The 144179-nt window shown below is 35.2% G+C and overlaps 8 protein-coding genes, 2 long non-coding RNA genes and 1 other non-coding gene across 12 annotated transcripts; 6 read left to right on the top strand and 5 right to left on the bottom strand.

The window, feature by feature from the left end:
- Positions 1-5434: 5434 nt before the first annotated feature.
- On the bottom strand, positions 5435-5522 carry TRNAS-GCU (transfer RNA serine (anticodon GCU)). Its single transcript has one exon. It is a non-coding gene; the product is annotated as a tRNA-Ser (tRNA).
- Positions 5523-9549: 4027 nt separating this feature from the next.
- SK1 (shikimate kinase 1) lies at positions 9550-15669 on the top strand. The gene is made up of 10 exons (XM_079014180.1): positions 9550-9589; positions 9739-9791; positions 9909-9963; positions 10059-10131; positions 10225-10312; positions 10442-10524; positions 10711-10840; positions 12624-12702; positions 14094-14158; positions 15625-15669. The coding sequence occupies exons 1-10, from the start codon at positions 9550-9552 to the stop codon at positions 15667-15669; spliced, it is 711 nt and encodes a 236-aa protein (XP_078870306.1).
- Positions 15670-37105: 21436 nt separating this feature from the next.
- LOC145068479 (lysM domain-containing GPI-anchored protein 1-like) lies at positions 37106-39705 on the top strand. The gene is made up of 5 exons (XM_079015451.1): positions 37106-37857; positions 38606-38720; positions 38830-38991; positions 39099-39130; positions 39235-39705. The coding sequence occupies exons 1-5, from the start codon at positions 37185-37187 to the stop codon at positions 39522-39524; spliced, it is 1272 nt and encodes a 423-aa protein (XP_078871577.1). The 5' UTR covers positions 37106-37184; the 3' UTR covers positions 39525-39705.
- Positions 39706-58736: 19031 nt separating this feature from the next.
- LOC145070963 (uncharacterized) lies at positions 58737-60776 on the top strand. Of its 2 annotated transcripts, none has more exons than XM_079017911.1 (3): positions 58737-58848; positions 59567-59649; positions 59832-60776. In XM_079017911.1, the coding sequence occupies exon 3, from the start codon at positions 59857-59859 to the stop codon at positions 60625-60627; it is 771 nt and encodes a 256-aa protein (XP_078874037.1). In that variant the 5' UTR covers positions 58737-58848; positions 59567-59649; positions 59832-59856; the 3' UTR covers positions 60628-60776. The 2 variants fall into 2 exon arrangements, with proteins under 2 accessions (XP_078874037.1, XP_078874036.1); XM_079017910.1 differs by having other exon boundaries at positions 59798-60776.
- Positions 60777-61155: 379 nt separating this feature from the next.
- Positions 61156-62899, bottom strand: LOC145070965 (uncharacterized). Its single transcript, XR_013690171.1, has 3 exons — positions 62759-62899; positions 62328-62477; positions 61156-61998 (listed from the first exon to the last, which is right to left on the bottom strand). It is a non-coding gene; the product is annotated as an uncharacterized LOC145070965 (long non-coding RNA).
- A 2374-nt stretch (positions 62900-65273) lies between these two features.
- LOC145068526 (FAD/NAD(P)-binding oxidoreductase) lies at positions 65274-67106 on the bottom strand. The gene is made up of 4 exons (XM_079015505.1): positions 66457-67106; positions 65906-66005; positions 65649-65825; positions 65274-65549 (listed from the first exon to the last, which is right to left on the bottom strand). Exons 1-4 carry the CDS (start codon positions 67014-67016, stop codon positions 65487-65489), a joined length of 900 nt encoding a protein of 299 aa, XP_078871631.1. The 5' UTR covers positions 67017-67106; the 3' UTR covers positions 65274-65486.
- A 19264-nt stretch (positions 67107-86370) lies between these two features.
- On the top strand, positions 86371-89162 carry LOC145065510 (ATP synthase subunit beta, mitochondrial-like). The gene is made up of 8 exons (XM_079012507.1): positions 86371-86959; positions 87202-87277; positions 87355-87561; positions 87658-87761; positions 87843-88001; positions 88093-88317; positions 88388-88699; positions 88786-89162. Exons 1-8 carry the CDS (start codon positions 86480-86482, stop codon positions 88903-88905), a joined length of 1683 nt encoding a protein of 560 aa, XP_078868633.1. The 5' UTR covers positions 86371-86479; the 3' UTR covers positions 88906-89162.
- A 1651-nt stretch (positions 89163-90813) lies between these two features.
- On the bottom strand, positions 90814-93177 carry LOC145070755 (protein DETOXIFICATION 16-like). Its single transcript, XM_079017714.1, has 8 exons — positions 92881-93177; positions 92229-92773; positions 92017-92103; positions 91764-91820; positions 91438-91676; positions 91247-91365; positions 91076-91162; positions 90814-90975 (listed from the first exon to the last, which is right to left on the bottom strand). Exons 1-8 carry the CDS (start codon positions 93139-93141, stop codon positions 90922-90924), a joined length of 1449 nt encoding a protein of 482 aa, XP_078873840.1. The 5' UTR covers positions 93142-93177; the 3' UTR covers positions 90814-90921.
- Positions 93178-94398: 1221 nt separating this feature from the next.
- LOC145071436 (uncharacterized) lies at positions 94399-95623 on the top strand. Its single transcript, XR_013690458.1, has 3 exons — positions 94399-94787; positions 94881-94949; positions 95107-95623. It is a non-coding gene; the product is annotated as an uncharacterized LOC145071436 (long non-coding RNA).
- Positions 95624-98645: 3022 nt separating this feature from the next.
- LOC145068468 (protein DETOXIFICATION 12-like) lies at positions 98646-102592 on the top strand. Its single transcript, XM_079015436.1, has 7 exons — positions 98646-98980; positions 100777-101321; positions 101401-101487; positions 101579-101635; positions 101723-101961; positions 102052-102257; positions 102360-102592. Exons 1-7 carry the CDS (start codon positions 98729-98731, stop codon positions 102408-102410), a joined length of 1437 nt encoding a protein of 478 aa, XP_078871562.1. The 5' UTR covers positions 98646-98728; the 3' UTR covers positions 102411-102592.
- Positions 102593-127363: 24771 nt separating this feature from the next.
- Positions 127364-127774, bottom strand: LOC145066942 (uncharacterized). The gene has a single exon (XM_079014178.1). It carries the CDS (start codon positions 127772-127774, stop codon positions 127364-127366), a length of 411 nt encoding a protein of 136 aa, XP_078870304.1.
- Positions 127775-144179: the final 16405 nt, after the last annotated feature.

The following is a 144179-nucleotide window of genomic DNA, read 5'->3' as shown; positions in this document are numbered from 1 at the left end:
ACACTTAAGGTGTTTAAATAGAGTGTAAACCCTAAATATTAGGGTTTTGTCCAGACAGCTCCTACTCGTCGAGTCGGTCTCCCGACTCGTCGGGTAGGTCACTTAAAATCCGCGCGAAAAGTCGACTCTACTCGGCGAGTTGGGCCTTCAACTCGCCGAGTCCCAAGGTAAAATACAATAATACTTGGAATTAAATACGTACCAGGAACCGGGTGCTACAAATATCAAAAATGCGGAAATAACGGGAGAGAATATTGTGTCATCATGTCGGACGCTTCCCCTTAGTACCGGAAGTAATTGAAACCATAAACACAAATCTGTAAGCAAATGCTTAGTAAGTTTTCCACAAAGTACCACATACTAACATACAAATTACTGCTATGGGCTAAACCATAGTCTTACACATAATTCTTGCCGAGGGCTAAATCCCGATCTTCCATACAATTGTCAGGGGCCAGATCCTGGTCTTTCATACAGGTACCAAGGGCCATACCCTGGTCTTTCATACACATAACATACAAGTAATATGTACCCTATAACAAAAATAATGGGACGGCCTTGGTTCCTTCAACCCATTGATATAGTGAGAAAACTCATCTCTCAATTTGAATAATAGCTGATGAGGTCCCAACGTCGAATATCAGCTTTAACCGACTCCTAACCATCAAATACAACTTCTCAAATATAATCCATAATACCCAAAATACCCCTTTATCGGTCAAACTAAGTCAAAAGGTCAATAAAATTCAACTCAGATGACCGCCCCGTCGTTGTACCCTTGTACCACATCGTGGTGCCGAATACGACAAAACAGTCGTGATCCGCCCCGCCACCAAGTCGTTGTGGCCTTGCCACGTCGTGGTAACGGGATTTTCAACAAATTAATGCAGTCAGCCACTTTCTTTGATTTGAAAGGGTCTCCAACTGAGATCAAGTCCAAAATAAGGTCTAGATGGATAAAGTTTCCAACTTTATCAAATAGAACCCTCCAAAATGTTTAGATCTCAACTATAAGATCCAAAACACTTCATGACCTAAGCAATAATCTTCCAATCCAAGAGGTTACTTGACCAAAAGCTTCAAAAGAGTCTCTAACATCAAACACACCATAAAAATTGGTGCTTTTCAGACATGCATGTCCAATGCATGACATAAACTCTTCTTAGGTCAAAATAGGGCAAAAAGGCCAAGATTCCATGCATGGCCTCAAAACTCGATTCTAAGCTAGATCCCATGAGTCAAATGCTTCAAAGGTCCTGGAGATTCATAAAGTTGCAAACTTTATGAAGTTCAACCATCCAAGGCAACAAAACATAAAGAAAAGAGGACAAAAATCCATAGATCTATCCATTAACTCAACAAGGTGAAGACTTTATACCTCGTTAAGATGCTAGAGGAAGGTAAACTCCTGGATCTTCTTTGCTTTGAACTCCCCAAGGGATCTTCCACCACCTTCTTCCTTCACAAGCACCAAAAACACACTCTTTAAGGCCAAAAACTAACACAAGGGATCTAGGGTTTGCAAGGGATAATTTGGAGGGATGGTGTAACGCCCGCAGATCAAGGCTAGTCAATTTAGAGACGATCAGCGTCAAAAATGACTTTTTTGGGAAAGATTATTTAGAAGGATTAATCTCAACTAAGATTTAGTTTATGTTACGAGGTTTCCGAATATATAAAGAACGTCGAAATCCGAGTTATAACGAAGAAGTTATGACCTGTCGAAGTTTCGCGACAGAACCGGCACGACACAGCGCGACGTAAATAGTGAATTTACGTTAGAGCGATATTTATCCAAAACAATATAAATGAGAATTAAATATCTCATCGATAGTAGTGCAACGACGGAAAGACGGACGAAAACGGACGTCAGACGAAGGAGTTATGAGTTTATAACGGAGTTTTCCTGTCCCGGCCTACTAAAAATAATATATAAGTAATATAATTATAATATATTAAAAAATTCAAAATTAGCCAATGGAGTCTAAAGGAGAGTTGTAGAGCATAATCTCACCTTCGCGTCGATATAAAGAACGTCGAAAACGGAGTTCGTATGCGAAAGTTATGAGTTTCTGAAGTTCGGGGCGCAAAACACCAAAATTGTCAGATACCACGATGTGGCCAGTCTTCTGACACCTCCGGGAGTCCCCTAGATGCAACTTGCGATGACGCATGCAGTGACGACCAAGCCCACGACGTGGAAAAAGGTGCCACGACGTGTTAAGGGCAGATTTTGCCCTATAAATAGATTTGAAGGGCCAGCCGAGTTTGGTTGCTCATTCTCTCATCTCTCACCCATATTACCTCGATTTACATGCAAAGAAGTACCCCTGAAGCCCCGGTATCATCCCGAGACCCGAAGCGAGTCCCGAAGCCCGAAGATCCCGAGAAGTGCAATTCCCGAGCCGAAGCTCTGCCCGCGAAGAGCCCGGTTTTTGTGAAGATCTTCCAGATCTACCGAAGAATACTACTTCTGCAAGTCGTAGTGTTGTCCGATCATCTTCTGATCATGTGAGTGTATATTCACTTTCATTTTACACATAGATACGAAGTATTTTATTAAATATGTGCTATGTGTATATATATTGTTGTTTATATGTGTCAGTGTATAGTTACTTTCTTCTAACACATAAATATAAAGTATTAGTTATGAAATACGTGATATGTGTTAGATATTATTTGTCTATTTGAGATGGGCTTGGAATTGATGTTTTTATACGGGTGTTAAATGATTCAAACTATATATGTATTTTATATCTACAAAATATGTTGGGTAGAACATGGGTAGATGAAATAGTGGCAACTATGAGACGTATTGTCTATTGTATAAACCTTGGTGACTATGGAGTTAGCGCCTGTTAAAGTAAACCTTGGCGACTATGGAGTTAGCGCATGTTAAAGTAAACCTTGGCGACTATGGAGTTAGCGCCTATTGTTAAGTAAACCTTGGTGACTATGGAGTTAGCGCCTATTGTTAAGTAAACCTTGATGACTATGGAGTTAGCGCCTACTATTAAGTAAACCTTGGCGAGTATGGAGTTAGCGCCTACTATTAAGTAAACCTTGGTGACTATGGAGTTAGCGCCTATTGTATAAACCTTGGTGACTATGGAGTTAGCGCCTATTGTTAAGTAAACCTTGGTGACTATGGAGTTAGCGCCTATTGTTAAGTGAACCTTGGTGACTATGGAATTAGCGCCTATTGTATAAACCTTGGTGACTATGGAGTTAGCGCCTGTTAAAGTAAACCTTGGTGACTATGGAGTTAGCGCATGTTAAAGTAAACCTTGGCGACTATGGAGTTAGCGCATGTTAAAGTAAACCTTGGCGACTATGGAGTTAGCGCCTATTGTTAAGTAAACCTTGGTGACTATGGAGTTAGCGCCTATTGTTAAGTAAACCTTGGTGACTATGGAGTTAGCGCCTACTGTTAAGTAAACCTTGGCGAGTATGGAGTTAGCGCCTACTATTAAGTAAACCTTGGTGACTATGGAGTTAGCGCCTATTGTATAAACCTTGGTGACTATGGAGTTAGCGCCTATTGTTAAGTAAACCTTGGTGACTATGGAGTTAGCGCCTATTGTTAAGTGAACCTTGGTGACTATGGAATTAGCGCATATTGTATAAACCTTGGTGACTATGGAGTTAGCGCCTAATGTTAGATAAACCTTGGTGACTATGGAGTTAGCGCCTATTGTATAAACCTTGGTGACTATGGAGTTAGCGCCTACTGTTAAGTGAACCTTGGTGACTATGGAGTTAGCGCCTGATAGCTATGGATTTAGTACCTGATAGATAAACTTTGGCAGCAATGGACTTCATGCCGATTCCTTAGGTCAATCCTTAGGAATGAATGAATGAAGGATAGTTGATTCTTAGGGTAAAACCTTAAGAGTAAAGAAGATAATGGGGATGGGTAATTGGGTTGTTTGTTTAATGATTGAATATAATAATTGTATTATTGTGGGTTGAAAACCCTATATGCTCACCAGGCTTCCAAGCCTGACCCACTCAGTTTTCTTTGTATCACAAGTATCGATATTAATGCTGCTTTGCACTAAGAGATTAAAGGAGATGTAAATCAATAGTGTAAATGAATGTATGTTCTGTTTATGCTTATGTGTCTGTATCGAAACATGACATCCCGAGGTTTTATTATTAAATGAAAATACATTCTCTTTGAGAAATGTTTTGATAAGTTATTATCATATCTTGTTTTGGGAACAAATTCCGCAACCGTTTTCTTTAAAACATTACTCTGATTTTAAAAACAAAGCATAAACAAATCGGTCTTTTCTGGCCGTGAAATTGGGAATGTCACAGATGGAGGCTGATGAGAGGGAGGCTAGGAGGGGTTAAGGATCTTTAAATAGGGATCAACCCTTAACTTTAGGGTTTTTCCAAAACAGCCATCACCACATCATGGCAAAATCACCACGTCGTGGTGGTTCTTTAAACCCCCGCGGCCCAAAACTCTTCGCCACGTCGTGGCCCTCAAAGAAACATCATACACAATAAAAATAATTTCATAACTGGAACCGAGCGTTACACATACACATACATATATATATATATATATATATATATATATATATATATATATATATATATATATATATATTATAGTTTCAAATGAAACTTATGTAAGAGGAAGATAATTGTGAAACTTCTAAAAATATTGAAAGTAAACCAAGTCAGTAGTTAAATTTTAAGAACTTTGGACAATTACAATGTATATTTGATACAAAAATAACGTAGTATGTTAGATTTGGATACCTAAACTTATATATCTTGTAAGGTATATTCACTTTGCGCCGCCTTCCTAATAGAAGCCGCTGAGTTGACCCCGAAGGCCGAATTCTATGGTAGAGAACGATGTAATAATAATTGGGCCATGAGAGACTTTTTTAAGTATTGCAAAAGAAAGGGCCTGCCGATAGAGCTGGGAGGGGAGGCGATACTAGTTATCAGGTTAGAGAGAGGCATGGCCCGTAAGCTGCCCCCCTTAAAAAGCCATTACTTAATAAGGATTTAATCCATAACAATTTTCGCATTGAACCCACAAATGTCGGTATTGTTGAGTTACACCCATATGAGTATAACTTTTTGGTATAGTTTGATCACTCGTTGTGATATCCTCGTTTTGACTACTATTTTCGCTTTTACTACAAATGGAACTAGAAATGTAATTGTTACTGGAATTGTCTAGCAACACAACACTTGTATTGCTCTCCCACAACCCCGTTTTCACGGTTTAGGCTGCTCTAATCCTGGATGTGAAGAATAAAATAAAATTTTCGTTTTTCTTGCATGATTTTCAATTTTCTTAAGATTTTATATTATATATTCATATTCCACACGTTTAACTAATAAAAGAACCATTTAAAAGAGGTTTGCGAAATTTGAAAGAAAAATAGAAAGTCATCAACGAAAACGAAAAGAGAGGGATTCGAACCCTCGGTACGAATAACTCGTACAACGGATTAGCAATCCGCCGCTTTCGTCCACTCAGTCATCTCTCCCAATTGAAAAAGATAATTACTATGTTATATTACACATCAAGTAAGGATTAACGAAAGTATTTCTTTCACATTCTTTATCGTTATTATATAATTAGCAATTCCATTTAGATGCTCAAAAGATCCAAATAGAAAGATAAATAAAGAAGAACTCCAACGATCAATCCTAGCATTAATTGCTAAGGATCCAACAAGTCCAACATTTATTCATGTGTCAATTCTCTCTCTCTCTCTCTCTCTCTCTCTCTATATATATATATATATATATATATATATATATATATATATATATATATATATATATATATTCCGATAAGAAGAAAATTTTTGGGTTAGAAGGTTAGAAGGTTTTTTTTTTCTACATATTTTTTTCGTGAACAAAACAAATGAATCACTAGATCAATCAAAAATAACATTGTTTATAAAAAAATCCCGAAAAACATCTCTATGATTTATTTTTACGAGGATTTTGTTGTTATTCACTATAAATTTCATAAAAGTGAACTTTTTTTTTTGTTTACTAAAAAATGAATAATGAATGTGTTTTTTTTCTTCTGAATTGTTTTTATTTTTGATTTATCTAATGATTTATTTTGTTGGTTCGTTAAAAGAATTTATATATATATATATATATATTGACGTGGTTAATGTTTATTACTTAGTTATATCAACTTAAAGACAATTTTACCTTTCTTATGAGTCTATAAAAAATCCGGAATTAATATATTCATTAGTTTAAAATTCATCAAAACCGTTATTACTTCTAACCTTCACATATTATGAGCGTTTTTTAGCACAGAACATTTGCAAGCGTTTGAGAGTTTCTAACTTTTAACCGTTAACAAAATGTTTCGTTTTATCTAGATAGTTCTCATGGTAACTTCAAATGCTATTTTTAACATTAAGATTTGTTGTGTACGTATAAACACTTAAAAAGAACAAATATAGAACATCTCTAATGGCGGACGTAATTTAAGGTCTGTAGCTTTCTAAATTATCATACTTGATAGTGCTACATTACATATATATAAACTTTTACATCAAATCCTTTCAAAAATTCATAGATAGACCACGCACACTTATTTATTCATTTAACATATAATTTATATATAAGCATTATACCAAAAAAAAAAAAAAAAAAGTTTACTTTTGTTACATATTTTGATGAAACTTATTCAGTATTGGTTTTTTAACAAACTAAAAGTAAAATCATAATAAAAAATTAAATTGTCAAAACGTATTCAATATTGATCTCATTTTGAAGGTATTAGTTAGCTTTTTTAATGATATATTTTATTAATTATTATTATTATTCTATTATGTATTTATGATATATTAATAAAAAGGATGTAAAATTAATATATATTGTATATGATTGAAAGGGTTTGAAATAAAAATATAGTAAATCTTATTGGACGAGTGGTGGGGCCATTTTATTGTAATTCATGGAGAATGAGATGGATATGTATCATATAAACCTCAATCCTACTATCTTTTCATTTTTCATGGAAATGATATTCTAAAGAACGTATCATAGTGGATACTCGTAAGTCTTAATCATGGTTTCGAAGCATTAAACTCATACCAAATTGGGTCAATTAGTGATATTTTTGGTGGGAGGACTTTGTGGTACAACTCATAATAATTCTTCAAAGGGAGATGATAAATCCACGTCTTTTTTTTGGTAATCCATTTACTTTTAAACTTAGTTGACAAATATGCCCACATCTATATTTAGAATGCAATTTAATTTTCATTTTAGGCACAGTCTCGTTATCAGTATTTAATTTTTGCTTTTCATATTTTGTTTACACATCATTTTAATACTTCATTTTTACGATGTTTTAATTTTTTTTTTCTCCACAGAAATTTTAATGATGCAAATATACTTAATTTTTTGTCATCCCTCATTATGATAATTGTATTTATTTATTTTTTCCTGTGATGAGAATAAGGTTTAGGATTTATTAGATTACATGCATATGTTTAGTCATTGTTTTACATGTTTTCAGCAACATTTGTTAGCCACTCTGTGTCAATGATATTGTAAGTATAACTCTATAAACATTATTTTATTTATGTCGTTGTATGTTATTTTGTGCTTATAGTTTAATCATTCTTTTGTTATTATTTCTTACAAGTTGATCGCATGGAAGATGAGCCATAAACATTCTCAATTGACTAGTTGTTCATGTATTTGTTATTTAAATTTAACTGAAAACCAAACCAATTAAACCGAAAACGATCAAACCAAACTTTATTCGGATCGGTTTCGACTGATATTTTGGAAGTCAAAAAACCGAGAAATCTGAACCGAACAGTTATGCCTTCATCATCTATAACAAGGTGTAATTTAATTTTTTATATTAGTCATATGTCTAATTATTAGTAAATCATTATCCCAAACACACGCGACTTCTTCCTCCTTCGGCGGCAACCATCTTCATCGAACATGTTTGGCGCTGCAATATTCAGCCGTCAAACAGTAAGTGATCATCCATTCTTTTTCCTTGTGTATGTTTCCAGTTTTGCGTCTTATCTCTTCACAACATTTGATTCTATGTGTACGGTTCCCTGTTAATTCTAAATATCAAACTTAACAGTGACGAGTATGATTATGTCAATTCCAAATACCAAAACAAATATAATAATTCCTTGATTTTGATTAGGGATGTTATCCATTCAGTTTAATTGGTTATCAGTTTGTTCGGTTCCGTTTGATTGGGTTTTTTTTTTACTTCCAAATTATTAACCAAAAACCGGCTTGAATAAAGTTTGGTTCAATCGTTTTCGGTTTAATTGGTTTGGTTTTTAGTTAAATCTGAATAACAAACATATGAACAACTAGTCAATTGAGAATGTTTATGGCTCATCCTTTGTCTCACAAACAAAAAACCTAAGTGTCATAATCAGGGAGGACAAAAATTAAGTACTAATGAATAGATGATAAAATTAAGTGAAAAAAAAACTTAGTGAAAATGAAGTATCAAAAATGATTTGTGAACAAAAAAATTAAAAGCGAAAATTAACTACTAATAATGAACAATGTGCCTAAAATAAAAACTAAATTGCATTCTAAATATAGATAAGGGCATAATTGTCAACTAAGTTTAAAAATCAGTGGATTATCAAAAAAATGTCGTGGATTTATCATCTCCCTTCTTCAAACTCCCGTAATTAAATTAAACACGTAATATCGCTACGTATAATTAATATATTTTGAGTTCGCTTCCATCCATTATTAGTACCTCAAAGCTCCAATCAGGTTCTAATCTATACAATTTCTCTCTTTGTATCAATATATCTATTGCTTGTTTTACTATTTATATTTCATATCCTTTAAAAATTTGTGTTAAATGTGCTCATCATGTTTTTTTGAAAATAATTATTAAAGTTAATGATATCAATATATAGTACCATAGTTGTCGGCTATCAATGTGTGATTAAGTATGTAAACCATAGATGATACCGATTCATGATTTATCCAACATTTTTGCTGTTTAGTTCTATATAAAATATTCCATGCATGAAGAAGATGAATGATTTTGTTAGATAATATATTTATTCAGGCAAACTTATCTGATTATTGTTCTGACATGAAGAATATATATCTAAGGTCTTCCATTGACGTTTGATGCTAAAAACTCAAGCCAATCTTGATTGTTTTGATCACTGAAAGAATGGAGGCCGAAATCTCTAGGAGCCTAAACTTTACAACATGTAAGTGTTCATATAAGAATTAAAATTTCTGAAACTGAACAATTCCTTGAGGATTTGTACAAAGTACATGCTATTTCAAAGGATTCATATGCTTAATCGGACTCACTTGTGGCCTATAAATGCAGCGTTTGGACATGGATCACCAGAAACGAAAGCTTTATGTTCTACTCAGCAGTCTTCGGGTATATACTTTCTGGTTAATTTAATGATCACAAGATGAAAACAAATATTGTATGCTAAATATTAGACTACAAGAAGTACGTTTATCGTATATGCAAGTTGTAAAGACATGCCTCGAATTTAGTGAAAGATGCATGTCATTATGTCAACAACTTCTCTCTTCTATACAAGTATGCATGCATGTCAAGTATTCACATCCTATTTTGAGAATGTTTGAAGGCTAAACTTTATTGGTTACCATTTAATGTGAAACTATATATGAAAGGTGTTGCGTGCATTTATAAGTAATTAACTAATTCTGACATTTAAACTCTTGTAGCTTCAGCTTTCCAATTTGAATGTTTTAGTGTTGAGGAAGATTTGATGATAAAGGTATCTAATATATATCTTATGTCTTAGCTTAGCGTTTTTTTTTTGTACTCTTTTTGTTTCGAAGAATGAATTACATTGGCAATGTAATTAAGTTTATATATGTTGTCCAAATGGCAGAACAAGTTAGAGAAGATTGGACCATATCTAGATGGAAGGTGTATATATCTTGTTGGTGAGTTCCAGCTAACATATTGTCTTTGTTCAAAATGTATAGAAAATTTATAATTAAACTCATTAATTGTTCATAACTCTACAATATGAATTCAGGAATGATGGGCTCTGGAAAAACAACAGTTGGCCAAATCCTATCTGAAATTCTTGGCTATTCTTTTGTCGACAGGTTTGTGTCAAGAGTACTTCTGATTCCATTAATCACTTTAAAGATAAATCTCATCCCTTTTCACGTTTTATATATTTTGAGTAATGCGTGCAGCGACAAACTAATAGAGGAGGTTGTTGGGGGAATCGCAGTTGCTGACATCTTCAAATTGCATGGCGAGAAATTCTTTAGAGAGAAGGAGGTTATTAAGTAGCTCTAAATCTATTAATTTTTTCGGACCATGAAAAACTGTTTTTTTTTTCCGCTAATGTATTTGCACTAATGATCATACTTTTTGTTTTATAATTCCTTGGTACTTTAATTCCTTAAGACTGAGGTGTTGAAGAAACTGTCATCGATGCATGGATCGGTGATTTCCACGGGTGGAGGTGCTGTTGTTCAGCCTATCAACTGGTATCTATATATACATCTAGCGCATGTGTATATATATATATATATATATATATATATATATATATATATATATATATATATATATATATATATATATATATATATATATATATATATATATATATAAATTGTCAGCAAAGTGTGTTGCTAATTTGGTAATTATATTGTTTGCGTTTAATTTGTCAGGAAATATATGCAGAAGGGTGTTACTATATTTCTAGATGTACCATTGGAAACACTGGCACTACGAATAGTTACTGTAGGAACTGCATGTCGACCACTTTTGCATGATGAATCTGGAGAAGCATATGTAAAGGTGGTATTTTTCTCTTTGCTAAATATTTGGACACGGAGCAAAAACAAAATAAAAAACATTTTAATATACAAAACCCTCATGTGACCTTTAATTTTGAACTAAATTTAATATAATTTTTTTGCTAATATGGAGTGAGGTATTTATGTTTTTGGCCAATTAGATACAATTTTTTTTATAAGAAACAAATTTATATATTAGCAAGTTAGTAAATTTAACTTACATTTTTTTAATGTTATTATTGAGATGCAAGGTCTTTAAGTTTTTAAAGCAGACTACAAAATTATTAATGTGTGAACACTTTTATAAAATACAAAAGCTCTAACAAATTAAGTACAATGCATGATATTTGTTGTTTTTCTTTAATATATTTATATATACATATAAAAACATGGTTTTGATATTTGTTGTTTTTCTTTAATATATTTATATATACATATAAAAACATGGTTTTGATATTTGTTGTTCTTTAAAATGCTTATATGTTCATATAAAACCATATTTATACATACCTATGAAACCATGGTGTTTGAAGGTTTTTTTTGAGAAAATTCATCAAATGACCAAATAAAAGGGTGTGTGTGAAGGAATTAGCCATGAAAAACTGAAATTTGTAAAATGGCCATGACTTCCGCAAAGAGAGGCTCTGCGGAAGCCTTAAACCTATGAGGAACCTGAAAATAGCAATGAAGAAATGAGGTGACAGGGGTATTTTTGTAAAATCACCAAACAGAAAACCGGGTTTTTAGTGCTGGCTGCGGAAGGAGGAAGAGTTTGGGGGAGGTCTGCTGCAGAACGAAGACAAGGAACGGGAAAGAAACGATCGATCGAATCTCAAAAAAATAGGAACGAATATGGTGAGTAAACAGCTAGAAAATCCGGAATTTTGCAATTTTCATACGAAGAACAGTTCTTCAGAGATGTTTGGACGAAGAACAGATCCGCAGAGGGCCTTTTTGCGGATCCATAGTGCCCTCTGCGGAATTAGCCTTTTTTCTTTTAAAAAACTGTTTTTTTTTTTTGTTAAACATCCTCAGAGGTTTCATAATTATGCAAAGTCATATGCATTTCCGCAGAGACATTTTTTATGGAAGTATGTAAACCAACAGGTTTTTTTTTCGTCTTTTTCCCCACGTTTCCAAATCCTCAGAGGTTTAAGGCTTCCACAGAGCTCCTCTCTGTGGAAGTCATGGTCAATTTACAAATTTCAGTTTTTCATGGTTAATTGTTTCACAGACCCCTCCCTTTGGTATTTTTTTTTAACATAGAAAAAAGCAAGTGCTTTAAACTGCTTTCTAGATATGACTGTTTAATTATTTTTTAAATATGCTTATATATAAAAAATAAAGTTAAATTTTAATAAAGGTTTTGCACTTGACGTGGATAGAATAGAAATAATGCTTTATAGTTCTACCAAGTAAACTACAACTTATGTATTAAGTTTTTTAAAATATGCATAAATATCAACAAAATTAAATTTAGTAAAAACGAACACATAGCCATGTGTTGGAAGTTGGAACCGTGTTTCTGTCAAAGACGGTAGCTGCCTTACAAAGTAGGCTACATTTATTTATTATATTGGATTGATGTTGGGCCTATATATAAACATACTAACGGATATAAAGTTGGGCCCAAAGATGTTGTGGGGCCCTGGTCGGTCCGTAGCTTACCTACCCACTATTAGGCCGGCCCTCCAGGGTTTCATATCTATGTTATGCGGATACAAATGTATATATTTATGTATGTATAGATGTTATATGATACTCAATTGTTGCGATATATGTAGATTTTCAAGCAACTATCTATGCTCTGGAAAGAAAGGAGTGAAGCATACACCAAGGCCCATGCAAGAGTTTCCTTGGAAAGTATGTAGACCATGCTTTTTATCTTACAACATCTCCAATGTTTAGAAGTCCATAAATGCCACATCACCTTTTCACTTTTTGTCCACATCACCAACATATTTAGGCATACTCTTTATAAACCTATATCACTATTATACATAAACATTTTAAAGATTTATAGATGGGACTCTTAGAAAAATGACCATTTCCGTCCGAAGTGGCCATTATCGACAGGAATCGGACAAAAAATATCATTCGGCCTACAGAGCATGGGTAAATTACCAATTGCACTTCCGAAAATTTCAGGTTTGACTATTTTCTACAGATAATCGGTAAATGTTATATTAGATTTTACTACCAAGAGATAACTAACAAGAATTCATGTTTAACTATTTCCGACAGAATACCTACAAATCCTTTAGTTTCTTGATTTATTCTGCTGGAATACATACATATACACATCCACGTACAGATCCATATATATGCACAAACGTAAACAAATTATAAATACTATGTTTTTTTAATGTTTTCATCGTTATTTGCCAACTGATTTTCGATGAATAATAATCTTTTGAAAAATATTTTCATTATATTACATCGGTAGCTTTCAACGAATTTCCGACGAATTTATTAGTGTTGCTAGTTTGTTGCGAATTGGCGTTAAATTAGGGGTTTTTTATACTTGTTGGAAATCTATCAGTAAAATCTTTGTTTTTCCTACGTAATTATTTCCGTCAAAAAGTTTCGTAGGAAAATTGGCGGTTTTCTAGTACAAGTATCTAGTGTAGTTCCATTCATTTTGTTTCTTAATTTGATCCATAAATTTTATAAAAAATCATAAAAAAATGAAATTTTTTTAAAAATCTAAGACTATTATAATACTAGTCTCGTTATTATCAAACTAAATATAAATATGTATGAAAGAAATATATTACATATTGGTATTAATTAGTCTTTTGATGGTGTGATTGCTTAAAAATAATATTCATTTTTTATTATGTTTCACTAACAAACTAACAAAAGGAGAGGTGCAAATTGAAATTCTAATATGAAAAGAAGGAAGTAATTAAATAGGAAGCAAACTGTAGTACAAAGAATATGTATTGTGAATTATATAGACCAATTCGTTGGCATAAACCCCATGAATTTGGCCTCGCCTATGGGGTTGTTTTCATGGAGTGCTTTTTTAAAATTACGGACCTTGTTTACAAACATCATACTTATACACTCTTATATCATTTTGATCATAGTTGATACACTCTTATATCATTTTGTTTATCCATATAAACTCTCTATTCTGTCGTTCTAATATATATATATATATATATATATATATATATATATATATATATATATATATATATATATATATATATATATATATATATAAACTCTCTTCTATACTTGTATAGATATTGCAGTCAAGTTGGGGCATCGCAATATATGCAATGTTACTCCTACTCAAATTGTGATAGAGGTCTCTCTCTCTCTCTCTCTCTCTCTCTCTCTCTCTCTCTCTCTCTCTCTCTCTCTCTCTCTCTCTCTCTCTCTCTCTCTCTCTCTCTCTCTCTCTCTCTCTCTCTCTCTCTCTCTCTCTCTCTCTCTCTCTCTCTCTCTCAATTTTATAATATTTAATATTCATTAACATTGTTTTTCTTATTTAATCAACAGTTTGTTTAATTAAGTAAAAAATTAGGAATTGTTTTGGTTAATTAATTTGGTAAAAAAAGATTGATAGAGTTTATAAGTAATTTTCAATACCAACTTTATATATATATATATATATATATATATATATATATATATATATATATATATATATATATATATATATATATATATAAACCGCCTCAAAACAAATGGCTGAAAAACCAAACTATTTTTAAATTACAAGGTTTTGAATGTTTTAGTATTTCAAAAGCCAAAAATTTAGGTTAGATTTGTAAACTTCTATGAATTTTTTTGAAGCAAAATGCATTAAAGAAAATCAAAACCAACATGGGACCGAAACAATAAATAAATAAATAAAAACTAAAAACTAAAATTGATTACGTGGTTGTACATTATTTTGGTGGTATCTTACGACCAAAATAACGTGCAACAACATAATCAATGTTAGTTTTTTTAAGTTATATTCATAAGTTTTCTCTAATAAAATGAATATTAATCTCACTATGGTTAGTTATGTCATCACTAGTTATAATTTGTATTTCCATTTCCCAAAATTAATCTCACTATGTTTAGTTACATTTTGTCAACAGCTTTTTTCTACCGCATACAACTTTAATGTGAGGTTTCAAACTAGTATTTAATTGTCAAAACTTGCTTTCAAGTGTCTTTCTCTCATTCCCTTTTTTGTCTATTCGTATCAATTTTCATGTATTTTGTTGTCCCAAATTATCTTATAAATTTCAATCATTGCTCTTACTATCCAACATCATGAAATGGAAATAAAACCATATAAATGTTTTCCAACGGCTAAAAAAATCAAGCCATTCGGATTTGGTTTAGGCTTAGGTCAAAAAGGAAAAGAAAAAAAAAATCTTATTTTCATCATTAGATCTTTTGTTGGCTGTTATTATATTAGAAATTCCAATATAAAAATATTATGACTTTCATGGGATTTTGATGAAGTACAATGTTCTCATCTAATTAAATATATTGAGACTGTATTTTTCCATCAAAATCACTATTTTCTTAAACTGATTATAAGAACAGAAAATATACATTAACTTATATATTCGTGCTATAATAGCAATATGGTGGAATTGGTTGAATATTTAATGGAAATAACGGATTTAGTCTTGCAATGTTCAAACATGCAATATCTAACAAAACTTATCTTAATGCTCGACATCAAATATATGTTTCTGTGTTCGATGGCTTATGTTGTTTGTTCAAATTGCAAAGTTTTCTCTTTCTCATTTTCGGATAATTTGGCAGGTGCTTGTACAAATTGAAAGTTATTTACAAATGTTGTGTGATTGATGTATTCTCTTTTGCAATTAAGCTCAAATGCTAGATGATGGAAATGTTCTCATTAATTTTTTGTAACAATGTGAATGATACTAGTGGATTCTATTGTTTACTATTTCTATAAACTAGCTGACCTAGGTTTCCTTTGGGACAATCTTAAATTATCATTTATGAAAGTTTAAAATTGTGTTGTATCTCCTTTATTGATTGGGTAGTGGCAAGTGTGTGGTTGTTAGAACAATGCGTATTATCACAATAAAACTTGTAGTATTTGATGTTGGTTATTTTCATAACCAAACCATAAAACACGAAAGCATAATTGTAGTTCTTTATTTCCGAATCTATTTAAAAGAAAACTTAAACATAAAAGAACGATTACATACCCGCTTCTATATATGGAGATTTTCGGATCTGGAGAATGTAATGAGTTTTCCAGTAGATCACAAGAACTCGCTCTAAAATCCCTCAACAAACTCTAAACGAATTTATGTGTGTATTTTGTATATCATTATGTGTTCCTCATCACATGTATGTATATATATATATATATATATATATATATATATATATATATATATATATATATATATATACACCCTAATGTGTGAGATGGAAGAGATATAGATAATCTTGCGTCAAACCGGGAACCCAACCCATAATAGGTAAGTGAATATATCATATAAATCGGTCCATCAATAATTTATATATTAACCATAATAACCGGATTTAATGATAATAATATACATATTTATGAAGTGGTCCCATAGTTATCTAATAACCTCCCACCGGACCACGAATATATAAATGTACATATAACTGTATAAACGCTGTAATGAATGTTATCATAGTATTGGTACCCTTAAACAATCTCGTCCATTAACCATAACAATATAGGATCAAAGTGGTCTTCGTTAGTCATTACAATTTACGTAAATAAACTTATCAATGGTCACATATACATATATAACTAACGACATAGATTAAACATGATGTGTGGTTTTAAAATCAAAATAGATTTCCAACGAGTTCCTCTTTAGTGATATCAAACTTCAAATAAGTGCAACTAATAATGGAATAACTGAATCCTTAATTATGTACATAAAAACATAATTTTTTTAAAAAAACATAAAGCACAAAAAGAAACTTTTACTAAACCAAATATCGCACCAATGTGTATAGTATGCTCATGAAATACCTAGGGATGTAATCAATTTATGAGCAGATCCGCTATCATGGAGTTTGTTCATATATATATATATATATATATATATATATATATATATATATATATATATATATATATATATATATATATGTATAGAACTTCATTTTGCACTATTATTTTAAAAGAAGGAAACTTGATATCAATATGTTTTGACTTAATAGAACTTCTGTTGTTGGACTATAACATTGCTGACTTATTTTCACAACTTTAGTGGTCTTTCAGTACCAATAATATGCAGTCTTGTGACAAAATTCTACAACCATATTCCTTGATTTAATGTCACATAACATGCTATAAATTATGCAGCCATTATGGAAGAAGCTACCGACGTCTATTTCATTAAATATTTCATCATGCTTACATGTAAATGTATCCAAATATGGATTGGTAACCATTTTGGCATGTAATAAAATCATATTCCTAATACAAATGATCTCCAAATCATCTAATTTTCTATAGTTGAGCATATAGCCTTTTGTTCTTTATAGGTATCTCAAAACCCATTTGGGTGCTTTCTAATGATCCATAATTAGGTTGTTTAGATATTTGTACAACATCCTTATAATATAGGGACGTATACATAATTGAGCATACATTAGATGCTTTGCAACTATTACTACTACTACTACTAATATGACGACGACCACCACCACCACCACCGCCACATCCATTGCCACCTACACAGCCACCACTACCACTACTACTATGATAATAATCCTTCAAAACCAACTGTTGCCAAAAAGTATATCATAGAACATAGATATCTCTAAGACAGTTTACCCTTAGTTACTCATCTCGTCGATTCTCACATATTAATCCTATAACAGTGATCTTATGAGATCTATCCCGAGGGATCACACACACACACCATTTGATGCGACCTAATTCTCTGGATCCATTTTTGGGAGGTGGTTTCTTTAACGGAGACATGAAAAGATGAAAACAGAGATAGGTTCATCAACCATTCTCCAGGAAGAGGTCCCGAGAGAGCGTTCTGCCAGTCAAGTCAGTGGTTTGGGATAATGAGTATTTAGGGAGTAAGGAAGAGGATGGCTTACCTCTTTGGTGAATGAGTGTGACCTTTTACACTAGGATCTCACTACCAGTCCATACAATAGACAAGGGCGTCAGACTCGATAGGACCAGGCCTGCTGATTAGGCGATCGTGCTATTGGACGTTTCAAAGCTTGTGATTGGTCCAAGTGGTAACGATCTGGGCTTACTCTTTTTCGTTTAGAGTCGTTAGGTTTTTCATGAGGTGAAGGTATCAGTTGGAGCTTTGTCTCGCGCGAGCTTCCCATGTCGATCAGACGCTTGTGGGCGCGGGGCTACCTATGTTGGTTATTGCCAAGAGTCCTCGGCCACACCGGTAACCGTACAGAGCTCTTGGCATGAGTGGAACGTGACCCTTGTCCTTCTCCAAGCGGAACATTATCAAGTCCTCTAGCCCAGTACCCGTATCGTTTGTAGTAGACTAACTATGATGTTTTGGACTAACTGCCTTTACACATGTCATGTTAGTGTGTGTTAGACGCTTCAATTTCTTTGGCGACATGACCGCTTGTCACGTTGTCAGTTACATCATAGTGGCAGAGTTTTTGAATTTCCTGCCTCTGCGTTCATTTATTATTTCTTCCTTCTCCATATATAAGCCCTATGAAGGTTTTCGAACTCAGTGGTGGAAGGTACAACTCCGAAACGATTAGCCATGAGAACATAAAGAATAAGAAATAATAACAATGTAGAGTTCCCTGCTCTTGATTCCATGATCTTGTTGCCTCCTCTGAGGAAGGTCAGTGTTTAACTGAAGATTTTTGATGCCATAATTCGTCTTCCTCTTACCGATTTTCAAGATGAACTTCTCTAGAAACATGGTTGTAGCATTTAGATGTTGACTCCTAACACTATGAACAAGATGGTGGCATTCGAGATGATCTGTTGCATCAATGACCTTCTCCATGACTTCTTTGTCTTCACTTTCTTCTTCCGGTTTAGAGCTATTGGAGGCAAGTTCACTTTCTCCACCCATCAAGGGAGAAATGTTCTTATTCCCGACGGCAAGACTACGAAGAATCGGCAAGAAAACGGTGATTGTGGGTCGACGTGAGTCGAATCGGTCGTGGGTATTTTCACTCTGGTGGCTTTTCTGATGTTACTCCCAAACTATTTCCCCATAACCAAGCGATCATTGATCTTCTAAAGGGTATTTAGGTTCCTCTAGACGAGTACCCTAAGCATATTCTTATTGGTGCATGGATGACTTCGGGCTGGCGGGCGAGGTGGAAAATGTCGGTCTTCTACGTCGTTGTTGACGGTATGTTTGTTATCTCTATTATTTTGTTCCTTCTCCTCCTCCCCTTCTTTTTTGTTATAATCGTTTTGTTTTCTCATAGGTGTCGAGTCCCCACTTTGTTTTGACTTCGTTCTCTGGAAGAAGTTCAAGGGTAAGTTTGAGTATTGTGAGGTTGATCTCCACGAGACTCTTCCTCCTCTGTGTAGGGTTGAATGTCTAGTTTTTCTTCCCGAGTAACGAGACATGTCTGTGGATGACTCACCCATGTATGGTGTTGATTCCCCTGCGATGGCTTGGACCATATCTTTTGTCGTTCCCCCATTGACAGTCATTCCATCTTATTCTAATATGGTGGAGGATAGCAAAGATGGTATCATCTCTAGTGTTCAGCGGGCCATGACGAATAGGAAATCCATTTTGAGTGTGGCTGACATTTCTTCCGATGCGACTGATGGAAACATAAGAATATTCATGCATTAATGAAGGGGTCTCGCACGCTTGTTGGGTTAGACGTCCTATGAGAAAGATGGGGTTATGGTGATTCCCAATGATGACGTTTAACAGTCTGAGGGAGATCAAGGGGCATCAAAGCAACTTGTTTCTACAATTATTGTTGTTCCTATTTTAACTTCTGGAATTTTCTTTTTTGACTCTGATCGTACTCCTATTACATCCATCGGAGGTAGTTCTAGGTGTCATGGTTGAGATCACTCTTATGAGAATGTCCTCCCCCGAGCACATGGAGCAAGGTATCTGCCCCTTTTTCCGATTGAAATCTTGTGAACGAGTCTCATATTTCCTTTCGTTTCAATGTTATTGAGTTCACTCATCATGCTTTTCCTCTAACTATTGTGTCGGATTTGGATAACATGATCAGTCCTGACCTGGTTCATAATATGAACTTTGTTGTTGCTCAGTGCATGTTCTACCTGGGTGATGGTGCTCGGCGCGTCCAACGGCTGAGCGACCTTGAGAAAAGGTGTGCAACATTAGTGGCTAATGAACCAGAGTTAAAACGTCAGGTTTCTGTTCTCGATGAGAAAACTCGTGAGTTTGACCAAAAGTATAAGTTGTTAATAGCTGAGAAGATGTATGTTGAGGAGGTGAGGGCTACATTTAAGAGCAAGCTAGATACCCTTACTCAAGCCAGTGAAGGCTTAATGATATAGAATGAGAGCTTGGACTGAGTTTTCAGTGATCGATACAAGATTATTGAGGAGGCTAGGTCGAGGTTAGCATAAATGGGTGAGGATTTGGATTGGGTACTCCTTGTGGTTGTTGTTCGCATCATGGACAAATTGATTGAACACCTTGAATTTGCCAATGGTGCCTATCGGATCCCTCATGTTTTATTCGTCTTTGGAGAGGAATTTGGTCGTGCGGGCCTGAAATTTGAGATTGTAGTTGGGACATATGACCCTAGTGCCAGTGATTCCCGTTCCAACTATATTACCAACATGAACCCGACCATTGAGGACTTTGTGATGCTCGATTATGTATCAATGCTTGGTATTGGTCGTCTTAACATCGTAGGTCTTAAGCATCTATGCACTTTCGATGATGAGGATATTGCTAATCTACCTGGTGGTGGTGGTGGTAGTGATAGTGGTGCAAGTGATGGTGGAGTTGTTTTATGACGCTAAGGTCTTGATGGTCTTAGGCCTAGAAATGTTCAAGTGGGTTGAAACTTGGTGTCCCATTTTGCTACCCTTCGGGGGTGTGAATAAAACCTTATGTTTTTATGTTTCTTTTCGATGATGGACCTACATGGCGTATGGTTGTTAACATCCGTTTGGCTTATCTTTGATATAACTCTCCAATCATTTCCCCCTTTATGTTGGGGTAGTTTGTGTTATTTTGTATCTTGGTATTTAGTGTTTGTTTTTAATTATTCCACTTTGGACCTCTTTTTTTAGGTATTGGGCTTTGATTTTTGCATATTGTGGTTGTGATAGAGTTTATTATCCATGATCATTCCTGAAGTTATTATCGTAATCTTTCCGCCATTGGGGGTCTGGTCTTGTTGGCCTTGTTTATGGGAATTTACCAGAATGACAGGTGATTTGGGATGGAAATCTTCGAGCCTTTGTGCTTTGGGTCTATTGGACTTATCGTGGAAGTTGGGTGGGGACGCCAAGCAACTTAAAAGTAGAGATTAGGATCTCTAAGATTTTGTTTTTGAGCCTGCTGTCCAGCGTGTGGAAGTTAGGCGAAGACGCCAAAAACTTCAAAGTTGAGATTATAATCTCTAAGATTTTGTTTATGGGCTGCTTGCCGGCGTGTGGAAGTTGGGCAGATACGCCAAGCAACTTCAAGGTTGAGATTAGAATCTCTAAGATTTAGTTTTTGGGTCTGTTGGACGTTGTGTGGAAGTTGGACGGAGACGCCAAGCAACTTCAAAGTTGAGATTAGAATCTCTAAGATGTTGTTTCTAGGCCTGTTGTCCGATATGTGGAAGTTGGATGATGATGCCAAGAAACTTCAAAGCTAAGATTAGGATCTCTAAGATTTTGTTTCTAGGGCTGCTTTTCAGCATGTGGAAGTTGGGCAGAGACGCCATGCACTTCAAGACTAAGGTTATGAGCCTTTCGTGTCTTTTTCATCCCCCTCCTTTTTGTGTTATTTGAGGGGTGGTTGTAAACCTTTATCGTAATTGTCAACATTGGAAAGTAAATGCATTCAATTAAACATCAGATTGGGTGATCAACCATCTAGAAAACAAGTAAACAAGATATTAAAAATTCACAAATTCATCCCTCTTTAATAGGGGTTACATGATATCCTAAACCATGATTATGTTTGACATGGAACTTGGTTCTTCATCCTCCTTGTCAAACTTCATTCTTTTAGAAGAAAAACTATTTAAGGTTCCTTTCATTCCATGTCCTGGGTATGCGTCATCCCTCCAGGGTTTCCAACATATATGACATGTTATGGTGGGCTTGAACAAACTTGTAAGGTCCTTCCCAGGCCGGTCGCAGTTTCCCTCTGGGCAGGGCATGATTTACTTTGTTCTTCCTTAGCACAAAGTCTTCGACTTTGAATGCCCTCTCCTCCACTCTCTTGTTGTAGTAGTTTTTGATGGCGTTCTCGTAGGTCGCCTGGCAGATGTTGGACGGCTCGCATCTTTTTGTAGAAGAACATGTCATGATCTATGTAGAAGACAGTTTTCTCTTCATCCTCTTCACTCATAAGTATCTGATGGTATCCTTTTTAGGTGTCTACGAAGCATTTCCATTTGAACTTATGGAAGGACTGTAACTTTTAATTGATTTATGGGAGTGGGTAGTTGTCCTTGGGGCATGCCTTGTTGAATTTCGAGAAGTCGACGCACATACACCATGTTTCATCGTGTTTTTTCAACATGATCGGATTTGCGATCCATGTTCTCTGAGTATCCCTACTTTGGTGAGCTTGGAGACTTTTGTGTTGATTTCCTTGTTCATATATCCCTCCTTAATTCGCTTCTTTTGTTTTATTTCCTTGGGTCCTAGGTTGATGTTCAATTTATGTTTTATCATCTCCCTGTCCACCCCTACCATATATGTGGGTTTCCATTAAAATACGTGTTTATACTTCTTGAGGAGTTCCAAGAGTTCCTTTTTTATGTCGGTAGGAGATTAGTTCCCGTGATGATATCTTCTGGTTGAAACCTCCTTCTCGTTTGGTTTTTCTGATTGTGGCCTCTTGGTTCCCATGATGATATCTTCTGGTTGCATGATTTGACGACATTTTAGTTCTTTTGGTGAGGTGGTTATGCTAGTTCATGGTCCATCCATTGGGTGTTAGATTTATTGGGGTTAGAAATGGATGAATATCTTCTTGAAGTAGTGGGCACATATCTGTTGGGTGCCCAGTTTTGCAACAAATCCCGCAAATTTTGACTTTTGGTTTGACACCTTTTCTTTTGTCAGCAGAAGAACAACCTTAGTCAATTCTGAAATTTGAGATTCCAGGAGGGCGTTGCTTATCTCTTTGACTCCTCTTGGCTGGTTTGGGTACCACTCTTCTTTAGTTGTCAAATGTTTTGATTCATTGGCAAGGTCCGCCCTAAAGATTCAAGTGCCCAAGACGAGAAATATAAAAAGGCCCTTAGCCCTAAAATGTAACGAACGAAATTATATAAAAATGCATACTTCATTTATGATTAATTCGAATATTGATCAATTTACTTCAAAATTACTTATGGTTGTCATCTTCATTAATAAGACACATAAAATTTTCAACAAAGGTAATTACAACACAAAAATATTTCTTTGTATCGTGATAAATAGATATCATTAGTTCGAAAAATGGTTTGGGCAATAAAAACAAATTTAGGGCAATAATTATACACTAGGAGGCTAGGACAGGTAGATAACATATTGGAGGCTAGGACAGGTAGATAACATATTGAAATCCAATTCACCTCTAAATAGCTAAAAAGATCATACAAGAAAAGATAATCAACAAATATTTGGCTAGAATGCACAATGGGGAAACGCAACAACTACAATAATAACAAATACAAATTACAATGGGGAAACTCAACAAGTAAAATAGTAACAAATACGAATCACATTCAGATGCAAACTCACTCTTTGTGGAAGAATCCCACATGGGAGCAGCAACCACGTAAGGATTGGACGCTTCAGTCTTAGTAATGAAGTTATCTCAAGTAATAGTGCTTGGACCTTACGATGTCGTTAAACGGCGGTCTGCGACGGTTGTCTGGAAGTAGGAGCACCTCTGGTTGTTTTTCAGGAAAGATGGCGACATATGCAAAATTATCACTAGAAGGGAGATTTGAAGGAGGAAGGTCATCTTGCTTAGGGTTTGGAGCATTGTCATCGGAGTGAAAGAAACCTACAAATCTTCAAATTGAGATCTCAGAAGCTTGGATTCTATTTGAAATGAACAAAGATTACAAGGGTATTGATTGTGGCCGAATCTTCTCGTTTCCATGTTGGTCTGATTCAACTTTCTTATAATTGTATATGTCTATATGGTATATAAAAAATGGGCCCCTGAAAAAATTGGGCCCTGTTCCTATGCCCATGTTGCCCACCCCTATCATCGGGCATGTTCATTGGCCAACTTTTCGATTAATGTCCAGATCTTTGTGGTTGTCATGTCTGAAAGTGACCATCTGCTTGATGCATTTTAATGTCGCCTTTCCATGGGTACTAAGCCTTCGCAGAAACATTGATATAACTGGTAATCACTAATGCCATGTTGTGACCATCAGACCAACAACTTCTTGAAATGCTCCCAATAAGTGTCAAGAGCTTCTATTTTCCCTTGCTTTATACATAGAATTTCCCTACGCAAATTTGACACTTTTGCCTCGGGAAAATATTTCTCTAGAAAAAGTTTGGCGAGCTAATTCCAGCTTGTTATCGAACCAGACGGGAGGTCATATAACCACTCATTTGCTGCATCTTGAACTGAGAAGGGGAATTCCCTTAGTTTGATCTGGTCTTCAGTAACCGCATGAGGTTTCATTCCAGAACATACGACATGGAATTCCTTGAGAAATTATGAGGGTCTTCGTTCTCAAGGCCTCGGAACGGGGGCAACAGATAGATTAAACCAGATTTGAGCTCAAAGTTTTGAGCTTTTGGAAAGGTGATACATAGAGGTTGTTAGGTAACCTCTTGTGTTGCCCATTCGCAAAGAGTCTTTTCAGCATCATCTTTTTTATTGCAGGATCTGAATCAGAAGGTTCAGGTGCTTCAGATTTGATGGAAGAGGTGGGTGAGTAATTCTTAAATGGATTGTTGGAAGGAAAGGATAGGGGTGCTTTTGGAAAGGGGTGGAATGAGGCTTAAGGTTCGTTCCACGAGGGGGTGGCTTGTGGTGTGGGTGTTTTATAGGGTGATGGGGGAGAGGAGGTTGAAGCTCATGCTTGCTGCTTCCGAAGTTTTGTCTCCTTCTTTAGCTTCCTAGCAGTCTTCTCAATATCTGGATCAAAAATTAGATCATTTGTATGTGAAGATGTTGGCATAAAACTATTAGTGTTTATCGTTACCCCGGTAACGGCACCAATCTGTTAAAACCGATGTCATGAACGATTTAAACAAATAAAAATAAATAGAAATATGCTCTATTGCACTAGCAGGTAGTACAGGTAAGCAGGGTTAGATCCTCAGGGACACGTCCTAAAGTCTATGCCTCTTTGCGTAAGGCACGAACTAATTGTTGACAAGTATATAAAATGTAAAAATGGGGGGGGGATTTATTTCTAAAAATTAAAATTAATAAAAGCAGATAATTATAAAGAAATAAATCAATTTAAGGATTAGAAATTTTCAATAAAAGAAAGCAATTTCAGTTCCGTGGTGATTCTCCTAATGATGCAATTAACTTTCAACACGATAATTGATTGTGCACTTGTTTAAACTGGTATTGAAGTTCATTAACAAGATCTAGTGACTTTTATTACAAAATTCATTTAATCAAAATAAACTCTTTGAATTAAATCTAACTTTTTACTAAATTAACCAAACAAGGTCTTGATTAACAAAGAAAAGCAACATCGAACACAGTGTAATTTCCCAGTAAAGTACTAAAGTACAATACCTCTCATAAGCTTGGAGGCGTAAAAACTTGTTTGATCAATTCATATTAGAGTTAATCCTAAACATAGAATTAATCCGATACTTGTTACTTTTTACTAATTAATCTAGACAATTATGGATCTAAACAATCAAATAACAAGAATGATTTACTAAAGTGGCCAACAGAAATTGAAATCAAAATCAAACATTCAATTAAACATAATATTGATCAAACTAAACAATAATCACAATCAAACATCGTGCCTAATGATTAATCAAAAGGATTTACTCTGAAATTATTTAAAAGCATAAATGAAAATCGGTCTTTTCTGGCCGGGATTTTGGGGATGTCACACAACACCCAAGTAAAAGGACCCAAAAATAGTGATCGTTTACCCAATAACTCCTTGATTATGATAACTACTCGTTAATAGATCAATATTGAAATCAAAATCAAACATTCAATTAAACATAATATTGATCAAACTAAACAATAATCTCAACGCTCTTGGCCTTTTCCTTTCAAGATTGACTTTCCGACTGAGAGCATCAGCAACAACATTAGCTTTACCGGGGTGGTAAAGTATCTCACAGTCGTAGTCTTTAAAGTAATTCTAGCCAGCGTCGTTGCCTCATATTCAATTCCTTCTGATTAAAGAGATATTGGAGACTCTTATGATCAGTGAAAAGTTTGCACTTCATGCCATAGAGGTAATGCCTCCATATTTTCAGAGCGAAAACTACCGCTGCCAACTCCAAATCATGAGTCGGGTAATTCTTTTCATGCTCTTTCAGCTGTCGAGACGCATATGCTATCACCTTTTCTCTTTGGGTCAAAACACAACCCAATCCAACCCCAGACGCATCGCTATAAACGGCGAAGTCTTCAACTCCATCGGGTATAGCAAGTATCGGTGCCTCGCATAGCTTCTTCTTTAGCTTCTCGAATGCTTCTTTATGCTTATCACTCCAAGCATAAGTAACTCCTTTGTGGGTCAAAGCTGACAATGGACTAGCAATCGAAGAAAAGCCTTGGATAAACCTTCGGTAATATCCAGCTAATCCCAAAAAGCTTCGAATCTCCGTGGGACTTTTCGGTTGTTCCCACTTTGTCACCGCTTCAATTTTTGCTGGATCAACCATTATCCCTTCTTGGTTGACCACGTGACCCAAGAATTGGACTTCACGAATCCAAAAATCACATTTGGAGAACTTAGCATACAGTTTCTCCTTCTTCAAGACTTCTAACACTTCTCGCAAGTTTCTGCCATGCTCCTCTTGGCTTTTTGAGTAAATCAGAATGTCGTCTATGAACACTATCACGGATTTATCAAGGAAAGGATTACAAACCCTATTCATTAAATCCATGAATGCTGCAGGAGCATTGGTCAGTCCAAACGACATAACCAAGAACTCGTAGTGTCCATATCTAGTTCTGAATGCAGTCTTCTCGATATCTTGCTCTCTTACTTTCAGCTGATGATATCCTGACCTAAGATCGATCTTCGAGAAATAGCTCGAGCCTTGCAATTGATCAAACAGGTCATCAATCCTTGGCAACGGATATCTATTCTTTATTGTTGCCTTGTTCAGCTCTCTGTAATCAATGCACATTCTCATACTTCCATCTTTCTTCTTCACAAATAACACTGGAGCTCCCCAGGGTGATGAACTAGGTCTAATGAAACCTTTGTCCAATAACTCTTGAAGTTGCATCATTAGCTCCTTCATCTCCGTCGGTGCTAATCGATAAGGTGCTTTCGCAATTGGCGTTGTTCCTGGCAACAAGTCAATACGAAATTCTACTTGTCGATCGGGTGGTAATCCAGGAAGATCTTCGGGAAATACTTCCGGATAATCACACACAACTGGAATATTCCGTATCACCTTTTTTTCCTTCTTAGCATCAATCACGAATGCTAGATATGATGTACACCCCTTGGTCAAACATTTTCTGGCTTTCACCAATGAAATGATTCCAGAATTCACTCTGCGTTTGTCCCCATACACCATAAACGAATCTTTCCCAGGCGGGTTTACTTTGACTATTTTCTTCTTGCATAATATTTCGGCGTCGTTGGCGCTAATCCAATCCATTCCCAAAACGATGTCGAAACCATTTAGTTCTATAGGCAATAATTCCTCGCGGAACTTATTCCCATTCAGATCAATTATGATGTTTCTCATACGATGGCTAACAGGTACAAACTTGCCACTAGCAACTTCGACTAATAAGGCATCATCTAGTCTAACAACAGGCAAAGCTAGCTTTCTACCAAATTCATGCGATATAAAGGAGTAGTTGGCTCCAGAATCAAATAAAATTTGGGCAGGCAATTCGTTAACGAGAAAGGTACCTGAAGCGACAACAACTTCATCTTTAGCAACTTCCAGTGTCATCTGGAATGCTCTCGCCTTTGGCTTTGGTGGAATGTTGGGTCTAGCTGCCTCTTTCTTCTTCGGGCAGTCCCTCGACATGTGTCCTTCCTCACCACAACCATAGCAAACTTTCTTCGTGAGGGTACATTCATTAGCATAGTGCCAGGGCTTTCCACACTTGTAGCATGTGTTCGCCACCTCACATCTTCCATGATGCTTCTTCTTACATTTGTCGCACCATTTCGCTTCACCTCCACTTCCCCTCGAACTAGACTTCGAGTACTTGTTTTTCTTGTTGGACCCTGAAGTTCCATCGAACTTCCTCTTTTCTCCAACATCTATTCTTTCCAGAACCTTTTCCTTCTGCTGGGCCTCCACATTCTTAGCTGCACAAACAGCCGTTTTCAGAGTAGTTGCCATCTTGACTGTCGGACCAAAGTCGGCAGGCAGTCCATTAGCAAACCTCTCTATCTTGGAGAGTTCCGTTGGCACAAGGTACGGAAACAACTTCATTTTCTCAATAAATGCAGTAGCATAGTCGTCTATGCTCATCTTTCCCTTCTTCAAGTTTTGGAACTCATTGTTCAGATCAATCAGATCTATTTTTGAACAATATTGCACTCTTAGTTGTTCCAAGAACTCCTCCCATGACATTTTAAGGGCTTCTCTTTGTGGCATAGTATCTGCCAACAACTTCCACCAACTCAAAACTCCAGTCTTCAGTTGTCTAACCGCAAAGACGGTCTTCTATTTGTTGCTACAGTCGCAACTTTCAAATACCATCTCCATTTCGGAGATGCAATCCATTATCTCAACAGGCTTTGGGCTTCCAGAAAGACTTGGCGGCTTGGCACCCAAGAAGTTCTTGTACATTCGCCCATCCTTGTTGTTTCTCCTTTCTGGATCGTTCCTTCGTTCTCCTTGAGTCCCAACTTGACTCATAATGCGACTATTGTTCCCTTCCTCCGATTGCTCGGGAATCAATTCGGGTTCCTCAATAGGTATGATAGGTTCATCCCTATTATCATGCAACATCTGTCGCATCTCCTCCCTTTGTTCGGCTAGCATAGCCCGAATCATGGCTTGCACCGCAACCATTGTTATTGGTTCTGGTGCTGCTGCTACAACAGGTATTTGCTCAATCGCTGACGGTTGATTCCTGTTTTCATCCGCGTTTCCAACGCCACTCCTTGTTCTCACCATTTTTGATCTACACACCGAATAAGGTGAAATTAGATTCTCGTTCACGATAGATATTCAAATCATCCTTATTACTCTGAAACGTTTACATGCTAGTTCTAATACCGTAGACATACCCTTAGAATCATACACATATAAGGTTTCCAGATCCGGTCGGCAACAGACCGTAGATCCGAACAATTAATATCATATATGGCAACATATAACATTTAGCACATAAAAGCATTTTAGGCAACTTTCCTAAAATAAACTAGTGCTTGTGTCTAAAATTCAACAGACACACAACTCATAATTCCACTTAGCATTCTAAGTTTAAGTCTAGAAATACCAACAAATTTCCTAGTTCGCTTAAACTAATGCTCTGATACCAACTGTGACATCCCCAAAATCCCGGCCAGAAAAGACCGATTTTCATTTATGCTTTTAAATAATTTCAGAGTAAATCCTTTTGATTTGAAAGAGTTGCGGAATTTGTTCCCAAAACAAAACATGATAAAATAATATTCATCAAAGCATTTCATCAAGAGATGCATTTTCATTTATATAATCAAAACTCGGGATGTCATGTTCCGATACACACCATAAAGCATAAACGATAACATTACAAGTCATTCAACAAATATATACATATACAGACTTGTAAACAAAACAACTTGATGATTCAACCATCTTATGCCCTCGCGCCACTGCCTGTAATACAAATAAAACTGAGTGGGTCAGGCTTGGGAGCCTGGTGAGCATATAGGGTTTTCAACCCACAATAAATAAGTTATATTTAATTTCACCAACCAATCACTATCCCGATTACCCATTCCCGTTATCCTCACTATATGTCCCTAAAATAACATCTATCTCAAGGGACCTAATCTAGGATTTTCATCAGGACGGACATTACTGCGAAGGGGTTTCCTCAACAATAGATATCCTAAAGGCAACCATGAGGGGGATAGAGTACACCGGTGAACACATCGTTCACAACACCTACAGGTTATGAACCTGCTAGCGTTCCACAGGACTGTCTAGAAAGAGTCCGTGGTCGTTATCCATACTCCGCTGAATAACTAGATCAACAACAACAACAACATCGAGGCCTCTCATCTGTTTATTACACACCAACTATCTACCCATGTTCTACCCAACATATTAGTAGATAAAATATATATTTTCATACATAGTTTAAAACATGTATATCATTTTCATTCAATATATATTCCATATAACAGATGAGGCATACCACATAACACGTATTTCATAGAAAGCAATTCAGATCTATGAGATGGAATAAAGTGAATATCCATTCACGCATACAATCACAAAATATACACATAACAAGTATATCGCATATAATACTTCATAGTTACTTGTTAGAAGAAAGTAACTGCACCCTTACACATATAAACCACAATTTACTTAATACAATCGAACCATACTTGTATTATTATCGTGTTTATGAAAGGTAGTATACACTCACTTGATCAGAAGACGATCGGACAGCACTACGACTTGCAGAAGTAGTAATCCTCAGCAGATCTGGAAGATCTTCACAAAAATCTAACTTCTCGCGGGCAGAGCTTCGACTCGGGAACCGCACTTCTCGGGATCTTCGGGATATTGGGACTTGCCTCGGGGCTCGAGAATAATACCGGGGCTTCGGGGTATTACTGGCACACAAAACGATGCAAAACGGGAGAGAGAAGAGAAGAAATTGGCAAAAGACTCGGCTGCCTTCGGATTCCTTTTATAGAGGCTGGAGCCTCGGAGTACGCGGGGCGTACTGGCCTCCGAAATCGTCACTGCATGCGTCATCCGAAGTGTCGACACTCTTCGGAGTACGCGGGGCGTACGTCGGATCGGACTGGTGACTCCCCCTTCGGATAATGCCGGATTTTTCAATTAAAATAAATACAATTTATTTATCAAACTTAGGAAATTCATATCTTCTTCATACGAACTCCGTTTTTGACATTCTTTATATCCACGTGAAGGTGAGACTACGCTCTACAACTTTCGTTTAGACACCGTCGGCTAATTTCGACTTTATTTTTATTATTTATTTTTAATAGGCCGTGACAGAAAAACTTCGTTATAAATTCATAACTTCTTCGTTTGACGTCCGTTCTCGCCTAACTTTTTATCGCTTCGATACCAACAACGAGACCTTCGATCCTCGTTTAGAATGCTTCGGCTAAAAACCGCTCAATCTCAAATCGAGTATTTCAGGTTGCATACCGCTAAGTCGAAACTTCGATAAATCATAACTTCCTCATACAAAGTCAGATTTGGGCGTTCTATATATATTCGGAAACCTCGTTTCGACCACTACAACTTTAACCAAAGGTATTAAGTTTATTTTACACTTAAATTTTGACGCTTATTTTTATTCTTAATTAATCAGACCACATAATTAAGCAATTAAGCACAAAACACATAATACTCAAATAATACATTCTTATTATTTCAAAACGGGTTACAAAGGTTAACCTAGATTATTACATTGCTAAAAATGGCAAGCCCGGAAACACAGGCGTTACATGTTGGTTGTGTGATGGAATGTTAATTCTTAAGGAAAGTCTCAACATATCTTTTTTAATGATCAACTATAATACCCATTTTCATAACATGTATTATTTTGAGGGGTATAACTTGTTTTAAGACAAATAAGAGAAATAAAACATGGAGTTTGCTTTAAGTTACTTATAGAAGGTGTATTGGTGTTTAGTTTTGAAGTATAATTAGAATATGGAAAGTTATAAAGTACATTGTTATTTATGGAAAGACGCGACACAACTACGTATATGCGTGACGCGTCGGTCGAAGTCATGGTCAATGAAAGCTAATGAGGAGGTTGCACCAAGAGGGTGATACTGGTTGAGACGTGACGATGTGTTCGGTGTTGGATACATGTTGAGAGGCCGAGACATGTGGTAAGTAGGCAAAACACGTGGCAACAGGAGGCGACATGTGGTAGGTGTCAAGACGTGTGGAATTGGTCGCGACACGACATACTTGAGGTCACGGTGTGATTCCTCGTATATTTGGTATATATCAACGATGTCTTTTGTTTATTTGGAGGGTCGGACACAAGTTAAATTAGAGAGATAGCTGGGAAGAGATGTTTCTCAGGATTGTTGATCACAGAGTCGATGCTAGAACGTGAGGGTATGAGTACCGACCAGTGTGACGCCCGCATAATCTGGTACACGTAAAATGTTAATTTTATACATCATTTTATTGATTTAATAATATTAGTGTATAAAACAAATATTATTGTTGTATAACTAATATTTAAGTTCATATTATGAGAGTATAAATAAAGTTAGTAAATAATATGAATTTTAGTATGGAAATTATAAATATTATGAGTAGTAGTTCATAAAAATAAAAGTGAAAATATATTATTGTTTAGCCAAATTAATGTAAAATAAAGTAGAGTACACATGAATACGAACCTATTGACATAATGAACGTCGAAAACGAAGCTCGTATGAAGAAGTTATGATTTTTCAAAAATACACATTGTTAATTGTTTCCAGTCGTTGTTTATAAATATACAAAGTAAAAATATATTACGAATTTGCAGAAATTATCTAAAGGAAAGTTGTATCAGACGAAAATGCGAAACAGTGGATATAAATAACATCGAAAATGGAGTTCGTATGAGAAACTTAGAATCTTCAAAGATAACGAGATAATAGCAGTTTCCAACGCAGCAGCCAAACAAACGTCACCTACCAAATGCAAGGCTCCCAAGAGGCCACATGATTTCCTAGATTTTTGCCCATATAAATAACAAACCACCCCTTTCTAATTCGTTTCTAGTTCCTTATTTTTCATCCCTCGAGATTCCAGTCCCTCGTATTTTTATTTCAACCCATATTATTATTATATTTATATTGCAAACACAAACATTATGAAACAACACATATACGATACATCTCTATGATAATGCACCATTAGTTATCTAACTCGTCGATTCTCACACATTGATCCTATAACAATGATCATATGGGATCTAACATGATGGATCACTATAAGCAACGAGTTGACTATTCTGCTTTGGGGATTCATTGTCAAGTGTAAGTCAATAAAGGCAACCATTGATGGGATCGAGTACTCAAATGCATATCATACCTACTCGGAGGTATAGATGCTTCACCAACACCTACGAATTTCTAACCGGATAATGTTCCACAAAACTGTCTATAATAGTTAGTGGTCGTCAAATTACTTTGTTAGATGATTTAGTACGTATTATACTCCGACGCATAATGGTACTATGACATGTAATAATGCTACAGAACAGAGCTCTCCTCTCCATTCCAAGCCCACACACACACCCAGTATGAGACTATCAGTTATCCAGTTTAAATGCAATTTAAGCATGATAATAAGAATAAAAAATATATCATGTTAGCTTGACAATGTATACCCATATTTTTCATGCCCAATACATGTCATGTAATATTATCAAATATGCATTTAACACACATTCTAGATACTAATCATTCAATGCACATAAAATACTTTTATATGAATGTGTGTCGTGAAAGCAACTACGCACTCACCTTTTAAAAGGCGGATGTTTATTCGTGCAAATTTGTCTTACATCTTAACACTTTTGGTTTCCTTTCCAATGATCTAAGCACAAATATTGTTGATACTAATGATCGCCTTATGAATACATAGTCATATGCAATCGGAAATCAGATAGATAGTCGAAACAGATGATCCCACCTTAAAGCAATAAACCAAACGAGAACCATGCAATAAGGCTTTAGACCAAGAGTTTTCAGGCTATATAATATAAACTACGTACGACCCCTAGGGTATTCACTCAACGATAAACCAATATTATCATTACCCTAACCGGTCATGACATCTAACAATATCATACAATCCATATGCAAGACCCTATAAGTCTAACAGATCGTGATACAAAGTGTCATACACTGCACATACATGACAAGGAGTTATCCTAGTCAACCAACATAGTTGTACTGTAACATTACCTATATCCTACCATATAAATGATATATAATCTCGTACGTAACATAGTAAGAAAACTCACTTGAATCATAAAACCGGAGAAGCACTGTTGCACTCTCAACTCCTTGCACCGATCGAACCCGCGAATCGTCTAACACCAAATACAGGTCAAACCTCAGTCTACAACCCAAGACCTTCAAGTTTGACCCGAGGTCAAACTGGTCAAAAGTCAACGGTCGTCGCGCCATGGTGGACCCTTGGTCGTGACGTGACTAAGTCCAAAAAAAACGCGTTGCAGCGCGCCACCATGCCATAGACCTTTCTTGGTCGCGTCGCGGTTTCGATCTGAATCATTTTCATCATTAAGTGCTTAATCCTAATATATCAAGGCTCGTCTTTTCAATTTTGGTTCTTCTCAGTGACTTAATGGATAAAATTTATAACTTTATCTATCCCAAGGGCTAGATCTAACTCAATCCAAAACCCTAACAAGATTAAGTCTGTAAAAGCTCCTAATTATAAGCATGGTTGGAAATGGATATAAGCAACCATCTTTTCTTCTTCCACAAGTCCAGGATATGTCCAATTGGCATCCAAAGTTCTAGAGTTACTCAAAATCCAAGAACACAAGGCCAAAGTGACCAAAAACCCATATAAATTTTAACCTAAAGCACAAACTTTAATGAAATTGAGATTTTGAAGACATACAATGTAAAAGATGGGAATAAGGGATGATTCTTGAGTTGGAGATTGAAACAAACACCAATCTTGAACACTTGAGAGCTTTAAAGATTACCAAAATCTCCAAAGATGTAGCCACAAGGTTATGAGGTTAGGGTTTCGAGTTGGGGGAATGGAGGCTGAAGAGAATGATCTAGTTCTTGAATAACGTCTTTAAATACCGAAGAAACCCTACCTTTCATGGGCTTGGATTGCAACTTCACTGCGTTGTGGTAGGCTATTAATCGCGACAGGCCTGGGCCAGCAAGCCCAATTTCCGATTAATCCCAACTTCGTTTTAGGCCCAAAGTCTTAACACATAACCCAAGAACCTTATTCCTTAAGGTCAAAACTCAATTCTTTGAGACCCAAGACCTTTACCAGATCAAATTATAGCTTAAACATTCAAATAAGAGTTATCTCGGAACAGGATGTTACAGACAAACTGATATTTGATTTATCTACAAAACCAACTTTTTTTTACCAAAAAAAAAATCAGGAAAAGTAATGTTTGTCGAATAACTTCGTAATTCTTAAAGGAAATGCCTAACATATTTTGGTTGATCATCAACAATCTCTCAGATCCCATTAGTGCAAGCACCAATGTAAAACTGACTAGAACTCTTTGTTTTTTAGTGAAAATAAGATTTGAAAACATTGATTTTTTATTGTTATAATGTAGATAAAAACCCATTTTATAAAAATTGTATGCATTTTTAGGTACTTTTTAGTCAAAGTGTCAAAAATCATAGTAAAAGTCTCAAAAGATCACAGTTAAAATGTACAAAATAATATTCAATATATTAGGTTTTAGAAGAAAAAAAAGATACCAAATGATAGTTTTTATAAAAGAAAATTATAAGAAAGCTCGATACCATATACGATTTGTTTTATATGCATAAGACTTAATTGCACTTTGGACCATTGAAATCTTAGCCTATTAAACGAAGTGGCAGACAAGGAACTATCACTTAGACTGGTCGGTGTGAGCAATGCTCACCGGCGTTATTATGACTCGGCCATTGAGATCGCGTTGTTGCAAGTCTGGAACACTGCCCCGCCCCGACGTTATTAGGGGTTATGTTATGATGCGTTGTTGTGGCAGCGAAAGGAAACAAATGTTTTCCTTTCTTCTTCCTCTCTCACGACGACGTTTTCATGACAAATACCGCCCCCTTTTGTCGTTTTCATGGCGTTTTCCTGGTGCAATGTCACAAAAACGCAAGTGGGCATTGCTCATAGGCGTGCAAATGAGCCAAGCTCCTCACGAGCTACTCGAGATCGGATCGTTAAAAGCTCGATGTGAAACCGATTTTAAACGAGCCCGAGCCGAGCTCGAGCTCAAGCCTATGTCACAAAGCTCAATTAGGCTCGCGAGCCTAAACGAGCCTTTATATAATATTATTTATTATTATTTATATATATTAAAATAAAAACATATTAGGGAAATTATGAATTTCAGGTATTAGTAAACGAGCTCGAGCCGAGCTTAAACTTATTTAAGCACGCCCAATAAAAACGAGTCGAACCCGAGCCCGAGCTGAGCTTGTATAACTCTTTACGAGCTCGAGCCGAGCTCAGTAAAAGAAAGCTCGAATCGATCCGAGCTCGAGCTCGAGCCTCATATAATTTAAACGAGCCCAAGCCGAGCCTGCCAGGCTCAGGCTCGGCTCGTTTGCACCCCTAAATTTGCCCACATTTTACAGCCTTATGATTTTGTTACTTATTTATTTTTGATTATTTTATTAAAAATAATTTAAGTTTAGCCGAAATTTGTGTAATTTGTGTTTTTTGGCTATAAAATATCTCTAGAAAAATACTTAAAATGGTTTAGTTTGACGTTCTTAATAAGTACAAAGAAAACGGTAACAATCAAAGAAATCTAAAATAAAGTATTAATTATTTAATCTATTTTTGTCCTTTTATTCGTTTTAACAAGCTCAATACAAAAAGAAATTATTTCAAAATTAATCCAGAACAAGAATTGTGAAAATCAGAATAATATTCAAAAGTGTTTGTAAAATAATACATAAAACTTGTACTCTACTCTTAATCTAGTAACATCAGCTCTGGAAAAGAGTCCACCATCTTTTTTCTACACCACTTTCTTCACTACCTCAAACCCCACTCTTCTCTGCAACTTTGATGAACTCAAATCTCTAAAACCCTAATTTCCCTCCCCAAAATGCCTTTGGGAAAACCCACCACCGCCAGTTTCGTCGTCGTCGCCACCGTCCTCCTACTCCTCTTCAATGCCGCCGTCGTAACCCCCAAGTCAACAATCGAACCCTGCTCAAACAACGACTCATGTAACGCCCTACTCGGCTACACCCTATACACCGACCTCAAAGTCTCAGAACTTGCCGCCCTTTTTCAAATCGACCCGATTGTTCTCCTCTCTGCTAACTCCATAGACATCTCCTACCCCGACGTCGAATCCCACATCTTACCCTCTCAACTATTCCTCAAAATCCCCATCATCTGCTCTTGCGTCGACGGCATTCGTAAATCTGTAGCTACACATTACAAAACTCGTCCTTCTGATACCTTGTCGAACATCGCTGACGCTGTGTACGGCGGACTTGTCTCGGCTGACCAGATTAAGGAGGCTAATTCCATATCGGATCCTTCTGTGCTTGATGTAGGGCAGAATCTTGTTGTGCCTTTGCCTTGTACGTGTTTTAATGGAACCGATAACTTTTTGCCTGCGATTTACATGTCGTATGTGGTGAGACCGGTGGATACATTGGCGGGGATCGCGGCGAGGTATAAGACGACCACGACGGATCTGATGGGTGTTAATGCTTTGGGTAATGCAGCCATTGAAGATGGCGATATTCTTGCTATTCCTTTACCAGGTAATAATTCATATAATCCTAAGGTTTGTTTTTGTCTTTTCGTTACAAAAATCACTCTGCTTTTCTCAGAATATAGATTCCCATTTTTGATATGGTGTTTAAAGCTAAGTAACCATTATATTATTAAGGGAAAATGCCCAAAAAGAAAACGCCCAAAAATAGCTAATTATATTTGGGGAGTGTTTGATTGTGCATTTTGCATGTCATTTTTGACCACTTAAAGAACCATAATCGAATTACAAAAACTTGTTATAATTGTTTTGATCCTGAATAAATTAATAATCGGATATCATAATTAGAATCACATCTATCCAAACACTCATTTCAAGTGTTTATTACCACTTTAAGTCGCCAAATTTAGTTTAAATGCACATAAAAACATCCCAGTATTAGCTTTTGTTCATTTTCATGGATCCCTGCCTACTACAATGTTCTTTTTTGTACAATTCACTCTTTTGAACTACCATTCTCAATTTTTCAAACTATAAATGAGTCTTTTGGCTATTCATAGTCATACAAGTCTATAAAACATACAAAATTATAGGATTAAAAGCATAACATTAATAGGCATATGATGACAATAGTTATATGTATTAAGAAGTGGGAGTACTAATGATGACAATCCGTAACTTTTGACTAAAAAAAGCCCCTTTTGTCTAACTTTTACACTATTCTGCATTTTATTTCTTAACAGGAAAATCATTTCTTACTTTCTTTGAATTTTTCTATTATTGTGGATTGTTTTCAGCTTGTGCATCAAACTTTCCAAGATCTGCATCAGACTATGCATTATCTGTACCCAATGGAGGCTATGCAATCACAGCAGATCATTGTGTGGAATGTAGTTGCACAGCAGGAAGCAGGTTATAACTTATATAACTTATAACATATAACATAAACACTTTTTTTCAAATTTCAATCCCATTGATTATATTGTCTCATTCACATGATCTTGTTTGTTATTTATTTCAGATTATATTGTCAACCAGCTTCATTATCAGTTTCTTGTTCAAGTATGCAATGTAAAAGCAGTAACCTAATGCTTGGAAATGTCACTGTTCAACAAAGTAGTGCTGGATGCAATGTCACTTCTTGTGGTTATGGTGGATTTGTTAATGGAACTATAATCACAACGTATTCTTCTTAACTTTACACTATAATTTGTCTATTTCCTCATTTTTACCATTACCCAAAAAAAAAATGAATAAAGATAATCTTATTTTGTAATTTTATAATTGCAGGTTGTCGAGTTCTCTTCAACCACGATGCCCAGGTAAAGTAATCTTGAAATTTAAGAAATGAGATTCCATTAATCACCAAAGGTTGTAGCTTTTTGTCATATTCTTTTGTGATTAATGATTTTTTAACATGTTGTAGGGCCACAGGTGGTGCCGCCAGTAACAGCACCACCTACGGTGGTTAGCCCAGACATGGTATTGGCTCCGGCCCCTTCACCCGGTCAACTCGGTGGGTCACCCATGGCGGGTCTTCCCAGCTCGGTGGTGCCATCAAGTGGGTCAAGTATAGTCCTACCTCCAGCTGCAAATGGTCCAAGTGGGTCAAGTATCAATGGAGCTTGCACCTTGGTCAACCCGTTGATCACTTCCTTCATATCCATTGGTCTGGTTTTGTTTCTCAAGGTGGTGAAGGTCGTTCCATTCTTGTAATATTTTGGGGGATATGATCTTTGAAACATGTGTTATTGTTGTTGTTGTATATTTAAGCTTGATTTATGCCCGAAAAAAAAAATGTGTACTTTTTACACGGGATTCGGCTAATTTTGTGGTATGAGATTAGGTGGGTTTTGGAACTTGACATTTGATGAAATGAATCTTGATGATTTGGGGACGTTGTATTTGTCGTTTGCTGTGTGATTACTGATTAGTTTCGATTTGATTTTTTTTTTTTGGTTTCATTTATCCTTTTGGTAGCCGATGTCTTGATTCTTGAGAGTCGAAATGCGTTGTAGCTGGCTTGTTTTGGATTCTAGTGCTGTAATTGGGTTGTTTGCAGGTGTTCAGGCAGACAGACACACATGTTTTAGCTTAGTGGGACCCACCGATGTATCTCGTGTAGTCATCAATCATCATGGGTGTTTCTTGAAATTAGGCAAAAAGCAAGAGTGTGTGTGGATGCATGTAGGTTTGTGGAAGTTTGGCCAAAAATGAATCTCGGTTATGTTGAAAAATATTGATACTCGATTTGATCAATTGAGAAGAATTTGAGAGGGCCAAAAGCTTGAAGCCATCAATTGTGTATTGAATTGAAGAAAGAGAATGTAATGAGAATTGGAATTGAATACAAAAATAATAGAAGAAAGAGGATGTAATGAGAATTGGAAGTGAATACAAAAAATAATACTGATTGCAGATGTATACAAAATAACACTAAAGTATATAGAATTAACAAAACATATATTATCAATCCCTAAATGGGGAAGCCAACTAGAGTTGGAAAAATAACACTAAAGTATATAGAATTATCTAAACATATATTATGAATCCCTATGTGGGGAAGGAATGATACAACCTGAGTTTGAAAAAAAGGTATAGGAAAGGACTAGGCAAATATGTCTTAATGGAGTTATTCATAGCTTGATCAGTCGTAGAGATAATGAGAGAGTCGACAATGAGAAAGTCGACATTTTTACTGTATGTGTACGAACAAAATGTCATTCGACCTCAATATGTTTTGTATGCTTGTGGAAAACATAAATGTGAACAATCTGAATCTTCACTACTCAAGCGAGTCATCAAGGATTGTTTCTTATTCTTCCTAAATATAACTGAATCACCAAAAAAGAAACAATACACAATAGTAGATCGTATGACGTTCAGGTCACCGTCTTCGTAGGTATATGAGAAGACTATTAGAATCGAAGAAGATTCAAACAAAATATTGAAGTCCATGAAACATGGTACTCTTGAGGTATCGGAGGACCCGAAGGACATCTGCATAATGATAGAATAATAAGCAATTATAAACTGACTAACCTTGTGAACTAAATAAGTAAGGATAGGATGCGTAATTGTGAGTAGGAATGGCAACGGGGCGGGTTCGGGGCGGGGCATGGTTTCCCAAACTCGCCCCGATATCTTTCGGGTATCGTATCGAGGCGCCCCATTGGGTTTCGGGTTTTCCGTCGGGTTTCGGGTATCTTATCGGGTTTACAACAATTCATAACGAAATCTTTATTCTGTTTTAGGTACTCCGATGTCTTATAAAAATGCAAGTTCTAGCCTCCCTATTAAATTAAAAATATGATGAATCACTTTAATAAAAATAAATTGGATGTTATATTAAAAAATATTTGATTTAAGTTTAGTGTAATACGTCAAAACATAAAAAATGATCATTTACACCAGATTGTTAATAACTAAAAAGATTGTCTACATTAAGTATTTTATCTTGAATACCTGTAGTTAACATCAAAAGGATTCGAACATTTTATATATATATATATATATATATATATATATATATATATATATATATATATATATATATATATATATATATATATATATATATATATAATCGAGGCGGGGCGGGGCGATGATAACCGACTTCCTACCCAGAACCCGATAACGACCCGTTACTCGACCCGAAATGACCGGTTTCGGGTTTCCCCGTCATGTTCGAGCTTTTTTGCCATCCCTAATTGTGAGGTAAATCAAACAAACAATCAATTGCTTGTATGCAGTATGTCACTAAGATGAGAACCACTTCCAAGGACTAAGTGAGTATTCTACTCAAGTGGTGTGAAAGTTGCTTCTATAAAGCTCGATCGAGAAAGTAGATATGATATGTATCTGGCTTACTAAAGGTATGCACGTGATTGATGGGTTTTATATGTTACAAAAATCTTATTTTGGGGGAAAAACTTAAACCCTAAGTTCACATGCAACCTAAAAGATCTATGTTCTTACTATGATTTACAACAAACAATTGAATATCAAGAACCCTATTAGTACATTGTTATTTTCGAAATTAAGAAAAGGTTTATAGAAATTACATACCTTCTGTTTATTATAGCAAATAAGCGAGTATTCCTTCTTGATTGATCTTTAGAAAGTAAACACCAGAAGTCTTGTGCCTCTAATGGCTCACACCCAAACCCTAGCAATTGGAAGTTAAAGAGGAGAGGGGAGGAAAAGGAAGAATTTCGAATTCAAGGCTCTTAGAATGATGATTTTTGAAATTCAAAACCCTTAGGGGTTTATATAGGTGTTAGGAAGGTTGTATGTAAGGCATGTTCCTTTTTTATAACCCTTACCCCATTGCTTCCTCCCTGAGGCATTTTAAGCTTCCTTAGAGCCGAAGAATACCTCTAGAACCGTCCCCTTCTTGGGAGGTTCTATTGTCACCTTTAGAAGGCAATTTTCCACGAGACTCCAACTTGATTATGGATGTAACTATATCTCCCATTTGTGCTTCAAAGTTGGAGATACTAGTCCTTGTCTCTTTTTGGAATTGTTGGGTGCTAGTAGCTAATGATTTGACAATGTCTTCAAGAGACATTCCGGAGCTACTCGGTTGGGATTGAGGAGGTTGTTGTTGATGATGTGGAGGGTGCGATTTGGGTTGATAGTGTGGTTGTGAACGTTGGTAGTAAGGTTGTTATGGTGGGTAGGAAGGTCCAACCAATGCATTTTGAGGTAATGGTCTTGCGTTGTAGCTCATGTTGGGATTTGGCTTCCAACTTGAATTATATGCATTTTGGTAACCTAATGGTTTGTGTGGTAATTTTGGAATTCTCCCGTGGCATTTACATGTTCCGCATCTTCTTGAAGAATGGGACACATATCCGTAGGATGTCCTATTGTTGCATATATTCCACAAACCATCACTTGTGGAGTCTGTCCCATAGCTAGCTTTTGGACAACGGATGTTAGATCTTTGATTTGAGACTCGAGACTTGATGTTCCCACTTCGTTGACTTTTTTTTTAGTGTTTCTCTTCATATCTTGGCACGGGCCAAAGTGTTGGGAATTAGCGGCTATTGTGTTGAAGAGTTGTCTTGTTTGTTGTGGAGTTTTGCTAAAGACATCTCCACCACTTGAGGCATCAACTTGTCTTCTCTCCATTGGCAACATGTAACGCCCGCAAATCCGGGCTAGTCAATTAGAGGCAATAGGAGTCGAAAACGACTTTTTGACAAAAAGATTATTTAGAATAAATAATCTTAAACACGTTTTAGAATATGTCACAAGGTTTCTGTACATATAAAGAACGCCGAAATCCGAGTAATAACGAAGAAGTTATGACTCGTCGAAGTTTCGCGGCAGAACCGGCACGATATCGGAAAGCGTATATAGTGAATTTACGACAGAGCGAGATTTAGCCTTAGCGATCTAAACGAAAGTCGTAGAATATGTTAAACTAAGAACATCGATAAAAAGAACGCCCAAATCTGACTTCGTATGAAGAAGTTATGATTTTTCGAAGTTTCAGACTAGCAGTGTACAACCCGAAATTCGAATATTAGATCGAGTGATTTTTAGCCGACACGACCTAAACGAGAATCGAAGATCTCGTTAAGAGTAGCGTAACGAGAAAAATATGGGCGAAAACGGACGTCGGATGAAGAAGTTATGAGGATTTAACGGACCAATCCTGTCCCGGCCTGTTAATAATATAAAATTTAAAATCGAGTCAAAATTAGCCGACGAAGTCTAAACGAAAGTTGTAGAGTACGTTCCCACCTTCGTGTTGATATAAAGAACGTCGAAAACGGAGCTCGTATGCGAAAGTTATGATTTTTAGAAGTCGAGAAGGAAAATTGCGAAACTGAGATGACGTGGCAACATCTGGACCCTCCATCGCTGTTCAGACCTCGCTTCGGATCATGCCACGAAGCCTTCACATTACGCCCCGCGTCCGAGGCCAAGTACGCCCCGCGTACTTCGGTTCTTATCCGTCCGATGGGTGCAAGATAGTTGGGTCTGAGCTGGTGGTCTTATCCGAGGAGTACGCCCAGCGTACCCTCGGTACGCCCAGCGTAATGACCGAAGCCTGGCACTATAAATAGAGGTGCGAAGTGCTCCGGATTTCACACACATTTCTCATATCTTTCTCTCACTAGTTTCTCTCTCTAGCTCATCTAAACCCCCCTAAGCCCTAGTTAAACCCCTTAGCTCCCGAGGGAAGCCCCGAGGCTCCCGGAGTCCCGAGAAAAAGAGCCTTTCGGTTTCGAAACGCTGCTCCAATTAAGTTCCGGTTTTCGATAAAATTCGCTGTAAGTGTGCTATGCTTACGCAATTTTTAATATAGCTTTCAAATAATTATAGGAATGTTATTAGGTCCTTAAAATAATTATTTGGGCTATTATTATGAGTTATATTGAGTGTTATTAACGCTTATTAATGCTTAATAATAGTCAGACTAATTAATTTGTCGCGGTTATCGTTAGACTAAACCCTAGTGGTATTGGTACTAGGTTTTATCGAAGGAAAATCGTTTTGAGAGTATCGAAGCGATGTTCGAGTGCTGAGTCACCACCTACTCAGGTGAGTGCATAGTGATGGGTTTTGGTCATAAGAACATCCTATGTGCTCATACAAACCCTAATGCTTGGATCTAGGTTTCTCTATTGTACATGCAAGTTATCCAAGACTATAAACCCTAGATCTAGCATATGATAATCAATATAACATATAATTAGGGTTTAGATCATACCTTGATTGTTATGTAACAATAACAATCTCAATTCCTCCTTGTAATGACTTTAGAAAGCTTAGAGTCACAAATGTCACTCCTCTAAATTCTAATGGTTCACAAACACCAAGAGCAAGAGGATGAGAAGGAGAGAGGATGGAGGCTACCTAAAAACGTGTGAAACCCTAGAATAAGTCTTAGCCACGTTTTTGGGTCATAAGGGATGTATATATAGTTAGGCTATTAGGGTTATCTAACAAGGAAACCCTAAATTGGATGCTTAAGCCCTAAGCAACCCATAGATTCCTTTCCTTAAGGCCTTGGACGATTTCTTATGGGCTTCCCCATAGAATTCGTCCACTCCTTAATATAAGGCAATCCATAGCCCAAATTGCAATTATCTTATAATTACAATTCCAGTCCCTTAAGTTTAATTAATCTCTTTTAGTCACAAAACTAATTACCAATTAATTCTTGACTAATATTAATTAAACAATATGATTTCTCCTTTAATATATTATTCTCATAATATATTAATAGATCATATTTAATCCTTTCTCTCCATAATTCATCCTATCAAGTTGCTTTGGTGAAGGCAACCCAAAAGGACCATGCACCATCAGGTCAAGTACATACCAAAATAGTTATGGACTTAGACACTAATCCAACAGTCTCCCACTTGGATAAGTCTAAGAACTATTATGCGTATGACTTCAGATCCTGATCTGCAATCGTAGCTTTCCAAAGCCGTTGTCAACTCTGATCCTATCAGATACGTGTGTCCTTAGATAAGGGATCATATATTCCTCCATTCTAGATATCGTATGAGACATGATTTCTAATCATTCTCTTTGTACTATTTCTCGACTTCTGATTTATGACGACTGACTAATTGAACAAATCAAATTAGCCCTAGCCCGGCCGAGCGTTTACGTTTGTCATCACTAAATCATCGAGGGGCCCAAAGATATCGCTTTTATCCTACTTTGGATAAAAGGAACGGATAAACTTTGATACAATGCTCGCTTGCACTCACTCACCGAATCACACACAACAATATGTTTTATAACACCAAGTTACTAGTGCGTTTACATATTATCAATGTGCAACCGATTTGTAAGATACAACTCACACATCTCGGTTTCAAGAATATAAGATGTTATCGTCTCACCAATCACTCGTGATACAGTTCATGGAGTGATCCAAGTGAGCGTGGGTTTAATCCAATGCTCAAATTCATATTCATAAGCACTCATGAATGTTGCAGCAAACATTTGCTTATGTCTAATACTTTTTAGACAATCCACACACCAATTCACAACAGTCTTCATTCATACCTACTTTCAACATATGAACGACTGTGGCCCGTTCGAATAATTTGACTGTTCTAAACCAATTAAATTATTCAGGAAGTCAAAACATGCAAAGTGAAACACAAGAATAATACTAATCCCATATGGCCTCAACCCTTTGAGCATAAATAAAACACCTTTTATTTATCACCATATCGATTACTCATTATTTTTCGTTTCGGGTAATCAACTTCTTACTTGAATTATTACACTTGTCCCATGCTCTTAGCATGCACACAATGTTTACCTATGGTTCTTACTTTGTGAAATAGATCAAATTGAACACATTTCCAATCTTTCTCATTTCACAACTCCAAATCCTTTTTCATAAGTGTAAGAATATCAAATTCTTTCCACTTATAGAATATGCTAGATTCTAACATTTTATGCAATGATCCTTTTGTAATGTCACTGCACCAAAGTCACAAAGACTATTGCCAATGATATTACAAAAACCTCTATCGGATATTGTTACAATACAATTCCTTAGATATGATGTCTCTCACTCAAAGTACTTTCCTTTGAACATCCTTTTGCATAAAAGTTTCTAATCTAGTCATAGGTTTTCAATATTCAATTCCCAATATGGACACGTTTCCATATTTTCCATATGACAACTCATTCTTAATAGAATCTTATCTATTCATAATAATGTCGATATGATCCATCCAATATGGAAACATTTCCATATTTTCCAATACTATACTTCCAACTACTCATAAGCGACCAATCATCGACGAACTTTGGATTGCCCTTTGATAGTTGTTTATTTTATCTTAGTCAAAACCGATTCTTGTCCTTTTTCCCTCTAAATGCGCTAGACATTTGGAAAATTTTAGAACGGTCAAATATTATAGCATTTGCAATCAATCCTATACCCGAAGCGTATGGGACACGATGCATAATGTCTTACACGAAGATTCGATACTTTATCAATCTTCTGCCATAATATTTTATGTGATATGTTCTCAAAATTCGAATTGTGAAGAGGAATGCCGTAATCATAATCGAAATTTTAAGAACACACTATATACCTTTGACTAAATTATTAACATTCCACAACCTAAGCCTTTAGATTTGAAACGAAGCATAATATTCTCTCCCTTAATTATAGCAAAACAACTTTACAACCATTACGACTTTGCAAGGTATAACTCTTGTTTTCTATAATTAATATTGCCAACTTGCAATACGTGCCTTAATAATCATACAATCATAACATTTATGCTCCCACTATCATGATGATTATTATAAACATAACACTTATGCTCCCACTAGCTTCGACATGTATTCATAAACATCTTAACTTTCAGAAAAACAATACCTATTGAATTTCATAAGTCCATGTTTCTAATACTTAATGCTTTGATAACCTTTTATCAAGTTTTTTTTGAACTTATACACCTTTGCTTTAGATAGTTCATATGTGTGTCTAAACAATTAAGACTAATTGTCAAACCTCTTAATTCAAATCATGGAAAGGGATACCGTAACCATGATCGAATTTGAGAATGCAATTTTACAATCACTATCTTCTTAAAATCTTTCTTAGTGAAAGCATTTCCTCACAATCATTTTCATGAAGGAGGAAATCTTATGACACTTAGATTTTAATGGTGTATGTGTTCCTATCCATGTGAATTTGTTAAAACCAAAGTTTACGACAAATTCAAACTCATATGAACCGAACTTTCTTAATCTTGATTTCTTGCCTTATGGTAGCACAGCTGTCCACCATGTCTTCCAAGTAGTTAAGCAGCTCACCTTTTCCTATCAATGTACTTTTCATTGATCAAGGTCCTTGCCTTTTATGCATTCAAATGAGAACTCATAGAACTCACATGCATAATTAACTTAATTGGAACGGCACAGAAACAAAATAATGTCAACACGATAGGTTGTAAACCTCAACTCGTGTGCTAGTGATGATCGATAAGGTTTATTCTTGATTTGTTCTTGAAACCATTCAAGAGCATTGAGACTCCCACTGACTCCTTGCATATAAGATTCTTTTTTCAATAAACATTTCTTGACAAACAAATATTCGAGAGTTAGTGTAGCTTTTATCAAAACACTTCATAAATTGGTCTTAGTTGGTCTTTGTCTTATCCAAGACATCACAACTTTCCACATTTAATGAATGTTATAAACCTTCTTAATACTTTTCACTCAATGTCACAATCTTAACTCTAAGACTTGTTTTGGAACGAAGTATGATTGACTTCTTGATTTAACCATTTCTTCAATCCTTGATTCCTCTTCTTAAACATACAATTGTACTAAGACTCACTTAGAGGATCAATTGAGATATGGTTCTTAATCATTAAGACCTATCATAAAGCATAAAAGGTACTCTCCCTTCTTCTTAGAATGGAGAAATTTTTATCTTTCTGCCTACTTGATTCTTCTTATTCGTTCTGCTATTGATTTAAACCTTTTCAATCAATTCAGAATTACACTTAATCTTGTAAGTATAATCATATTTACTAAACCTTTAGTAAATCATGACGAATAATTTTGTTATTCTTATGGTGGACTTGATCAACACGCAACTTTGTGTACTCGATCTCCTAGTCCTTCACTTGACACTTTGTCAATGAATTAGTCTAATTTCCAAATATGAAATTTCTCATTCATTGTGCAACCAAGTTGCATGATTCCAAGTTTCTGTCTAATTGAAACTTGGGCGATGAGAAACTTTCCCTATTTGGTAAATTCTCGACTTTCCATAAATAACATAATAAGAACCAAATCCATTATTGGTAATATTCAAACATCAATTTTTCATATACGCCATTGCAAGGATAAATAAATAATATAAAATCAAAATTTATTTTATTGAGGAAAAATTTGTCCTTTACAATGCAATTCATTGAAAAACTATGCAAATACATCTTTCTTAGCAATCTAATTCTAACTCTAAGTAGTAGCTCAAGAATCTAATCTTCGAGAAATGCGATCGAAATCCATTCCTTCATGGTTAGATTCTGCTCACTTCTTCCCTTAAGCTTCCTTTCTTTTCTTCGATCCTACAAAACATCAATTGTAATCTTATCACATTATGTATTAAGAATCTAGAATAGAAGCTTAAAAGAGTTAGTTAATGGATTTTACCTATATTGGAGCCATACGTTTCGACTCTCCCATCTCTTAGATCTCTTAGGTAAATGGGGCAGCTTTGTCTCCAATGCCCTTTCTCTTGGTAATAAAAGCAAATTTACTCTTTTGGAACATGACATGGAACTACTTCAGACATTGCCTTTCTCTTATGATCAAACTTTTCGATCATAGCATGTCTTTTGTTGCCATTGTCTATATCCATAGAGGTCTTGAAGTCAGATTCACCAATCAACTTTGTTTTTCTATTGCGCCAAACCATTGTTGATTCAGCAGCAATAAGCATATAGGTGAGATCTATAAGGGTCACATCGCAGTTCATCATATAGTACTCTCTTACGAACTCACTATATGAGTTAGGAAGTGACTGAAGAACCCAATCAATAGCCATTTCCTCACAGACAATGGATCCCAATATTCTTAACCTATCAATGTGTGACTTCATCCCTAGGACATGTGCACACACCGGTTTTCCTTCTTTATGTTTACTTGCCAAAAGGGCTTGAGTGATCTTGAACTTTTCAAGCCTTTGAACTTGTGGGTTAGGGAGAATAATTGGAGGAGGTGGAGGAAGTGAAGCATGATTTCTTGTTCCTCGATTGAATCGTGGAATACCATCTTCATGTGGAATGCTTGTTCCACGGGATTTGGGAAGACCATAGTTGTCGAACTTTGACATCTACAAAACGGGAGAAAATGAATTCAAGTTAGTTGATTGATTGAGTCCATAGTAAATCACCGAAATGAGATACTAAGGCTAGGACCCAACACAATATTCTACAACTCGGGAGAGGGATGTCGTAACCCAAATTGCAGAACATTTGAAGGTAAGTGAATGACGATTCACTAATTTCCACCATGAAAAACAAAAAAATTTTAAGTTTTAAATTTATGAAAACTCCTAGATCCTATGAGATTCATTGAACATTTCAATGGCATGTTTAAATCTCGATATGCCCCTCTTGTTTGAGACTGGGATGCCGAGGATCACAAAGCGGGTGTGAATAACCATGCAAACTTACATGGTGCCCTCACATGTTACAGTCACCTATTCGATGTGTCGGTAAACCACACACGCTCCACCGAGCTATGACAAACATTGAGTCACCCTTTGCTACCTTTGCTTAGAACCATTTAGTGTGCTGGTAAACCACACACGCTCCACTAACGTCTTCGCAAGGACACAAAGTGTAATTTCATGGAATTGCATCAACTCACTTTTGCCCGAGTAACTAAGATTGGGAATTTTATGAAAACATTTAGTTACTTTTATACTTCATTATACTTATAATGGAAGGTTTTGTCCCATCCTACCCGTTCGGCTAACGACCCTCCACTAGTCAAGAGTGCGGTGGGTAAGAGTGGATATCCATTCAATCGCCATTTTATAGGCAATTTCCTTAAACACCCCTTATAGATTAGCTTCGTGAATGAGGCCTACTAACGGTAAGACTGACTTTTACTCATACATATATATAATGTTAGACTTTTAATGTTATATATAGTATAGGGTATATTTTACATTTTTAAAATACTAGGTGGTCAAATTTAATAATTATACCTTTAATTCAATTAAATTGTAAACCAAAACTTTTATGGATTTATTAAACCTCTTTTAATTATACACCTTAATTATTAGAGTACGTTCCCACCTTCGTGTGGATATAAAGAACGTCGAAAACGGAGCTCGTATACGAAAGTTATGATTTTTAGAAGTCGAGAAGGAAAAATTGCGAAACTGAGATGATGTGGCAACATCTGGACCCTCCATCGCTGTTCAGACCTCGCTTCGGATCATGCCACAAAGCCTTCGCATTACGCCCCGCGTCCGAGGCCAAGTACGCCCCACGTACTTCGGTTCTTATCCGTCCGATGGGTGCAAGACAGCTGGTTCCGAGCTGGTGGTCTTATCCGAGGAGTACGCCCAGCGTAATGACCGAAGCCGGGCACTATAAATAGAGGTGCGAAGTGCTCTAGATTTCACACACATTTCTCATATCTTTCTCTCACTAGTTTCTCTCTCTATCTCATCTAAACCCCCCTAAGCCCTAGTTAAACCCCTTAGCTCCTGAGGGAAGCCCCGAGGCTCCCGAAGTCCTGAGAAAAAGAGCCTTTTGGTTTCGAAACGCTGCTCCAATTAAGTTCCGGTTTTCGATAAAATTCGCTGTAAGTGTGCTACGCTTACGCAATTTTTAATATAGCTTTCAAATAATTATAGGAATGTTATTAGGTCCTTAAAATAATTATTTGGGCTATTATTATGAGTTATATTGAGTGTTATTAACGCTTAATAATAGCCAGACTAATTAATTTGTCGCGGTTATCGTTAGACTAAACCCTAGTGGTATTGGTACTAGGTTTTATCGAAGGAAAATCGTTTTGAGAGTATCGAAGCGTTGTTCGAGTGCTGAGTCACCACCTACTCAGGTGAGTGCATAGTCCCTTTCATCTTACACATAGATATGAAGTATTTTATATAAACTACGTGCTATGTGTGCATATTATCTGAATACTTGTTGTCTATGCTGGATGAACGTTTTATACATGTTTTAAAGGATTTAAACTGTATACGTATGTTATATATACAAATATGTTGGGCATGACATGGGTAGATGAATGATGAGAGATATAATATGATGAGAGTATACATTGGCAGCTATAGACTTAGTGCCTATTGGACAAACACCGGTAGCTATGGACTTAGTACCTGTTAGATGTTGGTAGCTATGGATTTAGTACCTGTTAGGAATTGGTAGCTATGGACTTAGTACCTATTAGATGAACCCTGGTAGCTATGGATTTAGTGTCAGTCCTATAACCCTGGAAGTAAGGGACTTCGGAATAAACGAATGCAGGATAGATGACTCTTAGGTTAAATCCTTAAGAGTAAAGAAGATAATGGGGATGGGTAATTGGGTTGATTGTTTGATTGTTTAAACATAATAATTATATTATTGTGGGTTGAAGACCCTATGTACTCACCAGGTTTCCCAACCTGGCCCACTCAGTTTATTTATATCACAGGTGACGATATGAAGTGACATTACACTGAAAGATTTAAAGGGATGTAGATCACTAGTGTAAATAATTGTAAGTTCTGTTTATGCTTATGTTTATGTATTAACGATGACATCCCAAACGTTTTAAAATGAAATAAATACGTTTCTTCGAAAATGTTTTATTGACGTATTTATCATGTTTTTCTGGGAACAAATTCCGCAACGTTTTTGTTAAAAGAAGTACTCTGATTTTTATAAAGCATAAACAAAATCAGACTTTTCTGGCCGTGAAAATGGGGATGTCACACAACAATCCCTCATAGAAGTGTTGAATGAGAAGTTGTTCCAGAATTTGATGTTGTGGACAACTATAGCACAAGTTGTTGAACCTCTCCCAATAATCATTGAAAGTCACATTTTGACCTTGGCGGATTCCACAAATATCATTTCTAAGACATGAGACTTTTGAAGCGGGATAGAACTTGTCACGAAAAGCTCTTGCCATGTCGGTCCATGAGTTGATTGACCCTGGGGGAAGATAGAATAACCAATCCTTTGCTCTATCGGCCAATGAAAAGGGGAATGCCCTTAATTTGATTTGGTCATCGGTTGACCCTTGTGGCTTCATACTAGTGCAAATAATGTGGAACATCTTCAAGTGTTTATGAGTGTCTTCTTTCTCTAATCCATGAAAAGTTGGAAGGTGATGGACTAAACTTGACTTTAATTCCGAACCTCCTTCCAAAACGGGGTAATTGATACCGGTTGGAGTTTGTGTAACATCGGTTTCCATCATTTGCCTCAAGGATCTTTCGGGAGCTTCTCCTCCATCTCCCATTGCAATTGGTTCAATTATGGGTGGATTTTGTTGTAAGGGCGGTGTTTCGGGAATTTCTTGGCGTGGTTCGGGGCTAGAATCGGGTTCTGTATCACTTAATGAAGCGGTTTCAACCTCCGGGTCCTCGTGAGGATTTGAAGTTTGACCACATTCTATTCTCTTTTCCTTCGCCAAACGTCTTGCTTCTTTTTCAACTTCCGGATTATAAATCAAGTCACGTGTACGTTGAGATCTGGTCATAGAGAAACAAATTGATTAAAAATAAACCAATCCCCGGCAACGGCGCCAAAATTTGGTGGTTGTCGAGGCCAACAAAATAAATAACCCTAAATCTTTTACACTAAAATAGTGTATAGTGGTAAAGGGGTCGAATCCACGGAGATTTGTTCAATTTGTTACTCAATGAAAGTCTCTTTGTAAAAATACTTGTTAAATAACAATAAAAATAAAAATGGGAGTTTTGGTCTTTTAAAATACTTGAAATAAACTAAAACTAAACTAAGATTTGAATGGAAAATTTAACAAAAACAAGATTTTGATGTAAAATCAATAAGGGAAAGATGGTTGACTCAAGGTTTCCTCACTTTGACTTTTGGTGAACATATCATTAGAATCTAATGGTGCAATACTTGTTTTAAATCCTTAATTTGGTTATAGTAATCTGAGAAGCTTGGGATTACCTAGACTTTTCTTAATAATTGAAATGGTTAGAGAAGCTCATAACAATTTCCTTAGTCAAAGTCACAATTTCCATAAGACATGTAATTAGTGAAAGTCAACTAGCATTATGAACCAAAAAGTCACCAAATCTAAGAGGAGTCAAATGCTTTCACCACCATGTTGGAGAAAATGTTTTTATGATTGTGTGAAGTAAAACTAACACAAAAATCACTTGTTGCTTGCTAATCACCACAAACACATTTAAACTTATGAATAAAAACATACAGGTAGTGATAAGATGTTAAAACACAAAACATTCTCATAAGATTCAAACACAAGTTCATGGAGTCTTCAACATTCGACCAAAAAGTCAAAGGATTTCACCAAAGTCAACCAAGATTTGTCTAGCCAAGCATGGCTAAACTTAAGAAAACAAAGTTAGAAAAGATTATATCAAACATTTAACAAGAATTAAGAGATAAAAAGATGATGTTCTTGAGGTGTTCTTGGCCTTCAAAAGTCTTCAAAACTCCACAGAGAATGCTCCAAAATCGGATGTCCAAGAATGTACAAAAGATGCACACCAACTTTCCCCATATAGCCTTCTAACTGAAATCCCGAAACTGCCCCTGTTGAGTCGTGTGCGGCCGCACAGCCTTACGCGGGTGGGTTTAGATCATGGGTTCTTTGAATATTGGGCCTCCACAACTTAGCCCACTTGGCCTAGTTCGAGTCCAAACAGCTTCTAGCCCATTTTTCTTTAAGTTCACTTCATTTTAAGCCCAATTTGGCTTCTCCAATATGATACATAGCTTCCGAAATCGCCCGATCATCAATCTCTGCACGCTCGAATATTCTCTCGCATCTCGCAAATTTAAAGTTTACTTCTTCCAAGCCTTCAATTAATAAGCAAGCCCACTCCAAGCATCAACTCCATTATCACCAAGCCCTAAATTCTTGTTGTCCTCCAAGTCCAATCGTCTCCCAAAGATTCTGCACCGCTAGTCTCCTTAAAATCTGCAATTATGCTCACGAAACTAGAAAATACCCGGAGTGGTCATAAAATAACAAAAAAGAAAATATGCATGGAAGTTAACTAAAATGCGAATGGAATGTGCTAAAATAAACTATAAAAGAAGTGAATAAAATGAAACTATCACAACACTTTTAAAAGATTTTTTTTTGTATATTTGGATGGATTTTGTAGTCATACACAAGAATGTCACTTGTTTAGATTAGTTGTACCTATTGTGTATATGAAATGGCTTTGATGTCTTTTGTTAATTTGAAAATACATCATCTTATATAAATATTAAAATAGATTTATGTACATATTGTAAAGAATGAAATATTTTAAAAATTAATCTTTTAAGTCATAAAAAATGACGATTTTTTAAATTTTAAATAACAGCTGATGTTGTTTGATAAACTTTAAGTACATGTTATTATCATTTTGTTTTTAAAAGTTAAATAAGTAAAAGAAAAAGTTACCAAGTTGGTTCACTTAAAATACTGGAGGAAATACAATTTTCAAATATCAACTGTAACGTCCCAAAAACATAGATAAAATATTTCATTTTTAATTTAATCAAAAACCATTAAGTATCCATAAAAAACCCAAGCATCGTATGCCAAAAGAGTGTAATCATTATAATATAAATCTAAATCATAAAGAAAATGTGGAACATGGGTGGATGTGTTGCAATCATGTCGGACCTTCCCTTTTGTACCGGAAGTACCTGAAACCACAAACATAACTGCAAGCGCAAGCTTAGTGAGCTTCCCAAAATACCACATACAACATACATATAATATAACAGCACGTGACTATGTCAGGTCCGTATTGACCCTCGGGTCCATATCAACCAAAAATAACAGCAATTAGTTGTGTCGGGTCTGAATCAACCTCCAGGTCTGTATCAACCACAAGTCCATAATGACTCCGAGCCCAGATTAGCTCCATACATAAATCATGCAATCACATCAGTCAAAATAATACAATAACATACATTCTACCCATACAATACAGTGAGTCGGTCTTGGTGCCTTCAACCCACTTAAGGTGGTAAAAAGACTCACCTCACAAATAGACGAAAAGCTGAAACAACACGGTGCTTTGAAAACCACGCTGCTTGTCACCTTTACAAATAACAGTGAACAAAACTCAGACTACAACTCAAAATACCCAAAATACCCCTAGGTCAAACTTAGTCAAATCCTAATCAAAGTCAAAAGTTAAAGTCAACGGTCAAGATTGTACCTCCACGTCATAGCCATCCTTGGCCATGTTGTGACCTTCAAACGACAAAACAGACGTGAATCCCCCAGTTGACATGCCATGGGAATTGGATCCAAAGCGTATTAATGAATTAAGTCGAATCCTCCAATCCAAAGATTCCAAATTCCAGATACGATCATTTCAAATGTCCAAAAGGGTAAAGTTGTCACCTTTATCCCTTGCGGTCCACCAAGAAGTCTAGATCTCAAGTCTTAGATCCAAATAGGCTAAAGAATGGCAAGGACTTATTAAGAAGCACTTAATCCATTGAGTCTCAAGCTCATTTGCTCTAGAAGAGCTTATAACACCAAAACCATCCTAAAGATTGATGTTTTTTAGACTTGCATGTCCAATGCAAGTCTTGGACTCAACTTAAGTCAAAATGGGATTTTATGACCAAAATCTTATGCGTGGCACAAACCAACCATCAAACTTAATATCCAAACCATGGAGTAGAACCAACCATCAAACTTAATATCCAACCCATGAACTACTCCAAATGATCTAGAGATTCATAAAGTTGCAACCTTTATGAATTCTCACCATACCATCTAACAAGATCAAGAAGAAAGGGGGCAAAATACAAGATCTAGCACTCCATAATCAATAAGCTTGGAACTTGGAGACTTACAAGAGTCCAAAAGATGCACAATAAGATAGTGAGAAGAGTTGCTTTTTGAATCCAAGTCTAGAAGTCACCTCTTTCTTCTTATAATCTCCAAAAATCAACACACAAATCTTAGAAAGCAACAATGGGGGCTAGGGTTCGCTTGGAGGCTGAGGGTGAGCAACCCTATCCATCACATTCCCTTAAATAGGGCGCAAACCCCATAAATTAGGGTTTCTCATTAGACAGTTGTCACGCCGTGACCATAGGTTGCCATGGCTTGGTGGCCATTTAAAATCTGCGACACATCAACCCTCACCACGTCGTAGGATGCCTTCACCGTGACGTGGTACCGCCCAAAATCCAAAATTCATAAATTTAAATACCTCCAAGGATCTGGACGTTACATCAACTAAGATTCAAATAAAGTTTAGTCGTTCGATGTATAAAGCTCGATGGTCAACCTTATATAATATACATTATTTTGGAATCGATGTCATCAGCTATCCGTTAATTGTATATTAAAGTTTGAGATTTTTAATGACAATCACTTTATTCACCACATATCTTTATTTCTGAGTAAAAAGTGCAACATGTTCTTTAAATAAGTACACAATTAAATATAAAGTAGCACTTTTATATATATATATATATATATATATATATATATATATATATATATATATATATATTGTAGTCATCCATACATGTAAACAACGGTTAGAGGTCGTTAATAAATTTAGTTTTAACTGATTTATTATATAATTTTGTATCAAATTAATATAAACTTTATATGTTATAGATAATGACAAAAAATAATTACTTTCAATAAAACTTATATATATATATATATATATATATATATATATATATATATATATATATATATATATATATATATATATATATATATATATATATCATTTGTTTATATCTATGTTATTTGTGGTTAAAGTTAAATTTGACAATATTAACTCGAATTTCTTTCATTTATTATTCCATACTTACTGTAAAAAAAACTATATAATATTTTTTCTTATGTTAATTGAGTTCTTATATTAAATAAATATCATATTTAATTTTTATTAGTAGTTGAAAACTCTAATGATGTGTATTAATTTATAAGAAAGTTGAATAGTATGATAATTTCAAGTGAATATAGTAAAAAATAAATTATTTATCTTTAACCAAATTAAAAGTTGAAAAGAATAATTTATTTTATAGATATGGATATAGATTCAAGATTTTGAAGAATGGTAAAAATCAAACTAATGGGCGACTAGCTTTAGAACCCTAATCGAATATGTACATTAATCTTTATTTTCTTTAAGTTCTTTGGTTTATCATTATGTTATTCTTAAATATTAATCTCTTATTTTCTTTAAAGGCACCATTAATTAATATCTACTTGCGAATCATTTTGGGGGTTGTGGACTTGTGGGCAATCTGATTTACTAGACATATTCATGAAAAGTTATTTCCCTTTACCAAATTCCTCTTTGTTATGCTAAGATAAAGAGCTCGTAGTGAAGGATAAAACACAGACCCGTGAATAACAAATAATTTGTAAGGATTTAAATAGATTCCACAAACTAGAATTTGATTTTGTACAACTATAAAGTTATAGATAAATATAAAAAACATACCTTAAGGATTATCAAAACGGAACCTAGAAAAACACCATTTTCAAAATCTCCCTTAGTTAGCACTTTGTGATGAATATACCAAAAACTTAACCTACAGACATAATATGGTATATCAATACTTTTAATATTACCATCAAATCATATAACTTATTTGTTGTACAAGGATTATAAAAAGAACATCAAATTATATACCATATTACAACATATGTATGAATGGATGCAAAATTATGTTCAAATAACTTTCAATCAAACCATAGTCACCAAATTTAATCCAAGTTTGCAAAGGTTAATGGAGTCATAAAGATCAAAATCAAATTTAACAAAATCATTAAACATCATGTTAGCTTCATTAGGCATCTTGTCACTGTAAATACACACATCATACATTATGTAATTTAGCAAGATACAATGATACAAAAATAAATGCAATTCAATGTTAGCTTCATTAGGCATCTTGCCAGCCACATATGTGTTGGCCTTTTTCCATAGCCAAATTATTAAAAATCAATATGTTAATGCTCTTATTTAACATTTTTTAAACTATATAATATAGAATTATAGATAGTTGCTAAAAATTAATTGATGGTTAATTGTATTTGTATCAATAAGATAATAAATGAATATCCGTTATTTTGAATCTTTTGCCGGCCCGGCCCAACCCGAAAGTCAACACGGGTTTCAACTTTGATGACTAAATAAAGCAAGCTCCTTCCATGAAGGTTCTAGAGACCCACAAAGAAGCTGGTAAAAGAGAAATTCAAAATCAAGACTGCTTTTGTTTATAAAAGCAAGGCGTTCGATCCAATTTCGTATTTTCTTCCATACGCTTCGTTACAGGTATGTGCGTATTTGATCATGTCTTTTTCAATTTCATTCTCTTTTGTGTTTCCCCCTCTTCTTATTGGAATTAATGCCTAAGGTTTGGTAATTTATTCAAGCGATTTGTTGGCTTTTTGTTTCTGTTGGAGGATCGTTGACTAGTTACTATCTTTTTTCAATCGAACAGGGAAATTGTTGTTTTCTTGGTTCTAGGGTTTTTCTGGAAGTATCGAAATTTAGGGATTTGAAATTATGTCAAAAATTACTTGGCTTTTCCGGAATCTAAATGGAACTTGATTTGAAGCTCTTATCTGTATCTATGGTTTCGTTTTGACACTCCATCTGTTTCAAGACTAGAATTCAAATTTCACCGTTGACGCCTAGCATTTTAACGAAACTAGGGTTTTATTAGATGTATCTGTTGAAGAATCGGGTTTTAGGTATTTGAATATTGCTCGAGATTACAAAATTTTCTCCCTTTCCCGGATCTAAACGGATCTTAATTAGAACGTGTTATCTGCGCTTAGGGTTTCAAATAAAGTTTGTGTTTTCGCTGATGGGGGGTTCCATTGTACGTCAAGAAAAACTAGGGTTTTATTCGATCCTTTGTTGATGAACTCGGTTTTATGAATTAGAATCTAAAAGATTACGAGAATTGAGATTTCGTTTGATTTTTTGAAATCTGAATCAACCTTAATTCGAACCTAAATATATTTTTTTTCTTTTGTTCTTACAGATTCTTTCATAGATTGGAGGATATTTGGGATTTTGGGTTCTAAAGCAAATCTCAAACTTCGGCCATTTAGCTACTCAAATAAGGTAAGAGACCCCAAACTAATTCTTGAATTCTCCATTGAAGAACTTTTCATATTCGTGAAGTTGACTACCTTTCTATTCTTACTATCAACTATTTCAAGATTCAATTTTTATGATAGAGTAACTAACACTGTGTCATTCTCTCTTCGAGATGCACTTCCGGCCATCATCATACCATAATGCAGATTTTGATCTTGTTTTTACATCCGAATGGACTGCAAGACATTCATCCAGTTGGTTGAAGAGAAAAAGCAGCGAGTTTTGGCCAAAAAAGAAGCCCCTCTGAAATGGCAGCAGAAGCTTGAAGCTGCCATTGAAGCAAACGAAAAAAAGTCAAAGATCTCAAAGCATAAAAGAAGATCATCCGAGACTGATAGTGACACTGAAAGTGATGATGTCAGAAAGTCAAGAAGAAAGAGTCAACACAAGAAACATAAGAGAGATAAGAAAGATAAAAGATCAAAACGAAAACTTAAAAGGAGATCTTCTAGTTCGAGTGACGAAAGTGAAAGTGAGTCTGAAAGTGAAATAGAGGAAAGAAGGAAGAGAAGACACTCAAAGCATCATCATCATCATCACCATCATCATGATAATAAACGACATAGGCGAATGGAGTCTAGTGATTCGGATTCTTCTAGCTTTGATGATGATGATGTTAAAAGACATGAAAGGAAGCACCATAAGCATCATCATAGGAGATCAAATAGCCGTGAATTGAAGTCATCTGATGATAACAAGGATCATCATCATCATGGCCATCATCATAGGAGATCACATAGCCGGGAATTGAAGTCGTCTGATGATAACAAGGATCATCATCATCATCATGGCCATGATTGTAAAGATGATTTGAATGAAATTGAGGTGAATGGAGGGAATAACAATGGGAATAACAAGCTCCGGAATGGAATTGAGGTGAATGGAGGGAATCTGAATGCTGAAACTGAAAGTGATGGAATTGAAGAGGGTCAAATTGTGTAGGTCTTGTTTAGGGGCATTATTTGAAATGAACATGTTGTGTTTGGATATGCTTTTTAGTTTTTATTCTATTCCTCTAACTCAAAACTCTCTTGACTGCTGTACGATTTGTGTTCTTAAATCTTGACTGAATTCAAATGCATCGTTCATTATTTCTGATTATAAAATATTCTATGGGTAATCGAGCAATCTCACATTTGTTCATTTATATATATAAGTAACCAAAATTGGAGGTACATAATATTTAAATGGTCATCTTTTTTTTGCCATTTGTTAATTTGCTTTATATGGTTCCACCGATAATGAACCTTAGAGAATTTGAAATTTTCACATCTTTTAGCCTTTTTGTTGTAGAAATCATTATAAAGCAATTTTGTGGTTCACAAAATCCATTTGATGAAGTTAAAAGACGTGAAGAAGGTTTGTTATGCCTCTTCTATTTTGGTTTTTTCTTTAATTAATATGTAATAGAACAAAACTTCATACATTATTGCTTAAAACTTAAAACTAACTGTAACAAGAAAACGCCTCTAGAAAAACAGACATTAACATCAGCTCATGTACAAGTTCAAAAAGAAACTAAGACACAACAAAGAAAGGTACTTAATAGTGGAGGAAACCCTTAGGAACACACAAAAAAGATCTTTAATTAGAATCACACTTGACAATACAAGAGCTACTCATTATCATTAGATATTTCTACATTGGAGGAAGAAACTTGTCTGATTTGTTGATTGTTTGAGTGCTTCTGTAAAAGTTTGCTCTCTATGTAGGTGCTACCATCGAATACTTCTATTATGTAGGTGCTACCACAAGTAAGAATATCGAGCAATGGATGTTGTTACCCCCTTTTAAACAAGTTGTTCAGATTCTCATGGTTCCTGTCAAGAAACAGCTAGACTACCTCATTTACTGCACAAAGTATGTGAGGAATATGAGTATCAAAATGAGGGAGTTGGATGCTACAAGAATCGATGTGGAAGAGCAAATGAACCGGAACACAAATAGTCATTTTGAGACTACAAGACAGCTTCATTTCTTTCGATGGGTCCATGAGGATTCTATGTCATCTATCGGATGCTACGATGATAGTCTCAAGGATACTTGCGTTCTGGTTCATGTGTTCTTCAACACCGAATCTTGCAGCACTCAACTTCCTCATTTTGATGTTCATATTCGTCATATATTTTATGAGGAAAATGAGGTAGCCTAACTGTCTCTTAAAGGAACCATGAGAACCTCAACAACTGGTTTAATAATGACAGTAACAACATCCTTTGCTCAAAATTCTTACTTGTGGTAGCACCTACATAAGCAACTAATTAAATGCATCTTAGATTCGTTTAGCTTTTGCCCTTACACCTATAATTTAATCTGCAAAAAAAAAAAGTCATCTTAGAATCTATAACAAATACAAAGATTAACTTTAGGCGCTTATAAACTTAACATTAACAGAAGTTGACGTTTTTTCCAAAGAATGATACTTAATTTTGTCCATCTTGGTTTCCTTGCTATTTTCCGTTCATTCATTGTTCTTGCACAAACTAAAATTCTTTCTAAAATCATTCGATGATTCATCAAGTGTTGATGTTTCAATTTAAGAAAAAACAATGGATTGTATATAAGAATTTAAAAACAAACACAATAAAACGATGGATTGTATAGAAGATGCTTGTGAATTAATACATAATGAAAAATCATACCTTCACCTTTGTTTTTATCTTGCAACTTCTTCTCGATTCACAAATCGCAATTGAGGAGAATAAAAAAGTAAGGTTGTATGGTTTTCGATTGAGGATCTTGAGTAAGGTTGTATTAGCTACCGCCCCCGATAGACCTGCGATATTCAATCTCTAAAAAGAGTCCATCTCAGAATCTAAAACAAATTCACAATTAACTTTATAAAACTCTAGAGATGATGATAAGTAATAGAAATTAACCGAGGTTAATTGCAAAGAAAGTTATTCAATTTTGTTAATCTGTGTTCACCCATTGTTCTTACTCAAACCCAAATTCATGTAATAGCCGATCGACGAATATGTCATAATCTGGTTTCATTTTGAAAAAGATACACAAAGAAAACATGGATTGTATAGAAAATGGTTGTAAGTTAATAGATAATGAACGAGCATACCTTTGTTGTTGCAGCTTCTTCTCGATTGTAAGGCCACGTTTGGTTCTCGATTTACAAAAGTATATGGAGAGCGAGGGTTACGTAGGGTTTGATGCGGCGGCGGAAATGGGTACATGATGTTTTTATATGCCAGTGATTGGAATATGATGAAGGTTTTTTTTTTTTTTACTAGCAACTTATTTTTTGTTTTTTTAATACAAATATGAAACTTCAATACATATCGATTCAAGGCAAACAGACAACAAGTTGCGCCGCTTGCCCTTTCTGGATGGCAAAACCAATTCTTTTGAAAACAACATTTGTGGATCTAAGAGATATGACATTAGAATGCATGACCCGTTGGACTCTATTAAGGAGCTTTACCGCCTCTGGTGCGAGAAAACCAAATGTATCAAATGCAAAAGGAACAAACACATGTTGATTTTCTCTACATGTATTCTCGTGCTTTACTACTTTGCACGCAGCGGCTTTCAAAGCGGCATGCCCAGCTGCGAAACCTCCGCTCCCCAAACCAACGAGAGGAGAGACACCAATAAGATCCACGCACGCATGTTTCCCTCCTATCCATCCAAATACCAAAATGTCAGTCGGTCTAAGTGTGGACCTGCCATCCCGCGGGTCCGTCAAAAAGTTCACTGACGCTTCTTTCTTCATAGAAATACCAGCACGCCGACAAGCATCAAAGATAATATCTCGAACCACATCATGTCTATACTTGAAACCAGGGAGCTCTCTATAATGAATCGCGTGTTCCCCAAAGGTATCCAAACATGCCTTGCGACAAACTGGACATATCTCATCAATTAGGAATATGGGAATCATGAGGCGGAGATTAATTAAACTAACCATAATATAATATCTATGAAAAGAAAATAACAAGAAAAATAATATTTTTTGCTAAATAAACATAAATTGGCATTCCAGACTTGATAACAACATTTTTTCTAACAAAAAAAAATATATTTCGGACTAACATTTTGAAATTAAATCGACATTCGGATTTCAGACTAAAAAATCGAAGTTCGAAAAAATATATATCCTCTTGAATTTCGAGAGTTAACCTGAAATCTGATGAACATTTTGAAAATTTCAAAAAAAAATTAATTTTTAACTAAAATCTAATAAAAATGTTAACGAACATAATAAATATGATATTGGAGAATAAATTTTATTTGATTGAAAAATTGTGGTATTAAATACTTTGAAATGACATTCGGACATAAATAACGAGATTTATTTGAAGAAAAAAAATCTCCGAAATTTAAATATTAGTTCGGAATGAGATATTCAAAAGAATGTTTTTCTAAAACTAAAAAAATTGATTATTCTCTATATAAATCCCGAATGATTAGTTTAATTAGTTTCAAAAATAAAATAAGTATAGAAAAGAGTCCTTAATTAACCTTGGTTCAATCATTTCTATTAAAGATTTTAAAAAATAAATAAATAGAGGAAAGTATGGAAATGATATTTAAGTCATTTAACATGGTTTTGAACTTTTGATTTCGGACGTGTTTGGCACGGAGCTTTTGGAAATGTTTGGGAGCTTCTAGCTTTTAGCTTTTAACAAAACGCTCTAGTTGAAACAAAAAGCTTCGTTTGGCAGTATGAGCGTTTAACTTTTAGTTTTAACAAAACGCTCCGATTCTAAAAGCTACTTCATGTAGTTTTTAACAGAACGCTCTGAAGCTTTTGAAATCAATTTTCATAATTACCCTTAAAAATATATTTATATATATTTTTTTATTTTTAATCAATTGTCCTTTTATGTAATTTTATATATTTCAAAAGCTTCCAGCTACTTTGTCAAACATTTATATAACAAATAAAAGCTACAGCTTTCCGCTACCAGCTACTAGCTACACGCTACCAGCTAACCGCTACCCGCTTCCAGCTAACAGTTACTTTTGCCAAACACGGCCTTCGATCAAATTACATATTTATAACTCAAGTGGGACACATATTTTAAATAAGCTGATAAATTTTGTTAATTTGAAAAAGGTTAGATTAAATTCATATAGCCTGGTTTTGTTTCGATTTTCATTCTTAAGCAAAATAAAATGACTTTTCTAAGTTTGTTTTTACTTCTCTCTTTGTCCTCGCCGCCATGTCTTGTGTGATGCAATTATTTTAATGAATATTTATCATTTAAATTATAAAGTATTATATTCATGTTAATATATTATTAGATTATTATTAGTTACAAATAATTAAGATTAAAGTAGTTGTTGATTAATAAACATGAATCACTTTTGAAAGAGTGCTAATATTATTATGGTGTAAAAATAAAATAAAACTCTTTTGATACAGATTAAAAACATATAATACATTTGAAAGACCAATGACATTGCATTGTTATGAAAGATTAGGTTAAAAGTGATTATGTTCGAACCAATAACACCCAATACCAGATATTCCCAAAGATCAAAACAAATCACCCAAAACACATTCGATAGGTACCAAAGATCAAAGGAACAAAATTCGATTCTCTAATGTTGTCAAACAATGCATACACTTGAGAATTTGGACCATTAAATTTCGATATAAATTACAAAGTCTTCTTGCCATTTGGCATCACCTAGTTTCCAACATGTGGAGCAGCTTCTATGAGGGTAAAATTGTACATTTACATCTCAAAAAATGATGTTATTCCATGATTCCAAACTGAGATGCTTGGAATAAATTATAACAAAAGTATACAACAATCCACCAATTTAGATTTTGAACCTCAAAAGTTTTTCAAAATCTTCTCATTAGGTACACCATTGTCAACAAGAATAGAAGTAACTTCCTACAAAAAAACATTTACATGAAAAAACATTACTAATTATGAATACTATTCGTTGCAGTTTATAAAAAATAAAAATAATAATAATAAAAAAAAACAAACCTCAGCCATCTGTTTTTGACCACAAAGCACAGCCCCAGTTGACTCGGGTGCATAGAGTTGTTTAGCTCTTGCAAAAGCTGCTTGTACATAGCCGGATTCACCAGCCCAACTATCAGCAGGCTGAGACAACACTGGGATGATTGTAACTCCTGAAGATTCCCAGGCTTTGAATCTATCCTATAATGGTTGAAGAAAATGGAAGATTAGAATCAGTTTGAGGGTAAAAAGGTCTGAGATTTAAGGATTATAGTGAGAACCTGATAAGCCATTCTTTGAAGGTTTCTTGCACCATAGTATAACCTCACATCTGATCTCTTGTCTGCACTAAATCCTGATTCGATTAAAGATCGAATTGGGCTGCATGAATGAGGTATTACAATGGGTATTCAAATTCAGTTCATCATCAGGCAACAATCAACATCAAGAACATCTATTAAACTCATTACACATACTGCAAATTCTTATTAGTTGCTAACTTGCTATACTCCAATATAACACAATGCATCATGGTCATGTATGGAGGATATCATGTAAAGAAATCATCTAATCCTAGAGCTTCACCATGGCAAGCCGAATTAGGTTTTAAACTGAATCAGGACAATCTCATGTCCATAGAGCTTTGAAAAGTTCAGAATTCGCATCTTTCAAATCGGGATCCGATTTTGTTTATAGAAATAATCGAGATGAAATATGAGAGTTTTGTTGATGTTCAATAAATCTATGATTAGATAGTACCATATGAGTATCTGAAGAGCAAAAACACGCAAGTAATCACATAATTATGATATAAATTTGAGATCTAAATTACCTAATTCCGGATCCCGTTGCAAAAATTAGAACAGATTGGTAATCCTCAGGCGGAGATATCTGATCTGTATTGAATCCTTTCCCCATAACAGGGCTCAACTCTACAACATCGCCTTTTCCGAGACCACACAAGAGCTCCGCCGTGGATCCAGCGATACTTTTAACCAAAAACTCAAAAACACCGGTCGTGGAAGCCAGTGACGGAGGCGAAGCAATCGCTAAAAAGGAAGGCTTCTCGACATCAGGGAGGCGGAGCTGTAGGTATTGTCCGGCAAGGGTGTAGGACGAGGCCAGATCCGGGGATTCCGAAACGTCGATGGTTATGTGGAAGAGAGATTCTGCAGCAGGCTTTACGTTGGCTAAAGAGGCGGGGGTCCAGAGAGTGGTGTCTTGTTGTTGACGAACTGCCGCGGCGATAGCGAGGGATCGACGCCGGATAGGGTTTAGATGGCGGCGGATGATGGTGGCCATGGGAAAGGATGAGGTGCGGTGACGTGCATGAGAGCTGAGGTGAGGAAACGCAAGAGGGTTTGGTGGGGAGAGAGTGGTGGTAACCGACATCGTGTGTATATTGTTTTGAGAGCGCCGCCGGGAAAGTTGGACGAGAGGGCGGCAGATGCTAGAGTGCGCATGCCTATATTTAACTTCATACACGTGGCAGGTCTGGGGATATGGCAATGGATAGAAGTCTACTTTGGACGCCCGAAAATGTATTCGACCGGATTTACGCCCGAAAATGTATTCGACCGGATTTTTCAAAGATAGGTAACCATTGAACAAAAATACAAGCACTTACAAAAAAAAATGTTATTATTAGGCTACCAATCCTTCGTTTTGTCACACTCCCTTGCCACACACAAGGAGTGATATATCATGAAAAGAGCAAAGAGAAAGAAGAGAGATAGAGACAGGAGCGCTCATATTTTTGGCCGCACACCTCAAACCGCATAAGGGGTGGTGTTCACTACACCACATAGGCGTCACCTCATTTTTACCGCACTACACTCTCCATTGCCTTAGGCTATATGGTATGGGTATAATAAAGGACATGTTATGCCCACGTGTCACGCAAAAACACTCTCCCTAGTCTGTAATGTTATGCTCTATCACCCGACTAACATTGTTTAATGGGGGATGGAGTCGTGTGGTGGGCTAAAGATTGGTTGGGTGGTATCGCCAGGTCGTGATTCACGACCAGCGAGTCCAGCGGGTTGGAGGAATTTATTCGTTGTCAACAAGTTGGTAAGTTGGTAGACTCGTGAATTTGTGTTCAATGCGTGCACATATGAAGAGAATATGTGCGCTGACCTTTTTTGTTTTCATGCATCTTGTGAGAAGACCAAAGCTAGCTCCTTTTTATTTATTTATTTATTTTATTTTATATAATTTTGTATATATTTATCAACATGTCCCACTTCTCTCAATTCTACATAAACTTCATTTAAAAAAAAAAACTTTCTGGCTTCAGTTACCTTCAATGGATTTCCAAAGAAAAGCTAAACAAACCGATTTTAGCTAAAGACGTAAATTCACGCAAGGTAGTTTAAGTCAAGATATTCTATTTTATTCTCCAAGGTTTCAAAACCCAAACTATAAGCAATACCAAAACTACTAACAAAACCAAAATTATCAATAACATTATTTTTCGGTGCAACAATCTTACAATGCATTTACTCTTTCAAAGAAAAATTCAGGTTATAATCAATTTATACATTTTTTTCAGAGGGTTCCAAAAACTCAATTTCAATCTTCTCATCCTGGGACTTTGTAGGTTCGTGATGCTCAAAACGTAGAATCTGACAGTTTTAGTGACGACCCGAATCCGAAAGAAACGAAGAAGACGAAGAACAAGCCAGTGAGGAGTTGCAACTCGTTGATGAGAAAAAACGCAATTATACAAAGAGCTAGAAGTCAAATAAATGGGTGGAGAATGAAGAGTTGGTTTTGGTTAGGGCATATGTCGATGTTTCTAAAGATAAACAACACGAAAATCAACAAAGGTCGAATGCATTTTGGGAGTAGATGCTAGAGAATTTTGATTTTTCAGCTGGGAGGTTTAGATCAGTCACGACACCAAGTAAACTCAAAATGGAAAACTTCAAAAAGAAATGTAACGATTTCCACTACATCTACAACTTTAGGATGAACAATTTGGATAGCAGGAGATCTAAGGTTGATGTTTTAAAAATATACAAAAAGCAAGTATCGGAGGAATAGTAATAAAAAAAAAATCCCTCATTAAAAGCTTATGATTGGTTGAAAGACCGTGCGAAATGGACGATAGTTAAAAAAGTTGGTGAAGACTCCCGCCTCCTTCAAAACGAACAAAAACATCTTCATCCAACGCCTACACAACATCTTCTGATGCATAGTATCCTCCCGGATTCCCCCAACAACAACATACGTTTAATGTTGAACACTCACTGCCTTAGATAAAAAAAAAAAAAAAAAAGGAAAGAAAGTGGCATCGGTATCATCAACACATAATGAAATATTTGACCTCATCGACAAAATTATCGACATCAACATTACAACCAAAAGAGATGTGGGACAGAGACAACAGTACCGAGAAGAAAAAATACACATTTTCCAAGATAATGAAGAATGGAAAGCTCAATTATTGGAGCGGGAGATATAGAACCAAAATATGCAGTATTTTTTGGATTAGTGTCTAAGTCCATAACTATAATTGGTATGTACTTGACCCGACTTGGCATGGTCCATTTGGGTTGCATGGCATCGGAACATTTGGATAGACCGTTTGTGAGAAGAGGACATTTGTGACCTATTAATATATTATAAGTCTTAATATATTAATATGAAATCATGTTATTTAATTAGTATTGATCAATAATTAATTTGGAATTAATTTAGTGATCAAAAGAGACTAATTAAATATATAGGGATTGATTTTGTAAATCATTCATTCTTATATATGTGGGCTTATGATCCATGATTCCTTATGTTGGGTTTAACCCATGTGGTGACCCATGGATACTCCATGGAGGTTAAAACACATGGAGCATAAGGAATGGGTAGAGTCATGGGTTACATGGTGTAACCCTAATGTGCACACTATACAAGGACCCCTTTGGCTTAAGAAATTGGCACTGTTGATACATATATGAGGGCTAGCCGATTTGAGCATGAAGTGTCTTCTTCTCATGGTTATTCCATGTGTTGATGATGTTGTGTGAACCATTTGAGGTGTCACACTTGGGGCACTAGGCTCTCGAGCATCATGGAGTCAAGCTACATCAAGAGGTATGTATTCTAACTTTTTATATTACCCAAGTATCAAAAGAGTGTATGCTAGTTAGGGTAATACCCTGGAATATTCATAGTTGCATGTATAATATATAAAACATAGATCCAAGGTATTTAGGGTTGCATGTACACTTAGGAGTGTTAGAATGCTCAAAACCCAACAGTGGTATCAGAGTCATGGGTTGTTTTCCGTTATATTGATGCAAATGTTTTATTTTCAAAGATGAAAAAAAGAAACATGACGTTTGTCAAATTTTAAGATAATTACTTGTTTTTGTGAAAAATAATTATTTGTAAAATTTGAATCATTTGCTATATGAGTTGAATTAGGTCAAATTTAGTAAAAGATAAAATGATATAATTATTTTATTAGTTTTAAAAGTTTGATCTAAAGAGATCTTTTTTTGAAACCTCCATAAGTTATGAATATGAAAAAGGTTTTTAAAAAATTGATTCAAAGTTTTTATTAAGTTACAAAATTTGGTGTTAATGTTTTAAAGAATTTCAGAACTTATTTTTAAGTTGTGGAACATGAAAAGTTTCATCATAAAACAAGCATTTAACTCTATAAGTTATGGATTACCAAAAGTTTTATGTTTCCTTAATTTATGAGTTAGTTTAGATTAATGGGAAAAAAAATTTGTGTTTTAGTTGTTTTCAATCCTAATTAATCTAGAGGTAGTTCATAAAATGTGTTTTTGTAACTTGTCCTCAAGTTAACATAAAAGGTCACGTTTATGAATCTTCAAACTCATAAAAGTGCCATAGGTTACATAAAAAACGAGAGTCTTCGTTTTAATTAACCATTAAACTCATAAGTTATGAAATGAAAAGTTTTGAATAGTTTCAAAAACTTACCCTCAAGTTTTGGAATTTGTAAATTTTTCCCATGAATACTTTAATTCCAAGTTAACCCCTTATAATTTTAAAAGTTAAAACTTAACCCTTATACTTTATAATATTATAAGTTAATAATATATATATATATATATATATGTGTGTGTGTGTGTGTGTGTGTATAAGAGCAAGTCGTCTTATCATTAGTAGGCCTCATTCACGAAGTCGGTATATAAGGGAGTATAAGGTTATTGCCTATAAAATGGTTGTTTAATGGGTGTCCACTCTCACCCACCGCTTCTTTGACTGGTGGAGGGTCGTTAGACAAACAGGTACGACAAGGACTATAACTCTCCCTTCATTAAAAATATTAATGATAAATATAAAGTAACTAAAATGTTTTTATGTATCGAGTATGGGTCCTCTGGTTTCAGTAGTACGGGCCCATACTACCTGCCATATCTACCCATACTTTCCACATAAATCATTCCAGATCTCCTAAGTAGCTGCTCAACATCCTCACTTACAATTTCCACCCTGCTGGTCGCTCTTCCTGCGAATACTCTCCATTATCCACCTACTCATCTAACAAAGATCACTTCCCAGGCTCTTCCTAGGTTCCCACACCTTCCTGCCATCAGCTGCTGAAGAACTCCTAGTGATGTCAGCCGTCTACCTCCTGAATATCGTCACATTCACTTAGTAGCCGACTCCCATCACCGAGAATTCCACTAAGCACAAAGCAAGTAGCATTCGAGCATCAAGTAGTCCCTTATCAACATGTATCACCACTCTAGGTTACAACTCCGCTTGCTACACTCGTAATCAAAGACGTCACCGAGCTCAAGCAACTCCACCCATCGCGGGTATCCGACTACCTTCTCAGAAGGCTCCTAAAATGCTTATCTAGGTATCTCTCCTAGATTACTCCTCTGCTCAAATCCTTCTCTAAATAGGATTCCTGCTGCATACCCATAATCCGCACATACACAAAAGCAATTTACAAATAACAGTAACTCATAGGCTAAGGCATCACAAATCAGGCCCCTCTAGCGCTAAAATATGAAATACCTAGCCTACTCTCTAGCATATATAACATTTCACATATTACTCGTAACACACAATGTAAGGGTATTTTTGGGAAATCACCGTTCGGGCGCTAGCTGATTGTACACACTGCCCGTTGTCTCTTTCTCTTATAAATTCTCTTACCCATTTTTCGAAAACCCATTTCTTTTGAAAACCTTTTTCTCAATCTTCATTTTGAGTCCGAACATACCCGAAAGTGTACCCGAATCCCTCAAATCTGGCTCTGATACCAACTTGTAACATCGAAAAATTTTAAATTTATTTTATTCATTTTTATTTCATAAAAATGCACGTTATTCCATATAAACACTTTTTTTATTCAAAAATCATCAACAAGGTTTTCAGAACATTATGAAATTCCAGGATCTGTATTCATCACTCTTTTCTCTTGTGTGTGTACAATCGAGCCGCCGCCTTCCCGCAAATCTGAAGAACCTGAAACACATAACACATAACACATAACACGGTAAGCACGAAGCTTAGTGAGTTCTCCACAATACCACATTCAACACATACGCCACTCAAGGCTACAATATGACCCTCCGGTCGGTGTGTCTCAGCGGAACCCTCCGGTTCCGTATCGTTGGACCCTCCGGTCCGGTCTGTATCATTGGACCCTCCGGTCTGGTTTGCATTGTTGGACCCTACGGTTCGGTCTATAAACTCCGCATAACATAAATCACAAAGACATGATGCATAGCATATCACATATAACATAATACTCAATGTAAGCACATAAGACCTTCCGGTCACACATAACTACCACTCAAGGTAACGTATAGTGAGGAGACTCACCTGCTACTGCCGACTAAAGAACAAGATCACGCTGCTCCGACCATCGTCACGAACCCCACCACTAAATCACCGAAACCAATAAATACCAATAACATGTTGGATTAGGTGTCTAATCCCATAACTATAATTGGTATGTACTTGAATTGATAGCAGCATAGTCCTTTTGGGTTGCCCTCAAACCTAGCAACCGGACAAGGAAATTATGAAAGGAGAGATATTAATTTATTATAAGATTAATAAATTAATATAAATGAATTTATTAATATGTTAAAAGATTAATATATTAATAAGAAATCATTTTGTTTAATTAATTGTTAGCCAAAAATTAATTAGAATTAATTTTGGGGTTAAAAGAATCAATTATAAAGTGCAGGGACTGGTTTGCAATTATCTAATAGTTGAGTGGAAGGCTCTAGAACCCCCTTGGATAAGGGTGGACGAAATCTTTAGGGGAAACCATAATAATTTCGTCCATAGGGGCTTGGATAAGGCCCTTGGGTTTACTTAGGCCCTAAGCAAATGATAACTAGGGTTTCCCCTAAACCCTAGATCCCTCAGCTATATAAGGAGCCTCCTGGTTCATGTTTTGGACACTCTTTCTTTGGAAGAAACCCTTAGGGCCGAAAATTGCATACTCCCTCTCTCTCTCCTTCTACTTTCCTTCTTGCTAGTTTGGGTGTGATTCCATTAGAGGCATTACACTTGTGGTGCTAAGCTTCCAAGAAGATCAAGATCAAGATCAAGGGAATTATCAATTGCTTACTATAACAATTGAAAGGTATGTAATTACTAAACCCTAGTTTGTTAATTTTGATATTAGCCTCTCTCCTCTAGGGTTCTTGTTTTGCAATTCAAAGTTGTATGTTCAATAGATAAAACATAGATCCAAAGTAGGTTGCATGTGAACTTAGGAATTGTTTTTCTAGTTTATTTGTTTTACCGAAAACCCATCAGTGGTATCAGAGCCATTGTTGTTTTAAATTGAATTGCTATAATAGTTGAATTGCAAATTAGGGTTTATAGCCATTAAACCCTAAAGGCCAAAATTTTCGATTTTAGGGTTTTGGTGCAAAGGGCTTTCGAAAACCCTAGCCTCCATGAACCCTAGTCGAAATTAGGGTTAGGGTTTCCAAAACCCTAGCCTCCTCCCCTCGTAATTTCGAAATATGTTCTTCTTTTTTTAAGGTTTCTTTGTTTTGGATAATAGTTGCCTTATTGGATAATTGAGATAAATAAGGAAATTATCCTATCCCCATATTTTCGAAATCTAGAAGGGATATGGATTAGGATTAAATTAAGTGTTTGATTTAATTAGATAATCCTTACTAGATTTAATTAATTAATTAAAAGTTAATTAATAGACAAATATTAAATCTAGTTATTTGGTTGAGAAAATTAAGGAAATTATCCTAACCCCATATTTTTGAAATCTAGAAGGGATATGGATTAGGATTAAGTTAATTGTTTAATTTAATTAGATAATCCTTGAAATATTTAATAAATTAATTAAAAGTTAATTAATAGATAAATATTAAATCTAATTAATTGGTTTACTTAAATTTAAAATTTCGAAAAATTTATATAAACCCTTGGAGTTTTAAAATGTTTTAAAACACACCTTATATGTATATTATAATTAAAAGTTAAATATTAATATATGTATAAGAATATGGTCAGTCAAATCGCTAGTATGCCTCATTCACGAAGCTAATCTATAAGGGGGGTATAAGGAAACTACCTATAAAATGTTAGTTGAATGGGTGTCCACTCTCACCCACCGCTTCCTTGATTAGTGGAGGGTCGTTAGCAGAACGGATTTGATAGGACAACTACATCTCATTAAAAGTATAATGTTATTAAAGAAAGTACTAGAACATTATTTTACAAAATCCCAACTCTAGTTACTTTAGGAAAAATGTGAAAAGTATGCTAATCCATGAAATTGCACATAATGCTTTATTGGTCGTTAGTGGAGCGTGTGTGGTCAACCGGCACACTAAAAGGCACTAATAAAGAGTAGTAATGGGTATCTCATAATTGTCATTTTGATGGAGCGTGTGTGGTTTACCGGCACATCAATAGTTAATGATAAAGACAATGAGGTTACCAAGCACATTTGCATGGTCATTCACATCTTGTTTGTGATCCTCGGCATCCCAGTCAAAAATAGAAGAGCATAATCCGAGATTAAAACATGCCATTGAATTGTTTCAATGTATCTCAAAGAATCTAGGAGTTTCCAATACATTTAAAACTTAACCTTATTTTTCGTTTTTTCATGGTGGAAATTAGTAAATCGTCATTTACCTACCTTCAAATATTCTGCAAATTGGATTACGGCATCCCTCTTCCAATTTGTGGAATGTTGTGTTGGATCCTAGCCTTGATGTTTCTTTTGGGTGTTACATCAAGGATTCTTATTAACTAACTTGAATTTTCTCCCGTTTTTGTAGATGTCTGAATCTAACCATGGTCTTCCCGAATCTAAAGGAAAAAGTATTCCTGCTCAAAGTCTGTTCCATTATGAAGGTGAAAGATCAATCCCTACCATGTGGACTAACTTGATTCCACTTCCTCCACCTCCTCCCGTTGTTCTCCCAAACCTACAAGTTCGAAGGCTTGAAAAGTTCAAGCTCACTCAAGCCCTTTTGGCAAGTAAACACGAAGATGGGAAACCTGTGTGTGCACACGTCTTAGAGATGAAGTCACACACTGATAGGTTAAGCATGTTTGGTGTCGAGATTTCAAGTGAGTTGGCTGTTGAATGGGTTCTTCAGTCACTTCCTGAATCATATAGTGAGTTCGTTAGAGAGTACTATATGATGGATCACGACGTGACCCTCATTGATCTCACCTATTTGCTTATAGCTGTTGAATCAGCAATGATTTGGCGTGCTTGTCTGGTGAATCAAACTCCCAAACTTCAAGGAACATTGAAAATGATGACAGTGGAGATCCAGAAAAGGAAAACTCTAAGATTGTTCCTTGTGTCATTCCAAAAGAGTCCATTTGCTTTTATTGCCAAGAGAAGGGGCATTGGAGACGAAGCTGCCCTATCTACCTGAGAGATCTAAGAGATGGGAGAGTCTAGTGTTATGACTCCTCCTTGGGTATAAAATCCACTATCTAACTCCATCAAGTTCCTATTCATTGATTCTTAATACATAATGTGATAAGATTACATTTGAATGTTTGCAGGATCAGAGAAAAGAGAGGAAGCTTGATGGAAAAGCAAGATGAGTCTGATCACGAAGAAATGGATCACCGTTGCATGGATTCAAAGATCAGATTTTGAGCTTAGAAAGTTATGATAGATTTGTTAGGAATAAATACATAGTTTTTTAGTTGATTTTGCATTGTAAGGACAATTTTTCCGCTGCTTTTATGAATAAAATAAAATTTTTGGTTTGAATAATTTTATATATCCTTGCAATGAAGTCGTTATGAAAAATTGATGTATTGTTATCAATAATGGATTTGATTCTTAATTATGTCATTTGTGGAAATGTCGAGAATTTGCCAAATGAGGAAAGATTCTCATCGCCCAAGTTTCAATTGGACAGAAACTTGGAGTCATGCAACTTGATTGCGTGATGAATGAGAAACTTCATATTTGGAAATTAGACTAATTCTTTGACAAAGTGTCAAGAGAAGGACTAGGAGATCAAGTACACTAGGTTGTACATTGATCAAGTCCACCACGAGAGTGATAAAGATATTCGTCATGATTTACTAAAGTTTAGTGAATATGGTTATGCTTATAAGATTAAATATAATTCTGAGTTGATTGAAAGACTTTCAATCAATGGCAGAACGAATAAGAAGAATCAAGTAGGTAGAAAGATAAAAGTTTCTCTATTCTAAGAAGAAGGGAGAGTAACTTTTATTGTGTTTTATGATAAGTCTTAATGATTAGGAACCATATCTCAATTGATCCTCTAAGTAAGTCTTAGTACATTTGCATGTCTAAGAAGAGGAATCGAGAATTGTGGAAATGGTTAAAATCAAGAAGTCAATCATACTTCGTTCCAACATCAAGTCTTAGAGTTATACTCCAAGATTGTGAATTGAGTGACAAGTCTCAAGAAGGTTTATAACACTCATCAAATGTGGAATTTGGAAAAGTTTTCTTATTCTTGCACATTTAAAATTTGTAAGTTGTGATGTCTTGGATAAGACAAAGACTAACTAGGACAAATTTTGTGAAGTGTTTTGTCTTGATAAGAACCACACTAACTCTTGAATATTTGTTTTGTCGAGGAAAGTTTCCTGACAAGAGAATCGTATATGTCAAGAGGTCAGTGGGAGTTTTAATGATCTTGAAAAGGTTTCAAGAATAAATCAAGAATAAACCTTATCGATCATCACTAGCACACGACTTGAGGTTTATAGCCTATCGTGGATGACATACTCCTTTTCTATGCCATTCCAATTGAATTAATTATGCAAGTGAGTTCTATGAGTTCTCATGTGAATGCATAAAGACATAGCACCTTGATCAATGGAAAGTACATTGATAAGTAAGGATGAGTTGATAAACCACTTGGAAGACATGGTGGGCGCTCGTGTTACCATGAGGCAAGAAATCGAGATTGAGAAAGTTCAGTCCATATGAGTTTGGATTTGTCACAAACTTTGGTTTTGACAAATTCACATGGATAGGAACTTATACACCACAAAATCTAAGTGTCATAAGATTACCTCCTTCATGAAAATGATTGTGAGGAAATGCTTTCACTAAGAGAGATTTTAAGAAGATAGCGATTGTGGAAATTGTATTCTCAAATTCGATTATGGTTACGACATCCCTCTCCATAGATCGAATTATGAGATTTGACAATTGGTCTGAACATTTGGGACTTAGTGACATAAGTTCTGAATTTGTCTAGACACACATATGAGCTTTCTAAGGCAAAGGTGTATGATTTTAAGAAGCTTTGATAAAGGCTTATCAAAGCGTTAGGTATTAGAAATATGAACTTAAGGAATTCAATAAGCATTGTTCTCTGGAAGTTTAATTGTTTTCTGAATACATGTCAAAGCTAGTGGGAGCATAAGTGTTATGCTAGTAAGAAAATAATCATCATGTTAGTGGGAGCATGATTATTATGGTAAAATATTGCGAGTTAGCAATATTAATTATAGAAAACAAAGATTCACTTTGCAAAGTTGTAATGTTTGAAAAGTTGTTTTGCTATAATTAAGGGAGAGAATATTATACTTCGTTTCAAAATTCTAAAGCTTAGATCGAGAAACATTAATAAATTTAGTCAAGGATATATAGTGCATTCTCAAATTCGATTATGATCACGACATCCCTCTTCATAGATCGAATTGTGGGAACAGGACACATAATATATTATGGCAGAAGGATGATAAAGTATCACGTCTTTATGTGAGACATTATGCAATACGCTTCGGGTATAGGATTGATTGCATATGCTGTAATATTTGACCATTCTAAAATTTTCCAAATGCCTAGGGTATTAAGAGGGAAAAAGGATCTAGAATCGGTTCTGACTAAAATAATTAAACAACTATCAAAGGAAAATCAGAGGTTCACTCAGGATTTGTCGCTTGTGAGTAGTTGGAAGTATAGTAATGAATGGGCCATGTCGACATTATTATGAATAGATAAGATTCTATTAAGAATAAGTCGTCATATGGAAAATATGGAAATGTCTCCATATTAGGAGTTGGATGTTGAGAGTCTGTGTCTAGATTAGAAACTTTTATGCAAGAAGGATGTTCAAAGGAATGTACTTTGAATGTGAGACTTCACGTCTATGGAATTATCTTGTAACAATTTCCGATAGAGTACTTTGTAATTTCATTTGCCAAATCTTTGTGACTTTTGTGCTGTGACTTTGCGAAAGGATCGTTGCATAAAATGTTAGAATCTAGCATATTCTACTAGTTGCAAGAACCTTGTGTTCTAACACTAATAATAGGGATTGGGAATTGTGAAATGAGCATCATTGGAAAGGTCTTTCAATTGATTTATTTCACAAAGTATGGACCATAGGAAACCAAAGTGTGCATGCTTGGAGCATGGGACAATTGTGGTTATAATTCAAGTAATAAGTTGATTTTCTGAAACTATAAGCAATGAATAATGAGTAATCAATATGGTGTTTAAATAAAAGTGTTTTTATTTACGCTCAAAAGCTTTGGGGCCATATAGGATTAATATTATTATTGCGTTTCACTTTGCATGTTTTGACTTCCCGAATAATAAGATTATTCAAACTCCACAGTCGCTCGTACTTTTGGAAGTAAGTAGTGAATCAAGACTGTCATGAACTGGATTGTAGATTGTCTAAGGATAGACATGGCAATAGATTTGCTGCAACGTTCATGAGTACTCAGAAATTGAGATTTGAGTATTGGATAAACCCACGCTCAGAGTATTACTTCATGGAATTCATCACGAGTAATACTGAGACGATAATATCTATGATCTTGAAATAGAGATATATGAGTTGTAATTTGCAAGTCGGCTATACATTGGTGATATGAAAACGCATCAGTAACTTGATGTTATAAAACATATTGTCATGTATGGTTTGATGAGTAAAAGATACAAGCATATGAGTCAATGTTTATTCGTTCCTTTTTCCCTAACGGGAAAATCGATATCTGTGGGCCCCTCGATGATTTGGTGTTGACTTATGCGCTGGGCCCAGCCAGGACTGAATTGATGTGTTCGATTAGAAGTCCTATATCATCACAAATCAGAAATCGGGAAACATAGATTATGGACAAAGAGATTGATTGTATTCCATGTCTTATGTCTGGGGATATCTTGCAGAACGAAGGATTATATGATCACTTATCTTAGGACTCGTAACTAACTGGGTCAGAGTTCGGCAGCAACTTTTTGGAAGCTACAATTTGCTGGTCAAATTTAGAAGGCATACTAGCAATTATAGTTATAGACTTATCCAAGTGGGAGACTGTTGGATTAGGTGTCTAAGCCCATAACTATAATTGGTATGTACTTGAATTGATAGCAGCATAGTCCTTTTGGGTTGCCCTCAAACCTAGCAACCGGACAGGGAAATTATGAAAGGAGAGATATTAATTTATTATAAGATTAATAAATTAATATAAATGAATTTATTAATATGTTAAAAGATTAATATATTAATAAGAAATCATTTTGTTTAATTAATTGTTAGCCATAAATTAATTAGAATTAATTTTGGGGTTAAAAGAATCAATTATAAAGTGCAGGGACTGGTTTGCAATTATCTAATAGTTGAGTGGAAGGCTCTAGAACCCCCTTGGATAAGGGTGGACGAAATCTTTAGGGGAAACCCTAATAATTTCGTCCATAGGGGCTTGGATAAGGCCATTGGGTTTGCTTAAGCCCTAAGCAAAGGATAACTAGGGTTTCCCCTAAACCCTAGATCCCTCAGCTATATAAGGAGCCTCCTGGTTCATGTTTTGGACACTCTTTCTTTGGAAGAAACCCTTAGGGACGAAAATTGCATACTCCCTCTCTCTCTCCTTCTACTTTCCTTCTTGCTAGTTTGGGTGTGATTCCATTAGAGGCATTACACTTGTGGTGCTAAGCTTCCAAGAAGTTCAAGATCAAGATCAAGGGAATTATCAATTGTTTACTATAACAATTGAAAGGTATGTAATTACTAAACCCTAGTTTGTTAATTTTGATATTAGCCTCTCTCCTCTAGGGTTCTTGTTTTGCAATTCAAAGTTGTATGTTCAATAGATAAAACATAGATCCAAAGTAGGTTGCATGTGAACTTAGGAATTGTTTTTCTAGTTTATTTGTTTTACCGAAAACCCATCATAACAACCAAAATACCCCTGAAAGTCAAATGGTCAACTCTTGGTCAAGCCAACCCTCATGACTGACTCTACTTGTCGAGTCAACCCGCTGACTCGTCGAGTCTCCATGCTCTGAAACTCCCATAACACGACTCAACTCGCCGAGTCGCCCCAAGACTCGCCGAGTCCCACAAGTCTGAGTCAAACCGTACTCAACTCACTGAGTCATCCCTTGAGTCACCGATTCTTAGCTTAACCAGAAAAGGTTAGGACCTCAAGACCAGACTCGCCGAGTCCAAGGCTATCTTCAACCAACTCGCCGAGTTGTTCTCCCAACTCGCCGAGTTTCTGCCTATCTTCATGCAATTCGCCGAGTGCACCCATGTGACTCGCCGAGTACTACTAGCTCTTAACCCATACAGAGGCTTTCCAAGCCATGCAGGGTTTCCAATCCATAGATCTACTCTTATACAAGCCATCCATCACGTAAAGTGGCAAACTTTACGTGAATCCAAGGAGATCTAAGCATAATACACTCCTGGGCTAAGGTTTGGGGCCAAAAGACTTCATCAACAACTCTTGAACATGGACTTTATGCTCTTTTGGATCATCACTACTCTAGATCTGAGGTAGCAACCTCAGATCTAACCTCCAAACCCAAGATAACACTAGATATACACCCAAAAATCCCACAAATGATAGATCTAGATGGATAACAGCACAAGCAACGAATCATTACCTCAAAAGAAGGCTCCAATAGAAGAATAAGTCAAAACCTTGAAAAGCCCCTTGCTCCAAGCCTCTTAATCTTCAAAGATATCTTCAACAAACACTCCTTCAAGATCCAAATGTTCTCTAATTCTCTCACAACGAATATTAGGGTTTCTGGACTTCAAGGGAGAGCAAAGAGGCTGGGGAGAGGGTATTATGTTCTTTATATAGGGCCTAATCCCTGGGATTAGGGTTTTCTCCACACAACACCAACTCGCCGAGTCCAACCACCGACTCGCCGAGTTGGACACTAGAAATGCGACTAGAATCGCGACCCTACTCGCCGAGTCTACCCATAGACTCGCCGAGTTGACCATTCATATTTTCACTTTGAACCCTGAACTTTGCACCCCTAAACTCCCGATGTTACATTAAATTTTTGTTGAAAATTTTGGAATATTACAATAACAACTATTTTTAAATGGTTATAATTATAAACTATAAAATAACCCTTGACTGTTATAATAATTATAAATAAATTATATTTGTCGTTATTTAAGACATCAAATATAACATTTAGCGCGCGCGCACACACACACAGACACACACACACACATATATATATATATATATATATATATATATATATATATATAGTTAGGTTTATGTGAGACGACCTAATTTTATAAGACCATGAGACGCAATCATAGCCATTCATTTGGTAGATAAAACAAAAAAACATTTTTTAAAATGCAAAATAATTGAAAATTGTTGATTTTTTTTTCAAATATTATTTTCGAAATTTATATTTTCCAAAAAAAATACAAAAAAAAACAATAATTTTTTTTTTTTACATATTCTAGTAGAATAATAGAATATTCAATATATCTGAAAAATCTAGTATAATATTCTAACATTCTTAAAATCAATTAGAATATTTACAGTGTAATATTCTATTAGAATATTTCACGTATTTTTTTAAAAAAAAATGGTAATTTTTATTTTTATTTTTTTTAGGTAATTAAAATTCCAAAAATAATAATAAAAAAAAGTTTTTGGATTTTTCCTTTTATTTTGCATTTTAAAATTATTTTTAGATTTGGTTTCACGGTCTCATAAAATTAGCATGGTCTCAAATGAACCTGAATATATATATATATATATATATATATATATATATATATATATATATATATGTGCGTGTGTGTGTGGGGGGGGGGGGGGGGAGGGGTAATAACGTTCTTTTTAACAACCCAATATATAAGAAAAACATATAATTATATAAACCTTTAACTAACATTTTAACGTTTATATAAAAATAATAACATCGCGATTTTTCTGAATTTTTAATCTACAAATTTTTTGAGAAAAACAATAGCGTGTGGCCGTAGATCGGGTCTAGACGAGCCGTAAAAAAGTGGTTTTGAAGCTGATCGGGATTGTCGAAGGTTCGTCGTAAAACCGATTTTTCCGGTGGTGGTTTTCTAGTGGGGGGGGGGGGGACAGAGGAGGTTGTACCGGAGCTTCGTTGACAGTGGGTAACAACAGCGGTGGTGCACGACAGGGTGGGATGGAATCACATTGGAATGTTAATCATGATCAGAACAACAAACCAAATGATATCAGACATGAATCTGTCTCTAATCATTCAGATCTTCGCTCTTGTCCGCTTAACGGCATCCCGACCGCCTTCGAGACCCTCAAAACGGCAGAAGAAGTGTTCGTTGTCGACCAAGGATGAATAAAAATCATAATCTTTCTTTAGGTTCAAAAAAATCGCAATATATAAGTTTTCTACCGACTTACATACGCTGGGGTTACATGCACTTACGTTGGGCGTAAGGTAATTTATGCGCGTTTTACACTTAGCCACCCAGTCCAATATGTTGGGCGTACTCCTAATGGGCTTCTTCAGCCAATCTTTCGTTTTTCGCCATTCAACTCCAATTCCCGGTCTTTTTGCTTCCTTTCCGCTCTAGCAACAAAGTATACATGTAAAATATAAATTAAAACATTATAAGTACCTTTTAGTTCTAAATAGCATAAAAACATAGTATAAAATAATAATAAAATATCATAAATATCTGTATAAAATAGATGTTATCACAAATCGAGAATAATATTCAGTTTTATTTATGCACAGATAGCGGATAAAGACCATGCGTAACATTATTTAAAATAATTATGATTATAAATATAAACTTAATGTAAAAATTATTATGTCAATAATAATGTTACTAACATAATTATTTTAAACAACATATTTTTTTAATATGCACAACACGTAAAAATATTCCTAGTACTAGATAAAACAAACTATAACACTAAATAAACACACAAATATTAAATAAAAACACGATATACTATTACTAAAACACTATCCGATTATCTAGTCTTTTTATAATAAATGAATGTTTTTTTTTGCCACATGTCAATCTTTCATGAGTTTTGACACTTGTCATTATGTGATATTTTTGAAATAAATATTATCCAGTTGTAAATTTTTAATTTGTTTTAATTTTTAAAATTAAAGTCATACTTATATATGTAAAGTATTAAATATCATATATATTATATTAAATTGCAATAAATATGCTTATTTCTTTCTTATTTTAAAGTTGTATATTAAAAAATATTTTCTATTTACATTTTAATTTAATGTTTAATCTTTTTTTAAATCAACCCGTGTAATACACGGGTCTCACACCTAGTATTCATCATTTCCGGTATGCCATTAGAGATAATTTAAAGATTTATTTCTTCTCCTTGGTTAGCCCATGCTTGTTTATTCATTTTCTTTACTTCAAACATCACCTTACCTCTTCCTACATATATATTTTTTTGAGACTTCTCTATCAACTTTTTTTTTTTGATTTCTAGTTGTCTATTTTTTATTATTATTATTATTTTTTTTTCAATTTCAACTTTTTTTTTTTCTCATTCACATACCTTTGTGCACCAATATTAAAAATGTGCTTCTCAGGCTCTTCTATTTTGGCTTTTACATCTTTCTTCAACTCTTCCAATGTATGAATGTACCATTAGAGTTGGAAGGATGATTGATGGGATGAACACATATTTGCAAACAGATGTAAATTATGATTTCAGATGATCATGAAAATTTGGTATGAAATTCTTATTTTTTTAGACTCTTTATATAAAGTTTTATAGATGTGGTAGGTGTCATATTTTGGTATTGAGATTTTCGCAAGTTACCAAATGATTTTCAGGCCACCAAGTAACATAAAAATTTTTAGAGCCCCCTCCTACATGTCATCATCTATAAAAATCATGGTTAAAATGGGAATCTTTACTATTTTTAATTAAATATTAGGGTAAATTACACGAATGGTCCCTGTGGTTTAGGATAATCTGCGCATTTGGTCCCTAAGACTTTTTTTTTAACTCGGAAGGTCCCTCAAACGTTATTTTGTTGCGTCTGTAGTCCCTATCAGACATGAAAAGGCTATTTTGCCCTATATATATGATTTTCTTTTATTTATTTATTGTTTTAAATTAAAAAAAACAATCGCCACCACTAATTAAGCCCAACATCCTACCCACACGTTATGTGTTTAAAGATCCAACCACCACACCAAAATCATAACTGTTCAACAACCACCATGAATCACCACCGTTCACCGTCGTCAACCACCACCGGTCATCGCCTCTAAATCATATTCAAAGCTGAAATTAAACCTTAAACCTAAAACCAAAATGCATATATGAAAAATCTGAAATGAAACCTCAAACCTCATAGCTGAAATCAAAACCACATGTGAAATAAAACATCAAAAACACATCTGAAATCAAACCTCATTATCAAAACCTTAAGAAACTTAAAAACAAACAAACCCAAATTCTAAACCTACATGTGAATCCCCTACCGAAAATCAAATCCAGATGTTTATGCCTAAACGAATTCGTGATTAGAATTCTAGAAACATCATGTGAAGATTTACTTCTGATGAACCTCAAATTAAACTTCAGAAACATCAGGTTAAGAAATCAAAGTCAAAATCCAGTCATCCTATTCAAAACTTTAAGAAACTTAAAAACAAACAAACCCAGATTCTAAACCTACATGTGAATCCCCTACCGAAAATCAAATCCAAATGTTTATGCCTAAATGAACTCGTGATTAGAATTCTAGAAACATCAGGTGAAGAAATCAAGTGAAGATTTACTTCCAATGAACCTCAAATTAAACTTCAGAAACATTAGGTGAAGAAATCAAAATCAAAATCTAGTCATCCTATGTTGATCTTCTGCAAAGAAATCAAAACGGGTTTTCTGAAATGGACAAAGGTTTCTGGATCACATCGATTTCTGAATACTATTTGAATAGTTAGGGGAATGCAACGATGGTGGTGTGGTGGCTCCAATTCACATCATCGATGGTGGTCCTGCTCCAATTCACGATTTTTTGCAAAGGTTGTTGTGCTCGAGTGTTGATGTGCTGCTGTAGGTGTCGATCAATATACCCTTTTCTTTTATTCCTTATTCCTGTTTGCATCTTGTAGCCACCACAATCTCCAGTTACCACCCCTTTCTCTAAATCGAACAGTAAAGAGAAAAAAGATGAACATAGGAAGAAGCCTTACATGATCGTTGGTGGGGTGGGTCGCTCGCCGGAAAGTACCAACGGTTATCAGAAAAGTGATGAGTTTTGGGAATGTGAGAACCTAAATGAGATAGTGGATTGGGGATAAAACGGGGATTGGTGGGGGGAGGGTCTTTTGTTTCTTTATTTTAATTAAAAATGATAAATAAACAATAAAAATAAAAAAATATATATTAAGGGTAAAATAGTCATTTTGTGTTTGGTAGGGACTAAACGCGTAACAAAAATATGTTTGAGGGACCTTCCGAGTTAAAAAAAAATCTTAGGGACCAAACGCGCAGATTACCCTAAACCACAGGGACCGTTCGTGTAATTTACCCTAAATATTAAGAAATATTTTGTGGGATTAGCTCGATTTGTATATTTTCTTTAAAAACCATTAAATTGATTTGTTTATTTTGAAAGCTTCTGATGTAGCAACAAAATAATATTTCTTAAGCGGGCATGAAATCTTATGATATGCCTAATATTATACGTGTTGTTTTGGTAAAAAAGTCCTTATTATGGTACATAATTTTTAAATTCTAAATATATGATAAGCAATGAATTATGACAATGTTTTTATCAAATTATATATCGCTTTAAATTAGTTATAAGTTAAGTAGTAACTAATAAATCATGTTATCACATGATTCTACTTGTTTATTAATCGTGTATATATATATACTATATACATACTTAATTTATATGTTTTCACTACTAATAAATAAAAATAAAAATACCAAAATAAATTATATTCCTTGTTTAAAGAAAAATGATAGAAAAACATTTGTAAGAAAAGGTCCCTTACTCTCAACGCTGTAATAAAAAGCAGAAGCTCAACCCTCTGTATATGTCCCGAGACGACTCGGTTCTCTGATTGTCAAACCCTAGCATTCTCTCTTTCTCTCTCTAACTTTTCTCCGCCATGGCTTCACGGAGGCTAGCTGCCTCCCTCATACGCTCCTCCCTCCACCGATCATCAACCAGATCTCCATTTACTCACTCCACCAGAGCCGCACGCGCACTATCCCAATCACACCCTTCTCCTACCGGTTACTTTCTTAACCGAGTAGTCAACTACGCTACTTCTGCCGCCGCCGCTCCGACCAAGCAAGCTGCAACAACCCCTGGCGAAGGATCTAACTATGGAAAGATCACTGACGAATTCACCGGAGCCGGCGCGATTGGACAGGTGTGCCAGGTGATTGGTGCTGTCGTCGATGTAAGATTCAGCGAAGGATTGCCGCCGATCCTTACGGCGTTGGAGGTTTTGGATAACTCGATCAGGTTAGTTTTGGAAGTGGCGCAGCATTTGGGGGAGAATATGGTTAGGACTATTGCTATGGATGGTACCGAAGGGCTTGTCCGTGGTCAAAGAGTTCTCAACACCGGTTCTCCTATCACTGTAAGTTTTTTCTCGATCTCAAAAAATTCAGATCATTTTAAGAACACGATCCGATTTTGTCTGGATTTCTCGTTTGAGATCCAGTATTTCATCATTTTTGTAGCCTGTTGGTTTATGTTTCAGATCGGTAAAGTCAACATGTTTAATTGTATCCGAGTTTTCTGTATGCCATTGTATATGGTGATTTAACACTATTGCGCAATGATCCATGGAGCTAATCAGCTAATTCAATGTCATTATAGGTACCTGTTGGTAGAGCAACCCTTGGTCGTATCATTAACGTCATCGGAGAGCCAATTGATCATAGAGGCGATATTAGTAAGTGTTGCATGTCTTTCATCCATTCCTAATGTATTAGTAATTTAGTATCTTAACTTTTTGATTATTTTCAACAGAAACCGACCACTATCTGCCAATCCATAGAGAAGCACCAGCTTTCGTAGAGCAAGCAACTGAGCAACAGATCCTTGTCACTGGAATCAAGGTTGTAGATCTTCTTGCTCCATATCAAAGAGGAGGAAAGATTGGTTTATTCGGTGGTGCTGGTGTAGGAAAAACTGTGCTCATCATGGAACTTATCAACAATGTCGCCAAAGCCCATGGTTAGCAGATAGATACCACAACACTTTCCAGTTTTCACCACATTGATTTGTAATACATTTCACCACATTCTTATGAACTCTCTTATGTTTTTCCAGGTGGGTTTTCCGTCTTTGCTGGTGTTGGAGAACGCACACGTGAGGGTAACGATCTTTACAGAGAAATGATGGAAAGTGGTGTCATTAAGCTAGGCGATAAACAGGTTCACCATTTTCTTACTTTTTCACTATCTTATTTCAATGTTATGAGTGTTATAATCTAATGTACGTTTTCATGTTTGTAGAGTGAGAGCAAGTGTGCACTTGTGTATGGTCAAATGAACGAACCCCCAGGTGCCCGAGCTCGTGTTGGGTTGACCGGACTGACCGTAGCTGAACACTTCAGAGATGCTGAAGGCCAAGATGTGCTTCTCTTTATCGACAACATCTTCCGTTTCACCCAGGTGTGTGTTTTTCACTTTTTCTTCTTTTCAAAATTCAAATTTAACACATCAAGGGCAAAATGGTGTTAAAGTTTATATCTTTTGACATCAGGCAAACTCTGAGGTGTCTGCTTTATTGGGTCGTATCCCATCTGCTGTTGGATACCAACCAACTTTAGCTACTGATCTTGGAGGTCTTCAAGAACGTATCACCACAACCAAAAAGGGTTCAATCACATCTGTTCAAGCTATCTATGTCCCTGCTGATGATTTGACCGATCCTGCCCCTGCCACCACCTTTGCTCACTTGGATGCCACTACTGTGCTATCCCGACAGGTAAAAGGGTATTTTAGTCATTTTGTTGTATGTTGTTCAACTTTATGACACTGGTTTAATTGAATTACAGATTTCTGAGCTTGGAATCTACCCTGCTGTGGACCCACTTGATTCCACATCGCGAATGCTGTCGCCCCATATTTTGGGAGAAGATCATTACAACACAGCTCGTGGGGTCCAGAAGGTTCTTCAGAATTACAAGAATCTTCAAGATATTATTGCTATTTTGGGAATGGATGAGCTTAGTGAAGATGATAAGCTGACTGTTGCACGTGCTCGTAAGATTCAAAGGTTCTTGAGTCAACCCTTCCATGTTGCTGAAGTTTTCACTGGTGCCCCTGGTAAATATGTTGAACTCAAGGAGAGCATTGCTAGTTTCCAGGTGAGTGTTTAGTAAATTACATAATTACCCCCTTAGTTTTTGCCTTGTTGTGGAAATTTGATGTTGATTTTAATTTTTAATCTCAGGGAGTGTTGGATGGGAAGTATGATGATCTTTCAGAACAGTCGTTTTATATGGTTGGAGGAATTGATGAAGTTATTGCGAAAGCTGAGAAGATTGCTAAGGAATCTGCTGCTTCTTCTTAGATGTGATGACATATTATTGTTGTGATAGAGTTGAGATGAAAAGAGAATGAATAATTTTTATTGATATGGTGCTGGAAGCGCCGGGAGTTTTTTTTTTTTATTTTTTTTTATTTTGAGAAAACTGAGATTAAGTTGGGATTTTTTTTTGGATCCCTGTTTTTTTTGAGTTTTAATGCAATGAAATGGATGCCAGCAAAATCCCTATTTCGGCTTTTGTTGTTGGATAATAATAAGAAGAGGGATATATGTGTTGGGAATTGGAATTTGTATATTTGCTCATTTTGATTTTGATTTTCCAGACATTTGTTGAAATTTGTCTTTCATATTTCCTATGAACTTTATAAAAGGTAGAATTTGGATATTTAACTCGGTGAGTTGAAGCGGGTTATAGATGTAGTTCAAATTTTAAAGGTGACGAGAAAGTTAGAGATTGTAAGTAATCATGAAGTTTAACAAATAAAAAGTCACTTACATTTTTTTGAATGAATAAATCAACTTTTCTGGGAACAAGATGCAAGCTAGAATCCCGATAAATCTGCCAAGATTACGCTGCGATGGCATATTGGGCCATTGACAACTAGTTCATAATGGTTAACCCTATTTCTAGAAGTAAACTCTTTTTTGTAACAGCGAGTTTGCAATAGTTTAAATGATTAGGCCCAAAATCCTTTTACATTTTACTAAAATTATGCACCCATTTATGGAGGCCCACAGTTTTTGGTGGAGGTAGAACCGTAGAACGGTAGAAGTGAAGGAAAAAAAAACCGGTTTGAGAAAAAAACACAAAAAACTGAACCGGAGTCGGTTCTTAGGAAAATAAGTCTAGCTCAAGCCGTTATGGCCGGTTTATATGGTCGTAGGTTTTTACTTTCTAGTCATTTGATCCGGTTTGAGAAACCAATTCATAGAGCTACCCATTGGTTTTTCTTTTTAATCTTCTAAAGACTTGCCTTTTGTGAGGTTGTCAAGATTGGGGTTTTTATAGCCTTTGTGAGGTTGTCAGGATCCTACATAGGATCGTTTTTGGGTTTGTAAGATCGGAATCGTAAGATCAAATCCGGATGATCCCATAAAATAAAACATAATTTTAACTTTTAAATTTAAAACATGAAAAATATCTCAAAGATTCAATTTTTCCGTTCAAAAACTATAAAAACTTCGAAACATTAGTCACAACTCACAGCACAAAATGATATACGGTAAATTAGTAAAAGGTAAAAGACATAAAGTGGTAACTTTATTTAAAAAAAATCAAAGGAAGGTAGGATCGGATTGGATCTCGATTCTAAGATCTTACCTGTGATCCTATCCCAAATACGATCCGAATTGTTTTTCATATCCAGGATCGTACAATCTGACAATCAAGATCGCGATTTTGACATTCTCGCTATTTTGGTTCAAAATGGTCCTTTTGCACCTCTATGTTAATTATAAATAAGTTTCGGTTGTGTTTCATCACCGTATCACTCAAAATGTCATTTAATCTTGTAATATCGTTTATTTTTGCAATCTGGTTTTTTAAAAAAGACAACTATTTTTTTTATTAAATGTTTGTTACCCTACAAGTTAAGCACATAATTGTGTCATAAAGGCTCTTATGCCCACATTCCAACATTCCGAAGGATATTTGCATCTAAAATGTATTTTATATTGTGCCTAATCATGGGACAAAATTTTGAATGACTTCAAAGTTAAACGCATACAAAAAGCAAGACTATGGTGGTGTTTGTTCTGTTTTGTTTTTTGTTTTTTGTTTTTTTTTGGCAAAACGTCTTTTTAACCTTTTATATCTATAGGTTAAACACATTTGAGGAAAAAAGTGTTTTGTTTTTCAGAATACAAAAAACATAAAAAAAAAGTTTTTTTGACATCTTTTTTCAGAAGACATAAAAAAATTTATGATTTTAGAAAAAAAAAAGTTTTATCACCTCTAAAAATATTTACATTTACATTGATATCCATCATTAGTTTTCAATTTCAATTTCTCCTCACACTCTATAAAACAAAATGACAATATCATTCATTCACTACCTCTCTACTTGTTTGAACTCTATTTATAGCTTTCCATGCCTGAAAAACATTCAAAAATCAAGATCATTATTCAATAACATGTACCACTACTACATAAGCCACAATAATCAGGATGAACTTCAACAGAAAGTCAATGTACCTCATCATTCCAATTGGTCGACAAATTAATTGCAACAAGTGCCACAACTTGTACAGAAAGTGCACAAATGATCCCCATCCATAGCCCCTAAAAACACAAATCTTCATTTCATAAAACCATATCATGAATAAACTTCAAATTTACACTCAAAATAAGGTACCAAAATCTCACCATGCCTCCAACATGAAGAACAAAAGCAAATAGCAATGCACAAGGAATTCCCACAACATAATATGCTCCAAGATTGATAATTGCACACACATTTTGCCACCCACATCCTCTAGCAGCACCTAATTTTCAAGAAAATAAAAAAAAAAATTAAATAATGTGTTACTTCCTTACTTATCACTAATCATTCATACCTGAAAGAACGCATTGAAATCCATCTAAGAAATCTGATAATGCAAGTAGTGGCATCATTTTTGCAACATATTTAATAACTTCGTCATCATTGCTATATAATTTCCCCCAAACATTTCGTACTAAAATAGTAATAGTTCCTACTATTAAACCCTCCAAAATTGCTATTACAACCACAACACAAACAGCCAAACGTGCCGCTTTAGGTCTTGATGCCCCTAATTCATTTGAAACTCTTGTACTACAATAATAACCAAATGTTACATAATAATATAATAGTATAAAAGTATATATTAAATTAAAATTATAAATGTTACAAATTACAAACCTTATTGCTCCACCAAGGCCAACAGAAATCATATACACCATCCAACACGTGTTAAGGCTGCCAAAATAAAAAAATGTTAATGTCATAAATGGGTAACTAAGTATTTATTTTTTTTACAAAACACCATTGTTAAAAAAATAAATGGAACATTTCGTTATCCTATAATGACATTAACCAAAATAAAAAACCAAAAAACAAACATAAACTCAATCTTAATCTAATTGCAAAGAATTTTATAATGAGAAAAACCAACCTGATTGATAATACAGATGTCTCTAACTTCGGGTTTGGGAGAAGACCAGATAACAAAACTACCATATCAAATGTCCAATATTCAAGGCTGTAAAACACGATTGTCAAATTTATATAAAGAAAATGTAAATAAGTTTATTGCTAAATGTAAGTATATTTATATTATAGGTTAAGAAAAAAATATAAATTACATTGCTATATCTATAAACATACCAAATCATAAGAGCAGAAGGAACAGCAAGTTTCATGAAGCTAAGAACATCATGGAAAGCTTCTTTTGAAAAACCAGTCCAAGTGTGTAAACAAGCATTAGAAAACTTGACATAAAATCCCAAAAAAAACACGTTCACCCAATTCGATATTGTATTAGCCAATGCAGCCCCTTTGATTCCAAACCCTAATTTAAAAACAAGAACCCAACACAAAAGTGTATGTAATAAAGCTGTGATCCCTGAACTTATCATCATAGGAACCACAATATTTTGTGTTTGAAGAAACTTATTTAAACATTGAAGAAGAGCATATGCAAATAAACTAGGAATCATCCAACGAATAAAAGTTCCAGCCCCATTTGATATTTCTTGATCTTGACCTAAAGCTATGAAGATTGTTGGAGTGTAGAACCAGATAAATGCAAGTGGAATGCTTAGGGTTGTGAGAGTCAACATTGCTCTTTGCATTTGAATCCCAAGCATGTGGTATTGTTTAGCTCCATAGGATTGTCCACATAGTGTCTCTAATGCACTTCCCATTCCTAACTAAAAAAAAGGTAAAAAAATTGAGTCAATAATTTGTTTAAATATTTGATCATTTTGGATTGAAGTCGAAACAAGGAGATGAGATAGTGATTAATGAGTAGTTTCACCAAGACACTAAAACCAGTGAAGGAAGCAAAAGATGTAGCCATGGAAGCACTGGAGAGAGGGAGTTGTCCAAGATGACCAACAAACATGATTGAAATCACTTCAAGACAATACTGCAACAAGCTTACTGCTATCAATGGACATGATAATCCTATTTGCTTCTTTACTTCATCGTATACTTGTCTTCTTAAACCTAACTCTTCTTCTTCTTCTTCATGTTGCCTTTGGATTAATGGATCTTGAATTACTTTTTCTTCTTTCATTTTTGGTTATGTGCTCGTTTGCTTTGTGGAAGGAGTTAAATAATTATTGGAGAATAATAAGTTACATGAATTAGGAATTGGGGATGTGGGTCGCACTTTTTTTTGGATTATTGATATGTTTCTCCATCATTTTGTCTTGTAACTATTGGACTCTTTGTTGTTCCTTTTGGTTTATCTTATTATATTCCTTACTTTGATGTTTACTTAGCCTTCCTTGTGGACTTCATTTTTACTTTATTTTTAGTTTAACCCTAATAATATAATGTTTTTGGAAGAAATTAAATCGGTAAAAAAATAGAAACTAAATGAGTTGGAATCAATTATGTGTTTGGTTCGTCAAGAGTAATGAAATTTGAATTCTTTTTATTTCCAGATTTGTCAAAGGATTAGAAAATAAGTTATATACCGAAATGATTTTTTATTGAGTTGTAACTTCTTCATCTTATTATTAATAAAATAATAAAAATTTAATTTAATTAAAAAAATTCATTTATTAAAATTTCTTCTTCTTATTATTAATAAAATAATAAAACCTTCATTTAATTAAAAGATTCATTTATTAAAATTTTACCTGTTTAAACGTATGTTTTTATTGAGATATTCCATATAATTTATAAAACAAAAGATACAAAATGAAAATATATGATTTCACTAACTACAAACACATTATTTTTTATAAATTGTATGTTCGACTTTTTGTCACTAACATAATCTCATCTAAACATTTTTAGGAATTTCTTTCCCCTATAAACTAATAAGCATTTTTACTATTTTCTTTTTCAACCTCAAATCAAACATTCCCTCTCTAGTCTCTACATAGACAATTAATCTTTAGAAGCTAAAAAGCAATCATCGTATTTTTACCAAAAAATGTTTTGTTTTCAAACTCAAACTCAATCTCGAACACTTCATCACTACAAAAACAATAATCTTTATAAGTTGTATGTCCGCCTTCTTTTGCATCCATAATAATTAAACTCCTTTGAAAATACTTTTTATAATTTTTTGTTTGCATTCTCTAGAACTAAATAAAAAACAAAACAAACAAACCTAAAAGTGATTAAATAAGTTAGATAAACAAATAAAATCCCTTAATCTAATAAATAAGTAGAATCTCGACACGTGGCAGTCACATAGCCCCTCCCATCGTGTTTTCCCGCCCACATTCTCTAAATGAAGTTCCGAAATTGCCCTTCAAGCAGATACTGTATTCCTTCTTTTCAGTGCATGAAATCCGGAATTTTCTAAAATCTTATCTTGATTTTGTTACTGATTCCTACAATTGAAATTTCATTCACTAATAGCAAGAAATCAACAATCAATCAATCATCAATAAATCCACACCTTAATACCATTAATCAAGATTCAATCTCCAAATTTGAATCGGCCTTTTGTCGATTTCATATATACCTAGAACGCACATTCATATCCAATAAAGTTAATCATCTCCTTCACCTTAGTATCTCTCATTTCACTTAGAATTCACCCGCATGTCTCTCATCTTAGTATGCGTCCAGTCACCGTCACCATCCATCTGATTGTTGATACGTCATTTCCCAGACGCCCAAATGTCCATCGTCTACATCTTTTCTCTCTCAGTGACTCAATCGTGACACTATGTGTCCCTCATTGGGTTTAATAGGGAGGTACGAATCTATTTCTTGAAACCTAATCTTTGATTTGTTGACAACGAAGTTGCCACCTTCATATTTCTCTACAATATATGTCTATGATTTTAGGATTCAATATGAGTGTTTGAACGATAATATGAGATTTGAAGGAGAACTACCCTACCGCAGAGATGACAGGTAATTTGTTTAGAAATCCATTTGAAATACCTTAAATATTATGAAGATTCAGGTTTCTCATTTAATTAATTTAACAATTATGTTACTTGTCAATATTTTGGTTGTTGTTTGATGGGTGTTTTCAGTTCTGTAACTTTTTAATTTTGTTTGCCGTTAGGTCACAGTTTGGGTTGAGTTGATAAATCTCACCTATTTTTTTGCATTTGAAACATGGACCGTTGCTTAACAAAACAACATAGGTATGTGATTGTTGCCATTATTTTGATCAATAGGTTAATAAGATGTTTTTTAATTGTATTCTCTCTGTACGCACACCAAGAACAACTTTGAAACAGTGGATTATGCTTTCAAGTCCAAAAGAAAGTGATGGCTACAATTATGAAGCATTCAAGTCCAAAAGAAAGTAATGGCTACAATTATGCTTTCACAATCAACGAGAAATAGTGGATTATCCAAATCCTATAAAAACTTAAGGTTTTTAATGGCTTTAAACAGTGGATTATAATCTGATAGGTATTGTAAAGGGCATGATGTGTTTCTAATCACTTGGAGTAATAATGATGTGTTTCTATTTGAGAAAAAAGTAAAAGGATACTTTTTGGATGGTCAACGACATGTATACACACTATAAACTCTCTAAATCATTCTCAATACATCATAATTTTGTATTATAACTCCTAACCCTTATTTAAAAAAATTAATATTGTGCTCACATATTTCTTTGCAATTAGACCAAATTTTATTTCTTAAACCTTTAACCATTCGTTTGGTGATGGGGTTTAACAGAATCCTTAACCTTATCTTCAAAATACATTATTTACATTTACACAATAGTGTTTTGTGAAATTAAACTTTTTTTTTCAGTGGGTATTAAGATTACTTGTAGATCTTATTAACAGGATGCTAGGTGGAGTGTAGGTGACATTGATTCCACATTGATGCAGACATCATATTACTCCATAATTCTTTCATCAAATTTCAAAGTCAATAAAAGTGGCCAAAATGGAAGAATCACAGGACCATTTCTTCAACCCAATAAAGTCATTGAATCTGCCAATTCCAATGGATATAACTCAAGATTCAACCTTATTAACCGTGGGGGCCAAAACTTCATAGGGCATGGTTTTCCAGGGTTAAAAAATGAGGTCATGCTTATGGAAACTGTTCTTGGATTAAAATTAAGCAAAATGGCATCTCAAAAGTTATGGAATTAGATAAAGCTACTATAATGAGACATTATTCTTTGCCATAATTTTAGGACACGAGAAGGCTATTGTTGTTAGTCTTAAGCAGATTAGATGTATAATTACAGCTGATGAGGTGTTTCTTATGAATTCACTTGATGGGTTTGTGGTTTAATATAAGTCTGAATTGTATTAATGACTTTAGGAAGAGGAACATCATTTGGGTAAGTTACTATTCTAAATCTTTTAACACTTATGTTTAAGTGTAAAATACAAAGATGGTTCATGTGCTTTTCGTTCTTACCATGTTTACTCTAACGTTGAACCTGTTTCAGTTTTGGTTGAAAACTTTCTTATCAATTTTGGTTCTTGAAACCTTGAATTGAAATAAGGACCAAAATGGATACAGAGCCTTGAAATGAGGACTAAAACTAAAAAGGATTTCAATGTTGGACAAAACATGAGGGGAAGTGGATATCGTTCAAGTAAGAGATATATGCACCCACAAGTTTCAGGGCCCACCACCATACAAAACTATAATGAAGCTACTTGCCAAGATATGTAGGAATGAGATGCCTCATAAAATACTTAATGTTAATCAGGATGAACTGATGAAGAATAAGCCACGAGAAGACGAAGGCAAATCAACTTGGAATGACTTTTGGGCCTTCATTTTGGGTAATTTTATTGTTTGAAAGATGGTAGCCATTAGATGCATTTAAGATCAATTACAACATGATTTGACTGAATTTTTATAGAAAATAGATGTGCGCTATGAGGAATCATATTTGTCATTCAAAATTATATTAATACTAATGGTAATTTTACCAATTTCCATGTTCAATTTTTTTTTAAAAAAAAAAATAACGATTAAATGCTCTTTTTTCTATATGTAAAGGATGTGAATATACATATGGCATGCTAAGAGAATAAGAATCATTTAATATTAACTTCAAGTGAGTTTAATACGTCATGTAGTTACATGCTATTATATCAGTATTTGTATTTTATATTTAACCCTTATAAATTGCTTATTATTATATTTCAATATAAAACTTCATTACTTTTGTATCATTAATGGAATTCGTTAAGCATACAAGAAAAGGAGTATAATAGGATAATTTTGACAAAAGTTGTGTCTGGATAGATGTTGTAATATGTGGCAGGGGTATAACATTCATTTTTTATTTTTTACATGGAGTGATAAAACAATGCACCATAGGTGTTCAATAAAATGTGTCAAAGAATAATTTCATGTCTTCTTTTATATCTATCTAGATAACAATATTAATAAACTAAAAGTTTCAAAATTATTTAGCAAAGCACATTTCATCCATCATAATAATTTATTTATTTATAATTATGTATTGTATTTTTTTTATATTAATTTCATTACATACATATATTGTTTGTTTTGTATCAAATCAATTCCGATGTTGTTTTGGGTTTTTTGATAGTTATTTAAAATTGGGTAAAGTGAATATACCTAACAAACTTATATAAGCTTACGTATCTAACTCCATAATACTACATCGATTTGTATCATATTTACATTGTAATTGCCTAAGGTTCTTAAACTTCAACCCCGTAACTTGGTTACTTTCAAAATCATTGGACTTTCACCAATATCTTTCTTTTACATCACGTCTTTCTATAGAATACCACCTGATGGGCTTCATATCCTACCGCTACAAATGAAAGGATATAGGAGAAATATAATGATGAATTTCCAATTTTTTTTTTTGAAGTAAATCAAGTTTAGGGATGAAATTTAAGAACCTTAGATGATTGCAATAAAAGTTTAATGCAAAATGATGTAATTTGATGAGGTTAGGTACCTAAGCTTATATAAGGTTGTTAGGTATATTCACTTTACCCAAAAAATTATGTTGCATTATATAAAGTAATGACTTTTATAAAATATGTGGATTTACATTTGTGATTAAATTCTGAAAGTTTACAAATTTACTAAAAATAGAGAACATATTTCTAAGAAAAACAGTAACATTGAACGGATTTCAATGTTATAGTTAGTAAGCCTAAAAAATAAACACACGACACAGTAAATCAATGTAAAGTTTTAAAAAAAAGTAGATGAAAACAACAACAATTTATATTAATCTAACGTGCAATCACCATGAACGATTAACAAGAAGTAAAAAGTAAGGTTTTAAAAATCTTCATTTGTAGTTAAATAGTTACAATTTATTGTGTAACTAAATACTTACAAATAAAAAAGTTATTTCAAAATACTATATAGATTTTCTAACTTAATAATATATTATTTATTACATAATTAAGTTTTAATTTTATTTAACATTAACACCGTACGTCCCCGGGTTTTCAATAATAATAAAAAGAGAAATATGTTGTTTTCATTCATTTCATTCTTATCAAAACGACAAAAAGCTGTCTCCGTGATGGTTGTGACGAGAGAACCCGTTTGAGAAGGGGTCTTTTTTAAGTGAAATTACAAAAACGCCCTCAATCGCGCGCTATAAACAATCCTATCGTTGTAACAAACTCCCCTCCTCTCATAACATTTTACCTCCACAATCGCAGCGATAACTCTCTCTTTCCGTTTGCCCATCGGAGATGGCGACGGGGAGAGACGACATGGAAGAAGGATTGATCGTCAAAGAGACAGTTGACGGAATAACATGGCGGATGTTGGCGGACGAGATGAAGAAGTTAGGATTTATAGCAGGTCCGATGGTTGCGGTGACTCTGTCGCAGTACTTGTTGCAGGTTATCACCGTCATGATGGTTGGTCATCTCGGCGAACTTTCTCTTTCTAGTACTTCCATTGCTATCTCCCTCTCCAGCGTCACCGGATTCAGCTTAATCGTTAGTCCTCTCTCTCTCTCTCTCTCTCTCTCTCTATGTATATATACATGTCTATAATCTATATACCTATGCACACACATTTGTTGTATATGTTGATTTGTGTCTAAATTTGTAGTTGTTGAGTTTGAATTATGTAAGTCGTAATTAATTTGCCTCTTGATACTCCTTCTACTTGGTTTCAACTTCCGGTTGCTTTTCGAACTCCATATAACTAACATTGGTGATAAAACATTTTACATCTATGCTGATTTTGGATTCGAAATCGATTAGATGCGGCAGAACAACATCAAAGTGTGGTTTCCTTGTTTGAATAGTGCGGACAATCTAGAGTAGTGATGCCTTTCCACAAGTTGATAAAAACAAGTAACAGAGGGATAAATTTTAGGGTTTTAGACTTTTTCAGAAAAAAAACATGATGATTAGAAAACGTTAAGTATGAACAGGGTAAAGTTGTTGACAAGTTTCCGGAAAAGCACTAGAATCTGTTGTTATACGGTTCAAGTGTCATGTTTCTGTTTTCAATTAGATAAGGGGATGGACCATTTAGTTAATGATATCTTTCAGAAATTTATTGCAATGATATGTAGTGACGAAGGATGGAGCAAGAACAACGTGATGATAAACCTAACATTGTACTATTCCTTTCATTTAGTTCTACTTAGCAACGATTGAAAATATCAGAAATAAATCTAAATACGCCCTTTTCATTCTAGAATAAACCCTTGTTATGTTATCATGGTTCGTTGTTGCTCCATTCATCTCTCTGATTTAATAGAAACAAAATGTTCTTTGAACTACTGAAGTTGTAAGTTTGAATATTCCTTGTGTGTGTGTGTTATAGAGATATTTCATTGCTGTTATTGGCACTACAGAGTGACTTTTAATGCTCAACACCCTATAACACTCATTCTGCTCTTCCTAAGAAGTTGATTTACAGTTTTTCTTAATCCCAAAAGAAAAGCTTACAGTTTAGAGTAAAGATAAATATGATTTCTCCTAATTATTGTTCTTCTGTAAAGATTGAACAAAGAATCGTTTGATTAATATTTACATAAAAGATTGTCTTCCATGTCATTCCAGATCTTAAAGTCAGAGGGAATAACAGTTGCCTTGAAGTTGTGAATTTTAAGGACCTTATGTGAATTTTAAAATAGCTGTTATTAACTTATTATATCAACCTCTGTACAAAAATATTGTCTGCATATGCATATCATCGGATGGCTGTAATTATATCATTTACTGGGGGTTTGAACTTGGTGCTTACGTTTTTCCATGTGATTGTCATCTTGAAAGGGAAAGCGTACTTTTTTATTGGTATAAAATATAAATACATATAACTAATGCTATTCAATTTGGGCTTTTCAAATGTTTTTGTGATTAATATTCAACAACTTAGATAGCATTTCAGAAAACTATAAAGTATTGTGTTTAAAAGAAGAAGTAGTCAAGTTTGGATTGCCCACTCACTTGTTGACAAATATTTGCCTCTGTTTTTTCTTGGAAATTAATTTCTTTGTATGTCATGATGCTGTTGTCCTTTTCCATATTAAATAGTCAACACAACCCAATCAGAGTCAATGTCTACTGCACAACTTTTATAAAAATTTACTGCGATGTACACAGTTTTTGGCCACTAGTAAATTGATTTGTAATGTCCAATGAAAATTGATAGTGATGGATGATGTATGACCCACACCCACATGAAATTCGATCCTTGATCTTCCATATTATGCAAATGAAATTCTTAATGTTTAATCTAACTTTTTTTTTTTTTTTTTTTTAAATTTGTTCAACAGTTAGGTATGTCTAGTGCTTTGGAAACTTTATGTGGACAAGCATTCGGAGCTCAACAATACAAAAAAATCGGAACCCTAACTTACACTGCCATTTTCTCTCTAATAATCGTATGCATTCCTCTTTCCATCTTCTGGAAATACACCGGAAATTTACTCCTTTTTATTGGTCAAAGCCCTTCAATCTCACAAGAAGCTGGAAAATTCATCACATGGCTTATTCCCGCACTATTTGCTTCAGCAATTCTTCAACCACTTGTTAGATTTTTCCAAATGCAAAGCATGCTGTTTCCCATGCTTATTAGTTCAATACTTGCTTTATGCCTTCACATCCCTCTTTGTTGGACCCTTGTGTATAAAACCGGATTAGGGAACATTGGAGGTGCAGTATCCATGGGTGTTTCCATGTGGTTAAATGCTATTTTCCTTGTGTTTTACATGATTTACTCCCCTTCATGTGCAAAAACACGTTCTCCAATCTCATGGGAAGTCTTTCATGGGATTAGACAGTTTTTCGGTTTTGCTATCCCATCAGCTGTCATGATTTGGTAATATTCTCTTTCCTTACATTAAATATATTGGCATTATATGTTCCCATTTTAAAAAAAAATGATTTAAATTTTGCAGCTTGGAATGGTGGTCATATGAGTTTCTGATTTTATTGTCTGGGCTTTTGCCAAATCCAGAGCTTGAGACTTCGGTTCTTTCTGTTTGGTATGTATGGTGTATGTTTATAATATATTGATGTTTTGAGACAGAAATAATTAAGCTAATGATGTTTGTTTTTGTGGGATTTTATCAACAGTCTCAATACTATTGCTACACTGTATGCTATACCATATGGATTTGCTGCAGGCGTTAGGTACCCTTTCTTTATCTTGAATCTATCTATATAAGTCTAAAACAAAACCTAATTCCATTTCTGTTCTGTCATTTTTATTTTTTCCAGCACAAGAGTGTCAAATGAACTGGGAGCAGGGAATCCAAAAGGGGCCCGCGTGGCAGTGAAAGCGATCATGGCCCTTGCAGTTGTTGAAACAACAATAGTCAGCTCAACTGTTTTTGCCAGCAGAAATGTCTTCGGATACATTTTCACTAACGAAAAAGAAGTCGTCGACTATGTTACAAAAATGGCCCCTCTTCTTTGCTTAAACATCATAATGGATAGTCTACAAGGAACACTTTCAGGTTCTACTTCTACTCCATTCTCTCTCTCTCTCATCTACCATGTATGTGAAAATGAGGGAGTGTTAATTGTTGATGTTGATGACGTGGCAGGTGTTGCTAGGGGTGTGGGGTGGCAGCATCTAGGGGCGTACGTGAATCTTGCAGCTTTTTATCTTTTTGGGATCCCGGTTGCTGCTTTGTTGGGATTTTGCACCTCCTTAAGAGGAGAAGGGCTGTGGATTGGAATACTAGTGGGGGCCACCATACAAGTTACTCTTCTTGCGGTAGTAACAATTTGTACAAATTATGAAAAACAGGTATACTTTTTCTTTCACTTAGTATATGATACTACGTATGTATTCAACTGTATATAAAAAAAAATAGCTGAGATTTTCGTTTTATTAATAATTATGGTGCAGGCAATCAAGGCGAGGGAGAGATTTATCGAGGAAGAAAATAGATTAGGTTGATTTACGGTTAAGGTTACTTTGGTTAGAATGTTCGGTATAATTTTGATTTTTGTTGTAACATACAACACTTCGTATGTGTAGTTTAAAGGGTTTTGATGTTTGTCTTTTATTACTATATCGGTTTGTTTTGTAATATCTTTTTGCTAAAATTTCAAGATAAAAGAGTTAAAAGTTTTGTTTGATTACCGATGACAAAATTATCATGTCATTTGAAAGATTTTGTAAGTAAGTTTCATAATATATTCATTTTATATGTTTTTTTGAATCATATAAATAAATATATATTTTTGACTATAGTAATAATTGTCAATAATTATATTAATTAAAAGAATTATTAAATATTTTTTTTTACCTAAAAGAAATAGTGACAACTCACAACAGCCGAGACCTAAGTAAGTTTCGTTTCATTTGTTACTAGTTATCTTAACAATATATGGTTAAGACTAAACCATTTACGAAAGACTTGTTATAAAATTTATGCCATAGGCTGTTAAAAGGGTCAGTCAAGGTAGAAGTTGGAGCATCATTTGAAATCGCACTCAACATTATGCTCCAAGTAACATCTATCATGAGCTCAACTTCTTTGTAACATCCGTATTTTTACAGATAAACTAATACAATGATATTTTGATGAGCAATGTATATTATTTAAAAATAAATAATATTAGGAGAAGTATAGTGTATATTATTTGAAAAAAAAATAACTTTAGGAGAATTATTTTAGTAGTAAAAAACTAAAAATAGAGTTATATTGACTATAAGAAATGACTGCTAAAATAGTAATTTTATAATGTAATATATTTTTGTTGGGGATGTCGTTTCCTTTTTTTATTGATATGGCTAGAAAACACCGTACACATAAGCATATGTTATCGAAGAAAGAAAAGGAAAAATGATAATCTATGTAACTGATGTAATTCAATGTATTATTAGCTCTATTGATCAACATTACTAGTTATGCTCTACTTCAGAAATGGTGATGGCAGCTTAAGATCGAACCATACATAGGTTGGGTAAGACTATCCATGACAATATGGTGGGGTTGGATGTATCTAATGGTGGTTGCGTTTACGAATGATGTATGGGCTAAATTAGTAGGCTCTATTTGGAAGTTCCATGATAATAATATCGTTCGAATGTCTACAATGGAAAAAACAATTGGGTAGGGGAATTTCTATTCGTTTTTTGACCAATATTTGGGGTGGGTCACCAACCTTTTGCTTATAGATATGATCTATTATATATGATTGATAGTCATCCTAATCGTCTGGTATGTGATTGGTTTTATGATGGTTTGTGGAGATAAATGTGGAGAAGGCCAATCCGAAGAGGGAGCAAATAGGAGCAACTCAAATGGATCCTAAATGTGGATAAGTCTCGTGAAGGTTGACTCAGCTCGTCGAGTTATTGCATGGGCGTGAACATCAGAACAAACCCTAACTGACTCGTCGAGTCGGCTCCTCGACTCGGTGAGTCCATTCAGACTCTTTCCCCAATCAAACGATTTTAAGGTAGAAAACTTTCCCAAACTCTAGATCTACACTCTCACGGCTCATTTATCACGTAAAATCACATACTTTACGTCCATGCATGGCACTTAGAGCTTGAAATGCCAAGAAGATGCTCTAATAAGGGTTTTTCACTAAAGAGTTTCACTAAGGCTGAATAAAGCAGAGACTTTTGGATGCTAGGGACCTCATAAGGTCCAGATCTGAAGTCCAAACCTCCATATGAACTCAATACCCTCAAAGTCCCAATAATATATAGAAAAGAAGCCCTAATCTCCAAAAATATGAGATCTATCCAAACAAATGGGAAAGGTTCGAACTTTATACCTTTAACAAGAGCTCTTGGATGAATAGCAACAGATCTAGCAACCGCCTCTTGCTCCTTGCTTGAAATCCTTCTCTTCTCTTCCAAAGATACACCAAAATACTCAAGGTTAGCTCACTCTCTCTCTCTCTCACACACACACACACACACTCTCTCTCTCTCTCTCTCTCTATATATATATATATATATATATATATATATATATATATATATATATATAAGCTAAAAGGGCAATTTGGGTTTCTCTCAGGAAAGTATAGCCGCAAATGAGGCTATAAGTGCCTCTAAATAGGCCCCAAACCCGGGGATTCAGGGTTTCTCATCCCAACGTCTACTCGGCGAGTCGGCTCTCTGACTCGTCGAGTCCACTCATTAAAGTCACGCGGACAACTCGACTCTACTCGACGAGTTGGACTCACAACTCGCCGAGCCACTCCATAATTCTTCCAAAAATTAAACATACATTGATGAACCCGAAAGTCCGGATGTTACACTTCGACACACCAAACATACAATTCCCACAAAAATACCAAAACCATTGTTTGTATGGAACCCCCTAAATTTATGCTTCAATCCTTAAATTATGTGAAACTCCCCTCAAACGTAACATCAAAGATTAGACAAATAATTTGTTCTTTCTACACTATGTGATTGCATTTTCCTTAGCTTTTCATATATCTTCGGCTGAATTTGTAAACTTTTTAGTCAATTCTTCAACCTGAAAACATGAACAGAAATCAACCAATATAACCACAATAACTATAAATTTCATTTTTTTAAATAGTGAATGAATTTATTTAGTGTTACTTCTTTTTCCAATCGTTTTGCATCATCTGATTTTTTTAGGCAGAGATTTCTTTATCGAGTCAAAAGCCTTTAAAAAATATATTATCATTTTCTTTAATATATTAGACACATGAGGAGTCGAAGATACATTGTAGTAACCAAGACACAACATTTTCCTATACCTTTTCGCAAGCTCTTCTAGTTATTTATTTGGCATCTTCTAGGAGACTTTACTACCACTTTGCACACAACCAGGAGTAAAGTATAAACATTCATGCTATATAAACTGCTAAATCGATTTTTAATGTCTTATGGAGGAATAACTGTAATCAATCGTTCACCATCTAGCTTAGGGTTCAAACCCAGTAGTGAAGAATCAATAACATTTATACCCTTGACCACAGACAAATACAAGAGTTTGTAGGGGCAATTTAGTCAAAATTACAATAGAACCCACAAACATGGTCAAAGATCGATTTGAGCAGAGAAGGGTTGATCGATCGAACCCTAGAGAGCTTTCGTTGCTTTTGTGCTCCACCCAATCCTTAACTCCCCGCTCCCGAGTTGTAGCAAAGCAAAGAAGAGAAGAGAAAAGAAAGTAACGAGAGAAAAGAAGATAAAAGAAAGGAAAATAAATTTGTCTTTTGTGCTCCCGAGTTGGAGAAAAATGGAAAGAAAGTTAAACATTTTGTTCTTTCTTTTCAAATCCTCCCAAATCGGAAGGAAAGTTAGGAGAGAAAGCGATCCTTCCATTTCCTTCCACTTCTTTCCTTTAATGAAACTCAGAAGCACCAATTTCTCTTACTTTCCTCTCACTTCCTCCCATTTCCTTTCTTTTCTCTTTTTAAGTTGAACTCGGGAACAGGGTGTAACTTCCTTCCTGAGACGTGAGCTTCCATTAAATTCTTGTTTTTTTTTTTTTTTTTTTTTTTTTTTTTTTGTAATTTGTTTTTTGCATCCACTAAGAACCGGATTGCAATATTCGTTCGTATAATATTTTATTAAATTATTAAGTAGGTTTTTGTTAAAAGATTAATTATTTTTATTGAGTTTTAATGCCCATTTGTTTTCACTAATTTATAATGACTCACAAAAAAATAATGGTACCCATTTGTATCATTAATTTATAACAACTCCCAAAAAGATAATGTTAGTGACGACTTTTAGTTATAAACATGAAATGGTTAAAGAAGAGTAGATTTTTGTCACATTTTACTAATGAAAAAACTCACTTTTAACATCTTCGTTTTATTAAAATATTTATATTTTTAGTGAAATTGTTGCATAAAATATCTGGTTCGGAACAATTAGTAGATACTCATTAAAATACTATGATTTTGCTATTTTTATTGTCATAAAGTTTATCGTTGTTTAAAAAAAGTAGTTAATGTAATTTAATTCATTACACGTTAAGGCCTAAAGTAGTTAATGTAATTTAATTCTGGTTCGGAACAAATAACATTCCTTATAAAAAGATATAAAACACATCAATTAATAAAAATACATTGAAAACTCGGAAATAAATACAAGGTACAAAACAATATGATAAAACACGTTAAAACTAATTTGAAGTCAACTAAGAACATCATTAATTATTAGTTGTTAATCGCACATTTTCCTCCAACACCCACCCAAAATAATGAAAAAGCAAAGATTAATGTGGGATATTAATAAGAAATTCAAAATATTTTCAACATGAAAGAATTAAAGAATTTAAAAAATGCATGCGTTAAGAATCCCTTTCCATGTTGAGATGCCATTGTCGTGTTCCACCACAAGCTAAAGAACTTAACCAAATTGTTAAAATCAAACCACATATAAATGCCAAAGCATTATTCTTGAAAATGAAAGATGTTTTCCTTAAAAAATTGATTATAAAATGACAGTTTTAAAAATCAAAAGATCTAAAATTCCATCTAGAAATATATAAGTAAAGTCCAATTTTAATTTTTTTCAAAATCGTTAGGGAAAATTAAATGTTCAATTGATGAAATATATAAGCTAGCCCTATTTGTAAGTGTATCATATAATGTAAAGAAATATAAATATGTTGCTATTTGGGTTACATATTGCTATTATCAGTCAAAATGGAAGTATGTTGCCATTATGGGTAAGTAAAAGTATATACATTTTTATTATAAATAAAAAAACATACAGTGATTATATTGGTAAAAAGAATAAAATAATATAAATAAAAAAGATATAAAAGAAAATTGATTAAAACTTACAAGTGGGTCATTATCACTGCCATTGGCTCCAAGAAGTTGGGAGCCATATCTATTGAGAACTCGCACATGCATAGCTAGCATAATATAATTGTAATTAAAAAAAATAATTTATCAAATTAATAAAATCAAATTACGAATTTCAGATGTAGAATACCATTTGATTTGTAAATCCGCATATTGTGGTCATTGCATCTGAAAAGAAACCTTGTCATTCAAAAGCATACACCAAGCCTATATTTGTGATCATCGCCAAGTTATTAATATTTTTTTGTTCATGCTCATGCTAAATGTAATTAATCATAAAAAAAATATGTTGATAAAGCTTAATAAAAGCAACCTGAAGTTTAGACTCTGGTTTCGCCAACAAATTCATGTATGCTTTTCTAAGCTGAAAAGTTTTTTCAACACTTTGTACTGGATTTGTACTTAAAGTTTTATTTAAATCAATGTCTGATATCCATATCATGGAAATCTATATTAAAATAAAAATATAATACAAAATCGATGTTTGATATCCATATGAACGAATAATAGAATAGAAATAGATTAAAAGACAATAAAATAAAAGAGTAGCAATCCATTAAGACACAATTAAATGAAATCAAGTTTAAAAGAGAAAAAACCAAAGCTATTGCTCTAAGATGTTATATGGATCGTCAAAGGTGCTAACAACTGTATTTGCATTGTATTATGCATGTAAAAGATCAAAAAGAGCAATTAATACATTACGTAATGCTTCATGAATGATAATTAAGGCCAAACATATTAAAAACTATATGAAATAATATCCAGTAACTTTGACAACTCGTGTGAAACGGTCAAAAAGATTCATGTCGATCCCACCATGGTTGTATCATATTGTATTTCTAGGGTGAGCTAGTTGTACTATAACATTTAGGGCTCCAACATCAAAGACAAATGTAAAAATGTAAAATGATTAAAAGAAGTTTTTCTCATTCTTGATTTATAAACTTTGAAGACTCGTCCATATAGGTTAGATGATTATAAGACGAATTAGCAACATTTAACCAGTAACTTATTCAATTCAATATGAGTAACCTTATCAACATCATTAAGGAAATACACAAATCTAGAAAATTAGGGGTTTATGCTTAACACAACGAAAAGTTCAACTAAAGAATTTATCGTGTTAAAAACTGAGAAAAGTTAAAATGTGATTGTGTATATTAATCTGTAAGTTACCTCCATAACCAAGGAACGATGTCCTCTTAGTTGGAATCCTGAAAAATCCAATTATGGTAGAAGAATCCTATAACGAAGTTGATGTTGTTAAACCTGGAATCAGAAAAAGTTAAACAAAAAATGTATCAGGTATGAAAGGAATTCAACGAAATACTTGATTCTATTCCGACGATAACCCTTACACAACAGATTTATATATTAAAATCGCTTTAGGAATTTATAGGTTGTACATGTTTAAGACTGGGAAATTACTTCAAAAACTATGAATAGATTTCGGTACATGGATTTTTTTAGGAAAAAGGCTACAAACCAAACAACTAAAATTACCTCGGTCAAATACATATTTTTTTAGGAAAAAATGGTGAAACCAACCAACTATTAAAATGTCTCGGATTTGAACTGAATTGAATAATTTTTTTTATAGAAAACTGTTTCAAAATAAACAACTAAAATTTTCTGGATTGAACCGGTCAATTACATCCTTTTTAGAAAAAATGGTAAAACCAAACGACTAAAATTCTTGGAATTTAACCGGAACGTTTTGAACCATGGAAAATGGGGATTCTACCCATTTGCAAAAACAAATAAAAAAACACTTCACAAGGTAAAAATCTTATGAAAATCGGGATAAAACCGATAAGCATTGCAATTTTATAAGGAAAAATGCTAAATCAAAACCGATTAATTCCTTTTGACTTCCATATTTTATGAATATCATAATTGCATTTGAACACCTTCCATATATGATAATTCCCAAACTGATCTTTAGTTAAGTTGGAGAGAAAAAACCAATTCTTAACATCCAAATTCCAAGGGTCAAACGTGTTGCTTTTTAAGAAAGAATAGTCTTCAAGATTTGTGATTAAAAAACTCCAAATGGTCTAACTACGCTTCCGATTAAAATTCATTTTCTTATTTTTCTTTTCTTTTTATAATCTATTCAAGAATAGGAGGTCCAAAAAATCCATGAAATCTACAAAAAAAAAAAAAAAAAAAAAAAAAACCCTCCTTGGCCAATGAAAGTCAAATCAAAGAGATACCAACTTCCAAAAAAAAATTCCTTAATTTTCCCTTGTTGACATAAATACCCTTCAATCAAAAGTTTACTATATCATTTCTTGAAGAAATCGATCCAATTATAGATTCAATTGCTGGACCAAGCCATTCAAACTCTAAGTATTCAAAAATAATAAAAAAGATGTTTGAAAGCTAACCAAAACAGATATTGACCAAATTGCCCCTTCATCCTTAAAGTAAAAGTATTATGTTGCATTAGTCCAAAAAAGATTAAAAGATGAATCGCATCTTTTTGCCGTACATATTCAACTGCAAAATATTTATCACGCCCAATTTCATTTTCGAATGAAATTTGATTGAATAATAGAGGTTAAGAAGGGTGGTCTCTTAATTTTGGTGAAGTGGTCTATTTTTTTCTATTCGAAATCTTATGAATCATGATTATTTGCAAAAAATCGACATGATGCTTCGGCATGTAAGTGTGGATGTTACCAAAAAACAATGAATGAAAGTTGATAAGTTCAAACAACCACCATACAAATGTAGGACGATCAATAAAACAGAGACTCAAAACGAATTTAACAAATCCATATTGAAACTTAAGAGTTATAGAATTGTCAAATTGGACGAATTTGACTATTGCTCCAAATTAAACAAAATCAGCAGGCCACCATCATGTATAACCAAATTTTCCTTTTCAATGGTGATCAGCCTAGGAGACTAACAGATATGAGAAAAGTGAGGTGCGAAAGAAAAGGTTGGGGTCTAGGTGGGGTTGCTTCCCTTAATTTCAAAAGTAACAATCACTACAAAATCTTTGTGTGCCTCTATAGAATCAAGTATGCAACTTCTAACATAGTTCATTATGAGACGTAGCGTGTTCCACCTGGAACTTTGTAGAAAGTTTGAGGATAAAAAGTAAATCCTGATCTAGAATAGACTATAAACACATAATTTGGTTTACTAAGCTTTCCAGGGGGTTATACTCTGGCATAGGAACACCAAGTTGAGAATAATGCGATTTCTCTTTGTTGCATTCCGTCATAACAATCGAAAATATATGAGTTTATTGAAATCAAGAACTACTTACCAATTGCGAGATAATAAAGATAAAAACAACGTCTAGGGTTTTTCGCTTTTTTGGTTCTAAGAGAGAATGAAGAAGATACGACGTCATGGAGAGACAATGTAGAACCTATACACAAATCGACAGAAACATGAAACAAAAAATATGGAAACAGAGAGCTGGGGTGATGGAGTCAGAGCCATGGTTAAGAGGAGAGGTTGGGCACTGGAATAGCATAGTAGTGGCAGTGGAAGCACGAATCAAAAGGTTTGTCATTTGTGTTCATGGTTTGAAAGAGAAAATAAAAAATGAGGAACTTAAATGGTTGTTTAGCCTTTTAAAATATGGAAAGTTGGAAACCTATTATTCCATATCATTTTCCTGATTTTATGCAATTACAAAGTATAACATTTATGGCAATTGTTTTAATTTTATTTGAAATATATGGATACAAGATAACCATAGTCGCATACTAATTTTTTAGACAGGAAAAAAAACATGGACAATGATGATGTCAGTAGAAAGATCAACAGGTGGAAAAGTTATGATTGAAAAGCAATGAAGGGTCATTATTTCTTCATTTTAGAATTTAGGTTTCTCTTTTAATAATTATTAAGATTAAGATTAGGATTTACAAAGAATATATTTATGGGATAAGATAGTTGCCGATTAGTTCTTAAACCATCCTGCTGCTTAAGTTCATAATTCTCAGTTTTAATCGGTAAATCGTTTCATCTCGATTTTGTTTGTTTATCACTGATTAGATATGATTTGGATTTGGATGTTAATGTTTTCATCTTCTTTTCCTATTAACTTCGGTCTAGTGGTCGAACACTAGAGGGACAAAACAGTATTACAGTAGTTTCGTATATACTCAACATTAACTTTTTTATAATGCACTGCCCTCTAACTTTGATTTTATGTGTCAATAAAATTATGCCGACGTACAAAGTTGGGATTGATCCATATGATTGTGATTTAGCTTAGTTTTTTTATTTTAGGTTTTAATAGTTTAGATTAGACAATAGCCAAGTATTTAGCAATTGGAAGATGATTACATTTTTTTTTCTTTTCTAATAGTTATTGGAGTATTCAGATTAAAAATGTGGATGTAATATTTTCCCAAAATCTCCTTTGGTGGCTGCTGGATGACATCGGCTACAAACAAAAAAAACCATAGCTTTACGTCCTCAACATAACCAATTTTGACTTATTTATTTAGTTATACAACAAAATACGATATTTATATGCTCCCATAGTAACTATTTAATTTGCATCATCCATCTATTTGAATCACAAACTAGTCTAATTGGTACACATTTCATGGTTTGGGGATTATTATAGACATATTTGCAGAGCCGATTCTGAGGATTCAAATGCCCAGGACGAGCCGTAAAAAAATGCCCTTAAGCCCTAAGGGGTGACGAATTAAATTATATAAACTATAGTTTTGTTTTTCTCATGTGAATGTGTGAATCATAAGTTATTTAGAGCAGCAAACTTATCTTCAAATCACAAGGTGGTCGTCAGAGTTTTCTTGGTGCGTCCTCTGGTGGTGTGTCTCTTGCGTGATCGAAAAGCAAGGACAGACATTGGAATTAGAGGGGCTGCAACTAAAACTACAAAATAAAAATCATATAAAAAACTTTATTTTGTTCAAAGTTATGAAATATAAAGAGCTCTTATAGTTTTTTTTTTGTTTATTAATCCACTTTCTAACAATTACCACTAGTTTATGAATCTAAATTAACAACTACGACTCTTAGTTGATTTTCTTATCATTTCCTTCGGAAGCAAACCTGTATACTAATCTAATTAAAACTATATGTCACTTCAAATATGACAATTAAATAATAAAACAAAGTGTAAATAGAAAATTAAATGAATGAACAAATAAACGGTTTACATATTTATTGATATTATTAAACAATTTAGTAACAAATACATATCCATTTATATGCTATGCAATAGGCAATTAGGCATCTATGTAAAAAAGTAACAGCTAGAATGTACTCTGAAGTGCATAGGAAATAGTTCTCTGATATAAAAAACAATCTAAAAGGCCTAAAATGTACTAGACCTAACTGTGTACTCTTCCTTATAATATATGTCATATTGCCAAAAATTAAACCCAGAAGCCTCTCACAAGAGAAGGATCACGATGCAAAAAAGAGGGAAAAGAACATGTCTTTGGACTTAAAGTGACTGAGGATGCAAAGGTGAATGGTGTGGAAGGGAGCTATTAGGTGTTCAGGTGGTCGGAGAGGTTTGCTCGAGCGGTGACATGGTTCAGCGACTTGGAAGAGGCTGAGAACGTAGATGACACTTAGAGGAAACTGACAATGACGGAGACGACGGGAATTGAGAGGACGAGAATGCGGTGAGGTTAAGAGATTCAAGTTTTGTGTTATAATTTTGAGACATTTTAGCTTTTTTTTTCTTCCATTTTTGTTTTATGGCTTTTAAATTGTTCAAAATTTGAAATTCTATGTTTAGTAGATCACGTTATCTTCCACTTAATGTTTATTGGTATTTTTAAAAATTCTACTTTTTTATTTTTTTATTTTGTGATTTCACAATTCTTTTCAAGTTCTTAAAATCTGTCAATTTTTCTTCAACAATTTCGAAGTTATCCAAAAGTCTTCATTCCTTCATCAAATTCTATAATATACAAAAAAAAGTGCCCCTAAAGTTTTTGGGCCCTGTTTAAATGCCCAGCCCCTACCCTGCACCGATCATGAATATTTGTTGATATGACACCCACATAAAACTTCTTCGATTTTAGGTACGTTTTGCATCTTTTTTTCATTAAATTCGATTATGTTAGATGTTAATGTTTGGTCATAAGCTTAATTTGTATCTTATGTGGAAATTGCAAATGCATGTGTAAGTCCCCAAAATTGCTTGTGTATCAATCAGATCCAATTGATGGTGCGGAATCCCAATCAATTTGATGATGTCAGATCAAAATGGAAGAGAATGAGAAGAAGAAGAAGATGAATCTATGATGTATTAATGAAATTGAGTGATGCTCCTTACAATAGATTCTCTCACACACACACTTCTTCTCTCTAACTTTCCATCTCTTCTCTAGCCTTACACTCACATGTACTCCTCACCCTATATATATGAGACATGGGCCACCAGCAGCACATGAGTGTACAGCTGCACGTGCGTGTTCGGCCGCACACACATGTGCAGCCGTACACAGCCACAATATTACATATTATATTATAGAAAAAATATATTTTCCTAAAAAAGTAAAGTATAAACCAATAATTATGACCCAACAATCTCCCCCTTGGTTTATAGCTTTCTTTTCTAAATGACCCAACAAGCTCCCCCTAAAAAGTACCTGACTTTTCTTGTCAATCTTCAATGGGAGCTTTGGCTTCAACTTTAATCTTTGATTTCTTCACAACTTCAAGATGAACTTGATGAATCTTCATGAATGACTTCATCTCGAGCGGTTGGGCTTTTCTTCAAGATTTGACTCTGAACGCACATTGGGTGAGGAGGCTTGATGAAAAGATTCTTGAAAGATAGCACTTTCAGCTTGAGAATCTTCAGAGAGAACAACGGAGAGAAATAATCTTCTGGATCACTTCAACAGGTTGATAGATAGCAGCAAATTGATTGAGAAAGCTTCAATGCAATCTGTCACATCATAAAAACGAGTTTTTGATTGAGTTTTGGAGCAAAAAAAGGTGAAAAACGTCGTTTTTTTCGCGAATCTGTTGAAGGTGTGCGGCCCGGTTGAAGGTGTGTGGCTCGGTGTGTGCAGCCAAGGTGTGCGCCTCGGAGTGTGCGGCCTCGGAGTGCACGTGTTCGGTGTGCGGTCCGGGTTTGCGGTCTGCAGCTTCGCGTGTTCGGCTTCGCATCTCGCTTCGTGGAGTCCTCGCATCGCATTCAAAGCCTCTTCCTCGCAGCAGCGCGCCTTTATAAAAAAGGGGGAACGAAATTGTGGTGCCGGGGATCGAACCCAGGACCTCTTGATCATTGCCACAGCACCTTAACCAACTCGTCTAGGAGGCTACTTGCGTCATTTTCCGGAACTTAAAATATAACTCGTCCTTTTTCGCATCTAATTTCGCAAATTGACATTTTCAACCCCAAAATTCAAAATTTTATTTTTAAAAATCCATTTTCAACCCAAAAAATTTAGTTTTTAAATTTTAACTTTTATTTTTGACTTTTTACATAAAATTTTGACTTTGACTTTTAAAAGTTGACCTTTGACTTTAAATTTTGACTTTCTCGTTTGACTTTTAATTTTTCAAATTTGGCTTTTCGGTTTGACTTTTGAGTTTGACTTTTTAAATTTAACTTTTAAGGTTGACTTTCTCGTTTTTTACGTCAAAGGGCAATTAAAAATAAAAAAAAATTAAAAATTAAAAAATTAAAAAATAAAATAAAATAATGAGTTCTTCAAATATCAAGGTCAAAGAGGTAAATGAATCCGGTTGCTCTCCATCTTGTGTTAAAACTATTAATTTTTTACGAGAATCAATAGATTTATTAAAAAGAGAAAATGAGGACCTCAAATACGAAGGCTATACTCTTAGGAAAGGACAGAAACCGTTAAAAGCTCAATTAGAAACCAAAATCAAGGATTTCCGAAAACTCCAAGAAGATTACAGCAACAAGTGTGAAAATTATGATCACATTAAGAAAAAATTTGCTGCTGTAACAGAAGAACTTGACGCTTTGAAAATAAAGTGTGGAAAAACAAATGTTAGTTTCAAAAATTACACTGCGTCAAGTAAGACAGTCGAGTCCTTAGTAGAAAATCAATTGAGTTTTAAAGATAATCAAACCAAGGGTCTAGGGTATCACAGTGTGCCACCTCCTTTTAATCACAATTATAACCCACCCTTTGAGACCAATAAGGAAGAAATGCCTACTCAGTATGGCCAAACCCCTGCTCCAGATTCAGTAAAGACTGAACAATCAGGGCAAACTGAAGGTGTTGAGACGAAAGATACTAATGCTTCTACTTCATGTGCAGGCAAAGTAGTAGAAGAAGAGAACAAGGAGAACACTATTGAACAATCCAATGACTCCTTGAACTCTGAATCTGCTGCTTCGAACTCAGTTGCTTCTGATCAACCTGCTGTTGAGAAATACTGGCCTCCAAAACAAGCGAAGCCGACGGCCTGTTGCAATTGTGCTTGTAGGAACAACCAGAAACAAGGCAATGATACGCCACCAGGGGCAGGAAGAAACAACTCCACAGTGAAGAAAAAGACTTGTTTTCACTGTGGAACACCTGGACACATTGCCAGAAATTGTCCTAATCGAGCATATGTTCCTTACTATGCACAAGGCTGGCAGAACGTGCCAAGAGGGAGATTTTCTAAAAGAAACCCCTCAAGGTCACATTCAGACAATGGTGACTGGAACGCGCAGAAGGCCAAGAATTCAACTCCCAAGGCCAAGAAATCAATTCCCAATGTCAAGAAGGGAATGCCAGCCAAGAAGTCCAATCCAAGAGATGATCCAGTGAAGCCAAGACCGGTTAGGTCAAAGTCATCTCGACGATCGGCTTCAAGTTCCAAAGCAAGTACTGAGCCACCCATCAGATCGAAAAAGAAATGGGTTAAACCCAACTACAAATAGGTTCCAAGGGCTCACTCTCCCAAATCTTCTAACGCTTCTAATATTTTTACATCTTCTGTTTGTGATAAGCATGACATGTCATGGGAGAGAGTATTGTGAAAAGATGACAAAGGTTAACCCAGTTTCAAAATGGATTGGGTTCCAAAGACCAACTGATCCCGCTCTGTGTCGGAGCAGCTATGGAGGCATATCATCAGACTTCGGTTTGTTGGTAGTGGCTGTTCCTGGCACTTGATAGGGGACATCTCTCAACTGTACAACATTCAGACATTTGTTTGAGAGTATGTGTTCTTTGCGGGAAGGGAAGAAAGGAAGTGATCACTCACGGTGTTTGTGCTTAATGACATGAAGAATTTTCGGATCTGTTCTGAGATTACGCGTGCTGTTCTCAGACCTTCTGGATGCAAATTCAATCGGTGACTTACGGTTTGAGTTTTCTTCTCTATACTCCTGAGTTTTTCTTAAGTTGATTTGCTTTAAAGACAAATTTTTGTTTTAGCATAGTTTAAATTTGTGCATTTACTTTCGTTTCTCTCCTATGCACAAATTTAGGGGGAGAAATAAAATCAAAACAAAAATTAGAAAATTTTAAAAAATAAAAAATAAAAAAAATAATAATATGTTGGTTATGAAATGTGCTTGAGGGAGATGTTTTGGGAAGTGATATTAACAAGTGATAACGGGCAATCTGAGTCTGCGTAATGTACCCAAAGTTGAAGGGTCTATGCTCTAGTTTGATGCGTCGGTAGGCACGAAAGATTCTAAATGGACATGACTAGGCAGAGTTGAACTTAGGAAATTTATAGACTTGATAAATCTTAACCTAGTTAGATCCGTTTAGCCTGACAATACGACGCTTGGATAGGTTGAGCAGGGAGATATATATGGGAATCTACTCGTCACAATAAATGAACCCGTATTTGGAACAGTGGTTTAGCTTTTCCTCGATGTGCGGATTATGTCCTTAATTCCGGTATTGATGGGGCGACTGGTAAATTCCGATGAATTAGGTATGTAGAAAATTATTTTCTTTCTTTCTTACTGTTAGTCATATGTTGCCTCCTCTGCGTGATTGGAAGAGATCCGACCTGGACTGCAACATATGCAAATCTATTTCTCTGCATATTATCTCTATGAAATTCTTCTTATCTGTTAGCCATATGCTGTCTCCTTTGCGTGATTAACAATCCGACATAGTACACAGCATATGCAACCTTCTACTTATCAATCCCTCTAAAACTATAAGTGATAATAATCTGAATCTATCTTCTCTCCTAATGATTGTTTGCTCACCCGATGTAAGGAGTACTCTGAAAGTCTTTGATTACTGGGGCATATCAGGAAGCAGGAAACATGTTCCAGTACAATTAAAATTGAACACTCAATGATTGTCTATAGATCTCGCTGCTCAATTTAGGTGGACAACAATATCCCTGGTCGTCGTCAGCTGAATGGTCCTTAAGATATAGTATCTAGAAACTTAGGATCAGATATAATATCTAGGAACTTAGGATCACATTGTCTTGTCATTTATAGTATGTCCTAATTTTGTCACAATTTTTCGTGTTTAAGTGGACAACAATACCGGCGATCCACCAGACAAAGACGTGAAGATAGAAGGTATCGACAAGCGGATAAAGGTTGTCAAAAAAATTTGATCCCAAATCATTCTTAAAGTTAGATGTCATTTTATTTTTGTTAAATTTGTTCATAGTTTTCCTCTATGTACAAATTTTAGGGGGAGAATTAAAAAAAAATCAAAAATCAAAAAAAAAATAGAAAATTAAAAAAAATAATAATAGTGTTATTTCTATTTTTTTTTTTTTTTGAAAATATCAAAAATCCAAAAATATTTTTTTGTGTGCTAATTTTTCTTTTAGTTTTGTTTTGTATTGAAAAGTGATTTCAGGTGTAGATGAGAGTCGTGGAGACTGTATCGAGATTTCTGAGCCAAAGCTTCATCTGTGAGCATCGAAGAATTTTCATTCGAAGGAGCGAGAAATGAAGATTATTCTTTAAACATTCAATCTGTCAACCCCAGAAGCATGGTGAAGCTGTACTTGAAGATTATGTGACAGATTGCATTGAAGCCTCCTCAATCAATTTGCTGCTATCTATGAACCTGTTGAAGTGATCCAGAAGATTATTTCTCTCCGTTGTTCTCTCTGAAGATTCTCAAGCTAAAAGTGCTATCTTTCAAGAATCTTTTCATCAAGCCTCCTCACCCAATGTGCGTTTAGAGTCAAATCTTGAAGAAAAGCCCAACCGCTTGAGATAAAGTCATTCATGAAGATTCATCAAGTTCATCTTGAAGCTATGAAGAAATCAAAGATTAAAGCTGAAGCCAAAGCTCCCATTGAAGATTGACAAGAAAAGCCAGCTAATTTTTAGGGGGGGCTTGTTGGGTCATAATTATTGGTTTATACTTTGCTTTTCTAGGAAAATATATTTTTTCTATAATACAATATGTGTGTGCGGCCGCACACCCTGTGTACGACCGCACACACATGTGCAGCTGTACACTCGTGTGTTGTTGGTGGCCCATGTCTCATATATATAGGGTGATGAGTGCATGTGAGTGTAAGGCTAGAGAAGAGAGAGAAAGTTAGAGAGAATAAGTGTGTGTGAGAGAGAATCTATTGTAAGGAGCATCACTCAATTTCATTAATACATCATAGATTCATCACCTTCTTCTTCTCATTCTCTTCTATTTTGATATGACATCATCCAATTGATTAGGATTCCGCACCATCAATTGGATATGATTGATACACAAGCAATTTTGGGGACTTACAGCTGGAATGGCCAAGACAAGAAGTATGACTAGGAACCAGGACCATGATGATGATGATGCATCTAGCAAGAAGAAGATGAAGACGTGTATCTTCTGTGTAGGAATTGCTAAGACAAGAAGTATGATTAGAAACCGAACCCATAATGATCCATCTAGCAATAAGAAGATGATTAATAAGACTTGTGACACTTGGTCATATGTCAACCATGATGTGCTTTTATAATTATGATGCAACTTGGAGTCGATGATTATGTTTCATTCGGTAGACTTTGTAAGTCATGGAGATTACTCGAAGTGTGTAACAAGAACAAGTTCATAGTGTCCAGACCACCCATGTCCATATCTATCCCTACTGATGATGATGATGATGATGAGAAAAAGTGCCACTTAGAGGACTTTGAAGGAAGAAAGTTCAAATTCATTCTTCCTCATTCTACTGGAAGAATTTGTATTGGAGAAACTTGTGGTTATTTGATTTTGTGTGGTAAGGGATACTTTTAGAGTCTAGATTTCTATAGGTTTCAAATTTCTTGTGACTTTTTTTTCTCTATCAAATATTTACTGAATGGTTCGCTTATGTGTTTCAATTGAATACAAACTGGAAGAAATGACTTTAACTGACGCCATGAAAGCGATGTAAGATTTGAGTTTTATATATTATTTAATCTGATTTGAGTTTCGTTTTATGTACTATTTAATCTTTCATTTTACATCAGTTTGTATAGGATGGTATTACATTTCCTCTTAAACTGTGGACTCCTTTCACTTGTTGCATGCCAACCATTTGCTGCTGGGGCCAATCTCGACAATGTACCAGCTGAAGGTAACTTGTTCTTCTTCATTTCTTTTCAAAAACAGAGAGGTGATGTTTCCGATTTCAGATTTGATTGACGGCTATATTTCACTTGAGGACCTGTTTGAAGCTTATTTTCTCCAAATTTTGGCAAGAGGCAATGTGGGTGGTAATGTACGAGAAGCCATCGTTGGTGGCGTTGCAGATGAAAAGGTACCATAAGCTGGTGGCACGGCCGGTGGTGGCGCTGCAAATGAAAGGGTACCCGGTGGCGGGGATGATGGTGAATCAGTACAAGGAATTCAAGAAAATGTACAAGAACCCGCCGGTGCTGGACGTCAAGACAACCTCAACATCCTCGCCGAGTACGCTCACATTGCCGTCGTTGCTCGTGATGCCGTCGAACGTGATGCCGCCGCTCGTGCAGCCGCCGCCGAACGTGCCGTCGCCGGTCCCCTGAGAAGATCCCTTCGACAATCAAAAAGAAAAAGGGATTCTGATTTTAAATACGACAACGATTGATTATAGACGACATGACTTAATACATTCAATTCTTTTTGAATGTTGAAATGCATTTAGAATTGTAAAAATTGTTTGGAATAAAAGAACGATTTCATTTTTGGATTTGTTAGAAATCTACCCTACGCTACTATATCAACCAATTTGCAATAAGAAAGCTCTTGACACTCTTGCTGATACTGGAAAAATAACATTTTAACATTTAAAGAATATGGAAAACAGAAAATATACCTTGCTAGGCAAGATGAATTCCAGATTCCAAACACTGAAGAGCTTAACCAAATGAAGGAAAACACAAAATATACTCTTCTCTCTCAGCGTACCCATCTGACTAAGGTCACTCCTTAGTGTCACGGGATGAATCGCTCACCGTGTTCCACTTAGTGTAACTTCGACTAAGTCAGGCTTCAACACTTCTAAGAGATGTATAAACGATTAAGTAAGCAAGAGAATAAGGCTTTCAAGATTTACAAACGAAAGATAACTTCTATTATGAGAGCTTAAGAGAATACAAGGAAGCTTTCCGATGATTTGGGAGCAAATGAGCTCCTCCCTATTTATACTTGTCCTCCCCTTCTAAGGAAGTTTCTAGATATTACTGCATTAGTCCTATATTCATGACTAATCTAGATTATTCTACAAGCTACATGTATTTACAAGTCTCCATGAAATGTACTAAATTATTCTTCGATGTCCTAGAGAAATCTAGGACGTTCTAGGATCTACTGGTCTTTACTTGAGAGTTCTCCCATGTTCTCGAGTGCTCCGGAAGATTCTAGATACTGTCCGTGACACCCTCCCCCACCAAAGTCCTTGATGTCCTCATCAAGTTTTAATTTGGTAAGCATCGATCTTGTCACGGAACTGCGATAAATCTTGCTCTCGCTCCCAGCTAGATTCGCTCTCGGGGAATCCTTTCCATCGCACGTAATACTTTGTCCAGTTGTGCGATCCTATTTTTCGAATTACTCTGTCGGCTAAGATTTCGTCCACCTCCTTATCATATGAGACGACATTGGCGACTGGGGCACGGTGTGATTCACTTCTAGATGGGTCTTCCTTGTCTCGATTGTATTGTTTGAGGAGACTTACATGGAACACAGGGTGTATCTTCAAGTTTGATGGTAACTCAAGGTTGTATGACCGTGTCTCGATCTTTTCAACAATCTTTTAAGTCCCCTCGTATCTTCGAGTCAAGCCCTTATGTACTTGTCGGATAGATTTGAACATTCTTTGGGGAAGCTTTACCATTACTTCGTCCCCTACAATGAACTCTCTGGGCTGCCTTTTTTCATCCGCCCATTTCTTCATTCGTTTGGCTGCCTTATTCAAGTAAGACTTTGCTATGTTGAGTTCTTCATTCCACCCTTTTGTGAACTTATATGCGGGAGGGCTTGATCCTTTGTAGCTTTTAGTTAGTTCGTTTGGTGTTAACGGTTGTTGACCCGTAGCGAGTTCAAAAGGACTCCTTCCTGTAGCCTCGCTTAGTTGTAAGTTATAAGAAAATTGAGCCATATTTATTAACGTGGCCTAATCTCGTTGGTTCGCACTCACAAAGTGCCTTAGGTAAATCTTGAGCAAATGATTCACCCTCTCAGTGTGGCCATCAGTTTGAGGGTGAAAACTAGTCGAAAAGTGAAGATCTGATCCCATGAGTTTAAATAACTCTCTCCAAAACTTTCCCGTAAAGCGAGGATCTCTATCACTCATAATGCTTTGTGGGAGTCCCCAATACTTCACAATGTTCTTGAAGAATAGTCATCCGACTTCTTCGGCCGTGCAATCTCGTGGGGCGGGAATAAATGTTCCATATTTTGAAAACCGATCTACAACTACCATTATGGAGCCGTATCCTTTGGACATCGGTAATGTCGAGATGAATTCCATCGATATACTCTCCCATGGTCGTTCGGCAATCGGTAGTGGTTCGACGAGCCCTGACGGTTTTGCTTGTTCCACCTTGTCTTGTTGGCATATAAGACAAGTCTTCACGTATGCATCCACATTGCTTCGCATACTTGGCCAGTAATAAGATCGTCCTATAAGTGACTTTGTACGATGGGAGCCTGGTTGTCCAACCCACTTAGAGTCGTAACATTCCTTCAGGACTTCACGCCTTAAGTTGTCCCATTTTGGAACATACATCTGGTTGCTAACTGTGAGTAGGAATCCTTCTTCGACCCAAAATTTTCTTGTCATGCCTTCTCTAACCATCTCCATCAAGTTCTTAGCTAGTGGATCGTGGCTCAACCCTTCTTTTATTCGATCGCCAAGGGTACACGTTGCCAAGGTAAGAGTTGCTAGTTCTACCTTGCAACTTAAAGCTTCGGCAACAATGTTGGCTTTCTCGGGTTTGTACTCCATGATATAATCGAACTCAGCTAGAAATTCTTGCTAACGTGCTTGTTTCAGACTGAGTTTCTTCTGATTTTAAAAGTAACTAGTGGCCACATTATCAGTTTGAATTATGAACCGGCTCCCAAGCAAATAATGCCTCCATACCCTAAGATAATGGATGATCGTTGTCATTTTCTTATCATGTACAGGATACCTTTGTTCTGTCTCATTTAATTTTCGACTTTCGTAGGCCACCGGATGTTCTTCTTGAATCAAGACTCCCCCTATCGCAAATTTGGATGCGTCTGTTTGCACTAAGAAGGGTTTGGAGTAATCTGGAAGCTTCAAGACAGGTTCTTTCCTGACGGCATTCTTTAAATCGTCAAATGCTCCTTGACATTTCTTGGTCCATTCTCATATTACTTTCTTTTTTAGAAGGTCGGTTAGCGGTGTAGCTCTAGCCGAGTACCTTGAGATGAATCTACGATAGTAGTTTATTAGGCCCAAGAATGATCGTAAATCGGAAACATTCTTAGGTGGCTCCCATTCAACGATGGCCCGTACTTTGCCTTCATCCATATGGATCTTTCCGTCAACAATCTTGTGCCCTAGAAATGATACTTCAGGTTGGGCGAAGGAGCACTTCTCCATCTTAACATATAGTTGGTTTTCCTTGAGTACTTGGAAGACCAAGCGTAAATGGTCAACATGCTCTTCCAATGACTCTGAATACACCACAATATCGTCCAAGTACACCACAACGATTTTATCCAAGAAGGGATGAAAGATCTTATTCATTAAGGTGAAAAATATGGCAGGTGCGTTGGTTAATCCAAAAGGCATGACTAAGAACTCGAACGATCCGTACCTGGTTATGCATGTCGTATTTGGCTCGTCGTGGACTGCTATGCACACTTGCCAATATCCAGATCTCAGGTCTAGCTTTGAGAACCATCGTGCCTTTACTAGTCGGTCGAAAAGATCTACTACTATAGGAATGGGCTATTTGTTTTTTACCGTTACTTTTTTTAATGCTCGGTAGTCGATGCACATTCTTAGACTACCGTCATGCTTCTTTTGGAACAACACTGGTGCTCCGAACGGTGCCTTTGAAGGTCTTATGAATCCGACGTCTAGCAGTTCTTTCAATTGTCTCCTAAATTCTTCTAACTCAGGGGGTGCCATTCGACAAGGCCCCATCGCCGGTGGTCTTGCTTCCGGCTCCAACTCTATCTCATGATCTACCTCTCGCCTAAGTGGTAGATTCTTCGGCAACTCTGGCGGCATCACATCTTTGAATTCTTCAAGCACATTCTTTATCTCTGTGGGTACTTCTATCTGGGGCATGTGGTCGTTCTCTTTGAGTGTTGCTAAGAAAGTTATTTCACCATTTCAGAGTCCCTTATTAAGTTACATGGTTGATAGGGTTCGAGACTCCGTCTTATTTCTTTCTATGGGTATAATATGTATTTTCGAGCCCTTAGTTATACGCATGGTTTGTTCTTCAAACGAGAAAGGACGTACTCATCTAGGAATTCCATTCCTAGCACTAGTCGATAATCATCCATTGGCACTATTGTTAAATCGACCGTGCTTGTCCATCCTCCAATCTCGATCGGAATTCCATGAGCAACCCCAAGGATAGGTTCGGACGGAGAGTTTACTGCTTTCAACCAGCCTATCTCTTTTGTATATTGAATATTCATCTTCTTGGCCTCGTTTTCAGATAGAAAGTTATGAGACGCACCTGTATCAATAAGGGGTTTAACATGTTCTTCGTTTAGCTTGGCACTGGCGAACATTAGACCACGTCCCTTTTTTCTATTCGCCCTTTCCTCCTTAACTTCTTCTTTTGCCACAGAGTTGAGAAGTCGCATTGAGCTTAATTGAGCTTCTTCATTTTCATTTTCAAATACCATGGCGTTGAAGCTTTTCTTTTTCGGGCAGTCCCTTATTAGATGGGGTCCGCCACATAGATAACACTTCACCTCCTTTCGGGATCCTGCGTCAACCCCTTTTCCTTTTAAAGTTAAGGGTTTGGGAACGGGCCTATCCTCCCTTTGTGGCGGTCGTGGTGTGGGTTTATCTCCTTCACTCTTCCTTCTGGCTGGAGTATCTCTTCGAAAGTCCATAAGATCTTCTACCATAGCTATTGCTTCATCGACATCTTGGACGTTCCTCCTCTAGAGCTCATTGTAAGCCCAAGATCGTAGTCCGTCTTGGAAATAAAACTGTAACGCCCGTAGATCCGGGCTAGTCAATTTAGAGGCAATAGGGGTCGAAAACAACTTTTCGACAAAAGATTATTTAGAATAAAAAATTTGAACCAAGTTGTAGTATATGTCACAAGGTTTCCGTACATATAAAGAACGCCGAAATCCGAGTTATAACGAAGAAGTTATAGCTCGTCGAAGTTTCGCGACGAAACCGGCACGACACTGGGAAGCGTAAATAGTGAATTTACGATAGAGCGAGATTTAGTCTTAGAAATATAAACAAAAGTCATAGAGTATGTTAAACTAAGAACATCGATAAAAAGAACGCCCAAATCTGACTTCGTATGAAGAAATTATGATTTTTCGAAGTTTCGGATTAGCGGTGTACAGCCCGAAATTCGAATATTAGATCGAGTGATTTTTAGCCGACACGACCTAAACGAGAATCAAAGATCTCTATAAGATTAGCGTAACGATAAAAAGATGGGCGAAAACGGACGTCGGATGAAGAAGTTATGAGAATTTAACAGACCAATCCTTTCCCGGCCTGTTAATAATATAAAATTTAAAATCGAGTCAAAATTAGCCGACATAGTCTAAACGAAAGTTGTAGAGTACGTTCTCACCTTCGCGTGGATATAAATAACGTCAAAAACGGAGTTCGTACGCGAAAGTTACGAATTTTTAAAGTTGGAAAGTGAATTTACGAAGCCTGTTATTCGATCGATGACGTGTCCGGATCCTAGCCGCTGCTTGTTGATCACGCTTCGCCTTCGGATGTTGACACCTGTCCTTCGAACACCCAGCGTAGCCAAGAAGCGCCTCGCGTACGAGGTACGCCCCGTGTGCGAGGATGGAGCGCTGCGCGTACTCTTTCTACTTGGTCCAAGGAGTGGCCACGATGCACCACCAGCGAAGCGACGCATGTCGTACGGAGCGAGCCTTACGCCCAGCGTAGCCGAGGACTACGCCCAGCGTACGTCCGAGGCCTCGCCTATAAAAGGGAACCGAGGGCTGCCTCCATTTCTTCACTCTCTCTTCAATTTCTTTCTCTCTCTACAACCCCAACCCCCCCCCCCCCCTAAACCCTAGGAAAACCCCCTAGCTCCCGAGAGAAGCCCCGAGGCTCCCGGAATCCTGAGAAAAAGGAGTCTTTTGGTTTCGAAACGCTGCTCCAATTAAGTTCTGGTTTTCGATAAAATTCTCTGTAAGTGTGCTACGCTTACGCAATTTTTAATATAGCTTTCAAATAATTATAGGAATGTTATTAGGTCCTTAAAATAATTATTTAGGCTATTATTATGAGTTATATTGAGTGTTACTAACGCTTGTATAATAATAATAATAGTCAGACTATTAATTTGTTGCGGTTATCGTTAGACTAAACCCTAGTGGTATTGATACTAGGTTTTATCGAAGGAAATTGTTTTGAGAGTATCGAAGCGATGTCCGAGTGCTGAGTCACCACCTTTCAGGTGAGTGCATAGTTAATTTCAGCTTACACATAGATATGAAGTATTTTATATAAATTACGTGCTATGTGTGCATATTATCTGAATACTTGCTATCTGTGTTGGGTGAACGATTTTATACACGTTTTAAATGATTTAAACTATATATGTATTTTATATCTACAAAAATGTTGGGATAAGACATGGGTAGATGTAATAGATGAAATATGAATTGGACGATGAGTTGAGAGGTGAAATAGACCGTGAGGTGAGGGTGAGAAATGGACGATGTGAGAAGCCTTTTTCCCAAATGATGGCCCCGTCATTCAGCAGAGTATGGATGACAACCACAGACTATTCTAGACAGTCCAGTGGAACACTAGCAGGCTCGCAACCTGTAGGTGTTGTGAACGATGTGTTCACTGGTGTACTCTAAAAACCCATGACACGTATTGCGAGTGGACTCTCGAAAACGATATTGTCAATAAAACCCAGATGCGCCCCATAGAGAATATCACAATTTTGGCAGTCGCGCCTAAGCAACATAACTAGCAGTTGTGCTTGACATATGTGTCATTTACAATGATGGAATTCATACCTATTTCTTAGGATACTCCTTAGGAATGAATGAACGAGGAATAGCTAATTCTTAGGGTAGATCCTTAAGAATAGAGAATATAATGGGGATGAGTAATGGGGTTTAATTGCTTGATTGTTTAAACATAATAATTATATTATTGTGGGTTGAAAACCCTATGTACTCACCAGGTTTCCCAACCTGACCCACTCCAGCTTATTTATATCACAGGTGTCGATATGAAGTGACATTACACTAAGAGATTAAAGAGATGTAGATCACTAATGTAAATAAATGTAAGTTCTGTTTATGCTTATGTTTCTGTATTAACGATGACATCCCAAACGTTTTAAAATGAATAAAATACGTTTCTTCGAAAGTGTTCTAAAAACGTATTTATCATGTTTTTCTGGGAACAAATTCCACAACATTTTTAAAAGAAGTACTCTGATTTTTATTAAAAAAAAAGCATAAACAAAATCGGTCTTTTCTGGCCGTAAAAATGGGGATGTCACTAAAACAGCTTATCCTTTTCCTGTAGGTCAGGTAGTTCGAGCATCAAAGTGGTGAATTCTGCCACATAGTCTTTAATTGACCCAACATGCTTAAGTCCTCGAAGTTTCTTCATGGCTACATCTTCAACATTGTGAGGACAAAATTGCTTTTTGAGTTGCTTCTTAAACTCTTCCCATGTATTTATGATGCAAATACCTTTTTCTATGTTGCTATGCTTCCGCCTCCACCATAAGGCGGCATTCTCACATAGGTAAAGGACGTCCATGTCTATCTTAGGCTTATCGTCCTTTATCCCTATTGCATTGAAATAACATTCTACAGACCAGAAAAATTCTTCAAGAAGTTTAGGGTCACGCTTACCTTTGTACTTTAACGGTTTGGGAGCTTCAGAGTGTGGTGTGGCTTTCATAACAGCTCCTCCAGTAATAGTGCCTTGCATAGTTTCACCTCATCTTCTAGAGCGCTTATCTTTTCACGGAACTCATTCCTCAAGGTGTTGACAAGTCCAAGGACTTCTTCCTTGATGACACCGATGGACTCCTTCAATCCATCGCTTACGTCACTTATCTTTGCAACAAACTGATCGACGGTATCCTTCCATTCAAGGATCTCAGTGACGTTAATTTTCGTCCTTGTAAGCTTGTTCTCTAAGCTTCCCAAGGCATCTATTGATTGGTCCCTCTTCTTGGACTTCCTTCCTTTCTCTTCGACGATAGGGGGAATGTTCGCTACCTCACTTCCTCCTTCCATTGCTACGATTTCTTACTGGCTCTGACACCACTTGTCACGGGATGACTCGCTCACCGTGTGCCACTTAGTGTAACTTCAACTAATTCAGGATTCAACACTTCCAATAGATGTATAAACGATTAAGTAAGCAAGAGAGAATACAAGGAAGCTTTCTGGTGATTTGGGAGCAAATGAGCTCCTCCCTATTTATACTTGTCCTCCCCCTTCTAGGGAAGTTTCTAGATATTACTACATTATTCCTACATTCATGACTAATCTAGATTATTCTACAAGCTACATGTATTTACAAGTCTCCATGAAATGTACTAAATTATTCTTCGATGTCCTAGAGAAATCTAGGACGTTCCAGGATCTATTGGTCTTTACTTTCAAGTTCTCCCACGTTCTCGAGTTTTCCGGGAATATTCTAGATACTGTCTGTGAAACTAGGCCTTCCTAGGTTTACTCACTTCTCTGCCATCACCTTCTGAAGAACCCCTTATGATGTCAGCCATCTACCTCCTGAATATTGTCATATTCACTTAGTAGCTGACTTCCATCATCAAGAGATCCACAAAGCACGAAGCGAGCAACATTCGGACATCAAATAATCTCCACCAACACGCAAAACCACTCTAGGTTACAACTCCACTTTCTCTACACGCACTCAAAGGGTATCACCAAACTCAAGCAACCCTACCCATCATGGGTATCTAACTACTCTTTCAGTATGCTCCTCCAATGCTCATCTAGTTATCTCTCCTAGATTACTGCTCTACTCAAAGTTATCTAAAAAAAAAATCCTGCTAGATATTCTTACTCCGCACATACTCAAGGCACATCACAAATAGCAAAATTTGTAGGATAAGGAATCATAATTTAGGCAACTCTAGCCCTAACATATGAAATACCTAGCCTATCTTCTAGCATGCATCACTAATATCTCAATAATAACTCATAACACGAATAAGTAAGGGTATTTTGGGAAATCACCATTCGGGCTCTGGCTAATTGTACACGCTGCTCCTTCTTGTTTTCTCTTAGAAACTCTTGCTCGTTTTAGAAATATCATTTCTTTTGAAAAATTTCTCAAATCCTCAGTTTGAGTCCAGATATACCCGAAGTTGCATCCGAATCCCTCAAACCAAGGCTCTAATACCAACTTGTAACACAGTAAATTTTCAAACAAAATTTTTATTTTAAAATCACATAATTCTCATAACACGTTTCACAAAAATCTCATTTATTTAATTTACAAAACGCAACTCCAAAATTATATGATTAATAATTCAGGATCCTCAAAACATAACTCTTTCTCTGGTGTGTGTACAATCATGCCGATGCCTTTTTGTGATCCTGAGAAGTACTTGAAACACATAACACAAAACACGGTAAACACGAAGCTTAGTGAGTTCCCCAAATACCACATACAACTCATTATCCACTTGAGGCTATAATTCTGTAAGACCCTCCAGTCGAAGTATCTCAGTGGGACCCTCCAGTCCCACAACTCTGATGGACCCTACGGTCGATACTCTGTAGACCCTCCAGTCCTAACTCTATGGACCATCCGATCGTAACTCTGTAACACATAATAATACACAACATAAATCACAAAGACATAATACAGGATATCATAATACTCAATATATGCACATAAGACCCTCAGGTCACACAAAGATTACCACTTTAGGTAAAGTATAGGGAGAAGACTCACCAGGCAAGCAAGCAAGCAAATAACCTCGCTCTCGAATTTCGAACTAGCCTTCACCTATCACAAAGGATGGATATCTCTAATTAATACTCTTTTTCACGACTCTTATAACCAAAGGCTAATCTTTCTCTCTCTAACTCTTGAAGTGGATAAAAGACCATTTTATCCCTCCATTATCTCCATTACTCATGTTGACCAAACCCTAAAGTCAACAGAAGTCAAACTCGAGTCAACAGTCCATATTTGACCTGACTCGTCGAGTGCACCCACGTGACTCGTCGATTCCCATCGTTTTTCTCAGAAGTCTTGTGAAGGTTGACTCAGCTCGTCAAGTTGACTCCCAACTCTTTGAATTATTGCATGGCCGTGAACATCGGAACAAACCCTAACTGACTCGTCGAGTCCATTCAGAATCTTTCCCCAATCAGACGATTTTAAGGCGTAAAACTTTCCCAAACTATGTATCTACACTCTCAAGGCTCATTTATCACGTAAAGTCACAGACTATACGTATATGCATGCCACTTAGGGCTTGAAATGCCAAGAACATGCTCTAATAAGGGTTTTTTCACTCAAGAGTTTCACTGAGGTTGAATAAAGCAGGGACTTTTGGATGCTAGGGACCTTACAAGGTCTAGATCTGAAGTACAAACCTCCATATGAACTCAATACCCTCAAAGTCCCAATAATATATAGAAAAGAGGCCCTAATCTCTAAAAATATGTGATCTATCCAAACAAATGGGAAAGGTTCGAACTTTATACCTTTAACAGGAGCTCTTGGATGAATAACAACAGATCTAGCAACCTCCTCTTGCTCCTTGCTTGAAATCCTTATCTTCTCTTCCAAAGATACACCAAAATACTCAAGGTTAACTCACACTCTCTCTCTCTCTCTCTCTCTCTCTCTCTTTATAAGCTAAAAGGGTGATTAGGGTTTCTCTTAGGAAAGTATAGCCGCAAATGAGGCTATAAGTGCCTTTTAATAGGCCCCAAACCCGGGGATTTAGGGTTTCTCATCCCAGCGTCTACTCGACGATTCGGCTCTCTGACTCGTTGAGTCAGCTCATTAAAGCCACGCGGACAACTCGACTCTACTCGACGAGTTGGACTCACAACTCGCCGAGTCACTCCATAATTCTTCCAAAAATTAAACATACATTGATGAACCTGAAAGTCTGGATGTTACACTTCGACACACCAAACATACAATTCCTACAAATATTATCATTTTCTTTAATATATTAGACACACGAGGAGTCGAGGATACATTGTAGTAACCAAGATACAACACTTTCCTATACCTTTTGGCGAGCTCTTCTGGTTATTTATTTGGCATCTTCCGGGAGACTTTACTAACACAATGCACACAACCAGGACTAAAGTATAAACATTCATGCTATATAAACTGCTAAATCGATTTTTAATGTCTTATGGAGGAATAACTGTAATCAATCGTTCACCATCTAGCTTAGGATTCAAACCCAATAATGAAGAATCAATAGCATTTATACCATTGACCACAGACAAATACAAGAGTTTGTAGGGGCAATTTAGTCAAAATTACAATAGAACCCACAAACATGGTCAAAGATCGATTTGAGCAGAGAAGGGTTGATCGATCGAACCCTAGAGAGCTTTCGTTGCTTCTTGCTTCACTCAATCCTTAACTCCCCGCTCCCGAGTTGTAGCAAAGCAAAGAAGAGAAGATAAAAGAAAGTAACGAGAGAAAAGAAGATAAAAGAAAGGAAAATAAATTTGTCTTTTGTGCTCCCGAGTTGGAGAGAAATAGAAAGAAAGTTAAACATTTTGTTCTTTCTTTTCAAATCCTCCCAAATCGGAAGGAAAATTAGGAGAGAAAGTGATCCTTCCATTTCCTTCCACTTCTTTCCTTTAATGAATCTGAGGAGCACCAATTTCTCTTACTTTCCTCTCACTTCCTCCCATTTCCTTTCTTTTCTCTTCTTAAGTTGAACTCGGGAGCGGGGTGTAAGTTAATTATGCATTGATAATTTCCCCTAATCTATCTATCTATCATCCCTAATAAATCAAAATCTTTTTGTCACGTGTCCTCTTCTCCTTCATTTGGACACATGACATTTTCTAGAATTTTTGAGTTTTCTATTTTCCCTTATCATTTTATTATATTTTTCAATTTATTAAATTAAAATTCCACATTTAATATGTAAGGTAATATATATGTAAGGTATTTATTAGAAAGGGTATATATATATATATATATATATATATATATATATATATATATATATATAATGTATTCAATATATTAAAGCCTTATTAATATTAATAATTCAAAATTTCTCATTTTTCTTATAAATTCAAACTTATTAAATTGTTAAAATTTAATATATTTTTTTTTTGAAATAAACTCATGTAACACATGGGTCTTACACCTAGTTTCTAATAAAAGACTCTTTTAGATGCCACATGTCTCCTTTTTAGTTCAATATTTTGCCACATGTGAGTTCTCCATTGATTTACCCATTTTTTACGCCTATGACCAAGTCGAGATTGTAGGTTGTGATTTGAATTACATCCCATTTATTATCCTCTAAAATAGGTTGTATTACACGTTTATATCCCTCATTTTAACATATCAGTTATCAATATTACATGATTTCATACCAAAATTACATGTTATCGATTATAATTCAACATACGTGTTTTTTGTTCACCCTTACTTTCTCTTCCTGCATGCTCCTATTGAATTCTATCAAAATTTGAAATTGATTATGCAGCTTCCTATTCTAATAAAAATTTTCCTCACAGTTTTTATAGTTTCGAACTGATGTGCGACAAATTAGCGAAAATTTGTGAAATGATTACGAATATCCCAAAAATTAAGGACGATATTAATTTCTTAACGTCGATTGCAACTCCATCTCCTACTTATTGACTGATTTTTCAGCAACTTCATCTACAACCGGTTAGTGTTTTGATTTCTTAATTTTATATGCTTTGCTTTCTATTAGGAGAAATGATTTGTTTATTTCATATAACCGATTTCATTATTTCATATAAAAGAAAAGATGTTAAAAAAATTATGTGTATAGTTGTGTGTCTTTGATTCTATATTTGACTCAAAAAGCCAATCGTGTGTGTTTGATGCTATATTAGACCAAATATGTTTTTTATTTTTTCCATTACATATTGCACTGTAAGTGTTTGTTAAAATTCCCATAAGAACTTTTTTGTGTGTTATTGTCCGGATTAAGCTATTGGAAGTTGTGTTTATCGACAATTGGTTAGTATTATATATTGTATAAGTAGATTTTCATTTTTTTTTGTTTAGGTGATTTGACTATAAAACACAATATCAGACTTCAATGAGTTTTGGACTTTACAAGTCATTTAATATGTAATATCTTTTTGGTGCAAAACTTATGGTAGTAATCAGTGTGCTTGTAAGCCTATATGATATGCATTTTGCTTATAGCTATGCTTTTTTGTCAGTTTTTTATTGTTATGCTTCTATTTACATGTAATAATATAGTTATTATTATGTTGATTCCTATTATGATGGTTAGTTGTATGGTAGCATAAAGTAAACAGTGGAGATAATGGGGAATTTTCTATTCATGGTTAACTTTTTGTTGAGTTTTATAGGTTGGTTAGCTGTATGGTTAGTTACATGGTGTTTTTTTTGGAATAAAACTAACAGGATAATGTCAAGTTAGACGTTTACCATCCTTGAAAAGTATATCATGTTTATTTCTTTTTCAGTTACAACATAAGAAGGAAGGCTCATTGTAACGCTCGTAGATCCGGGCTAGTCAATTTAGAGATAATAGGGGTCGAAAACGACTTTTCGACAAAAGATTATTTAGAATAAATAATCTTAACCAAGTTTTATAATATGTCTCAAGGGTTCTGTACATATAAAGAACGCCGAAATTCGAGTTATAACGAAGAAGTTATGGCCCGTCGAAGTTTTATGGCAAAACCGGCACGACACTGGGAGACGTAAATAGTAAATTTTTGATAAAGGAATTTTTAGCCTTATTGATCTAAATAAAAGTTGTAGTATATGTTAAACCGAGAACATACAAAACAAAGAACGCCCAAATCTGACTTCGTATGAGGAAGTTATGAATTTTCTAAGATTTGGCATAACAGTGCACGACCCGAAACTCAAATTTTAGTTCAAGCGGTTTTTGGCCTACGTGACCTAAAGGAGAATTGAAGATCTCATTAATAGGAACTCAACGGTAAAAAGACGGACGAAAACATAGTCCGTATGTAGAAGTTATGAATTTTACGCGGACATTTAACAGTATAATCTCCTCATACTGTTAAATTTAAGATCGGTCGAGAATTAGCCAACGGAATCAAAATGAAAATTGTAGATCTTATTTTTACCTACGCGTGGATATAAAGAACGTCAAAAATGGAGGTCGTATGTGAAAGTTACGGATTTTCGAAGTCGGAAGTGTGCTGTGCGAAAATGGGTGATGTGGCACAATCTTGGCCATTGCTTTCTCCCCAAGTCTTGCCACTAGATGGTGACATGTGGCACCAAGTTCAACCATTTTCACTCTCTAAATAGAACCTCTCCCACCCTCATTTTCTTCACACCTTTCCCACTCTTTCTTCTCTTTATTCTCTCTCTAGAACCTCTCTTTAGCCCCGAAAAAGCCTAGGGAACCTCCCTAGCATGAGGCGGAAGCCCCGGAGTGCTCGACGGCTCCGAGAGGAAGAGCTTTTCGGCTCGGGAACGTTGTTCGAAGCAGAGCCCGGTTTTGTATAAAACCCGCTGTAAGTGAGCTACGCCTACGCTATTTTTAATATATCGTTTATTTAATTATAGTAACGTTATTAGGAACTTATAATAAGTACTTGGGCTATTATTATGGGTTATATGAGTATTTTTTTAACACTTATATAATAGTAATAATAGCTAGACTATTAATTAGTCTTGACAAATAATAGACTAAACTCTAGTGGTAATAATACTAGGTTTCGTCGAAGGAAATTATTTTTAAGAAGCGAAGCGCTGTCTGAGTTCGGAATCACCACCTTTTCAAGTGAGTGCATAGTCCCTTTCATGAACATTATTTTAATACAAGTATTGATTGAAGTATTAATTATATGTTTATGTGCGAGTTAATTGATGTTGCCTAAAATACGTGTTAAAGAACATACCTGATTATATATGCTGATTTAGGATAAAGAGTAAACCTAAATTAATTATGAGGAATATTGGGTAGTGTTTTCTTATGAGTACGAGTGAATTATACTCAGAGAATAAAACCTTAGTATATGTCATTGATCTGGGAGCATATATTAGACATAGTCATTGTCCCTAGTCCGAGAGCATGGATTAGGCATAATCATTCATCATTAATCCGAGAGTATGGATTAGTCATTCGTCCCTAGTCCGAGAGTATGGATTAGGTAAAGTCGTTCATTTCTGATCCGGGAGTATGGATTAGGTAAAACGGCTAATCTTAGGTCCGAGAGTATGGATAGTCTCGTTGTAAGGATCGACGAGGTGGGATAAGAGTTGTTTATATATATGGTGAAATTGTATATTTTGTGAGTTTTAAACTATATATATGGTATAACATTGTGGGATTGAAATCCCTATGTACTCACCAAGTTTCCCAACCTGACCCACTCATTTTATTTATATCACAGGTGTTGATATGAAGTCACATTACACTGAGAGATTAAGGAGATATAAATCACTAGTGATAATTAATGTAAGTTCTGTTTATGTTTATGTTTCTGTATTGACGATGACATCCCAAATGTTTTAAAATGAATAAAAATACTTTTCTTTGGAAGTGCTTTGATAACGTATTTATCATGTTTTACTGGGAACAAATTCCGCAACATTTTTATTAAAAGAGGTACTCTGATTTTTATAAAGCATAAACAAAATCGGTATTTTCTGGTCGTGGAAATGGGGATGTCACACTCATGGGCTTATTGATTCCTATAGTGACAAACATAACTTTTTGTTTTACATCATACATGCACATCTTTTTCTCATTTCTCATTTTTTATATTGTTTATACTTTGATTATTGTTTTATCATAACCTCATAACCCATAAAATATTGTATTCCTTTTTGTGTAGGTCCATTTCTGCACAAAGATCCAAGCTCTTATAAGTTATAACCATAGTTACAATATAGTTTGAAGGATGGATTCATAAATAATGACCTTGATGATGCAAAACAGAGGCTTCATATCGATTTCAGTAAAAATTTCAAAGGTGTTTATATTGTAGTACATTTATTGTATTTTAGACAACGCAGTTTAGTTTCTTTTATCCTTTAATTATAACATCCTACTTTTGCTTTCTTTATATTATAACATTATACTTTTGCTTTTTTTATTCGACTTTGTTTAGAATTGTACGTCTTAATATCAAGCTGAAAAAGAAATGACACTTTAATTATTTAGAGGGAAATGAAAATACAGTGCTAAAGTTTTGAATGTATGTTTCTATCTAATTTTTCTTTAATGTGTGTTTGAAGTTTTGAATGAATATGGGTTAGATCTAGAGTTTTAAGAGGGCAAGGGGTAGTTAGATCAACTATCATGTTTGTTAGAAAAATAGATTTTTTTTTTTGAGAATTTTAATGTTTTGGTTTAAATGGTATGAGATCAAAGTTAGAGGACATTATAGGAATCATGTAAATATGGATATGTAAAATCTAATGCAGGAAGAAGGAAAATGGTAACCGGATAATGACAAACAGAAGTGTCGGAATAAATTCCATATGATGTATTATTTCTATAATCCAAATATTTTTTTCAAATAAATTACATATGTATGCTACGTATCATTAGAATTTCATGAAACCCAAACATGTATACCTATCATTTTGAATCGAGTAGATATATGAAACCTTAGAGTAATTAACTAAATGGGTCTATAACATGCTTATCTATCATTTTGATCAATTTACTATATATATCCTTTTGTCCATATATAAAACCTTAGGTCCCGTTTAATAGTTTCTGTTTGGGAAAGTGCCGTCTGGTAAAGTTCTATCTGGAAAAGTTTTCTGACTGGAAAAGAAAGCATGTTGTTTGATTGTGCATCTGATTGACAGTGATGAATGGTGAAAAATGACATGGTTTATGTCCGATAATGGTGTGATGGGAATTTTTTTAAAATAAATTAGGATGGTGGTGGTGTTGTAAAAAAAAATTAATCCAATAAAAATGAATTAAAAAAATTAACTAAAAGAAAATTAATAATCCAATAAAGTAACATTTATTAATATATAAATATTATATATTATAAATAATATTTATAAATTTATAATAATCAAATAAAAATAATTAATCCATAAAAAGGAAATTTAAAAAAATTTATTTAAGAGAACTTAATAATTCAATAAAATAATATTTATTAATACATAAATATTATATATTAGAATAATATTTCTTAATATACAATAATACATTAAAAAAGTAATAAATCAATAATTTATTTTTTAAAAAGTTATTTAAAAAATTAATAATCCAAGAAAGAAAGAAAGAGATGCGGTTTGGGGCATAATTGTGTTTTCAACCCATTCAGCCGAAAAGATATGATTTTGGGGTTTTCTGGGAAAGATATATCTGACCGGGAAAGACCCCTTTTTTGTGCAAATCAAACAGTCTTTCCGGTCCATTCAGCCAGAAAGATCTGTTTGGACCTAGAAAGATGCATATTAAACGGGGTCTGACTTTAGGAGAATCATTTTAGTAGTAAAAAACTAATAATAGAGTTATATTGACTACAAGAAATGACTGCTAAAATAGTAATTTTATAATGTAATATATTTTTGTTCGGGATGTCGTTTCCTTTTTTATTGATATGGCTAGAAAACATCATACACATAAGCATATGTTATCGAAGAAAGAAAAGGAAAAATGATAATCTATGTAACCGATGTAATTCAATGTATTATTAGCTCTATTGATCAACATTACTAGTTATGCTCTACTTCAGAAATTGTGATGGCAATTTATGATTGAAGGTTGGGTAAGACTATCCATGACAATATGGTGGGGTTGGATGTATCTAATGGTGGTTGCGTTTACGAATGATGTATGGGCTAAATTAGTAGGCTCTATTTGGAAGTTGCATGATAATGATATCGTTCGAATGTCTACAATGGAAAAAACAATTGGGTAGGGGAATTTCTATTCGTTTTTTACCAATATTTGGGGTGGGTCACCAACCTTTTGCTTATAGATATGATCTATTATATATGATTGATAGTCATCCTAATCGTCTGGTATGTGATTGGTTTTATGATGGTTTGTGGAGATAAATGTGGAGAAGGTTAATCTGAAGAGGGAGCAAATAGGAGCAACTCAAGTGGATCCTAAAGGTGTTGCAGGGTGTTCATGTCTCAAATGTGCCAGATTCATTATGTTTATTTTGGTAGCTCAACGGTTTCATGAAAAGCAAGAAACAAGATAGTCTTCCAATGAATCAAATATAGAGCTCCAACGTTTGGTTACTTGTGATATTTTGTGGATCTTAAAATTGTTTTTTGATTTTCGAGTAAAAAATGTAATAAGTATAACTGTTAAGGTTTACTATGATAACGAGTATACTACTAAGCTTTAATCCAAAGTTTCATGGGATAAATAATCATTTTGAAGTAGATGTTTATTTTGTTATAGAAAAATTTTCGAAAAGTATTTTAAAAATTGTTAGGATTATTCTTGATAAACAAAGTGCAAATTTTTTCACAAAATCATTAACTTTTGGTCGACATAATTTTTATGTTATCAATTAGGTTTTTTTGATCATTTCCAAATATTTTTCTCAATTATCAAGGTTGATCTTCGTAGGGTTGTTGAGAATAACATAATGTGTATTAATTCAAAATTAACATTGAGAATCTCTAACTTCAAGAGTTTAGTGTAGTGTATTTCAAGATAAGGGTAGATTGTGTTTGAGTTGATTAAGATTAAGGTTGAGTTGGCTAAAACTTTAGGGGGTTGAATGGTAGAAGCTGATTGTCAAGAGACACAGCTCGTTTGTTTAGACTATAACAAAAGGTGCTGGCTCTGAATGGGTCAGACATCCAGGTTTGCACCGCTATTATGACCAATGTATTGTTGGATTAGGTGTCAAAGTTCATAACTATTTATGGAATGTACTTGACCCGATTAACATGGTCCATTTGGGTTGCATGACATTGCAACACTTGGATATACTAAATGAGAGAAAGGACACTTAAGGATTATTAATATATTATAAGTTTTAATATATTAATAATATTATTTAATTAGTATTGATCAAAGAATTAATTTGGAATTAATTAAGTGATCAAAAACAGACTAATTACATATATGGGGTTGATTGTGTAAATAATCCATTCTTGTATAGTGGGCTAATGATCCATGGTTTGTATGGATTGGGCTAAAACCCAAAGGTGCTCCATGGATAATCCATGGAGGTTACAAACCCATGGATCATGGAATATGGAAAGCCATGACAATTAGGGTTTACATGGTGTAACCCTACTTGTGCCACAACTATATAAAGACCCCTATGCAAGCAAAATCGACACTACTTATACAAGCAAAAGAGAGCTAACCGATTTTGAGGTGTTAGTGAACTTCTCCCAAGGTTATTCCAAGTGTTGTAGTGTTGTGTGAGACATTTGAGGCATCACACTTGTGGTGCTAGGCTCACAAGATTCTCAAGGAATCCAAACTACAAAAAGGTATGTTCTTCTTCTAGCATTTATGTTTAAAAGTTCCCCATGCTATGTTAGATAGGTTAAGAACCTTGGAAAAACAATTTTGCATGTATATTAGTAAAACATAGATCCTAGGTTTCTAGGGTTGCATTTACACCTTAGGAGTGTTTGAATGCTCAAAACCCTTCAGTGGTATCTGAGCCTAGACTTGTTTATTTGATACTTGATGCAAACTTGTTGAAAAAACTCAGTTTTCTACATTCTGCAGCATGAACTTGCCAAGTCCATGGGGGGAATCGACGAGTCCATGAGTAAATTCATCCTACTCGCCAAGTAGGTTCGTGCACTCGACGAGTAGGAGCCACATAATGCAAATTTTCGAGTTTTGCTGCTGGAAATGGACTAGAAACATTACCCTAAACTGTTTTGGTCTTATAAAACTTGTTTTAGATGGTGTAATGGTTATGCTAATCCATTTTCAATGGCTATTATCAAAATTTCAAGTTTTATATGGTTTATTTATGATTCTTGAAATTGTTGATATGCTTGTTCGTGAACTTATGAGTTTAGAAGATCATAGGAATTATTTGCTCCTTGCTTGGTAGTTTAATTCTTGATCATTATGTGTTTTAATGGAATCCATAATTTTTCCTCAAGTTATGGATTACCAAAAGTAATTCTTTTAAAGTCCATTAAAGGAACACATAGGTTACATAAAATGAAAAGTCTCTCATTTTATTAAACCATTAACTCATAAGTTATGAAAGATGAAAAGTTTTTAAAGTTACAAAAACTTATCCTCAAGTTTTGGAACATGTAAAGTCACTTTAAAAACTTTAGTTCCAACCCGTAGAAGTTTAAAAGTTAAAATTAAACCCTTATACTTTATAATATTATAAGTTTAATAATAATTATATATGTATAAGAACAAGTCATTTTACCGTTAGTAGGCCTCATTCACGAAGCCGGTCTATAAGAGGGGTATAAGGTTGCTGCCTATAAAATGGCAGTTTAATGGGTGTCCACTCTCACCCACCGCTTCCTTGATCGGTGGAGGGTCGTTAGCCGAAGGGTAAGACAAGGACTTTAAATCTTCATTAAAAGTATGATGAATATAAAGTAACTAAATGTTTTTATAAATTCCCAATCTTAGTTACTTTAGGAAAATGTGAATAAGGTGTTAACCCATGAAATTACACTTTGGACTTTGATTAAGTCGTTAGTGGAGCGTGTGTGGTTAACCGACACACTAACCTAGACTTAACAAGGTAGGCAAAGGGTGGCTTAAGGTTTATCATAGGTTGGTGGAGCACGTGTGGTTAACCGGCACATTGATTGAATGATAAACATTAAGGGTACCGAGTAATTTGCATGATTACTTCACACCTTGTTTTGTGATCCTCAACATCCTAGTCACAAAACCTGAAGGGCATACTCGAGATTGAAACATGTCATTAAAAAGTTCAATGAATCTCAAAGAATCTAGGAGTTTCAAAACCAATTAAAACCTAATAATTTATTTTGTTTTTCATGGTGGAAATTGGTGAATCGTCATTCACCTACCTTCAAATATTTGTACGACATCCCTCTTCTAAGTTATAAAATATTATGTTGGGTCCTAACCTTAATATTACATTTGGGTGTTTTATTAAGGACTATCTTTATATCTAATCTAAACTTGTCTTTCTTGTTTTCAGATGTCTTCCAACAATGTTGCTTCTGGCCCAAACCCTACCGACTCCTTCTCTCGCATGAACTTTTGTGGGAGAGTCATCTTTGATGGATCCAACTTTATGGATTGGATTAGGAACATCAGGATGGTCACTCGGGTTGAGGACAAGGAATATATCCTCGACAAGTAGCTTAAGGAACTTGAGTCGTCTGCTACTCCTGAGGAGATCGCTGAATACCAGGCACATAAAAGAGATGCTACCAAAGTGGCATGTATCATGTTGGCCACAATGATAGCTGAGCTCCAAAAGTCCTATGAGGACTACTACCATTTTGAGATGCACCAGGATTTGATGGACCGCTACCATCAGAGTGCTCGTCAAGAGCGGTATGAAATTATTTCCTCTATGATAACAACCCGGATGAAGGATGGTGAACCCATCACGGGCCACATGCAGAAAATTCAAAGGTATGTGGACCGTTTGCTGAAACTAAATGTGAACTTCCCCGAGGAGTTGGCAATTGATATCATTTTGCACTCCTTACCTTCGTGTTATGATCAATTTTGTATGACATACCACATGAACAAGGAGGAAGTTACACTTAGAAAACTTCAAGGACTCTTGAAGACTGCATAAACTGGTCTTAAGAGTAAATCGGTTGTTACCACTCCTACTCCTACCGCGACCCCTGTCTTGGCAGTCGGGCAAGGCAAATGAAAGAAGAGGAAGAGCCCTTCGAAGGGTACCAAGGGTAAGACCCTTGATGGCTCCTCTTCGAGTGGAACCAAGAAAGGTTTCGTCACTCCTTCTGCTAATCCTAAAGAGGCTGAATTCTTCTATTTCCATGAAAATTCGCACTGGAAGTGAAATTGGCCAAAGTACCAACAAGATGTGAAGGATGGAAAAGTAAAACCCAACCATACAGGTACATATACCATATTGTCTAATAATTCACCCCATTCTAATTCTTGGGTCCTTGATACAGGATGTGGTATTCACATATGTACTGATTTGTAGGGACTAAGAAGGAGTGAGAATGTGGAGCATGGGAAGATAAACTTGATCATGGGGAATAGGAAAGCTTCACATGTCACCAAGAAATATTATTTCCTTTCATGGTTTGTACAAACAAGGTTTTACCTTTTCATTTGATAATGATAGTGGTGGTATTAATGCTTTCTTTAATAATGTTTTTTTTTATTTTAAAGCATTACCTTGTGATGGTGAATATGAAACTGTGTCGGTTGTTGATTACCTAGGAAATAATGTACTGTGTATCGAATCTTCCACTAGCTTGGATAAAGCATCTTTATGGCATTGTCGTCTTGGACATGTAAGCAAGAAACGCATAGGCCAACTCCAAAAGGATGGATTCTTAGAGTCCTTTCTCCAAAAGGATGGAGTCTTGGAGTCCTTTGACATAAAGTCAAATGATAGTTGTGAATCTTGTTTGCTTGGGAAAATGACAAAGTCACCCTTCACTGGTACTTGTGTTAGGGGTGAGGATTTGTTGGACCTCATACATATTGATGTGTGTGGACCCTTCAGAACCGCCGCAAGAGATGCTAACCGCTTCTATGTGACTTTTACTGATGATTTTGGTAGATATGGATATGTCTACTTAATCAAGCATAAGTTAGAGACCTTTGAAAGATTCAAAGAGTTCAAATAGGAAGTGGATAATCAGTTGAGCAAGAACATTAAGATGCTTCGATCCGATTGAGGTGGTGAGTATCTAAGTACAGAGTTCCTTGACTATCTTAAGGAATATGGGATTATCTCACAATTGACACCTCCCAAGACACCACAACTTAATGGTGTGGCTGAGAGGCGCAATCGAACCCTATTGGATATGGTTCGTTCCATGATGAGTCGAGCTTCGCTACCAATCTCATTCTGGGGGTATGTCTTAGAGACTGTCGCCTATATCCTTAATTTAGTCCATACAAAGAAGGTTGTCAAAACATATCATGAGATGTGGACCGGAAAAGTTCCCAATCTGGACCACATCAAGATTTAGGGTTGTGAGGCTTTTGTGAGGCGCGAGTCTCATGATAAGCTCGAACCTCGAAGTGAGAGATGTATTTTCATCGGCTACCCATAGAGATCCTTCAGTTACCTCTTCTATAGACCTAGTGATTGTAACGAACGAAAAATACAACAAATTTTAAATTTTTCAAAAACAACTCGATTCCATTAAATCATTACAAAAAGGTTTTCAATACAAAACATTTAGCGTATTCCCAGAATCACATTACTACAAAATCATGAGGAGCGGTACGATCATGCCTTCGCCTTGCCACGGTCTCCTGAAGAACCTGAAAAACATAAAACCACAACTGTAAGCCCGAAAGCTTAGTGAGATATCCCCAAAATACCAACCACTTATTGTTGGAATAGTGTCTAAGGCTGTAACTATATCCGGTTGTGCATAGTCCTTTTGGGTTGCCTTCACCATAGCAACTTGATAGGATGATTTAATAAGAGAGAGTAGATATTATTAATATATTATGGGAATAATATAATGAATAATATATTGTTATTTGATTAATATAAGTCATAGAATTAATTAGAATTAATTTGGTGACTTAAAGAAGTTAATTAAATAAAGGGGTATAAATTGTCAATTGTTTGATAGTTAAACTTTGGACTGTAAATCCATTTGGATATGGTATGGACGAATCCTAAGAGATATAGGATAGTTAAAATCGTCCAAAGGCTTATCTTAGGAATGGATTTGGATAGCCTTAAGAGAAGATTATCTGATAGGGACTTATCTGTAATCCTTAAGGAGTCTACAAGTATAAATAGACCCTATGGCTGATGGAATTCGACACTTAACCTAAAGTAAGGAACCTCTGGTCGAATTCCTTCCCTCTCCTCTCTCTTAAATCATTCTTCTTGCTATTGGTGTTTGTAAGCCATTAGAGGAGTGACATTTGTGACTCTAGAAGCTCCAAGACCTCAAGATCAACAAGGAACTCAAAGGTATGATTCTAGATCTGTTTCAATAT

The sequence above is a fragment of the Lactuca serriola genome, chromosome 8 (genome assembly GCF_051521515.1).
Source record: "Lactuca serriola cultivar US96UC23 chromosome 8, Lser_US96UC23_V15, whole genome shotgun sequence".
NCBI classification, from domain to species: domain Eukaryota; kingdom Viridiplantae; phylum Streptophyta; class Magnoliopsida; order Asterales; family Asteraceae; genus Lactuca; species Lactuca serriola.
Note: the sequence above shows the minus strand (reverse complement) of the source record. Positions and strands in the feature narration are given on the sequence as shown.

Coding starts and splice junctions, on each gene's coding strand:
- SK1 (XM_079014180.1), top strand. CDS start 9,550: ATGCATGTCATTATGTCAACAACTTCTCTCTTCTATACAA. Junction 9,964..10,058: donor AAGGTGTATATATCTTGTTG/GTGAGTTCCAGC, acceptor ATATGAATTCAG/GAATGATGGGCTCTGGAAAA. Junction 10,313..10,441: donor AATTCTTTAGAGAGAAGGAG/GTTATTAAGTAG, acceptor TAATTCCTTAAG/ACTGAGGTGTTGAAGAAACT.
- LOC145068479 (XM_079015451.1), top strand. CDS start 37,185: ATGCCTTTGGGAAAACCCACCACCGCCAGTTTCGTCGTCGTCGCCACC. Junction 38,721..38,829: donor AGTTGCACAGCAGGAAGCAG/GTTATAACTTAT, acceptor TATTTATTTCAG/ATTATATTGTCAACCAGCTT. Junction 39,131..39,234: donor TCTTCAACCACGATGCCCAG/GTAAAGTAATCT, acceptor AACATGTTGTAG/GGCCACAGGTGGTGCCGCCA.
- LOC145070963 (XM_079017911.1), top strand. CDS start 59,857: ATGGACTGCAAGACATTCATCCAGTTGGTTGAAGAGAAAAAGCAGCGA.
- LOC145068526 (XM_079015505.1), bottom strand. CDS start 67,016: ATGTCGGTTACCACCACTCTCTCCCCACCAAACCCTCTTGCGTTTCCT. Junction 66,006..66,456: donor GCAACGGGATCCGGAATTAG/GTAATTTAGATC, acceptor TCATTCATGCAG/CCCAATTCGATCTTTAATCG. Junction 65,550..65,648: donor GTCAAAAACAGATGGCTGAG/GTTTGTTTTTTT, acceptor GTTTTTTTGTAG/GAAGTTACTTCTATTCTTGT.
- LOC145065510 (XM_079012507.1), top strand. CDS start 86,480: ATGGCTTCACGGAGGCTAGCTGCCTCCCTCATACGCTCCTCCCTCCAC. Junction 87,562..87,657: donor CAATGTCGCCAAAGCCCATG/GTTAGCAGATAG, acceptor ATGTTTTTCCAG/GTGGGTTTTCCGTCTTTGCT. Junction 87,762..87,842: donor TTAAGCTAGGCGATAAACAG/GTTCACCATTTT, acceptor TCATGTTTGTAG/AGTGAGAGCAAGTGTGCACT.
- LOC145070755 (XM_079017714.1), bottom strand. CDS start 93,141: ATGAAAGAAGAAAAAGTAATTCAAGATCCATTAATCCAAAGGCAACAT. Junction 91,821..92,016: donor ACATCTGTATTATCAATCAG/GTTGGTTTTTCT, acceptor TTATTTTGGCAG/CCTTAACACGTGTTGGATGG. Junction 91,366..91,437: donor ATTTCAATGCGTTCTTTCAG/GTATGAATGATT, acceptor CTTGAAAATTAG/GTGCTGCTAGAGGATGTGGG.
- LOC145068468 (XM_079015436.1), top strand. CDS start 98,729: ATGGCGACGGGGAGAGACGACATGGAAGAAGGATTGATCGTCAAAGAG. Junction 101,322..101,400: donor CCATCAGCTGTCATGATTTG/GTAATATTCTCT, acceptor TAAATTTTGCAG/CTTGGAATGGTGGTCATATG. Junction 102,258..102,359: donor GTACAAATTATGAAAAACAG/GTATACTTTTTC, acceptor ATTATGGTGCAG/GCAATCAAGGCGAGGGAGAG.
- LOC145066942 (XM_079014178.1), bottom strand. CDS start 127,774: ATGAAAGCCACACCACACTCTGAAGCTCCCAAACCGTTAAAGTACAAA.